General features: G+C 35.8%; 3 protein-coding genes across 14 annotated transcripts; 2 read left to right on the forward strand and 1 right to left on the reverse strand.

Moving 5' to 3' along the window:
• The first annotated feature begins 865 nt into the window (after positions 1–865).
• Positions 866–98399, forward strand: LOC127832618 (dystroglycan 1-like). Of its 11 annotated transcripts, none has more exons than XM_052358144.1 (5): positions 869–886; positions 29887–29986; positions 54713–54773; positions 73335–73843; positions 93348–98399. In XM_052358144.1, the coding sequence occupies exons 4-5, from the start codon at positions 73628–73630 to the stop codon at positions 95844–95846; spliced, it is 2715 nt and encodes a 904-aa protein (XP_052214104.1). In that variant the 5' UTR covers positions 869–886; positions 29887–29986; positions 54713–54773; positions 73335–73627; the 3' UTR covers positions 95847–98399. The 11 variants fall into 11 exon arrangements, with proteins under 11 accessions (XP_052214110.1, XP_052214104.1, XP_052214103.1 ...); XM_052358143.1 differs by lacking the exon at positions 869–886 and adding an exon at positions 3219–3429; XM_052358145.1 differs by lacking the exon at positions 869–886 and adding an exon at positions 21420–21440.
• A 9032-nt stretch (positions 98400–107431) lies between these two features.
• On the reverse strand, positions 107432–116324 carry LOC127831920 (tRNA (guanine(37)-N1)-methyltransferase-like). Of its 2 annotated transcripts, none has more exons than XM_052357002.1 (5): positions 115526–116324; positions 112695–112883; positions 109469–109938; positions 108604–108787; positions 107432–107517 (listed from the first exon to the last, which is right to left on the reverse strand). In XM_052357002.1, the coding sequence occupies exons 1-5, from the start codon at positions 116226–116228 to the stop codon at positions 107468–107470; spliced, it is 1596 nt and encodes a 531-aa protein (XP_052212962.1). In that variant the 5' UTR covers positions 116229–116324; the 3' UTR covers positions 107432–107467. The 2 variants fall into 2 exon arrangements, with proteins under 2 accessions (XP_052212962.1, XP_052212963.1); XM_052357003.1 differs by having other exon boundaries at positions 116217–116320.
• Positions 116325–124127: 7803 nt separating this feature from the next.
• LOC127882389 (PR domain zinc finger protein 14-like) lies at positions 124128–138771 on the forward strand. The gene is made up of 10 exons (XM_052430988.1): positions 124128–124490; positions 125706–126031; positions 133774–133920; positions 134445–134605; positions 134834–134941; positions 135461–135617; positions 136096–136225; positions 136724–136850; positions 137317–137427; positions 138404–138771. The coding sequence occupies exons 1-10, from the start codon at positions 124426–124428 to the stop codon at positions 138563–138565; spliced, it is 1494 nt and encodes a 497-aa protein (XP_052286948.1). The 5' UTR covers positions 124128–124425; the 3' UTR covers positions 138566–138771.
• The last annotated feature ends 5408 nt before the right edge of the window (positions 138772–144179 follow it).

Raw genomic sequence — 144179 nt, forward strand, 5'->3', positions numbered from 1 at the left:
TTCATTGATATTCCACTCGTTTTAGAATATACATATTTATAAAATAGCATTTTTCGTTATAAAATCGGCATTGGACCTTTAAATGGGCCTTTTCACATTTTGGTAAATTGACAAAATTAAAAAAAGTTGTTTCAGAATCGCAAATTTTCGTTTTAGTTATGATATTTGTGAGGAAACAGTAATAATGAACATTTACCATGCTCTAAAAGAGCCATTGTATGCATCTTTGGCGATTTGAAAACCTGAAAATTGTACACTTGGAGACTTTTCTAACGCAACACTTTTCAAACTTGATTTTCTCATTAATGATTTCATATTTTGATTTAAAATTGCACATGTGATCATTTGACTATATTCTTTGCAAGATAACGATAAAATCACTAATTCCTGACTATCAGGCGCTTTTGCGCGTGGGGTAGGTGTGGTTTCATCTTTTTGCACGTGAAAATGGTGAAACGCAATATGATTCTAAATTTATTTCAATTTCTTCATTTTAGATGGGTTGATTTACCAATAAAACATAAAATTAATTTAAACATCAAAATGTCTCGTATACAATTTCAGGAGCGCAACAGCGCATTCGGCATGTTGCAGGCTACCTTTCCCGCTTGCTGAAGCATCCGGTCTTCACGGATAAATGATTTTATCGTTTGCTTGCACATACTGATGACATGTACAATTTTAAATCAAAATGTTTACTCATAATAAAACTCATAATATTTCATAACTTTAAACATATCTTAGACAAACATAATGTTGAAATTATAAAAGGAAGTATAACTCTCTCTATACAGAATAAAATACTGTTTGGTACAGTTGTGTCCCTTTGTATTATTTACTTCATTTACTTTTTGTTCGCACTACAAGCACCAACTGCACCAATTTGGTAAAGAATATGAATGCCTCACTAAACTGAGATAATTCATGCTGTATTCAGAAACTTTGATGCGTGTCATAAGTATTTATTTTATGTTTTAAGCATAACTAAATACTGAGTTATTTTAAATTTAAGTTAAAGCAATAAAGGGGCCTTTTTCACAGATTTTGGCATGTTTTGAAGTTTGTCATTAAATGCTTTATATTGATAAATGTAAACATTAGATCTAAAAATCTCCAGTAAAAAATCAAGAATACAATTTTAAAAAAGGTAGCCCGCCGCAGGGCTCGAACCAGTGACCCCTGGAGTCCTGGAGTAAAAACCAATTAGACCGCTGGGCCATCCTGCAAAGTATGAATAGGAGACGTATTTTATACTTAATATAAGCAATCTTCGTAGTTTCACAAAATTAAACGACAACAACAGAACTCTCCAAATTATTCAATCGTTTCGCGTTGCAACGCTTTATAATTTTCAGGTTTCTAATCGTCAAAAGATGCATATAACGGCTATATTAGACCATGGTAAATGTTCAGTATTACTTTTTCCTCACAAATATAACAAAAAAGAAAATTTGCAAATCTGAAGCAACTTTTTTCAATTTTGTCAATTTACCCAAACGTGAAAAGATCCCTTTAAGTTGCAATCCAACTCCCAGCTATTGACCCTGTGGGTCGCTGAGCTTTACGTATGTACCCATTAAAGCTCAGAGCATTTTATGACACTTTGTTTTTAACCAAACCAGGGACCTATACAAACTTGTTTGTATAGGTCCCTGACCAAACCAATTTTTACTTGGCTGAAACCACTTACATTTCATGGCGCTCTTCCATAGATAACAAGTTATAAAAAATAAATGTCTGTAAAAGAATACAGAATTAAATAAAAGAATTTCATCTTGTTTAAACTTTAAACACCTTTACTGCATTTGTACACACCAACTGCATGCCCATATTTGGAAATCTGGATGAATTATAGAACTTTCATATACCCCATGGGTGAAAATAAACTGGACAAAAGACCAGTATGGGGGTGGTTTTGAAAAATTCAGTATATTTTTTTTTAAAGCATGGAAAGCCTACCTAAAAATGTGCATGCTGTTCAGTGAAATGATGCTGAGTAAGAAAATAATACATTAGATTATATTTGGAAAGGTGCCCATTACTGGTGCGCTACCTTACATGAAAATTGCAATGACCAGAAAAATAGGTTTGGTCAGGTTCATGGAAATACAACTTTTTAAAATGTCCTTTTGACAGCAGCCAATTAGAGCTAATCAAGTTAGCTAAACATGTTCAACTCTTCTTTAAATTCTATTGATCTACCATCTATAGTACCAGTGTTTTTAGGAAAAATTCTGCCCATTTCCAATCTCAAAAATTATTTATCCAAACTAACTGCCTAAAATTCCCAATTGAAGATTTCAGAAAAAAAAAAACATTTTTTCCAATGAAGAAGGCCCTGGTCCCATTCCAAAAATACTGACTACAATATCATCTTTATGTTGTTGTTGTTGCAAAGGAGTACATAAAATATTGTAAAATTTACAACAAATTATGGAGGGCTGTTTAATGCATGATTTTAAAAAACCTTGTGTGACATTATAAAAATAATAGAATTGTAAAACATATAAATTAGATAATTTCACATTAAGACAAATATACTAATACCAGAGCGTGTATCAAATCGATTAATTAATAACATACTATATAATTCAAACAACAGAAAAAGTTCTGATATATGGCCAAAATGGCCAGTTTAATTCTTTTGATATTTGCTAGATTGCCATGTCTATCAAAATGTAAAATGAAATATTTAGAATTGTTAAGATTTTTTTCAACTCTTTTCACTGTGTCTTATTACAATATACTGTATTAAGATCACCAGCATGAAGCGTTAAAAATTGAGTTTTTTGTGTGAATGCAGTTATTTGAGACAAAAATAATTGAATGGTCAAGTTACTTTTCCTTGAAAACAAAACTGCTGTGTATTTTATTTAATCGGAATTATCTGTAATATTTAAAATATCTGTATTTTTGCAACCAGATGATCTGGTGTTCAACAGTTGATACGTGACACAACTATACTCTATGCCATAATTTAATTGACCTTGTGAATACGCTTTTCATTCATAATTTGTCTACCAAGGCTTTAATCTATTCTTAAAGCCTTAAGCATTTGAAAGCCTGTCTCTTATATCATTCAAAATATTGATGTATACACCACGCTTTGTTTGAACCTTAACATAAACTTGAAATGTTTATGCACTTAAAGATTGAATTTTTATAGCGAGCATAAGTTAAATGCTCCATTGTATGAATGCAGACTGCAGTAATTTTATTGGCTTGACCTCTTGTACATAAGTCTTGCAACTGGTTTTAACCACAGTTACATTATTGACCATGTAGGGATATAAGCGACCAATTCACAGCCATTGGGGAAAACCTTGTGTGTAGAACACGCTGATAAAATAAAGGCGGTTTTATGTGTGGGGGTGACATTCACATTATCTGGATATCACTTTGCTGCTAGTGCATGTGTTTGCATGAAAGGTAATTAGATTTAACATAAATTTGATTGTTCTAGTATTTGTGACTGTTGTATTGCCATATGATTGTTTTAAACCTATATTTGTCCTTGAAGTTTGAATGAAAAAAGCACAGACTTCAGAATTTAACAACCGACCATGAGGTAATACTAACTTTACATGTATTGCAGTCTTTTGCCGCTTTAAAACATTAAATTAGATGATCAATTAAAACTGAGTTAATTAATTGTTAAATTGTTCTAAGGGACGTTTAACTTCATATTATGATATACTCTTTGATTTTTAGTTTTTTGACAGGTTGACATTAAAACATATTTAGTTCATTTCAATGGTGTGTTGTTAAACAGAAAAAAATGCACTGTCACAGTCAATAAAAGGGCATATTCTTCAGAAGTCATATGCTAGTGATGCCAAGTGATGCCAAGCTGGGCAAAGCAGCACATCCATAAAATGTCAATGTGAAAATGTGAAGAGAGGCTTTTGGTGGGATTTACTATGCTGCAGACTAACACGGATCAAAACAAATTCATAGCCTGTAAATAACCCATTTGTTAAGGATTTTTATGGCCCCCCTGCCCCCCCCCCCCCCCTGCCCCCCCCCCCCCCCCCCCCCCCCCGTCCATTGTTTTTGTCTTGTCTGTCTGTCATTGTATGTGTCTGTCTGTCCCAAAACTTTAACCTTGGTCATAACTTTTGCAATATTGATGATAGCATCTTGATATTTGGAATGCATGTGTATCTCATGGAGCTGCACATTTTGAGTGGTGAAAGGTCAAGGTCATCCTTCAAGGTCAAAAGTCAACAAAAAATAATTCAAAGCGGCGCATTAGGGCATTTCTGACAAACACATCTCTTGTTTCTCAAGATGTATGATCTTATATTGGGATTCAAGAGATTAACCGGTTAATCTACCAAAAAAATCAGTTAACTGGTTACATTTTGGGAAAAGGTTATGTTAACATTTTTTTTTCAATTATGCTTTTGTCATGGAATAAATCATACAATTTCTTTTTTTTTCAAACAACATACTGACAGCTTATGCTGGTCTCTTGTTAGAACAACATGCAACACCAACCACAGTAATAAAATAAAAATTCAACAAACACAGTAATAAAGCAATACATCAGTACCTTTGTGGTTACAAACATGGTATACGTTTTGCTAATTGGCACTATTGTTTTGTTTTACTGACGAAAATTTAAATTACAAATTTAATATCTTTGGGGTTTTAGCGTAGACTAAATTTACATAATTTTATCTCACTGACCGGATAAAAATAATTTGAGACGTTGGACACAGTATTTTGATGTTTTGCTAACAAATATCCAACACTAATTGCTCGCAAATATAAATTGTTAAATTGTTGATAACAATTTTATCAAGATTAGAATTCGTTGTTAAAATCTTGACCAGGTAACGTCCTATTTGTTTTATCAGAATTTAATAACATAAGTAATAATTTTTTATCTTAACAATGCCACCTTCGACGTCCGTGCAGCCTTCACAGGTTAATCATTTTTAATTGTTTGTTTGAAGAAAGTATCTTCTTAGCAAAAATCCAGTTTAGGCCAAATGTTTCGTCCCTGATTAGCCTGTTCAGACTAAAAGTCTAATCTGGGACAACACTCTAGGTAGCCACAGCCCGGCTAAAATCTTTAAGACCATTGTTCATGGGCTATAATTACTTGTCAGTATCCAGGTGAGCACCTAGCGCCATCATTGATCACTTGCTACCTTTGAACAAGGCCTGATGCATAGTATGACACAAATGGGGGAAATTAGAAAAGGAATTGGGGGCAATAAAAAGGTTTGATTAAATATCTTTGTCAATAAGCAGAACCTTTAGTGTAATCTGGCCCCTTTGAAAGATAGTAAACTTCTGTTCTCAAACAGTTGTTAATGGTTTTGAATGTCTTCTCACTTCTGAGAGCTTTGTTTGAAGCACTCGACTATTAATGGCTGTTAAATGAAAATGGCCTTTCTTTTCTGAAGTTTTAAGAGGCACTAAACGTTACATAAGACTTCATTTTCTGTTTGCTTACCAGTGTACATTTGTAATGTTTGATTATGTTTTCTTTCAAGGCAGTTTGAAAGAGTGTATAACATACATATCATATATTATGTTATTTGTAATAATAAGAAGTTAGTAGTTACTGAAAATGTTGAAAGAAGGACATAACATATGTTTAACTGACAATTATATGAAAATTAGGTCTTTGTTTTTAGACCCTTAATATGTACATGTAATGTTGGACTTTGGTCAGTTTGTTACCTGTGGACAAGGTAATGTCAAGGTCACATGATCTTCACTGTGAGGTGGTACATTTAGCTGCTAATAGATAGGATAAAAATGTGCATTACACTCTTAGTTTAAATATGTTTTTTTAGCTTGAATGCATTGAAACCCTAAGGCTTATTTGAAACCCTCTCGAGTCTCAGTTTCCTTGGACTAGGACCAGTACTTGGTGTTTATGAGAAAAATCTAAAGAACGCTCCCAGTGGGAATCGAACCGTTGACCTCCCAGTCTCTGAACAGCTTAGTAACTCAGTTGATATGGAAAATTCATGAGGCTGTAGATGCAAACATTGTCTGTTCCCTGGATTCATTTCATTACGGTGACATGTATGTAAGGAATTTTTAAAATGGAAAATATTTATTGGGTTCTATTTGATTTCTATTTGGATGCCTCCATGAAAGTCAACTAACATTGGTGTCGGAAGAATACCGTAATTTCTCTATGTTTTCAGACACTTATTTAAAAATTTTGTGTCTGAAAACTTAGATACGAAAAATATTCACAAAATACAGGTGTCCGAAAACTTAGAGTCGAAAATTGAAGTGTCAGAAAATAGCCTCAATGGAATCAACGACTACAATAGCACGCGCTTGTAAAATACCATGCCGTATAGTATTAATTACTGATATATCTGTTTGTATTGCATTTTAAATAATGTAAAATGCTAAATGTCCGATAGTTGTTGTCTAACACCTTTCATTGTTCGTAAAACTTGCAATAGGGTGCATCACACTTTGAAGCATTTAGTATTTGTCACAGTTTTTTTACTGAGAAGGGTTAGTACCATAGCGGTAGATAATTGAACTGTTAATTGACACTACCCCTGGTAATTGTCATAACGCTTACTGGTATGCTAACATGCGAAACCATTGTTTAATACCCAATAACGCAAATGTAATGGTCCGTTGTCCTCAGGCATGCACCTGCCATGTTTTATGATGTTAATCTGGTTGTAAAACCCCATGATCGAAGTGTCATTAGATATCGAAAAGAGGACCAAAATTTTGTAAAATAGCGCTGTCAAATATACTGTCCGAAAATTTAGAGACATTAATTTTGGAAGAAAACTCATGGGTCCGAAAATTAAGAGTCACGAAAAAATAATTATTTTTGCTAAAACAAAGGGTGTCCGAAAACTTAAGAGTGTCCGAAAACATAGAGTAATTTCGGTAATAGTGTTTTCACACAAACATAAATGATTTGTTTGCTGAAGGTTCAACACATTCTTTAAAGTATCCTTACCAAACATTCTTTAAAGTATCCTAACTGCAGTACTGGTATTTCTTGGTTTGTTTGTGTAAGCATGTTGCCTGCTCACCTGAGTGAAACATGCTCAGGGTTAGCTTTTGTGAATAAGGCCATTTGTTCTTTGTTGGTAGTGTGTTGTGCTTCATGCGTTCTAACCATTAAGCTTGTGAACACACTTGAGGCCACATTTATTTCCCAAACTCAACCAGAAAATGTGTCCCAATGATACCTCAGTACTGAGTTAAAAACAGGCTTAGTTGGATTAAAAAAGGTCACTAGGTAAAATAATGAAAAAGCTTGTTAACACTCTAGAAGTCATATTTTTCGTCTAATCTTCATAAAACTTTCTCAGAACATTTAATGTTATGATGAACAAGCAAGGTCAGAAGCCACAGGTGAGCAAACTAAGGCCTTTGGTTATGTTGTTTTCCTTGCTTGTTTCTATGCAAACAATCTAGGAACAATTTGCACTAAATTGTAGATAACCATTTGCTTTACAATTATATATAAGCTAGTGTGTTTGCATAAGATAATGGGCATAAAAGTGTGCAAACACTACTCTGTTAACTGGTAAATGGTAAATACCTTGTGTACACTGTAGTTGGTTCTAGATATATTTGCCATTTGCAGGTTCAGAAAATGTTATAGACATCTACGATTGTGTCTGAAACCAAACATTCCTCAAAACTTGTGGCATTTCTTCAAATTATTTGTTCAAGAAAAATCATGTTCTATCCCCACTTTTTGTGCAGTCTTTGCATGCACGCAGCCATGGCAGATGAGTTCAGTGAAATTTCATCTCCTTTTAAGGTTTTAACATTTAAAAATTGTTGCTTAGAGTAATGATTGGCTTAAAGGGACATTTTCACAGATGTTGGAATGTATTGAAGTTTGTCATTAAATGCTTTATATTGATAAATGTAAACACTGGATCTAAAAAGCTCCAGTAAAAAAAAAAAAAAATTTAAGAAAGAAAAACAAGTAACCCTCAACTGGGCTCAAACTACTGACCCCTGGAGTAAAAGTCTTAACACTACTGACTAGAACACTCGGCAATCCGTATTCATACAATGAATTATGTATTTTAAACTTTATATAAGCAATCCTCATACCCGTATATTATAATAATATCATAACTTCAATGAACATTTGCGAATCTGAAACATTTTCTTGTTTATTTTGTCAATTTACTGAAACGAAAAAAGGTTCCATTAAAATTGACTCTGCCGGTAAGTAATCAAGTAATCCATACCAGTCTATACACAGATTGCCAAGATAGCAATATGGTTTCAGTTTAACCCTTACAGTGCGGGAACCGAGTTGTGAAGGCCTTTGCAAACAGTTTGGATCCATATGAGACGCCACAGAACGTGGCGTCTCATCTGGATCCAAACTGTTTGCTATTCTGATAGTATTCTTTTAAAAAAAAATCGAAGAAAATGCCAATTTTAGAAATTTAGCAGACGACATTTTAGCAGACGACAAATTTCCCAGCATGCAAAGGGTTAATGTCTTTTCCATGAAACTTGATTGAACATCCTTAAGTAGTCTACTTGTGCAACTTCATGCTCCTGCATGTTTAAAGGCTATATGTATTTCATGTTTTGAAAAAAGGTCTTGTTCACAAAAAATGAAAAAGCAAATCATCAAACTGTTAAAAGAATCTACCATAACATAATTGACATCTTGAATGTTATCAGTAGAGGCACTTGAGAGACTGATTGTATATTACAGGGGTGATGTGTTCCGTACAGATGGGCGTGTGACAGGGCAATATATTTACTGGACTATTTGTACAACTATGAATTGATTTAGTTATCAATACGTGTAAAAGTTCAAAAATTTGTTTTTATCTAAATGATGGTGTGAGTAATGCAATGACTGATAACAAATTCTCAAGGTGACATATTGATGTGTGTTTATTGTGTTATTATCCTCCTTGAAAGGGGGGCGCCAGGTTTTTTCTGCTATGTAAAAAAGGCTGTAAAACGGACCCGATCCCAAAGCAAAGGGACCCAATACAAAACTTTAATTTTAGACAAAATTCAAAATATTTAATTTATTTGTTAGAAAGAAATGTCTAATAAGTAGTACATCATATATCTAAATTGTTATTCATAAACATCTAACAAAGTATATGACTATAACTTTAAGCACGAATTGCAGTTTTTCCACAAATTCGCCAGACAAAGGATGTGTCAATATTTGTTGATAAAAACTTTATTCAATGTTAAAGGAATTTAGTTTTGCTTGGGTCTGAAACCAATTTTCCAGATAATGTTTCCATCTCACTCTATGTCCTTCCATCATTTCCATCTTACTAAAACCTTCCATCATTTCCATCTTACTCTATATCCTTCCATCATTTCTATCTTACTCTATGTTCTTCCATCATTTCATTCTAACTCTATGTCATTCCATCATTTCCATCTTACTCTATGTCCTATCATCATTTCCATCTTTCTCTATGTCCTTCCATCATTTCCTTCTAACTCTATGTCATTCCATCCTTTCCATCTTACTCTATGTCCTTTCATCATTTCCATCTTACTATATGTCCTTCTATCATTTCAATCTTACTCTATATCCTTCCATCATTTCCATCTTACTCTTTATCCTTCCATCATTTCCATCTTACTCTATATCCTTCCATCATTTCCATCTTACTGTATGTCCTTCCATCATTTCCTTCTAACTCTATGTCCTTCCATCATTTCCTTCTACATACATGCCAGACGTCCCGATCTCGGCGGGACAGTCCCGCTTTTGGACCCTTTGTCCCGGCGTCCCGATATGAGACGATTTGTCCCGACATTCGTAAAAAACGATGTAAGGTCTATAGGTTCCCAATATAATATGCTATTCAAGCTCTGTTTCGCTAACACTTACCACCGCTAATCCCTTTATTGCCCCCGATTAACAATGCAAGTCTACTTCTCGTGTGTACCAGTGTTGTTTATGACACCTTATCAGCGATTTATTGGCTAATTATTGATTTTATCAGGCATTCACACCATGGTGGTCTTCAAGATAGTGGTCGCTTATTGCTATCGATAGTTGTATTGTAATGAAATAAATGTTGAAAATGTGTTTGTTTTTGTCTTTGTTTGAAACGGTTTACAAAACAGTACTATACTGACTACAGTAAAGGTGGAATGATAGATCGTTTTAGGTGTCCTGCTTTTTGGTCATATGTCCCGACAATTTTTTATGGAATGTCCTGCTTTGGACCTAAAAAATTCTGGCATGTATGCCTTCTAACTCTATATCCTTCCATCATTTCCATCTTACTCTATGGTCTTCATCATTTCCTTCTAACTCTATGTTATTCCATCATTTCCATCTTACTCTATGTCCTATCATCATTTCCATCTTACTCTATGCAATTTCATCATTTCAATCTTACTCTATGTCCTTCCATCATTTCCATCATAATCTTTATCCTTCCATCATTTTCATGTTACTCTATGTCCTTCCATCATTTCCTTCTAATTCTATATCATTTCATTATTTTTCATCTTAGTCTATGTCCTTCCATCATTTCCATCTTACTCTATGGCCTTCCATCATTTCCATCTTACTCTATGTCCTTCCATCATTTCCATCTAATTCTATATCATTTCATTATTTTCCATCTTACTCTATGTCCTTCCATCATTTCCATCTTACTCTATTTTCTTCCATCATTTCCTTCTTACTCTATGTCCTTCCATCATTTCCTTCTTACTCTATGTCCTTCCATCATTTCCATCTTACTCTATGTCCTTCCATCATTTCCATCTTACTCTATGTCCTTCCATCATTTCCAGCTTACTCTATGTCCTTCCATCATTTCCATCTTACTCTATGTCCTTCCATCCTTCCTTTGATCAATACTCTCATTATAAACTAGTGGTTTAAAAAACTTATTAAAAAAGTTTTCACATGCAACCAATCTGTTTGCTAATGCTGTTTCATTGAAATGATTTTGTGACTTATACGATTGTCAGGGCAACCAGTCAGGTCATAATACTCTCCTGCTGAAGCACACAAAAGCCAAAGCAATTAATTCCTTGACTTTGGACAAAGAGCTTGATTTGAAATTAAATATTTGTAAGGGATCTATTTGCAATTTTACAATTTGTTCTGGCGCCACAGTATTCTAACATATGCAAATGTTATTTTTCATGATTTGTTATTTTTTACAAAATTAAACATCGTTGCACGAATAGCACAATTATAGCTGCATTTATGAAATTGTAATTAAGCAGGACTAAAAGACTTTGTGACTAACACAAATTTCTTTTGATGCTTCCTTATGTTATTTCAACATTTATTGAATTTAATGTTAGAACTGTTGTAAAGTGTTGATTATGTAACAGCAGTCAACATGAATGAATCTGAAAGGTTGACCTGTGATATTCATTTCTCAATTCAGAAGCAAAGAGAAATGGCTACCGTCTTAAGCCTAATAAACGCGCCTGGGCGCCATGCAAATCACAAAGGGGGCGCGTTTATTTCACCCCCCTTTAGGTATAATATGAGCAAACACCTAAAATGTGTTTACCGGTATTTGGGAAAAGTTCCAAGTTCATTGAGCAATCGTAAACATATCACAATTAGTTTTATCAGGATACTACACCCTATTATCATGCAAGATGAAAGGGCTGTTGTTGATATGACTTTTAGTGAGAACTGTAACAGTACGCGTGGCCAAGATAGTATAAAATGTAAGCCCTGTGCTTCAGCCCAGGGTACCGCATATTGAACAACCTGTGTAGATCTGTATTTTAAACGCACGGTGTCAAAAAAAATCGTAACATGAATTTGACATTTAAAACTGTTCAGGTTTTATGCTGTTTGCTGCTCATCATGATCATTCTCTAAGGTTTGGAGGTGAAGCCTTAAAAACTTGAATATAGTAAGAAAGGTCTTAAATTAAATACTACTTTTTAAGGGACTACAAATGCGTGAAAATACATATCTAAGTGGTAAAGGGTTTAAGTTATAACACACATATACCAGTCAAAGCCCTGTTATATGATCATCTGTAGGAACTTGATTTTTGCTTCTCATGGGTATCACTGTCCACGTTCAAACTTACATTTTCAATAAAGGAAATGCTTGCTATTAATAGCTATCAGGTGTCACTTTGTTCATTAATTTGCCTATCAGCCTGTCACTGATAACACATGATTACCGAGTGACTGTCATTTATTGCACAAGCCCCTTTGGGACAAATGGTCACTTTTGATACACAATATTGACCATAATATGGTCAGTTTAATAATTAACTGTTTGGCTAAGGTCTACATTTGGTGTACATTTAGTTGTTTGTAACCTCAGGCAAAATGAAGGCATTTGTGTGTGCGTCTGCCATATATATTAAGTACATAATTGAACTGAATGCAGAGGTTACTTATCTGTGTGATGCAAAGTTTGCCTTGCCTTTTTTGTCTTCCTCAGATTGTATGTTCAAGGATTTGAAATTAATTGCTTGGATTTTATAACACAAAAACAAACTATGTGCTTTTATTTGTCACTGTTGGTTTAATAAAAACTATTAATAATTAATAATAATAGTTAATAATAACCACGATGCCTGCTTTTGTGAAATTATGGCTTTAACTCTTTCAGTGCTGGAACCAAATTTTGAAGGCCTTTGCAAACAGATTGGAACGTGGCGTCTCATCAGGATCCAAACTGTTTGCTATTCTGATAGTATTCTTTGAAAAAAATCAAAGAAATTGCTTATTTGAGAAATTCTGCATACTACTTTTTAGCAGACAACAAATTTCCCAGCATGCAAAGGGTTAAGAATACTAAAACTGTTGATTATGGTCAACCTGTGACAGTTGCTGTGTGTTTATTGAACATGTACATTTCACTTATGAGGATTGTCAGTCCCAAATGAGCACTTAAAATGAACACTTCACCCCAAAACGGTATTAACCCTTTGCATGCTTGGAAATTTGTCGTCTGCTAGAATGTCGTCTGCTGAATTTCTATAATTAGCATTTTCTTCGATTTTGTTTCAAAGAATACTATCAGAATGGCAAACAGTTTGAATCCTGATGAGACGCCACGTTCTGTGCTGTCTCATCTTGATCCAAACTGTTTGCAAAGGCCTTCAAAATTCGGTCCCAGTGCTAAAGGGTTAAAAAGAATATTTAAATGGTTTTCTGCAATCAAGTACCAAGCTATTAAATAGGGCCAAAGTTTTCTCTTTGAAGATGTCACGATGGGAATTTTTCCCTACATGCATTTCAGGGGTTTCTTTGCTAACTATTCCCAATTGGTACTTTCCCTATATGGCAAAATAAAATTGCCATTGATATAATGTGTTTTCATTGTTAAACTGCAATAACTTTTAACATGTTAATAGATAAAGATGTAAGGTGCAAAGCATAGCATCTCTGATCACTAGATTAAATAGCTGCCATTTTTTCTTGTCTGATTTCTTGGCAGCAACCAATCATTTTTTTCTTCCTACGCAATGCACTCTTGTTTACTCAGTCTTATCTCTCAGACATCCACATTTTTAATTTGAGCTTCGCTCTGGGAAAACTGGGTTAAATCCAGATGAGCCTGTGCAGTTTGCACAGGCTCATCCAGGATGACTCTTAATGCCTTTAACTGGATTTTGGCAAAGAAGAGACTTATTTAAACAAAAAAATGCAATGAACATGGTCATCCCTGATAAGTCTGTCCAGACTGCACAGGCTAATCTGGGATGACATTTTACGCACAATCGTTATCACCGGTTCCCATCGCAAGGCTCATTTGCAATTAGTCTCTCAATTTTGGCAATCTATCAGTTGCCTAATAAAATTTAGATGGCTTATCAAATTTAATGCTTTTAAGTCAGGTAACATTATTTACCTTGCAAGAGGAATTCCAATTTACAGGGTGCAGGCGGTCTGCTTATATATAAATAACGTCTTTAAGAATGTTATCTTTCCTTTCAATGAGTGACATGGAGCATACAGGGACCCTAGTGAATAGCATCTTTTGTAAGTGGATGAGAATGACTGTGTTCTTTTGCTAGAAAGTTATCTAATGAATGTACATTTGGGCAATTAAAAAAAGGACACTATAGAACATAATCATTAATGGGGAAATATTACTTTTAGCTTGACAATCCACCGAATGGTCCACGCTTTAATAGTCTTACCAATATGTCAATATCAGCGCCTGCATCTTAATAAAGCTCTGCTGAAGGTTAAGTTATGGTCTCCATAGCTGTTTCAACTACATGTATTCAATTGAAACTTTACACATGTGCTCAATGTCATTGTATGTGGTCACATACCAAGTCCCATAACTCTGACCTGCAATGCGGCGTCTCATCTAGGTCTGTGCTGTTTGCTTAAAGGAATTTCTGTAAGAAATATTCTAAATATAGAAATAAATATACTAGACATCCCTAATTTTGGAAATAAATTGATCCAATTTAGAAGGATGGGAGAGTCCACTTGGCATAAATGGGTTAAGAAACACATTCTTTAGTTGAGATATACTGACCTGACATTTGGTGGCATTTAAGGCCAGTCGAGTCAAGGTCAAGGCCACTCGAAAAAATATATGAGCCGCCCTCTGTGAAAAGGGGGTTTAATGCATGTGCGTAAAGTGTCGTCCCAGATTAGCCTGTGCAGTCTGATAATCAGGCTAATCAGGGACAACACTTTCCGCCTAAACTCGATTTTTGTGAAGAAGAGATAAACGAATATCATAACAGAGTAAAGTGTCGTCCCTGATTACATCACAGGCTAATCTGAGATGACACTTTAGGCACATGCATTAAACCCCCTTTGTCACAGAGCACAGCCCAATTATAAAAAGTTTGAATGGAAGAATAGTTGAGTGAGCTGTCAAGCTTTGTATATGGTTTACTTGGAATTACCGGTAGCACTTATCCCTAAGCTGATAATACAAAAAAACAATTTGTTAGGTTGCAACTTTTCATGTCAACTTCATGCCTGGTGTTTTTAATGTGAAGATTTTGTTTACCTTACAATATTACATGGAAGTGCTGATGTTTTGCTTCGGAAATAACAGCCCTCTCCTATTTCCACTTTTTAATTGGAAAAAAGATCTAATTTCCTATGTAAAAATATCTGAAAGGGAAGAAAAACAACAGTGTTACATTTTTGGTAAGTTAAATGGTTATTGTAGTGTTAACTTTGTACTAACTTTAGTTTGAAATATTAGTCGTGCAATATTCAAAGATTCAGTATGTGATGTCTGCTGTTGTATGGCTGTATCCGATGGTGACAGGATTTTTGTCAAGCATTATTTTTTAGATGTGCTCAAAATTGATCAAATTGTAGTGTCCTCCAAGTTATGAAGTACCTTTTCTCTTGGAGAAAAAGCTGAAAGATATTAGCAGAAGGGGAGTGTCGATTACTCAAACTGTGTAGCTTTCAAATGAACTGTATTGTGTACTGCAAAAAATATTAAAAATATAATAATGTCTACATTAAAATATGATATGGATTATCTGTATCATTTATGTGCTAACCAATATATATAGTAAAACAAAAAACACCAGTGTTCACTCAGGGTATTGCACAGCTTGAAACAAAAGCATGAAATTTAACAGAAAGTACTTGTTTAGCATGTAGTTGATAGGTGGTTGAAATAGGCAGCAGCCCATAAGCCATGCTGTAGTATAGGTGGTTGAAATAGGCAGCAGCCCATAAGCCATGCTGTAGTATAGGTGGTTGAAATAGGCAGCAGCCCATAAGCCATGCTGTAGTATAGGTGGTTGAAATAGGCAGCAGCCCATAAGCCATGCTGTAGTACACTGTAACTCCAATATAGTGCGGTCCGTTATAACGCTGTGTCCAATATAACGCGGGGGGTCCTTGGATCCCGTTTTTTCTCCAACCTTCCATTTCTGATTCAAATCCATGTTATGCAACTTCATGTATTTTCAGAAAATTCAAAGAAGCCGTCGATCACAGCTTGATTGCTTTATCCGTCCGCTTAACTGATTTTAATCGATTAGAGGTTGAACGACACTCGACAGTTAATTGGTGTTAATCTGTTGTGTAATGTCAAAAAAGGTGTGAAAACTCGCGAGTCTGTGTTTATTACATGTATTCCCTATCAGAGCGGTTCAGTGCGCTAATTTCAATACGGCAAGTGCAAGCGGAATAATTATCAAATTAAAGTTATTTAAAACGATTACCTGTTTATGTTTTGTATTTATCGTGTATGGTATTTCATTGTATAAACTATGGCTGTGTAAGTGTGTTATCGTTTATTATATGCTACACATGCTTGATAAATAAAAATATCTGTGTGTGAGATGCACTTAAATTTGTGCCCGTTATCTGAAAGTCCACGGAAAACACGTTTTTCACATGCTGCATATGACGCAATAAAATGTTTTTTTGTATATGTATCGTATTGCATTCAATCTAATTTTAAATTCGCTCGTCCAATGAAAGCTGTGTCCCATAATGCACTGTACTAATTTTTCTGAAAAATGGCGTAGGCATATGAATTTGTTTACAAAATTCGTAAACATATTTCTTGTCATAAATGTTTAACATTATTTTTTCGTAAGTGATGTTGTAATTATATTGGATTATCGGATAAATGTGCACATTAAAAAAGCGGTATGTATACTGTTATCGTTCGATTCGGTTTATATGCATGTATTTGCGGATGACAACACAGCATGACATAACACAGGACCTATATTATAGGCTATACTTTACATGTTTTTATAGCCCTCTTAATTAAATAAGCTCAAAACTTATAACGCTGTCCGTTTATAACGCTGTTGCGTGGCTTGGACCCCGTCATCCGCGTTATATTGGAGTTACAGTGTATAATGCACAATTTATATTTTCAAATTCTCCCTTGTAAATGCTGTTTTAGGCTTGTTACCTTTCATTTGTCCCAATTTAATCCTTGAAAAATACCGACTTAGTTGGCGGAAGTGCAATTTTTGATGACTGCATGAGATATTTCAGTATGACGCTTTAATTGCACATCATTTTGGTGACATCCTCTGTGTCATCATGAACAACTGTGTTTGTTTCCTGTCCATTTACATCTTGGATGTTTTATTCATATTAAGCCCATACTCTGAACCTTAGGAGGTCATTTTTAAACCTCACGTGAATCATCCTGAATGGTGTTTCCAAAAATATGTGGGCATCTCAATGGGTTTGTAATAACAAAATGGAGGACTAGGAGGGTGTTTGTGAACTGAACCTTTGTGAAGATAGCTAGACAATCTGTATTTAATAAGTGTATTTTCAAAATAAACATCTTTGAATAATATTCAGTTAGTGAAAGAAATGTCAAGAATGTTTGGTCATTACAAATGATTATTATGTCTACACAATTGTATCTGTTATGGTACTTGTGTATTATTCACCATATTATGAGTAAGCCAGGTCTTCTAATTACACTAAATGTTTCAACCACATTTTTATCTTAACACATGAACACATGCCTCTCTTTTCTTCACATACCTGATGACTGTAACTGACGTAAGACAGAAAAATATTGTCATAATTATTCTATTAGAAATTAGAAATCAACATTGACTTTATCTACCAGCAGATGTCACCCATTCTTGTCAGCCATTAATATCCTTGACAAGAACAATCTGAAAGGCCTGTGACATGTCCAGGAGAAGTAATAGTGATGGGGTGAAAGGCCTGTGACATGTCCAGGAGAAGTAATAGAGATGGGGAGAAAGCATCATTAGCTCCTATTCAGTATGAGGACATTGCTCCTGGATAATGTATGCATTTTACCAGTGTTAGCCTGGGAGAGACTAATGTGGTGAACTTTGTACCCAATTTTTAAGACATAATAACAGCCAAGGAGAGAACGATGTGATATTTGTATGCCCCCCTTCGAAAGAATAGGGGGTTTATTGTTTTGCACATGTCGGTCGGTCCGTCCGTCTGTTGGTCCGTCCACAAGATGGTTTCCGGATGATAACTCAAGAAGGCTTAGGCCTAGGATCATGAAATTTCATAGGTATATTGACCATGACTGGCAGATGACCCCTATTGATTTTCAGGGCACTAGGTCAAAGGTCAAGGTCACGGTGACTCGAAATAGTAAAATGGTTTCCGGATGATAACTCAAGAATGCTTAGGCCTAGGATCATGAAACTTCATAGGTACATTGATCATGACAGGCAGATGACCCCTATTGATTTTCAGGTCACTAGGTCAAAGGTCAAGGTCACAGTGACTCAAAACAGTGAAATGGTTTCCGGATGATAACTCAAGAATGCTTACGCCTAGGATCATGAAACTTCATAGGAAAATTGATCATGACTGGCAGATGACCCCTATTGATTTTCAGGTCACTAGGTCAAAGGTTAAGGTCACAGTGACTCGAAACAGTAAAGTGGTTTCCGGATGATAACTCAATAATGCTTAGGCCTTGGATCATGAAACTTCATAGGTACATTGATCATGACTGGCAGATGACCCCTATTGATTTTCAGGTCACTAGGTCAAAGGTCAAGGTCACAGTGACTCGAAACAGTAAAATGTTTTCCTGATGATGACTTAAGAATAATTAGGCCTAGGATCATGAAACTTCATAGGTACATTGATCATGACTGGCAGATGACCGAGCCTATTGATTTTGAGGTCACTAGGTCAAAGGTCAAGTTCACAGTGACAAAAAACGTATTCACACAATGGCTGCCACTACAACTGACACTCCACATGGGGGGCATGCATGTTTTACAAACAGCCATTGTTTTTTATAGATTTTGTATCAAACCTTTGTTTCCATCTGTATGACACAATGTTGGCCCAGGAGAGAATGTTTTGGTGGTTTTTGACTTTGTATTAACTTTTTACTGAATCCTTATGGCACATGTTAACCAGTAGGGAGAATGTTGTGGTGGTTGAGATATTTTTTGAAAATTTTGTACTGTTTTGCTACAAAATCAATTAGTGTTGCAAACATACCGGTAGTTGGAATCATTGATTTTATAGCCTTTTTGGCTATATTCTGTTGGGGTTTCTTTCCATGAAAGGCATGCCAGTTTCCGATATCCTCCTTTTTAGAAATATTTTGCCATCTAAATCAGACATGTGTCAAACAGACATTGCAGATGGGTTATTTAATTAATATTTGCTCTACATGTTATTTCGATATAAAAGAAAAAGAACTCTGAAACACAAATCGCAAGTGCATATTCAGAAAGCTTTGAATATATAATTAAATGTGATGTAACGTAAAGGGCCTTCCTTAACCATGCAAAGCAGCAGATAAAATGTATGTATTGTTTTGAACAATAGGTACATTTTCATTAGAATGACTCATTTAAAATATAATAAACCATCTGGGAAGTAGAATGGAGTTTTAATGACGCTAAATTTTCCATAATTTGACATGAAAACGCTGACTGTCGTGAAATATAAAACAAGTTTATAAATGTACCTTTTCTGTAGTCTGTCTTAATGTTCAGCATTATCAGTTCATAAAGTAAAAGTTTTGATACAAATATGGTCAAGTGGACATTCCAATCTTAAAATGTATAAAAACAAAACACAACAAGGGCTAGCCACCCATTTAAATTGACCGGATATTGAACCCAAAGTGTAGAAATGTGGCGGCACTAACATACAAATTACTCATTTCAATCCATTACAGGATTGTTCTGTAAAAAAAAGCTGATTATGATTATGAGTACAGCATGCAAAAGCTGAAATGACACGTTCTGATAATGAATCCAATGACTAATTTATATCAGAAACTTGCCTACAGTCATCAGGACCCTGTTTAAGTGGCATTTGCCACCACTGTCAGTTGAAATTGTTTGTGCTCATTATTGATCCTTTTGTTATTTCCACTCTGGAATTATTCATCTTGACAATAATTTTCTTCCTGACTCTGCTTGCAAACTGGGAAACAGATTGATTGATGGGAAAATCAAACTGTCTGTGGGATATGACACCAGGCATTCCTTTCAGGCCAATTCTGGGTAGGAATGTGAGCTACTCACTTGGGATGCTTACAGGATCAAATTTCAATGGAAAGTCAATGCAAACCAAGCCCAGTGGCCTCTGTCACCAAAAACTATGGCAGACCAGTCCTCAATGCCCTGCTGCTGATAAAGCTAAAGATTTATTTATTCTCCTCTGTTTATTGAGCAAAACTTGTTTACTGATCCTTGCATGATGCCAAACTTTCTTACTTGCATTTGAATGATACCAAACCATCTTTCTGGCCTTTCAATGATGGCAAACTATCTTAATTGCATTTGAAGGATTCTTAACCATCTTTCTTGTTTTTGAATGATGTCACAACATCTTACTTGGCTTTGAATTATGTCATGCCTTCTTACTGACCTTTGAATAACACCAAACCATATAATACCATACCATCTTACTGACCTTTGAATTATTCCATACCATCTAACTGACCTTTGCATAATACCATACTATCTCGCAGACCTTTGAATAATGCCATACCATCTTACTGACCTTTTTATAATGCCATACCATCTTACTTGCCTTTAAATAATGCCATACCATATTACTGACCTTTTAATAATGCCATACCATCTTACTCACCTGTGTATTTTACCATACCATCTTTCTGACCTTTGAATGATTTGAAACCATTTTACTGGCTTATGAATAATGCCAAACCATCTTACTGGCCTTTGAATTATATTTTCTTCTTGGTCTTTGAATAAGGCCAAACCAAATCTCACTATTTGGAATATGGATTTTTTTTCACACATTCAACAGCATATAAATGCCAAAGAGGACACTATTTCCTATGTAGATATGATCAAAATAATTTGTGACATTCTGATTCAATCCATCACTCACCTGTGTAAGCCATGGCTCAATGGAGGAGCCATTTACAATACCTGGTGGTGCTTTTGCACATAGGGTAATGCGCAAATAATGCTGTCATGATATCTCTCATCAACCTTTTGATATACTTGCTGATAACCATAACAATACTTTATTGGTCACTTGAAACACCATTCTTAAGTACTTATCTCAAGTATCTCAATGAAGTGGTTGCTGAATTTACTCAATCTTTCTGCACTGAATGAACTCTCAAGATACTCTTCATGGTGTAGGACTGTAGGTATTGTGATAGTATCGGCCTTGGTGTTGGATACCATGGCATTCAATAGGCAGACAGGGTCTAAATTTTCAAAATCATAACCAGTCCATATGTCAGCGTAATGTGACATTAAGACTGGCTTGTCAACAGGTTGGGTAACTCTGCTGTAATATTGCATAATTTAGCCTCTTGAAGTTAGACAACTCTGTGTTTAATGGTGTAAAAATCTTATCATTTTAAAGCAAGTCTTGATTGCACTTCTAAGGTTGAAAGAAGTAGAGTTCCTTTTCTCAATGTAGTTAGTAACTGGAAGAAAGGGGATTATTTGTCAATTCCTTGCTAGATATATCAGGATTTTGTTTGATAAAGGCGTCATTTATATAGCTGGATTATAGGATGATGACAGGTAATAGAAGTTTTTATAGCAAATAGACAATCATTTACTGTAATAATAAGATAATATCTGAGGAAATTATAGGTATCACTTACACTTCATTGTGTATTGACAATGAAAGAATGTGCTTCTATTATATGCCTGACTGTAACCATTATGGGAAATGTTGGCACTTAATGAATACAACATAGTATTATTTGAATACAGTCATGATACAATTCTTTTATATTTGTTTCCAAAATTATCTGGAATAAATCATACTCTATATTACTAGTATTTAAGTTTATGCTTGATGCAACCTTTATTGTGTTTATATAGACAATGTGTAAAAATAATGTAAAAAAAATGTAATAGTATGTGTAAACCATGAGGAGTTAGTAACACTTTAAAGGTCTGTTTGATTAAATTTGTGTATGAATTGAACAATGCATGAATCATAGAAATAACAAGAATTAGACACAATCTTCTGGTATAGTATTTCGTATAAAAATACTTTTAATTGTGGCATTATTTTTTGTGAACACGTGTTTTTTATTAACAGTATAAAATTAAACCTGTGATAATTTAGTGACTATGCTTTAATCAGTTTATTTACGAAATCATTAGCAAATGTGTGTGTGTGTATTTTTTTTGCTAACCATAATTACTAATAATTATCAAGATTCTATGATATGTTTGACATGTTGTATCGATATTGAATGTGGATTTGGCAACATTTACATTTGTTCTTGCTTAAGGGGGTTTTGCAATGTGCTGCGAATTTTGTTGTTTTTATAATTTGCTGCCAATTTTTATTGTTTTATGAGCCTGATTTAGTGAAAAAGTACAAATTATTGGTAACTGTTGGAAAATAAAAAAGTTAACTAAAATAGAATAAGGGATGAGAATAATTGATTGAAAATGCTTCATATATCGGAAACAAACAAAATAGCAAATACATTTGTATGAGTAGAATATGCGTTTCTTATTGAAAGTATGAGTAGAATATGCACTTTCCAACAAATGTAACATTCACATTAATTTTACATTTAGCCCTTTTTTAAAAGCACAAAATAATAAGGGAAACCTCTGTAATGTGCTATCTGGCATTTAGGTATGTAGAGGGTGATACCCAATCACTAAACTTGTTTAGTTTTAATCATTGCTCAATAAAATTATTTAAGTTTGCTTTTAATGGTTTCTCTTTGAACAATGTTAAGTAATACAACTTTTCATTATTATTTATAATTATCAGCTTGAAAATTTAACAAAAGTGTTTATTAATTGAACGTGTTGTTGCTTATTATTCTGTTTGATATGATCTCAGTGGACAATTGAAACCTGCTTAAAGAAAACTTGTTTAGACTCGTTGGTTACAGTTAAAGTTTAAATGTATAAAGAGTTGAGGGCATTGACCACAATGATGATGATTTGAATAATGGGTTGGTGAATGTTTATGGTGATGGTCCACTTTCAATCTCCAGTGGTCATAAATCTATTACCCAGTTTTAATGTTCAGGGCTCCCTCAAGGCTGGACATTAAGTGTTCACATGCATGGACATAAATTGCTACTTTCTTGATAGGTGTCTGACTTGATAATTGTGTGTTTGGGGTGAGAATGGCTGGGTTCCTGAGATTGAAGTAACCACTGAAATAATGCCCTTATGAAATTTGTTCAGTGACCATTGAAAATTACTCTCTAGATCCCCCCCATCCCTGTAAGGTGGCATATAGCAGTTGAACTGTCTGTCAGTCCGTTTGTCCAAAAACTTTAACATTGCCCATAACTTTTTCAATATTGAAGATAGCAACTTGATATTTGGCATGTATTTGTATCTCATGGAGCTGCATATTTTGAGTGGTGAAAGGTCAAGGTCATCCTTCAAGGTCAAACGCCAATTATATGGCTTCAAAGCGGCGCAGTAGAGGGCATAGTTTCTGACAAACACATCTCTTGTTAGGATTTTAAAATGTAGGAGCTAAGGAGGAATTTTTTTAAGCATTTTTAGCTCATCTATTTTTTGAAAAAAAATTATGAGCTATTGTCATCACCTTGGCGTCGGCGTCGGCGTCGGCGTCGGCGTTGGCGTTGGCGTCGGCGTCCGGTTAAGTTTTGCGTTTAGGTCCACTTTTCTCAGAAAGTATCAATGCTATTGCATTCAAACTTGGTACACTTACTTACTATCATGAGGGGACTAGGCAGGCAAAGTTAGATAACTCTGGCGTGCATTTTGACAGAATTATGTGCCCTTTTTATACTTAAAAAATTGAAAATTTTGGTTAAGTTTTGCGTTTAGTTCCACTTTTCTCAGTAAGTATCAATGCTATTGCATTCAAACTTGGTACACTTACTTACTATCATGAGGGGACTGGGCAGGCAAAGTTAGATAACTCTGGCATGCATTTTGACAGAATTATGTGCCCTTTTTATACTTAGAAAATTGACAATTTTGGTTAAGTTTTGTGTTTAGGTCCATTTTATTCCTTAAGCATCAAAGCTATTGCTTTCATACTTGCAACACTTACTAACTATCATAAGGGGACTGTGCAGGCAAAGTAATGTAACTCTGACTGGCATTTTGACAGAATTATGTGCCCTTTTTATACTTAGAAAATTGAAAATTTGATTAAGTTTTGTGTTTAGGTCCACTTTATTCCTACAGTATCAAAGCTATTGCTTTCATACTTGCAAGATTTATGAACTATCATAAGGGGACGGTGCAGGCAAAGTTATGTAACTCTGACTGGCATTTGGACGGAATTATGGGCCCTTTATACTTAGAAAATTGAAAATTTGGTTAAGATTTATGTTTTGGTCACTTTACCCCTAAAGTATCATAGATATTGCTTTCATACTTGGAACACTCACAAACTATCATAAGGGTACAGTAAAAGGACAAGTTGCATAACTCTGGTTGTCATTGTTACGGAATTATGGCCCTTTTTTGACTTAGTAACTTTTAATATATGGTTAAATTTTGTGTTTCGATCCACTCGAAGTATCAAGGCTATTGCTTTCAAGCTTCAAATACTTACATGCTATCATGAGGTTACTGTACCTGGCAACTTGAATTTTACTTTGACCTTTGAATGACCTTGACTCTCAAGGTCAAATTATTAAATTTTGCTAAAATTGCCATAACTTCTTTATTTATGATTAGATTTGATTGATACTTTGATGAAACTACTCTTACCTGACATACCACAATAGACTTCACCCAAACCATCCCCCGTGCCCTCCCCCCCCCTCCCCCCCCTCCCCCCCCCCTATTTTTTTTTTTTTTTTTTTTTTTTTTATAAGATCATCTCACAAATGACCACCACACCCTCACACTATACCCCCACCCCACCCCCCCCACCCCACCCCCCCCCCCCCCCAAATTTTTTTTTTGATTTTTTTTTTTTTTTTTTTTTTTTTTTAAGATCATCTCACAAATTATCACCACACCCTCACACTATACCCCCCCCCCCCCCCCGATTTTTTTATTATTTTTTTTTTTTTTCGCTTTTTTGGAAGATAATGTAATAAATGTCCACAACCCCACACTATACACCCCTCTTCACTCCACTCCTCCCTCCTTTGTGATTGAAAATGAGAGTCCCTTCACCTTTAAAAAGAAAATAGATGAGCGGTCTGCACCCGCAAGGCGGTGCTCTTGTTTGTTAAAGAAATAGTGGGTTTCAAGTATTTCAAGTCAAACTTTACGTGCCATACAGTGCATGAAAGGCATTTCTGTGGTGTCAACATCAAACAACAGCTACCCATGCCGGATTTTTTAACAGCATCTTAGCAAGAGAAGTAGGTTAAAAATGGCTTAGTTATGGCATTTGGAAAAGACTAGTAATAGTTTCCTAAGAAACATGGATTTTAAGAAGGGTGGCATGATTTTACTAACTTAAGATTCTGTAAACCTTCATTGTAAATGCTGCACTTATTTACTCAGTAGAGTGCACAGCATACCAATACAGCAGATATACAAAGGGACCAACATAAATTTTTCTTTGTTTTAAATTATTGACTAATGGCATCTATTTATACTGAGAAGCGTATAGCGACTGGCCTGTCAGTTTGTTATTTGTCCGTATGTTTGGCAATCCATGCAATGTTAACCCTAAAGGACAGATTTCCCCTAGCATCAATAATCTTTAAAAAGCTTTGATGTAGGATGTCAGTGCACCAGCTAGGCCTAAATGGAAGGGTACCCCGCCCTACCCTTCTGTGGCCCTGCCCTGCCCTTTTATTTATAAAAAATTAATGTATTTTAAGACATTATAATTTAGAAATATCTTATAACATTGTTATTAATGTATTCCTCATCATAGACATTTTACTTGCATGGTTTAATAAAAATGGAAATAATATATTATAACAAGTATTAATAATATAAAATTAATATGCATCAGGCAGCATTCCAGATACGACCGGGTGCTCAAACGTGACCTTTTGACAAAACAGCCCCCTTCCCCTGCCCTTTTCAAATCCTTGCTGGATGTCAACAAACCCCCCTCAAAACCTCATTTTGTGCATACATGGACCCACTAATGGACTTAGACGTTTTCAGAAATTCCAATTATTGATTAATCTCAAATGATGCGTTTGGTCGTAAATCAATACGGCGTGCTACAATGCTTCGATATTTTCTTGAATGATGTTTTTTCAACACTTTTTACATATACGCGCATCAACTGATCTCATTTGCACCATGATATTACATGTAACATACTTTATGACTTCAAAAGGTGCAAACACTTGGTGTACCCAAAATGACTCTTTTCACCTTACATAAATACTTCTTGCTTCAAAGCTTTGATGCTTTCAAAGCGAAGGACACTACAACCACCTCACCTTACCTAATTTTTACCTTGACATTGAACAACTTTTGGAATTGCATTCATTCAGAAGGTTAAATTCATGGCTAACCGAATATTTCCAATTTGATTAACATCATTAAAAAGCTTTGATACTTCAAACACTTTGGACACATAATGATTAGAAACACTGTTTTTGGGCGGGATTTGGACGCTGAGGTAAAAATATCCCCCATCATCTTTTTAGCTCACCTGAGCACAACGTGCTCATGGTAAGCTTTTGTGATCGCCTTTTGTCCGTCGTGCGTTGTGCGCCATCAACATTTGCCTTGTTAACTCTCTAGAGGCCACATTTATTGTCCAATCTTCATGAAATTTGGTCAGAAGATTGGTCTCAATGATATCTTGGATGAATTTTGAAAATGGTTACGTTTGCTTGAAAAACATGGCTGCCAACGGGCGGGGCATTTGTCCTTATATGGCTATATATGGCTATAGTAAAATCTTGTTAACACTTGAGAGACCACATTTATTTTCCAATCTTCATGAAACTTGGTCAGAAGATTTATCCCAATAATATCTTGGACGAGTTAGAAAATGATGCCGGTTGGTTGAAAAACATGGCCGCAATGGGGCGGGGCATTGTTCCTTTTATGGCTATAGTAAAACCTTGTTTACACTCTAGAGGCCACATTTATTTTCCAATTCTTATGAAACTTTCTCGGATGATTTGTCCCAATGATATCTTAGATGAGTTCAAAAATGGTAACCTTTGCTTGAAAAACATGGCTGCCAAGGGGTGGGGCATTTTTCCTTATATGGCTATAATAAAATATTGTTAACACTCTAGAGGCCACACTGATTGTCCGATCTTCATGAAACTTGATCAGGAGATTCATCCCAATAATATCTTGGACGAATTTGAAAATGATGCTGGTTGGTTGAAAAACATGGCCGCCAGGGGGCGGGGCATTTTTTCTTAAATGGCTTAAGTAAAACCTTGTTACCACTCTAGAGGCCACATTAATTTTCTGATCATCATGAAACTTGGTCAGAAGATTTGTCCCAATGATATCTTGGATGAGTTCGAAAATGGTTACGTTTGCTTTAAAAGCATGGCCACCAGGGGGCGGGGCATTTTTCCTTATAGGCTATATATGGCTTTTGTAAAACCTTGTTAACACTCTAGAGGCCACATTTATTTCCAATCTTCATGAAATATGGTAAGAAGATTTGTCTTATTGATATCTTTGATGAGTTCGAAAATAGTTCTGTTTGCTTGAAAAACATGGCTGCCAAGGGGCGGGGCATTTTTCCCTATATGGCTATAGTAAAATCTTGTTAACACTCTAGAGACCACAATTATAGTCCGATCTTCATAAAACTCGGTCAGAAGATTCATCTCAATAATATCTTGGATGAGTTCAAAAATGATGCGGGTTGGTTGAAAAACACGGCCACCAAGGGGCGGGGCATTTTTCTTAATATGGCTATAGTAAAACCTTGTTAACACTCTAGAGGTCACATTTATTTTCCGATCATCATGAAAGTTGGTCAGAAGATTTGTCTCAATGATATCTTGGATGAGTTCGAAAATGATTTTGGTTGCTTTAAAAACATGGCCACCAGTGGCGGGGCATTTTTCCTTATATGGCTATAGTAAATCCTCGTTAACACTCTAGAGGCCACATTTATTGTCCAATCTTCATGAAACATGGTCAGAAGATTCATCCCAATAATATCTTGTTATCTCAGGCCAACTTGTTTTATTTTGTGCGATCATTTCACAAACTCTGTGATATAACCCTTTATCACTTAGGTACGTATTATGACGTATTTGTAGTCCCTTAGAAAGTTAAATTTAAGACCTTTCTTACTTGATTCAAGTTTTAAAGGCTTCATTTCCAACCCTTAAATACTGATGAGCAGCAAACAGCATAAAACCTGAACAGACTGCAAGTTACATGCAGGCTGTTCTGGTTTTATGCTGTTTGCACATAGACATTTTGACTTTGCTTCTGAGTGGGAAAGGGTTAAGCTGACTTTAGCTATCTGAATGATTTCCTCAATTTTCCCCATTACTGTATTATGATTGTTTCATGTGCTGTGTGTACTGAGCCTGCTGTTTGTTTCTTTGTATGGAAATAATTGCTTTAATTCCATTGTGTGTCTGGCCCAGAAATGCACCATCTGCCACACAATTATTAAATCCATATTGAATTGCATTAGCGTAGCAAGACACAGCGTCGATATGTAACATCACAATGGATTCTGTTAAAGCCACATAAATACTAAAAATTAACGAATATTTCGTAAAATATTTCGTAAAATAAAGTTAAACCATAACAAATCTGTGTTCCTTACAGCAATAGCCAAAATTTAAAAGCTAGATGTGGTCTGATAAGATAGATTTAACAAGATACAAAATGCTTGTTTTTATTTTTTGTGTGACAATATATTCCATGTGAATTTCCCGCAACAATATTCAAATATTTACTAGTGAACGCCAGATTGGCTTCATGCAGCTCATGAGAACAACATCGTGCTTATATATATACCGTTATCAGTTTACTTTATTTTACCAAATATTTTACTAAATATTCTTTGATATTGAGTACTTATGTGGCTTTAACCGCAACTTCTATTCTAACCACACCATGTATATTTTAATGCCTCACATAGATATGTTTAACAGAAGTCAACAGGCCTTTGGCCCTTGGAACTTCTGAGAAACCCCTATGCCTTTTATATTGGCAGACCTCATAAACTTTAAAATACACACTATTGACTTTCAAATCTAGATTTGTTAATCACTTCATTGAGTGTATATCCTGTCCCTTTTATTTCTAAGTTTATTGTTAAGGTTTTTTGTGGCTTGCAGGGTCCTTGATTTCTGGAAAAATGTGCCAAATGTTTAAATGGAAATCAGATTGAGTGGAAAATTAATTTAAATTCAGATTTAAATGCATGCCTATATGATAAATCACTGCTGTTTAGTACAACATAAATCCTTGTGCATGACGTGCTCTCTGGCATTTTAATTGTTGTTGCCTTGTTCTGTGCAATATATTTTGCACATTTGTTGGGGCGTTATGGTTGTGAATCAAGTAATATTATCTTAAAATAGATATTGAATTGCACCGTAAATGTATCATATCTGTCATTTTTCATACGCAGACAAGAGAGAGTTGGTGTTTCAACATTTTAATTTTTTTCATTGAATCATGCTCATGGTAATTTAAAAAAGAGAACAACATGAAAAATATGTTATAATTGTGTATACAAGCGAAAAAGTCTCTTTAAAGCAAAAAGTAAAAGCCAGACACTTAAGAAAGTTAATTATCCTCTACAATTAATACCTAATTTGCCCTGTTTAAATTCCAATTATTGTCCCTCTCTATACAAGACACATTTAGTCAAATTGGCTAGGTAAATAGGCAACCAGCCGGCTTAATGTTATGTCAGTCAACTAATAGAGCTTGGACCACAATATATAGCGGCCCATACAAGTTGCTGCTTACCATAGAATGGGTGATAATTCTCCCTGTCCAGCTATGGGACAACTCCTGCACGATGATGACATAGTTTAGCCTGTTTGCCTGTTATGCAGCAATCAATAATAAGCTAGCTGATGGATTATACTTCCATTTCTAAATTGGCCTGTTTCAGAGTAGAGAGCTATGATGAATTTATGAAGGGACTGAATATCTTGTGAAACCTGTGTTGGATGATTATGAAGCTGGAGTAGTTGAGGATTTTACTGACGCAGGTGAGAGACAATTTTGGGCTCGATATTATTTTTTGTGTGAAAAGGTAGCTATGGAGACTGTAATCGGGAGGAAATAAAAGTTAATGTTGGGTGAAAACGGAGGAAATTGTGCAGAAACATTGTTATGATAATGTAATGAGGAATATTAGGATGGTGTTTGAATCTTGTCAGGTTATCAGATGTCAAGTTGAGGTTTTTGAGGTGATCATGTTATATCAATATTTGCTTAGTCCTAAAAAAGACATTAAATTCATGCACCTTTTGAATCAGATTTCTCCTTCTGCTTTCCTTACAAAAGGCAATGAAAGTAGACGTATCAGAGCATGACCTTATCTAGTGTTGCATATGAAATTATGGCCTGCTACTTTTCAACTTTTCTGATGAATGAAAGGATTTTCTTTCATTGAAGTTGTTATGTGTATAAATTGTGCAGTCTGAGATATCCTTTTCATGTTTGAAAGGGATTTAAAGTGTTTTTACCCTATATTTAGCTCTGTTAAAAAACCACTGGGCGTGTGTCATTTATGAATTTGAAACATGATCAACGTATGATAATACAAATAAATGCATTCATATCAAAAACATTGAAATATAAAGGAAAAATCTATTCAAAATAGACTTGACCACTGTCTCCAATTCCATTCCATTCTTTACGCAAATTGTTATAATAACGTAAGAAATAAAAACGGAATTTTATCAGTCCAAATTACTTTATTCTAGCCTGGGCTGTCAGTCTAGGGATCACTGAAACACTGCCATTCTGGCATGTGCCTAGTAAATTATGAAAGGGAAGATTTTGCCTATTTCCTTCCTGCCCCCCCCCCCCCTCCATTTGGCTTGAAAATCAAACGATTAACATCACATAAACAAAAATAACAACATTGAAAAATATATGAGCCTCTCTCTGCGAAAAAGGGGTTTAATGCATGTGTGGAATGTTTTGTCCCAGATTAGCCTGTGCAGTCCACATAGGCTAATAAGGATGACACTTTCAGCTTAATTTGGATGTTTGTTCAGTCTTTGTTTTTAAAAAAAAGCACACACCATAAAAGTGGAAATCGTCGTTCTTTTATTAGCCTGTGTGGACTGCCCAGGCTATTCTGGGAAAGCACTTTACTGGCATGCATTAAGCCTATTTTCCCAGATTGCAGCTTATTTATTGATGCGGCAAAAACAAGCAGATTTTTTGAAATTATGTTGATGTAACATGTGGAGGGAGCTAAATAAGCATGTCTGCATTTCTCCAGCTTACAGATATCTGCGCAGATTCCATGAAATATTGCATGTCTGCCCTTGAATATATTACACTAGTTTTATTCAGTGTTATCCATTGATCAAATTTAGTAAACATTTAACTTTGATGTATGGTACCAGCAGCAATTTTTTTCCTTCTTTAAAAAGTACTGGAAAATGGCACTTTCCCAATTAGGAAAAAACTACAAATTCGCCGATTGCTGTAAAAATAACACACACAAATTGAAGGTTCCAAAATTTTTTAGGAAAATTACAAACAATAATGCAACATTCAGTTAGTTTACGTAGGCAGCTCTATGGCTTGAACCTAAGTAAATATAACATTGACAGGTTGACAACACTTAATTTAGTAATTTTAGTAATTTTAAAGCATTTTGGAGTAAAAAATCAAATACACCATTTTCCCAAAATACAACAGATTTTTAAGTTAGCTAGAGATTTTCAAGTGAAACTTTGCTCATATTTATTGTCATTACAATATAGGGTTATTGACTAAGTCCAATTACTTTGATATAGCAAATTGAACAGTGCAACACAAGCCATGCTTCATGCTGAATGATTTATTTATAAAAATGAATTGCTTGAGTGAGTTTAACAGCAATGTATATTATTAATTTAAAATCAAATCAAATGTTTTATTGTATTCTACAACATATTAATGTGTAATTCTATTTATATATTCGCACATTAGACATATTCATTTGAAAGTTTTTTATACAAGTTTGATGAAGTCATGGTTGTGGTTTCAATCGGGGCCGCTTGGGTAGTGAATCATGATTCAAAGTGTTTGCATTCATCATTTGATTCAAGTTGTTTAGCTTTAAGACGGAAATACAGGTTTAAGATTAAATTAACCTTCAATAGCAGATTATGACTCAAGTGCTTGCATTTTCGTTTCTCAACAACGTGGGCGTATTCCTGGTATTTCATGGTATCAAAAATGGCTTGACATTCTTTTTCAAAGCTTGTTTAATAGACGTTGAGTGTAAATAAATCTCTTCTGAGGGCCAAAAAAGTAATAATGAGATTAAAGCTTGATGTATATGCTATGATTATCAAATTTGTACCCCCTATTCATTGAAATTAAAGGTAAATTTCTAATCGCCTTGATTGCTTAAACCAAATACTTGACTAGTCAGGTTGTATAGATAGGGGTCGCCAACGCTATCTTGGTGGGGGGGGGGGGGGTGACCTAATATTTTCTCCACTATGCATTTGTGAGATGGTTCATTCATGAATAATGGCACAGTTTGAATAGCTATCAGGTACATAAATAATTCTAACTTTATGTAAATAGATGAGACACTTGTATGGGTGGCGATGATATAGGCTGATAGACTGTAGTATTAAATTTCATGTATGACACATCACTGGATATACAATGTGGTCATGATATTCAGGTCTTACTGTAAGCCAGCTTTTGATTTAATCATGTAGGTAGGTATAAGTAGGTGTGTATTTAGTATGAATACGTTATCAGAACTTTATGGTCTTGGTGCATTTCTTGTGAAGCAAGTGATTTGAATTGCTTCTTTAGTTGCAGCTTACAACAAACATAACTTCATTTATTTTCAGGATTTTGTAATTTTTATTATAAAAGTTTTATGTTTTTAATGACAGTTGAGTCTTATTTTGTGATGTACTCAGTTTGCTTTTTTCTGAAATCTTCATCTGTACCTTAGAACGAAGCAAAAATATCAATTCATGTGGGCCTGTTTAAATAAAAAACAACGGGTGTATTATCGGAACTTGAAAGCCGATAGACAGTGTCCTGGAAAACAATGTTCGCTTAATAACTCAAATATTTTAATCAGATTATCATGAAACTTGATTATGTTTAAAAGCATAATACCTCAGCCAATTTTGCATGAAGAATTTATATAAATAGAAAAATAGTTTTCACTCATTAACTTACGTGTTATGGGGGGTTTGTTCTGAAATTATGTGCCTTGGTTGCCTACAACTTACATACTCCTGGAATTGCACTTTTGGGCTAGCCTGAGGAGGGCCATGGCCACTTATTTAAAGTAAAAAACTTATTCCGTTAAAAAATGTGAGTTTAGATATTGCTTTAGCATTGACATTTTATATGTAGGTAGCTAACTTTAAGAACAAACTTAAATTTCCCAGGATTACTTTACATAAAATGTGTCAAAATGTTAATTTTTAAAGGCCCAGTTTCATGGAATTGCCGTGTTTATTTTTGTGTCCATTATTTCATGTGCCATCATTTCTACAACAAGTTAATACATCTATCACAGATCAATGTTATCTAGAACTTAAAATAAGCTTAGTTCTGACAAATTGGCACTCTTGTCAAAAATGATAAATTAATTTGCTTTTAATTTTCTTCAAGGAAAAATGGCGCTGGTAGGCCCCTTAAGCTGTAATCGGTTTGTCCCCCTTGTTTATTTGAAGCCCCATCATGCAGTTTCTATAACAGACACTTCAACAAGCTCCCCAGTGTATAGCATTCCATCTTTTATGTGCATGTCAGCTCCCATCCACTAACTGACATTCACATCCTTACCCCTCATTTACCACTCAACAAGTATTTGTTTCAAATTCAGTGGAGAAAAACAAAAAAGGCTGTCATCAGGGCAGAAAAATGTATTAAACCATTCTACCAATTAGAAGCAAGGGGGTCAGAAATTTGATCCCTATCAATAAACCAAACTGCCAGGGTGACATTTGTCATTTAGCACTTAAAATTTCAATTTGCAGACAAGCAGGCCATTCATTTACTCTGAGATTTGCAATAAAGGCTTATGGTCAACACAGGTGTGAAACTGGAAACCTTTTGTGGATATCTAAAGGTACATCACACTGAGTAGAGGTGTCCTGTTTGTACCTGTTCAGAAGTCGAAGGTTTTTCTCATGATGTAGGATTTGTTTACTATTTTTTACAGTGATATTATGGGAATTTTTTATTGTTGAATTAAGCTGAAAAGAATAAACAGGTCAAAAGAGTTAGTTTAAATGTGGTAACTGACCAATTATCTGCAACTCAGCTTGCTACCTGTTGTTTATAAACAATATATATTATATTCGATATTTTGACGCACCCAGTCCTCTAAGCCGAAATGATCCGTAAAACTAAATTGTGTCTTTGTGTCGTATGAACGAATCTGCATGAAAACTACATTTAGACTCACATCGTTCATCAAATCATTTCTGTCGTCAGTTGTCAAAACGAAAGTACGGTTTCCAGGAAATTGTTTTAGTATGTTGATGCTGCATTAACAAATATAAGTGTATATGAAGTGAAAACACCAAAAATAAGCAAGGTTTGCGATAGACTCCTATAAACATAGACTATAATGTTAGATGCACATAATATCACTTTAACTTAAATTTTCTAGTGATTGGTTATCAGCAGTGCAATACACAGATATATCCCTCCTTCTGCAACAATAAAAAGGTGTGAAACTCATGGTGTTAGTGTCTTGCTGGCTGATCCAGGTGAATGTGTCAGGAATTTGAATCTTCAAACATGACCATTGTGGTCCAATCTATCAATTTGACACTATTGCATTTGCAGAAATATTTTGATAATTCAATGTAGAAGGTATGTGTTGTTCGAAAAAGCAACTTTTGATCTCTTGTTGGTATTTACCAAAGGCTGATCCTTTATCAGATTAACCCTTTGCATGCTGGGAAATTTGTCGTCTGCTAAAATGTCGTCTGCAGAATTTCTAAAATTAGCATTTTCTTCGATTTTTTTCAAAGAATACTATCAGAATAGCAAACAGTTTGGATCCTGATGAGACGCCACGTTCTGTGGCGTCTCATCTGGATTCAAACTGTTTGCAAAGGCCTTTAAAATTCAGCTCCAGCGCTTTAAGGGTTAATACATTTTTTGACTCTATTAAGAAGTGAAAAGAAAAGAAATATTGGAAAGAGAGTATTCAAGTGCACAGTATTTTAGATCTGAACCGATAGTGAATAAATTAGTGTTTGATTGTAGCGAAAATACTGGTGATAAAGGAGACTGATACAATAAATTTACTCCTGAGGGTGAAACTTTCTTTGAAAATTCAGCAAAGTGTAGGCATTAATTACTTATTGCTAATACTGAGGACAGTTTTGATGGTGATTATAACACAGGGGAAAGTGTTTCCTTGGAGAGAAACCTGCTGTTATGTTCAGGTAACAAATTGTTGTTATGTTTCTGAGAAGCCCAGGTAAAACATTATGCAGAAATGCTTTTGTAGACAGAGGGAAGGTTTTTATTTGAGCTACTGCTGGTTTTGTCATGCTTGCCAATGATTTCGTCTTGTAATTCCTGCCAATGCTTTGGGGTGTTTATATATTATTTTTAGCCTGATATGATTTTATGATGTAGTAATGTCAAGAGTTTTTCAATGTTTCAGTAGCATCTAAGATCTTACAGTGACTAGTAATAGTAGTATATTACTTGTATTTACATGTGGTTTTCAGTCATCAACAGACATATGTGTAAAACTGTAATAATTTAGGAATTGTAATTAGTTGGGAAAAAAAGTCATTGGATTTGCTGTAGTTCATTTTTACATTCATTAATATGAGATTTTAACTGGCATACAACTTATTAACCCTTTGCATGCTGGGAAATTTGTCGTCTGCTAAAATGTCGTCTGCTGAATTTCTAAAATTAGCATTTTCTTCGATTTTTTTTCAAAGAATACTATCAGAATAGCAAACAGTTTGGATCCTGATGAGACGCCACGTTCAGTGGCGTCTCATCTGGATCCAAACTGTTTGCAAAGGCCTTTAAAATTCGGTTCCCGCACTGAAAGGGTGAGCACAGTCATGTATATATTGTACTGCACTAACAGATTTTAAATTACAACCATAAATATACTATCTATTAATAATAGATTGTATTGCTCATTGATTTGAAATGTGGTTTTACACCTGTTGTTGCAGCAGTAGTTTGTAACCTCATGCAGGCACATTCTGGTGTTACACTGCACCAGGCTGACTTCAAACCACAATTATAACATTTCTGTATCATCACCATCATCTTCATCATCTTGATTTAGGTAATCAAGAGCATTATTTCCATTACCATAATAAGTGTTGATGGCATCTTATCTTGAACATTATCAAGTAGTTTATATTAGAGCCATCCATTTTGTGATAGAACATTTAACTTCTTTATATCAAACTTTTGCTTCAACTTTCAAGTAAACTATGTTTTATCAACATTCTTAACTGTGTTATCAAGTGCTTGCATACAATACAATGATACTCCTGCTGTGGTTACAATTACAAAACTGTTTTCTCATTGCTGTGTTTGAGTGAAATATTAGGAAAGATATTAAGTGATATTAATACACTACATCTCATTTAGACTTAATTAATTGCACCTAGATAACCAAGAAAACCTGGCAAGACAATCAATCTCGTTTTCCGTTAGTATTTTTCAATCTAGTTTAGAGCAAACCATTAGTACAGGTATCACATAACTGAAATACTTGGATAACTTGAAGATTACCTTCATCAAGTACATTGGACTGATATGGGATTGCAACAGTATCTCACTCATTAGCATAATGTATTAAGAAAGCTAGTTATGTTTAGTTTAAAACACTTTAAAATAAGAGAAGAGTCATATATATATGTAGTGTAAAATAATAATTCATTTTTTTTACAAAGAAAATAAGGTCAGAATTATGTTCTATGACATTCTCATGCAATATGTTCACAAAATATGTTTATTTCCTCTTTATTTAGATTAACTGTCCTTTAAATTTATGTGTGCTTTTATGCATGCTGTTAAATTATTTGTATGTTAACAACAATGAGCTTCACATGCTTAAGTAAAAAATAAACTATGCTGTTCTGTTCGTAATGTACCGATAACTACCAGACCACCATTTTCATCTTGCTTCATAGTCCTTAAAACTGATTGTTCCTTATAAGGCTGTGTTCAGTTTCCTGAATAGGAGCTTTACTGTAGAAACCAAGTGGGCTTTGTATATGGGTGGAGTAAAATGCTGACGAAATAAAATACTGAAAAAAGCTGGGATAACTTAATGGGATTATTTTTTGTTGGTTAACTATGAACGTGCCTTTTGTTTTTTGCCTTGATTGCGTTGTTGATATTATTGTTCTGGAGTTGCCTAAGCAAATATTTTACCTGTTGATATGGCGATGATTGATTAGTATTTCTTTGCATGGATTGAACAGGTCTGCTTTGTAATAAAGCAATTTAACTTCTAGCTTACATGCAAGTTTTTTTTTTTTTAAAGCCATGGCATGAAATAGGGATTTTCTGAACTTCTAATGTTTTGAATATTGTTTCATGTTTACATGGTCCTTCTTGAATGCAAAACGTAGGTGATGCATGCAGCGATTTTTTTCCCTGCTTTATAAAGTACCGGAAAACGGCAGTTTCCCAATTTGGAAAAAAAATACACTTCCCAATTGCTGTCCATAAAATTCATTTGGCACATTTGTTCACCATCATTGGACGGTGTGTCGCGCGAAATAATTACGTCGATATCTCCAAGGTCAAGGTCACACTTTGAGTTCAAAGGTCAAAAATGGCCATAAATGAGCTTGTCCGAGCCATAACTATGTCGTTCATCGTCAGATTTTAAAATCATTTGGCACATTTGTTCACCATCATTGGACGGTGTGTCGCGCGAAATAATTACGTCGATATCTCCAAGGTCAAGGTCACACTTGGAGTTCAAAGGTCAAAAATGGCCATAAATGAGCTTGTCCTGGCCATAACTATGTCATTTATTGTGAGATTTTAAAATCATTTGGCACATTTGTTCACCATCATGGGACGGTGTGTCCCACGAAAGAATCACGTCAATATCTCCAATGTCAAGGTCGCCACGACTAAAAATAGATTTAAAAAAAAAAAAAACTTACAAAGGGGGTTAATTTTGTTTGGTCATTTCAAAAGTTCAGTTTGAGTTTTCTCCCTTTATCAGATTTTTTTTTCACAATGAAAACCTGGTTTTGTGACAATTTTGTCCCTTGTTATTTTTTTATTTAATAAAAAGCAACATTTAGTTAGTAAGTTTCGCTATGGCATGAACCTTTCTTTATATAATATTGACAACTTGACAACACTTAGTTATGAATTTTAAAGCTTATGTGAGCATAAAATCTAATAAAAAGATTTCCCAATGTGAAAACTTCAAGGTGGGAATTTTCCCAATTTCAGGGTTTTTCGGGCATATTCTCCCCAATTGGATTGGTACTGGTACTTTTCCCAATAGGGAAAAAAAAAATCGCTGGATGCATACCATAATGAAGTGTGGGTTACTAAGACAACAGTTTTAATTGCTTCATATTTTATGCCATGGCAACTAACATCTGTCTGTCAGAAATTAACATGACTGTAAGCAAAAAAATGGAAGGCCTGGTTAATGAATGTCCTTTTGAGAATACTTATTTGAAAAATATGTACTGGAAAAAGCTGTTTTAACAGTGTAAAAAATCATACTATATGACTTAGTGTTCATGAAAACTTTTTAAAAAGCAGTAAATTTTCTTCACAAAAACTCATGACAGTTATTGTACATTTTATCAAAATAGTTCATAATAGGCTGTTGTTAAAGAATGCAATTCAGCATGAAGGTTCCTGAGAATATGAAAGGGTGAAAGCATTATTAAGAGATAACAATGTCAGGTGATATAATGCAAACTATTATCATATGTAGTGTGCAGTGTAGCCTTACTTACCCCACCCAGTGTGAAATGTTTATCTTATACCCTGAGCGCCTTTGGTACTTTCATGCATTTGTAGTCCCTTAGAAAATTTAATTTAATTAAAGACCTTTCTTACTAGATTCAAGTTTTAAAGGCTTTATTTCCAACACTTAGGATACTTGTGTTCTCTTTTTGTTCTCTTGTGTGTGTTTACCACAAACTTATTCTATTTCAGATTAAATGCACATTAAGAGACTATTGAAAAGGTGTAACGAGGAATTTCAAATGCATAGGAAAACTAAGTATTTCGGAACTGAACCATTAGTGTACATTATAGCCCAACCATTTGATTGTATCATAAACTCACGTAATATATAGGAGATAACATTATTATGTTCCTGATGGTGGAGTTGGCTTTGAAATTCAGCTAAGTATTGGACTTTATTACTAATTACGTGTATTTATACGTTGCTGTCAGTTCTGAAAGCGATAATAACACAGAGAAAGTGTTTTCCTAGATAATGAGTCGTGCTGTTTTGTTCAGGTAACAAATTGTTGCTACATTTCTGAGATATTCATGTATAGCCCTTTCCCCCATAAGTAGCAAAATGAAAATGGCGTTTGCAACAAGTATAAAACCAGAACAGCAGCAAGCGACTTGCAGTCTGTTCAGGTTTTATGCTGTTTGCTGCTTATCAGTAACTAAGGGTTGGAAATAAAGCCTTTAAAACTTGAATTTAGTTTGAAAGGTATTTTATTAAATGTAACTTTCTAAGGGACCACAAATGCTTTAAAAAACGTATCTTTGTCGGAAAGGGATAGCAGAATGCAGAATGGTGGACAGTGGGAATGTTGTTATTTGCTGTAAACTTCTGAAGGTATATTCATGTCAGCCAATAATGTCCACTTATAATTCCTGCGAATGCTTTAGGCTGATTTTATTCTTTAAAGCTCCTTGTGATGTTTTACCAAGGAATATCTTTTAAAAACATATACAGCGTTGATGGTGTTGATGAAAGATAAAGATTTATACGAGATAGCAAATGCTCAGTTCGTAGCTGCATCACACGCAAATCAATTACGGGAAATTGCGCCAGATTTCATGGCTCATTTTGCAGTATTAGATATTATTGATTATATATCTATAGAAACAGAACAGAAATACACAAGAAGGATTTCCTTTAATAATTCAATGTGAAAGCGACAACTTTAAGCGAAAATAAATGCAACATGACTTGCACATACAGACCCCCATAACCCCACAAAGAACAGTCTAAACATAATTGCTTTCTTTGCAAGAGAAAACTAGACAATTTTTTTATTCTAAATCAGCATTTTGTTGCACATTCTTTTTTTTGGCTGTTTTCTAGTGGAATGTAACCAATTTCAGTGATTGAGTAGTTAAGACCTATGCTAACCCCTTCAATATCTCCAAAAGATACCAGAACAACTGTCTAAATAAAGTGTAAAACATGCCTTGAGTAATATGTTGATTTATTAAGAGAGTACAGCCCTACATTAATTTATTGTTTTGTGTAATGTAACCCATAACACCTGCTTTGGCAGCCGTAACAAACTTATTAGTGACTTGAGGCTCAGTTTGTGGTTACACTGCACCAGGATGACTTCAAACTATAAGTATTACATAGCCTGTGCGCATCATTTCCAATGTGAATAATATTGCCAAGATTGATAGCAGTCATGGTCATTAATTTATGTTTCATAGGATTGTGTGGTGAGATTAAATCTTTGCTTTTTGTCAATATCACTTTTGACTTCTTCATCGACATCTTCATTTTCACCGTTGTCATTTTCGTCATTGTGAATACCAGTATTTCCATGCCATAAATATTGTTATTTTCAGCTTATCTTTAGAATTATTGACCATATTAGACTTATCTTTCTAGTAATGGGTATTTCAAACCATTTATATCAACTTTAAAATAAAATAAAATTTATGATTGTACTTGAATATGTCAGCATGAATAATTTATTGAAAAACGTATTATTTTATCGAAATGCTTGAATTATCCCAACAAAACAACTGTGTTAATCAGAAAAGTGTTTTCTCAAAGCAGTAATGAAATATTAGTAAAGAAATCAAATGAATTTGATTCCATCTCATTTTTTACATTAAATGATTACTCATTGGTACCCAAGATAACCTACAAAACAATCAATCGTGTTTCCAGTTAGTATTTTTCACTCCAGTTTAGAGCAGAACATTAGTATCACATAACTGAAATACTTGGCTAACTTGAAGATTACCCTCAGTTACAGGGGACTGATATCGGCTTGCAACAGTATCTCACTCATTAGCATAACATTACCACAAAACCAGAATTATTCTCTTGCTTCATAGTCATTAAAAGTGATTGTTCTTAACAAGGCTTTGTTGTGTATACTGTTCTCAAAAGGGTCTTTACTTAGAGACCAACTGTGCTGGGTATTGTTTGGATGGAGTAAAATGTTGATGACTTAGAAACATTGAAGGAACCTGGGGAAACTTTATGGGATTCTTTTCTGTCCATGTGTGTTAATATGTGTTTGGTTGTCTAAGCTTAAATTGTGTTGCTGTTTAGGAGTTGTAAAGCAAATCAATATTATAACTGTTTCCATGGTGATGATATATGAGTGTTTCATGGCATGGATTGTACAGGTATGCTTCTTTAGGATCTTATTTAAAATGATTTATTATCTAATTATGTTCTAATTAAACAATTGTTACTCTGTAGCAGAAATGTTTTAAGTTTCTTTCCGAGAAAATGAAAAGGCATACAATAGGGATTGTTTAGATTGTATTTTTGTTGCTTGTCATTAGGATCCAGAAATTTCTTGAATACAAAGTAAAGGTGAAATAGTGCATTATTATTTTTTAAAAGGACCCTTCCACTTTTGGTAACTTGACAAAATTGAAAAAAAATGTTTCAGATTTGCAAACTTTCGCTGAAGATATGATATTTGCGAGCTAACAGTTATACTGAACATTTACCATGCTTTAAAATATCCATTATATGCATCTTTTGACGATTTAAAAACCAGAAAATTATAAAGCGTTACAAGTGCCAAACAATTGAATAATTTTTCTATTGTTTTCATTATATTTTATACATTATGAGGATTGCTTAAATTATGTATTAAATACACCTCTCGCTGTATGAGCACGGATGGCCAAGTGCAGGTTTAAGTGCTAGACTTTTACTCGAAGGGTCAATGGTTCGAGCCAAGTTGCTTATTACTTTTTATTCGTTCTTTAATTTTATTATGCTCCCCCTAAAAAAAATTTTGGGGGAGCATATTGTCGCCGCTTCGTCTGTCCGTCCGTCCGTGTGTCCGGCTATTTCTCAGCAACTTATGACCAGAATTCAATTAAACTTTATGGAAAGCTTCACTACCAAGAGGAGATGTGCATATTATCAGCCGGTTGTGGTCAGATGATTTTTCACAGAGTTTAAATGGCCCTGTGAAATTTTCCATTAACTGTACATATAGTGCAATTCTTGTCCGGGCTATTTCTCAGCAACTTATGACCGGAATGCAATTAAACTTTATGGGAAGCTTCACTTCCAAGAGGAGAAGTGCATATTATCAGCTGGTTCTGGTCTTATGATTTTTCACAGAGTTATGGCCCTTTGAAATTTTCCATTAACTGTACATATAGTGCAATTCTTGTCGGGGCTATTTCTCAGCAACTAATGACCGGAATTCAATGAAACTTTATGAGAAGCTTCACTACCAAGAGGAGATGTGCATATTATCAGCAGGTTCTGGTCGGATGATTTTTCACAAATTATTGCCGTTTGAAATTTTCCATTGTACATATAGTGCAATTCTTGTCCGAGCTATTTCTCAGCAGCTTATTAAGGGAATTCAATGAAACTTTATGGGAAGCTGCTACCAACAGGAGATGTGCATATTATTAGCCGGCTATGGTCGGATGATTTTTCACAGAGTTATGGCCCTTTGAAATTTTCCATTGTACATACAGTGCAAATCTTGTCCGAGCTATTTCCCAGCAACTTATCACGGGAATTCAATGAAACTTTATGGGAAGCTTCACTACCAACAGGAGATGTGCATATTATCAGCTGGTTATGGTCGGATGATTTTTCACAGAGTTATTGCACTTTGAAATTTCCTATAAACTGTACATATAGTGCAATTCTTGTCCGGGCTATTTCTCCCCAACAACTGACTGGACTTCAATGAAGCTTTATGGGAAGCTTAACTACCTTGAGGAGATGGGCATGATATTAGTGGGTTCTGGTTAGATGATTTATTTATACAGTTATGGCCCTTTGAAATTTTTAAGTTGCTAAATCATCCATCGTATTATTTTGTCCAAAGTTATGCCCCTCAAGACGTTTTCTTTTATCTGAATATATAGTGCAATATTGTGACAAAAAAAACTTTGGGGAGCATCACCCGTCTCCGACGGTTTCTTGTTCTTGTTTTTTACTGGAGCTATTTAGTTCCAATATTTACATTTATCAAAATTCAAGCATTTAATGACAAACTTCAATACATGCCAAAATCTGTGAAAAGGTCCCTTTAAGATTTGGTGCAAGTGGGATATTTTGACCACAATTTCCATTGCCTTGTATTAGATGTCATGAGAACTAGCATATATGCCAGGGGAATGAATAATTAACCTAAACAAGAAAAACGTAGGTGGTTGACATGATTAATTAAGGTCTCTTTCAGGATAATGAACTTGAAAAATAAAATATACAGTGATTTGTCTATCTTGTATATAAAACATATTTAATAAAAGGTAGTTGTAATAGAAAACTTTTCAGCATGCCTTTTCCTGAGAAAATGATTGCGTGAAAGCATTATTAGTAGATAATAATGTCAGTTGATATAATGCAGACTATTATGTTGAGTGCAATCTGTCTGCCCATATCTTACCCCACCCACTGTGATATGTATTATCAATTTTATGTTCCACTGAGAAAAGTTCAAAGTACTTGTATTGTTGTCTTAGTTTTTAGAAATAGGATAATTAACAAACTTGTTTGAAACAGTTACAGAAGAAATTGAAAATTAAACCCCTTTTAACTTAAATCTTTTACTTTTTTTCTTTGTGGTATAACACAGTAACTGTGGGTTAAAATTGTGCATTGTTTTCTGTATGTTGTACAAATTGACCTCGGCTGTAAAAAATGTGTAGGCTTAAAAAGAAGGAACACATGTATAAATCATATGCCATGAAAGAAAAATGTACAGCCCCCAAAATGCAACATTTTGAAAAATACGAGAGAAGTGTCACATATTAATTTCTTTGCTTTAGAAACATTCCATTAGTTTTTAATGACATTAACAGAGTTCTTGCATATTGTCAGTGCAAGAGTAAAATATGCCCTTAAGTTTCAATAAAATTATAACCATAAAATACAACACCTTACTTTAACAGTATGGTGTGAATGTTAGGAATGGTATTTGGTATCATGTCTATTTACTTATCATTTTAATAGGTATCTTCCGTAGGTGTCTGATTTCAACCATTGGTCAAATGTCACGGTTGTATAACCTCATATATACAGTCATGTCTCTATTGTTGAAATGTAAGGGTGTATTATTTATGTAGACTTTGCTCTTACATGTATAAACATTAAACGGAGGTGTTCTTAAAACTGCATTTACATCTTGGGCTAATAAATTCTTAAAATTGTATATCTTACTTTTTTTTCAAATAAGGGTCTGAGAACTTGTGCCCATTCCCAATTGAAAAAAGTAGATATCTTTTTCCCAAATGTGATCCAAACATTTCAAATTGAAAGTTTTCACACATTTTTTTTTAGATCTCAATATTGAGTTCTCATTCAACTCTATATTAAGAGGAACCGTAGTAAAATTAACAAATAATAAAAATTGTAAACACTTGTATTCTAAATTTTGAAGCATTATTTAGCAAAACAACAACAACACTAAATTCCAGATTTTAATCAAAACACCGCGATTTTTCCAATTCAAGGTTACCCGGACTCATTCCCAAAATTGTGAAAAAAACACTGCATACAATTTTCATATCACCGATGGAACTTTAATTTACAACTGTACTAGGGAAATTTGAAATTTTAGTGCTGGTTATAAAAGTATGTCTGTTTGCCAGCCGCTGCATAGTAAATTAGATAAAATGTAGGCATTAGTCGCTGACATCCATTGTTTTCCAAGATGATATTCGTTTGCACTTGATGGTTTTCTTATTTTCCTGTTGATGTTTTGTTCCAATACAATTCTGCATACTGAGTGCATTTGGAAGAATTCCAAGCAGGATTGTGAAGCATAAGTAGCACATGATTAAAGCACACATATAAATAGCTGAATTGTTTGCAGTTTAACTACGATTGGAATGCACAGGATGGACACTTTAAAGTCTGGATTAAGTGCCTATTAAATGACCCAAGTCATGCAAAAAAGGGGCCAGGGTAGCTCCAGCCCAGCCCAACCTTCACAATCGGGTGAGGAGCTACCTCAAGTCACTCAAAGTTTGGTGTGCTCTGGGAGGGGGGTGGGGTGAAGCTGGCTTCATATGGCGGCAAATTACTCATTTTCACATGACACAACTCAAATTATATTTAGCAATAATATAAATTGCATTAGGCACTTACAAGAAATGGTTGCTCAGTGTAATTTAGCATCCGTATGTTAAACAGGGGGCACCTCTGGTAGTCATGTATTGTCCATTTAAATGCATGCTTGAGTAGACAGATTCCATTAATGTCCCAGATGGTTAAAAGTTTTATTGTTGCTAGGTGATGGGGTCAGTCATGTTCCTCTATATCTGACCACTCAGTGACCAGCTGCCGGTCAATGTCTCCAATTGTTTATACTGACCACCACAAGTCTCAGAGTAATTAACTGGACATTTATTATTGATCCTTGTTATAGATTGGACAGAAAGTGGTGTCTCATTTGCTCTTTTCTTGAATTGCAATTGGAGAATTCCAACTGAGAAACGGACATAGCAGTGTGATCATCGCAATATGCAGTGTCTTTACTTTTAACCCTTAACCACCTAGATACATATTTTGACGCATTTGTAGTCCCTTAGAAAGTTAAATTAAATTAAAGACCTTTCTTACTTATTCAAGTTTTAAAGGCTTCATTTCCAACCCTAAGATACTGATGAGCAGCAAACAGCATAAAACCTGAACAGACTGCGAGTTACTCGCAGGCTGTTCTGGTTTTATGCTGGTTGCAAAAGCCATTTTCACTTTGCTTCATATGGGGGAAAGGATTAAAGCATTATAAAATATTTTCATACTATCTATACTATTTAAGTGTCTAGAAAAAAGCCCTTGGCAAACATAGTAAAACCTTGTTAACACTCTAGTTTTTTTCTTTAACTTTATTCTTGTTTTTTTACTAGAGCCATTTAGTTCCAATTTTACATTTATACATTTAAAACATTTAATGATAACTTCAATACATGCCAAAATCTATTAAAAGGTCCCTTTGCTGTATGACTATTATCAGTTCTGCATATAGTAACTACATGATATAGCTAATAGGACATCATTGACAAACATCTTACGTATTAATCCATTTATGCCTTAAGTGTCTAGAAAAAAGCCCTTGGCAAACAGCGTAGACCCAGATGAGTCCCCGCATGATGCGGCGTCTCATCAGGGTCTGCGCTGTTTGCTTAAAGGAATTTCTGTAAGAAATATTTTAAATATAGAAATAAATATACTAGACATCCCTAATTTTGGAAATAAATTGATCCAATTTAGAAGGATGGGAGAGTCCACTAGGCATACATGGGTTAAAATTCTTCTTTTTGCAGTCTGTGCATATCACCATATTAATGTACTTGTGATCTATTGAGTAGATATGTAATGGAGCATATAATAGTAGTTCATATTGGCAGATTTTGTCTCTCTGCCATGGTTTAATGATTAAAAGTGTACTAGTTGTGGGGGAGTTCACTTCACTGCTGGATTTTATATTTTATATCTGGTAAGATCATTTATTACTCCAACGGTTACTATTTAGCTACAATATCATTTGCTATAAAGATACCTTGCTGAGTAATAATAAACCTTTGCTTTTGTGATCAGTTGCTTGAATTGTTTCCATTACTGACATCAAATAAACAAAAAATGTGCACGTTAGTTAGTAATTCAGATTTTGTAGAAGATATAATTTTTAACAAACAACTAGCATATTTCACACAATTTTATGTAATTATTGCTTTTAATTTAGAAATTATTTCAAAAGTCATGAAAACTAGTATTTAGAAAATTATGTATCGATTAATTCATAATAAAAAGTATATTGTTTTGAAGTTACTGTGGCATAGATTTGTGTCTGTGTCATCATCTTAATAGGGATACTGTAAGATATGGTTCAATCTAGGTCGTTCTAAATTGAACAATACTAAGCTGTTATATCTAAAGTGTTGTTTATATGTCCCCCACCACTATCCTGCATCACTATAGTGGGGGACATATTGTTTTTGCCCTGTCTGTTGGTTGGTTGGTTTTTGTGTTTGTTTGCTCCAACTTTAACATTGCCATAACTTTTGCATTATTGAAGATAGCAACTTGATATTTAGCATGCATGTGTTTCTCATGGAGCTTCACATTTTGAGTGGTGAAAGGTCAAGGTCATCCTTCAAGGTCAAAGGTCAAATGTATGGGGACATAGTGTTTCACAAACACATCGCTTGTTTTCGTTCAAATTTGTATTCCTAATTTTAAAGTATTTGTTAGCAAAAAGGCAGCAACACTTATTTCCAGATTTCAGCCAAAACAACATGATTTTTTCCCAATCCAAAGAAACCCGGCCCCATTCCCCAAAAGGCGAAAAAACACACTGGTGTAATGTATTAGTAATTGTGGCTATTAATACCCATATTATAGTTTCCATAGTATATAACTCAGGTACATGCGTGACTACTGTATAATTTTACTTCCACCTTGTGCATGGCGAATGTTTTCAGAGTTGATCTCCCTCTGCGGTATATGTACGCTGTGGCCATGTAAAATTAGCAGCACATGTTGAATGTGCAATCACAGCATAATATGACTTCAATTAAAATAGAATAAATTGTGAAATGTATATGGTAATAAAGAAATGTGAGCCTCAATGAAAGGACATAAGTCATATCACTGACTATGTAATTTGTGCATATACTGTAATTTAATCATTAAAAGTTAATATACTGTGTAAAATATATGGTGGTTGTGGCATTTGGTTGCATCATACAATATCTGGTTTGGATTAATATTGTGTGCCAGCCCAAAATAGAGGGTGCTTTAATTTTCCCTATGGCAACTCTATTCACATCTGTTCTAACTCAATGTTTTTCAAGGCACTGAGCAGCTAGGCCTTAATGGAAGGGCCCCTTGCCCTGCCGTTCCCAAGCCCCGCCTTGCCCTTCCGAGGCCAAGCCCTGCCCTTTTATTAAAAAAAATAAATAAATAATTTAGACATTATAGTTAATAAATCTCGTATTACATTGATATTAATTTATTACTCATTGTAGACATTTTATTTACATGGCTTATTAATAATGGAAATAATTTATTCTAACAATTATTAATAATATAAAAATTGATATGCAACAGGGAACATTCTAGATACAGGGGTGCGCTCGAAAATGCCTTTTTGACAAAATCCTGTGCGCTCCAAAGTGCCCTTTTGACAACCCCCCCCCCCCCCCCCCCCCCCCCTGCCCTTTTCAAATCCTATCTGGAGCATTGTCTGATAGTGGCTTATTTAATGTGCTCTTTAGTACTAGTAATCAGTGATCACAGGAAAGAGTGAGTTCATAATTGACTGCCATGATATGACTAAAATTTTGTAAATATTACTTAACATCCAACCAACCAAACAAACAAAGATTCACTGCACCATTGATTGGATTGTCACCCTCACTATCTGATATACTGATAAAAAATTCAATTTACAGTAGACAGTGAACTTTAATGGTTCATCAATTATTAACTGAAAAGTTTGTGCGACAGCCTCATTTGAAATATTTGTCATGTAGGTAATGTTGGTTACATACTGTGTGTCAAGTGAGATATGAGCGGTCTGCCACTAATGTAGCTCTATAGACTATATAATGTGTGCCATTAAGACATGGCTATCCATCAGGCTGACATGTACACACTCCCATTGTTACCATGGCTGCGGTGGCTACAGAGGCTGCAGTTCGGACTGTCATAATTGTGAAAATAATACTTTTTGTTGTGTTTGTTATAATATAGTTGTTTGTAGTTTCTAATGAATGTTACTTATGTATGGAAAACCACAGGTATTTAGATGGTTTTTCCTTTCAAAGCATTAGGAGACATTTATAGTATACTGCAAAATGCAGCAAACTGTCTTTGCAAATCGCATCAATATTTATGCCCCCCTTCAAAGAAGAGGGGGTATATTGTTTTGCACATGTCGGTCGGTCCGTCAGTCCGTCCGTCGGTCCGTCCACCAGATGGTTACCGGATTATAACTCAAGAACACTTAGGCCTAGGATTATGAAACTTCATAGGTACATTGATCATGACTGGCAGATGACCCCTATTGATTTTCAGGTCACTAGGTCAAAGGTCAAGGTCACTGTGACTCGAAACAGTAAAATGGTTTCTGGATGATAACTCAAGGATGCTTATGCCTAGGATCATGAAACTTCATAGGTACATTGATCATGACTGGCAGATGACCCCTATTGATTTTCAGGTCACTAGGTCAAAGGTCAAGGTCACAGTGACTCAAAACAGTAAAATGGTTTCCTGATGATAACTCAAGAATGCTTACGCCTAGGATCATGAAACTTCATAGGTACATTGATCATGACTGGCAGATGACCCCTATTGATTTTCAGGTCACAAGGTCAAAGGTCAAGGTCACAGTGACAATAAACGTATTCACACAATGGCTGCCACTATAACTGACATGGGAGGCATGCATGTTTTACAAACAGCCCTAATTACTTTAAGTGAAAATAATGTCAAAATAAGTTTTCAAATAAAAAACAATTGTCCACAAGTTATAAGTTTTGTTATTGTTTGTTTTCATTTGCCCTAAACCAGTGAAACCTTAATGTAAACATGGTATTTAGTGTGCACTTCTGTCAAAAAAACACACACACTTAAACTGATTTTTATTGGTTGGTTGGTCTGGTGGTTGGTTGGTTGGTCTGTTGGTTGGTTTGCGCCAACTTTAACATTTTGAAATAACTTTTGCTATATAGAATATAGCAACTTGATATTTGGCATGCATGTGTATCTCATGGAGCTGCACATTTTGAGTGGTGAAAGGTCAAGGTCATCCTTCTAGGTCAAATATATGGGTCAAAATTGCTCATGTAATGTAACTTCTGCAATATTGAAGCTAGCAATTTTATATTTGACATGCATGTGTATCTCATGGAGCTGCACATTTTGAGTGGTGAAGGGTCAAGGTCATCCTTCAAGGTCAAACGTCATATAGGGGGACATAGTGTTTCACAAACACATCTTGTTTGAACCAACAATAGTTCTAGTACAGATGTATTTATTACAGGTTTGGTCAATTTCAAGAATGAGATACAGTAATGAAATGCTTGTGTAGATATGGGGTCATCTACTGGATCCCAGGGCCCAGCAGAATAAATTATATTTTGGTGCTGCACATTGTGAAAAATTGTGACTGTCCATCCATTACATAAATTACTATCATTCTGATTTTGAAGCAATTCTAGCAAAAGCAAAAACCTATTTTGACCTGGTTTGATACATTTACAAACTGAACGGGGCAGTTTCTCTGCTATTTAGTTTAAATTAAAGCCATGATCAGAACTTGGAAAGTTTGGGGCTAATATAATAATTCACCCCCTTGGTGCAAAAAGGTACCATGTGACTTTGAAATTAATACTCACATGGTACCTTTTTGAACCAAGGGGGCTAATATAATATCACAACTTGGGTGGTCAAGTTACCTCCCAATTCAGTCCTTAGATTTTAATATGATAACTCACAGGTGTTTGACACTGGTTTCCATTACTCTACAAGTGTTGGGCTGCTAAACACCTAGACAGCAATTCAGTATGAGCCGACACTTTCCACCTTAACTGGATTTTTGTCAAGAACAGTCTCCCTTTAGAGGAAAAATACAATAAAACCCTTAAGTGTTGCCCCTGATTAGCCAGTGCAGACAGCACAGGCTAATCTGTTACGACACTTAAGGATCATGCATTCAACACCCTTTTCTCAGTGTGTGACTCATATGGTTGTTTGCCCCTCGTCTACCTGTTTACTCTCCTCAACAATGGGAGAGGTGGGTATGGAGCAGAAAGATGATAATGTTGCCATGGTTACTGCTCTTCCATTATGGGTGGGGCCCAGTTGGAGAAAGGCACAAAGTGACATCATGCTTTCTGTTCAAATTTGATGCCTAACCGTGTTGGGTATTTTTTTGGAAAGAGCAAGATTCCAATTTAATGGTTACTATGAGATTGAAGGATTATCTTTTCATAGGGTGTTACCTGCCCTGTTAATACAACAAGAGTCACTTCATCCTAAATATGAAGGTGATAAGGAAATACAAGCAACACTTTACAATGTTGTAAATAGCAATATTGTTGATTGAAATGTAATGTATGTAGGATTAGGTCATATGTTGTTAAACCATTGACCATTTTCAGTTATCCCCCCCCCCCCAAAAAAAAATAAAAAATAATATAAAACAGCATAATACAGGCTGTTTCCCAATGGTAAAATGTAATATTTTCCCCAAAAAATCTTACCAAATTTCCCCCAAAAGATGCCAAACTTTTGCAAGACACTCAAAAAGTGTTTTTTTTAGCTTATTATGCAGGTAAATAATACCATAGCACTGTCTAAAATAAATTTAAAAATGCAGTTAAACATGCGCATATTAACAACTGGAATACTATTATTTATAGTCATATTAATAATCTTTCCTTTTACCTGATTTCATGGTTTATTGTGATATTTTTCATAATCCAAAAGGCACAGACTGTACAATATAAAGACAACAAATTCACAGATTTGTCTTATTGTTAACAATGGTATCATGATTGTCTGTGTGATTGGTTTGCATTTTGTCCTAATGGAATTTTCACACCAGAGATGTGAAGTTTCTCCAATCTTTTAATATTGTTGTATAAATGTTGTAACAGTTGTCTTACATACCATTAATTCCAATTTGCGCTTGTGTTTCTATGGAAGTTACATGGTGTTCTTATGGGGTGTTGGGCAGAGCTTTAGTTGAAGCTTAAAGCAAATTACCAATTGTACCTATTTACTGGCATAAGCAGTCTGGGATAATGTCATGATAATGAGCATGCATTCCTACAATAATAGTGCCGGGGGGAACAAAGCTTTGCTAATATAAGGTGGTACATATTATGGGGCATTAGTTGTATTTATGTGTGCATGTTTTGTCTACTGTAATAACTGCAGATTGATAAAGAAAGTCCTGAATGATGATTGTTTCCAAATAGAATTCCATCTTGCTCCTACATAAAATCTGCATTCACTTTACAATGTTATGTATTCTTTGATGTTCTTTTCCTGTCAAGTTTTATCTTTCTGGTGTCATTTACAAAATATGTGTTCTTCTTCTTCTTCTTCCAATTCATTACTCCTTCTAAAAAGAGGATTTTGTGATATTGCCTATAATTGGTTAAGGGGTGAAAACTGTACAAAGTTGCTCTGCTGAGTGTTAATTTAAAATTATTTACATTGTGTTTACAGGTGAAAGAAGGTTTCTCAGTTATTTTTTTTTTAAATGGTCACATTTCTTTCTACAAGAATTGAGACTAATTTAGAACAGGAAAAATATTATTTGCACATGCGTCTTTTCTTTAAAGCACGTAGAAGATCTTAACTTTGATTCTCCAAAGTCCAAGTGAAAATGTTAAAACTTAAAATAAAATAAAAAACCCTTAATCTATTGGGCAGTAACTCAAAATATTAACTACATCAGTGAAAGACCTTAATCCTGTATACTTTTAATAAAATCTCAGTGTTTGTTTCAACATTTTGGGACTCGGAAAAATCACATTACATTGACCAAAATTTGAAAATAGGTGTCTAAGGTTACTAAGGTTTAGCCCATAGCTGCATTAGGAAAATTAACAAAATGTTGCATTAATTTACACACAAACAATAATTGGAAACCTTCAAAATTGGGGATTTTAGGCAGTCATTTGGAAAAATATATAATTTTGACATTGAGAATTTCCAGGGGTCGAATAAAGAACGTAAATTTGATTAAAAAAATACTAAAATTTTCAATATCCCAATGATTGTTGCTTTCTTTCTGCAGTAGTAAAAGAAGAAATAGTGGAAGCAGTGGATACAGAAATTGTTCAGATCCCAATCATTTCTGAAGGAGTAAACATGTGGTTTCACATCTTCCTTGTTTCACTATGTAATTCACTGTCACATGATTAAACATTTTTCTTAGAATTTGTTTCTGAGATGGTGTGATTAGCATATGATAAATTGCCCGGGGCTCTGACAGCCAGGTATTGTAGAAATCTGATTACAATTGGAATCCAAAGGGTGGGGACAAGGTAAGTGGGTGATGAATGGGCTAGGGAAAGGTGCCCGATGATTATCTACCCTGATAGATGGCTCTGAGAGTTAGTGCTTGAAGGGCACTGGTCATATCTCAAGGGTCCAAGCACAGATAGGTCAGGCTTGAGGCAGAAGACAATTAGCAGCAAGTGTTTCCCTGACAGTGGAAACTTCATGCATCACATATCATATATATCATGTCCAGGTGGATCCTTTCATTATTATAACCCACAAATCCATGATAATATGTTGTGTTGAAGCACATTGCTCTAAATTCCTTTAGTATTAATTGTTTCTAACAATCATGTCTTAAACCTTGACCACTTGGATATGTATTTTAACGGATTTGTAGTCCTTTGGAAAGTTAAATTCAATTTAAGACCGTTCTTACTAGATTCAAGTTTTAAAGGCTTCATTACCAAACCTTAGATACTGATGAGCAGCAAACAGCATACAACCGGAACAGACTGCGAGTAACTCGCAGGCTGTTCTGGTTTTATGCTGTGTGCACATTTCGATTTTCAGTTCGCTTGTAAGTGGGAACGGGTTAAAATCATATCAATAAAGCAGCATTAATGATTTTAAGGTCTGTGTTGTATAATAATCCAGTTAGAAAAAGTTGCATTTTTAAACAATTTGTAATCAAGTAATATTTAAACTATTTTTTGCCCCCGAAGGAGCGCATATAGTGATTGGACCGTCTGTCAGTCTGTCCTTCTGTCACACTTTGCGTTTAGGTTTCGGGTTTAGGTTTTGAAAAATTCTCATAACTAAATCTATGTTGCTTCAGATAGCAACTTGATATTTGGCATGCATGTGTTTCTCATGGAGCTGCACATTTTGAGTGGTGAAAGGTCAAGCTCATCCTTCAAGGTTAAAGGTCAAATATATGGCTTCAAAGCAGTGCAGAAGAGGGCATTGTGTTTCTGACAAACACATCTCTTGTTCCATTATAAAACTTAAATTTGAACTTTATTTTTTGTAAAGTGCATGGCATTTTCATTTCATTACAAATTGGAGATGTTCTTAAAAATATTGCACACATTTCTTCCTTCATAATTATAAATGTGGATAATGTTCTTTAAGATTTCTCACACAATTGTGTTTCATTTGGATGGTGCAATCTTTTTCCAAACTTAATGAATTTTCCCCTGGGTTTGAATGAGGCATTGAATAGTGTTTTCTTCACATTTCATTGAAGTTAAATGTCTCCTTTGTTTTAATTATCAGGGCAGTGACTGCAATTTGTAATTGAGTTGAAATTGGTGTGTTGCAGGTGTCCATGGCAACTGTTTGACGTAATTGACTGACATTTGAAGAATGAAGAAAGCACTGTGGTAAGCATTACAAATGTTTTTTTTAAACTTCATTTTAACCCTTTCCCACTTAAAAGCAAAGTGAAAACAGCTATGTGCAAACAGCATAAAACCATAACAGCCTGCGAGTAATTCGCAGTCTGTTCGGGTTTTATGCTAACTTTGCTGCTTGTTTTGCTGTTTGCCTTTACCACTTAGATACATATGTTGACGCGTTTGTAGTCCCTTAGAAAGTTTAATTGAAATAAAGACATTTCTTACTAGATTCAAGTTTAAAAGGCTACATTTCTAAACCTTAGATACTGATGAGCAGCAAACAGCATAAAACCTGAACAGACTGCGAGTTACTCGCAGGCTGTTCTGGTTTTATGCTGTTTGCACATAGCCATGTTCACTTTTCTTCTTAAAGGGTTAAATTAGATATAACTATCTAAGGGACTACAAAATGCGTCAAAATACCTATCTAAGTGGGAAAGGGTTAAACCTGTCATAAATACAACAAGTAAAATATAAAAGCAGTCATAAAAAAGAGCCATAACAGGCAAAAATGGTGTGCATGTTGTCAATTGAATCATTTCCCTAAAAAGGGTGAAAAAAAGGTGAAAAAAGGTTTTGCTTCTTGTAAAATTGATGAGCATTGCAGTTTTACTCTAAGTTGTTTTAATACTGTTCTTTGATGGAGAATAGACCCATGTAATGTCTTGTTCCACTTAACTGCCCCTGAAAAGGAAGTGTAAGAGATAGAATGGGGCAACGACTGTTTGAAGGGAGGATGTGTCATATCAAAGTTGGCCCCTAGGGGCCAGCCAACAAAGGGGAGCAAGACTGCTTTATTTCATTGTACAGGTGAAACTAGATACATTTGTTGGACATGTTTTGTTAAAGGGTCAGTTATCAAAGTTAAAGATTTTTTATGGTGAATTTACTGATTCACTGAAAGTTAGGAAGTTGCATACAGGAATCAGTGAACAGTGAAATTGAGATGTGTGTTAACATTCTAGTGTGGTTTTCGCAAGAGGGGTGTGAAATAGATGTTGTGAATAGTTGATAAGAGGGCTTTCAGTGACTAGATAGGTAACATGTAGCATTTAATGGCATCATTGCTGTGACTGATTGGTCATATGTGCATCTGGTTGGAGTCATTCTCAATTGCTTGTTGTGAATACCTCACTAAATGTGTCTGATTTGGAAGTGTGGTCAGTGAACTTGGATAGGCATACTGTAGTAAGTAAAGTTAAGTTATGTTTAAGATTAGTAGGTGCATTTTATGAAGGTTTGATTATACCCCCCTCCCCCGACCTCTTAATGGCGCAGGCTTATCAGGAAGGATACGACGCATTTGCTTTAAGCTCCATTTTCCCAGAATGAGGCTGATAATGTAATCTGGGTCCGTATTCCAGTAGCTTCTTAAGTTTTCACTTAAGTTAAGAAATTTCTTAAATAAATTTCTTAAGTTAAATTTGAAATGTAAAAAACAAAACATGAGACGCTTAGTATTTCTCTTTAAAAAATTCCTTTAAGAGTTAAAGGAAGTTAACTTAATTTTGAATATATGAGAAAAAATACACAGTGTAAAGAAATTTATTAAGTTTATGAAGCTACCAGAATTTAACTTAAGAGAAATCTTATGTTTTAAGAAAAAATGGCGGAGATATGAAAAAATATTGTGCAATATTTCAACTTATTAAAGTTATTTTTTAACTTAAGAAGCTACTGGAATACGGCCCCTGGGCTATAATGTTTCAAAAAGAGTAAATGTTTAAAACAACCACTTAGTGGGTCTTATGCTTTTTTGTGGTATTTGAACACATAATGATAAAAGATTACATACTATCTCTCCCCATAAAAACTGAAGATCCGTTGCATTTATATTGAGTTTTCTCTAGATTTTGTTTTATTTGATGATGTTGTCTATAGGTTAATGATTTAAATAATTATCCCTAGCAGCCAGGAATGTTCGATTAAGGCGATAAACGCATTTCCTTTGAAATAAGTAATCAGCTGTTCTTCAGTGTGAAATTGACTAAGAAGTAGCTATTTAACTAGTTTGCTGGAACCGAATTTTAAAGGCATTTGCAATCAGTTTGGATCCTGATCAGACGCCACAAAACGTGGCGTCGGATCAGGATCCAAACTGTTTGCTATTCTGATAGAATTCTTTGAAAAAAGCAAAGAAAATGCTAATTTTAGAAATTCAGCAAATGAAATTTTAGCAGACGACAAATTTCCCAGCATGCAAAGGGTTAACTATTTAGTTGAAATGAAATCTTTTAAATTCAGTGTCCTGAAGGTCAGTTTATAAGGATTGCAACATTGATGTGGCTGGCTCAAAGGTCAAGGTCATAGTCGATACTTGAAGTGTTGGCATATTCCTTATGGATAGTTTGAAAGTAAATGTTTGTTTACAGTCCCATAGTTTCTGCACAAAAAAAATTATGAAATAAATTGGTACAAATGATCATCATAATTATGAATGCGATGGTCACCTTAATTATTGTAATACCTTTATTGTGATAGTTTCTATGTTGTATTCACATAATGTCTGTCATTCAACACTCATTTTTTGCACTAGTAACATTTAGCTTGAAAGAAACCTTATCTAATGGACACATTTCCAGATGAGAAACTGCAAAGTGCTTTGGGGCCATTTATTAGATACAAAAATATATATTTGTAATAAACTATGCTCATACAATAGCAATTACCTTATTCAGCAATAATTTTATTGTAAGTTTCTTTCATCACTTTTGTTTATCTTTTTTCATCTCTGAATATAATTGGCCTTAATGATAATTTATGGTGTAATTATTTATGTCAAAATGACCAGATTTTTGCTCTAAAGAAACCCCTAGGGGCCCTTTTTATAGATCTTTGCTGTTGTTTGGGAAACATCAGTGAACCAATATGTTGGAGATCAGATATTAATACTGAGGAGACAATTAATCTCAAGTGTGTTTATGCATTATAGGAACAGCTGTTACATACATAGTTAAGAAAATACTTTTTTTAATCCACTTCATTTTTAACCCTTACAGTGCTGGAACCGAATTTTGAAGGCCTTTGCAAACAGTTTGGATCCAGATGAGACGCCACAGAACGTGGCGTCTCATCTGGATCCAAACTGTTTGCTATTCTGATAGTATTCTTTGAAAAAAATCAAAGAAAATGCTAATTTTAGAAATTCAGCAGACGACATTTTAGCAGATGACAAATTACCCAGCATGCAAAGGGTTAATGAACTGCTTAACACTTGTGCAGTTTCACTAAGTTGGTAGCTCAGGATATTTGTACCATGCTTGAAGCTTTGGATGTAACATGAATCTAAACTTTTTAACTGACTGAATTTAACCATGAAATTGAAAGTGTACTACAGACAACAGTAAGTAGGTATTCTTGTAATCAGATAGTAAAGCGGTTAACCACCATGTTTTTATAAGGTTACAAACGCTTGGTATTTATAAGGGCTTGGTATTTATTAGCGTTAATGCAGCTACTTCTTTCCATACAGAGTGGTTTAAATTTTAAATACCTCAGATGTATATCAAATGTGTGGAGTATAGAGGTGGACTTTGCTGTGTTTAGCGGACCACGTAAACGGGAAAAGCATATGGCTGGACATCCAATTGTTGTGATATTATTCTTTCCTTAGTTTGCGAGTTTGAAAAACAAAAGTGTCAGTGCAGTCCATGATACTTGGTCTGTGTCCAAAGACCTTGAGCCAAGATTTATGGGTGGTCAGTGCGAAATATGACACATGTGTTGAAGGATTGTCTTTCATAGTGGAGGTAGGATATGTATGTAGTATGTAGCCTGTTTTAGCTTTATACCTTCAGAACTGGATTCAGATATGGCCACAACTATTCAGAGGATTGTCATGATCTAAAAACTATTGTTCAGTTTATTAATTTAGTGGACTAAGTAGATATAAGTATTAAAAATATGTTTGAGCGCCAATATGAAAATATTATTTTGAAAAACAATTAGAATGAAAACATTGAAAGGTAAACCAGACTTTTTTGTATATTATTTGTTTACAGTATATAAACTTTGTGCTTTATTGTACTATTTATCTCTTCAGAAATTTAAGTAAAGGGTTAAATAGTTTGTATGTATTTTTGTGTAAGTCACTTTAAGACAAATATTTAACATTTATCTTACAGAAACATTACATTTCAAAACGTTAGAATAATAAGGATGCATGTTTAAAAAGTATATACTATATACAAAATAACGTAAAGATTGCTGGTCTGTTCAGAATGTATCAAAAGTCAAGATTGTAATTGTAGATAACATTTGTAAGCCTGTCATTGGGGAGAGTTATGTGTGACTGTCACCCTGTCATCACCCCATTGTAGAGGTCAGACTTGCAGTCCAGTTGACAGGGTGAAATATGGCATGAGAAACCTTGAACATGTCTGACCAGCGGTTGCATAGTAACCTCATTAGACTGACCAGTAACCTCATTAGACTGACCAGAACAGTTTGAAGTAGGAGGAGTAGCAATTATTGAAAGTGTCAGAACAGCAATATGCTGCAAAAATTGACATAATAAGGACTTTTGACAAGATTTGTGGGTTATAATAGTGGACATACTGTTATAAGGAATATTATTAGGCATTTTATGCATTTAAATATGTTCATTGTTTTACTTTGTTAGGCTTATTTTGTCAAGCAAGGAATAACCAGGTAGTGATATTCTTAACCCTTTGCATGCTGGGAAATTTGTCGTCTGCTAAAATGTTGTCTGCTGAATTTCTAAAATTAGCATTTTCTTCGATTTTATTTCAAAGAATACTATCAGAAAAGGAAACAGTTTGGATCCTGATGAGACACCACGTTCTGTGGTGTCTTATCTGGATCCAAACTGTTTGCAAAGGCCTTCAAAATTCGGTTCCAGCGCTGAAAGGGTTAAAACTTCGGGCCAATTTGTGTGGCAACCTTGTCAAATTTAGAGAATTGTTTATTTCGTGGATTTGGATGGGATTTTAATTTACGGTAGCGTATTAACTGCTCTGTAAAAAAGTAGTGTTTTTACCATTTTCAAAAGTGCAAAGAGCCTTTAAGACCCTTGGGCAAGCTGTGTCAAACATGTTGCGCAATGTGCACAAAGCAATAATCAAGCCGGTGTAATTAGTTATTCATGGGATTAAGGTCCTGCACAATGTTGTTAGTATTGATGTAATGGTGGATTTGGTTTATTGACATTTTAACAATGTGTGTGTCATTGAGCTCATTATAAATTAATAGGTTTAAAGACTGTTCCAATTTGTTTGTTTACATTGACCATCCATCTATTGGGGGTGGGTTAACCAGTTTTAATTATTTTGAGGGATCTCACATTTTAAAAAATTAACTTAAGGACCGCCATGATTTAGATGATTGCAATGCTGATACCATTGTTCTCTTAGGTCTAGCCAAAAAGGCAAGTAAACAAACAGGAAAAAACACGATAATTTTGCAGTATGTCTGTCTAATATAATGGATTTATATTCTTTTTTCCCTTTTGACTCTTTCCCTCATTTTGTTCAGTTCATTCGTGTCAATATTAATTAAATTCTCCAATATTGATTTAACTTTTCTAGTCCATTGGGCAGTCATTACTGATTTAAACCCACTATTGTGAATCCGTCAACATAATCTGATAAGCAATAGTGCCTGTCGTAATTCTAATGGATATTTCTCTGACAATAGGTCTTTCCCAAAACAAGGTAACCTCCCTTGCGTATTCACCAGTAATGTCCCCTGTTCACATTTTATAACATATCCTAAATACAATATTTTAAAAATATCAGAAACTTTGTTATGGAAATTCACATTTATATTGTTGTATGCAATCTGAAGTCGCATTATGAAAATGAATAGCTAAGAAATAAGTCATGGAAGCTGATTATGTATTGTGGGCAATGACATATTCACAATAAAGGGAGGTAATTACCAAGGGAGGTAAACTTGTTTGTGGAAAGGCCTATAAGAATGCTCCATACTTTTATTAGTCATCCAGGTAATCTTCTTAACATTATTTATGTGTAGCCTGTTATAATTGATTAATATAATGGTTTAAACTGATTTTGTGAATGGAAAGGAAATGAGCTCATAAAATAAATCTTGTAGAAAATTTAAATTCCTTAAATCGATATATGATAGTTATTAATCAGTCGTACTTTGTCTGCATTTCCTATGGATTAGCAGGCTGGATTATTATATTTGTTTTCACTGTAGCTTAACTGAGGTAATCTTGTTAATGTTCATATTTAACCAGGTTTTCCGAAGGAAAAAACTGGTTATTAGATTGGCGAATGCGGGCGGGCTGGCTGGCTGGCGGGCGGGCGGAACAAGCTTGTCCGGGCCATAACTATGTCGTTCATTGTCAGATTTTAAAATCATTTGGCACATTTGTTCACCATCATTGGACGGTGTGTCGCGCGAAATAATTACGTCGATATCTCCAAGGTCAAGGTCACACTTTGAGTTCAAAGGTCAAAAATGGCCATAGATGAGCTTGTCCTGGCCATAACTATGTCATTCATTGTGAGATTTTAAAATCATTTGGCACATTTGTTCACCATCATGGGACGGTGTGTCGCACGAAAGAATCACGTCAATATCTACAATGTCAAGGTCGCCACGACTAAAAATAGATTTTTTTTAAAAACAAACTTACAAAGGAGGTTAATTTTGTTTGTTCATTTCAAAAGTTCAGTTTGAGTTTTCTCCCTTTATCAGATTTTTTTTTCACAATGAAAACCTGGTTTTGTGACAATTTTGTCCCTTGTTTATGTATGTTATATTGATGATCATTAAATCCTTAAGAAATATAAGTGGTTTATAATTAAAAACACATTATTATTCAAAATTAAATGATCAAGTTCACATTGCCCTTATTTACTTTTCATGGTATTCTTCCTATTCATTGTATCACTTTTCCAGTTTTTTCTATTTCCATGAATGTGTCCCAAATTTCCATTGTTTACTTCTATTTATTATGTCACTGTCTCACTCACTGTTGCTTCTATTTCTATGTCATGGTCCCTATTTCCAAGGTATTCGTTTCTGTCCATGTTGGCCCTATTTTCCATGTCATGTCCCAATTTGCTAGAAATTGTTCCTGATTCTTCATCATTTCAGCTATTATGACTGGCATTTTTCCCATTACGCATGTCATCTCCTATTTGGAGGGGACTTACAATCCTATAAAAACAGCCAAAAACAGATTTGATTGGGGCCTTTGTGATGAAGCAGGAAATTAATGTGTAGCCCATTCCAAATATTGCCATAAAAATCTTCTACCTTACTTTCCCAAGCTCATTTCTCAGCCAAATGTGACTCCTGTAACATTATGGAAATATTTCTTAAAAATTAGGGATGTGAGAGACTTGCAATTGATTGGGACATCCATCATCAACAGCCTTTCTATGCAGATTGAGACCAGCTAATTACAACACTACTTGCAGTCCGCCGATAGAAACAGTTTCACTGGCCAAGAATCAGATGCTGTTTTTTGTGTGCATGGTGCAGAATCATAACTATATTACCCGATATTCAAAAGAACAACAACTAGGTTTAAAGAAAAAATAGCTAGCAGAGGAAACAAACACTTTAACTGTGTGTAATGTTTACACAAATTGTATGAAAACAATAACTAGAAATGGCCAGCAGAGGCCGATGCGTAACCCCACGCCGCATGTTTGACCCAGGGGCGCCCCAGGGTTGGTAATGGAGCAATGCATAGATGAGATTGACTGTTTTGTAATAAGAGAGGTTCAGTATCAATTTGAAGTGAATCCGTGTAAAAATGAAGAAATTATAGTAAAAGGCAATTTTGGGTGGGCGTGGCCTATGTGGGCGGGGCGCCCCAGGGTTGGTAATGGGCCAATACATAGTTCAGATTGACCGTATTGTCATAAGAGAGGTTCAGTATCAATTTGAAGTGAATCGGTGTAGAAATGAAGAAATTATAGTAAAAGGCAATTTTAGGTGTGCGTGGCCTATGTGGGTGGGGCACCCCAGGGTTGGTAATGGGGCCATGCATAGCTGAGATTGACCATATTGTCAAAAGAGAAGTTCAGTATCAATTTGAAGTGAATCTGTGTAGAAATGAAGAAATTACAGTAAAATGCCATTTTGGGTGGGCGTGGCCTATGTGGGCGGGGTGCCCTAGGGTTGTTAATGGGGCCATGCATAGTTTAGATTGACCTTATTATCATAAGAGAGGTTCAGTATCAATTTGAAGACAATCGGTGTAGACATGAAGAAATTATAGTAAAATAACCTAAAAAAATGAGTAAAAATCTCTGACCCTGCCCCACCCCAACCCCCATAACTTTTGACCCAGGGGTCAGATCAAAATTCCAAATAGTGCAGGGTCCCTCATATGCTCATAGCTACCATGTGTGCACGTTTCAAGGTTCTAGTGCTAATAGTGTAGGATGAGATTGTGGCCAGGGCGGACGGACGGACAGACAGACGGCGGAGATAACCACAATATCCCCACGCTTTTTAAAAAGCGTGGGGATAAAAAGGAAACCAAAGTCATGGAAGCAAATTCTTTATTTCCTGGAACTTAGCAAAATATGCATTAGGATTAGGGCTTAGTGATACGAGCCTCACTGTGGAAAAATTGGTCTTATTGCATGTGGGTATAGTGTCGTCCAAGATTAGCCTGTGCAGTGAGCATAGGCTAATCAGGGATGACACTGTCTGCTTTTATGGAAGTTTTTTATTTCAATGTAGTCTCATTTTAAAACGAAAATACAGACTGCACAGGCTAATCTGGGACAACACTTAGCTCATGCATGAACCCCCTTTTTCCCAGAGTTTTGCTCATATATACTGTTTGGGCAGTTGAAGAGCCATTTGCCTGCAGTTGAAGAGCCATTTGCCTTGCTGAGTTGCTAGGCAGCATATTGTTTGTTGTCTTTATATACTTCAGATTGACAGTACAATCTGTTAAAGACATTACTGTGTCAGGACAGGCCGTAAACTGGTGGTTTTGTTTTGACCACATGTCAGATGGACACCTGACAACCATGAGGTCTGTCTGTTGGCATTCCCATCAAATCCAGAAATCAGGGACTCAAATTGAGCTACTGGACTGGTTGGTACATGAGTTTTCATGTTTGGTGTGGCATTGTATACATCCTTAACAACATCCTACACTTGTTGTGGCTTACAAACAGGTGTTTTCTGACATGAGGTGTAGATAATTGGCGACTGTAAGCATGACAGAAACCTGTTCTAATGCGAGTCCAGATACAATCTTCATGTTGAACATTCAAGATAGGCAATCATAGGTGCTAATAGTTTAATCTGGTGAAAGTTTTGTGTGATCAATTAAACAAACAAGGCTTTCATAATAAGAATACACTGAAGTGTGTACCTGTTTTGAAATACCAGTATAGCCATTTTGTAAAAATGTTTAATGACCAAATTGTGACCAGATTCTTAATTGAAATGTATTATCGTCGCTGTGGGAAAACTGGGCTTAATGCGACGTAGTATCATCTGATATGGCTTATCAGGGACAATTCCTTCCACCTAGAGGGACAATACCTTCCACCTAGAGGGACAATACCTTCCACCTAGACCAATTTTGTTTTTGAACTGTCTGTCAGTCAATCTGTCCTTCTGTCCGAAAACTTTAACATTGGTCATAACTTTTTCAATATTGAAGATAGCAACTTGATATTTGGCATGCATGTGTATCTCATGGAGCTGCACATTTTGAGTGGTGAAAGGTCAAGGTCATCCTTCAATGTCAAAGGTCAAGGCTTCAAAGGGGTTTAGTTGGGCGCATTGTGTTTCTGACAAACACATCTCTTGTTTCTTCTGGGACATATTTTGATCAAGCTCCCTTAGAGATTAAACTATCTATTGCAGCATGGGAAATAAAGTCATTTGATGTCAAGTATTGCACAAGTAGTGATGCTTTTGAAACATTGTAACTAATTGCAAGAGTTGGTTTGAACATGCTGGCTTGACAGATTGTTTTCATTCTAAATGTGTTTTGTATTTCATGAAACATGTTTGAAGTTTTTTACATTCTTCAGAGTTTCAAGGTTCTGTGCAGTGTGATATAATCTTCATTGCAAATGTCACAAAATTGCAAATAAATGCCACTGAACTTGCTGCAGATTTCTGCAATGAGTTTGTGTGCGTTGCATGTGTTTGTTCTTAGTTCCCATTCATTCAAGTTAATTTCTGTCACGAACTATAAATGTAAAAAGCAGTAAAGATGTGTAAAATCATGTAAATGGGATGGAATGTTAAAGTTTATTGCTGTTTCTTTGAAGTATTATCTTTTTAAGCTTTACTTGTCACATTTGGGTTGCTTTTTTTCTTAGCATGTTTTGGTGTTGCATAGACAATTTGATAACATTGCAGTGTTGTTGTTTTTCCCAGTGAAAAGTGATTTTTTATTTTAAATTGTGAATAATATGTAATAGATTTGAGAGAAATGCATTTCATAAAAGATAACTTTTTTATGCATTTCACTATATTTATCAAATAAAATAATTAACACTTTTTTAATTGAATAACTATTGTTACCGTTACACCATTGTTGTAATGGATGAAGATTTAATAAATGATTCCATTTTTGAATTTAAGTGGTAAAATGGTGCTGAAGTATTTTGAAAGGCTCATAAACAGTGTAAAAAAAGTGGCGTAGCGGTTATGGTATCAATCTATCAACCGGAAGGTCATTGGTTTGATACACAATGCGGGAACGTTCATTGGATCTCTTCAAATATGCAAAGTACTGGTTTTACCCAGAAAACAGACTCGAAAGAGTCTCAATAAGCCTTTGGCTTTTTATGGAATCAAGATGAAATAAATAAGTTAAAAGTAAACACAGACATTAAAGATCACTTATAAGCTTATATTAAAGTTTGAGATTTAAAATGACAGCTTGCAGAAAATGGAAAAAAATGTTTTAATGTGTCTAGTATGAATTTTGATTTTAACATCTAAATTGCACACATTTGTTAGCAAAAATAAATATTGTTTAAAGTTATTTTGTTGGTGGAATGATTTAATGACCATATTATTATAATGTTCAGTGCACTGAAGTTTACCCTTTCCACAAGCAAAGTGAAAATTGCCTTTTGCAACCAGCATAAAACGTACCAGAACAGCCTGGAAGTAACTCCCAGTCTGTTCAGGTTTAATGCTGTTTGCTGCTCATAAGTATTTAAGGATGGAAATGAAGCCTTTAAAACTAGTAAAGAAGATTTTAAATGTAATTACATTTTCTGAGGGACTACAAACCCCTCAAAGTGGATTTAAAAGGGGTAAAGGATTAACACATCTGTGTGTTCAACTGAATGTTCTTGAAGGAATAAGGATTCTCATAATAAAGATCCTGGGGCCCGTCTTAACAAACATCGTACAACAATTTCACTTTATGATGCAATTTTCGAAGCGCCATAAATATGTAACCATCACTTTTATAATTACTTTTGTTGAACATTTCCATTCATTTCCAAAGAAGCTGTCAAATATCCATTATATTTGAAACATACAGATCATAATCACTTATATTTTAAAATTACAAAATTCAATCGTAAGTTAACATTTTTGTACGATCATTGATAAGACGGACCCCAGGTTATTACAGTTATGCCAGGCTAAATTAGTCTTTCTCTTTGTAAATAGCAGTGTGCTTTAATGTGAAATAGATAATGCAGGGACAGTAAATACCCAGAAAAGCTTCCTGGCAGGTGCAAGTAATAGTAAGTATCATCGGAGTGGCCCCACTATCAGAAAACTTGAGGGAAACTTCATATTGGGCGTGACATTTCACAAATGTAACAGGTGATGTAACATTAAAATGTTTCTGTTTGTTACATAGACCCTGCTCTGTATTGTGTCTGATGATTCATGTCTGTCATCATGTAGTGAACAAGCTTTTGTTTAAAATGTGTTGCTTTCAGTGGGGCCTTCATAATTAAGTTTCTAGTGTTTTAAGTTTGGAACAGGTGATAAATTAGGATCATTATATTTATTCATGAGGTACTTATTACACCTGTTGATTGATTGGATCAACATGGACTTTATTTTTGGCATTTCATTTGTTGGGTTTTTAACCCTTTCAGTGCTGGAACCGAATTTTGAAGGTCTTTTGAAGGACTGTGGCGTCTCATCAGGATCCAAATTGTTTGCTATCCTGATAGTATTCTTTGAAAAAAATCGAATAAAATGCTAATTTAAGAAATTCAGCAGACAACATTTTAGCAGACGACAAATTTCCCAGCATGCAAAGGGTTAAAGAAGTTCTCTTGTGAGGGAATCCAGTTTAAGCCTGAGAAGATTGCACAGGAAAATTTTGGACAAAACTTTACACACAATAAATTGTATTGAAACCCATTTTCTCAGAACAAGGTTAATTTATTTAAACAAATAGTCCTGCATCTCTTAAGTGGATGATGATAAGGTGCTCAAGTGTGTCCTATTCACCTGGGTGGTGATTGGGGCACAGCTTTATGATTTTAATGAACTTTTAACTTTGTTTTATACTCTCCGCAATGGTTGAAATAAATCGACAGTGGCACTCATGCATGTAAACATATTTTATAGTAACTACTTGTGGCATATATTTTATCAGGCATGGGTATTATGTTAATATATATTTCTGATTTATGTTTGTTTAATATTTTTGATTGTCCATTATATGTTGTTGGTTGGCTGTAAAACTCTCAGACATGAGCAACCTGGGAACGATCAGTGGAAAGTTATGAATCATCTTATAATAAGACAGACCAAATAAAAATTGACCAAAAATCGCCTTCCGTCATAACTGACATTTGCACGTCGAGAATTAAACACTTCAATGTTGGGGTCATATTTGTGAAACTTTAAACTATTTTGGACATAATTGGTGTATTTTCATCAAATAATTGGTGTTTAATCATAGATGGACACTTCCTGCTGGCAACCACAAAGACATATGTGTGCATTGTTGGAATTTTCATGTTGTTGCATAGTGTTATTCAATACACCTGTGAAATCATCATTGGATGCATTTTTTTAATTATATATATATATATATAGGACAAAAACAAATCAAGTATCTGTGTTTGGAAGTAATGTATGTTACTGAAGGTTATTTTGAAGTGACAACTTATGTAGATCAGTCTTCTTAATCTAACATGACTCTTGCTCTGGGAAAATGGGGCTTAACCCTTTGCATGCTGGGAAATGTGTCGTCTGCTAAAATGTTGTCTGCTGAATTTCTACAATTAGCATTTTCTTCGATTTTTTTCAAAGAATACTATCAGAATAGCAAACAGTTTGGATCCTAATGAGACGCCATGTTCTGTGGCGTCTCATCTGGATCCAAACTGTTTGCAAAGGCCTTCAAAATTCAGTTCCAGCGCTGGTGGGGTTAATTTATACGCATAAAGTGTCATCCCAGATTAGAGTGTGCTGTCTACAAAGGCTAATCAGGGAGAGCTCTTTCAATTCCAATAAATAGGGCATAGTTCGATTCCTGAACATTTAACATAGTTGTGGATCGAGGTTAACAGAACTGGTAAATGAGTGTTTGTGTAGGACAAGGTGTTTTTATCGGAATGTTAATTGGTAGGCATGCTTGGCTAATTAAGAAGTAACTGAGATGCAAGGAAACAATAGGGGTAATTTATTCCTTATCATGAAGCAAGCCGGCAAGTGGAATGCTGGATAGCAAGCAAATTGTCACAATGTAGCAAACACCTTGCTTCTACCATTGCTTAGCCCTAACCCCATAAGAAGCAAAGTGAAAATGGCTTTTGCAACCAGCATAAAACCAGAACAGTTTGCGAGTAACTCATAACTCGCAGTCTGTTCAGATTTTATGCTGTTTGCTGCTCATCATAAGTTACGTATGGTTGAAAATGAAGCCTTTGAACTTGAATTTAGTAAGAAAGGTCTTAAATTAAATGTTACTTTCTAAGGGACTACCCATACGTCAAAATGACTAAGTGGTAAAGGGTTAATACCAACATTTCTGTTAAAAGGTGTATCTTTTGTCATGTATTTCACTTCTTTGAGGATCACTTTTGTAACATAATAGTCAACCCTGTGAACAATATTTGACTACCAATTACTCATTCATTAACAATGATGTGGGAGTGTTATCTATAATTCTGTGATTAGAATCCAAACATAATATTTATGTTGGTTTGTTTCTGTAAGTGCATGTGGTGTTACTCAGTTTTGTTCCGCAAAGTAACCACATGTTTGCTTTATTAAGTGCAAGTAGTTCATGGAAAAAAATACTGGTAATGTTAACAATAAGTTAAGCCTTATGCACTCAGTGAAAACTGGGCTAAATGCATGCGCATAACTTGTACCAGATTAGCCTGTGCATCTTGTCCCAGATTGGCCTGTGCAACTTGTCCCAGATTAGCCTGTGCAACTTGTCCCAGATTAGCCTGTGCAACTTGTCCCAGATTAGCCTGTGCAACTTGTCCCAGATTAGCCTGTGCAACTTGTCCCAGATTAGCCTGTGCAACTTGTCCCAGATTAGCCTGTGTAGCTTGTCCCAGATTAGCCTGTGCAACTTGTCCCAGATTAGCCTGTGCAACTTATCCCAAACAAGCCTGTGCAACTTGTCCCAGATTGGCCTGTGCAGTCAACAATAGGGAATCAGGAATGATACTTTCTGCTTTCTGGAACTTTTTTTTGAAAGGAAGTCTCTTAGTTCAGTTAAGGCAGATGTGTTGTCCTTGATAAGCGAGTGCAGTTTGCACAGGCTGACCTAGGACGAGACTTCACATGCATCAAGCGTGGTTTTCCAAGAGTGCTGTTCATTTCTATAATGATAAATATGTTATTCAACGCCAGACTGTTTATAATGGCAATACCTGAGCTACACAATCCTTGAATTGAATTGAAAACGTGCAGTTTTGCAACTTTTAGAAATCCATCGTTTTTTTTTCTTCAGAAGATCTGCTCATCAGCCCGTAGGGTGTAACATGAATTGTTGTTGAATGATTGAGCACAGTAAACAATGTTGTTTTGTGTTTGCTTCACCAAATGTCTGCAGAGCGCCCTATCTTTCAATTTTAACTTAGCTATTTGATTACGGTACATGAAAATTAACTCAAACTCAGGTAAACTTTATTTCTCGTACGTTTTAGTTAATGATTTTTTTTATGTATGCATAACAACTAACAAGAACAAACATTTATGAAATGCCTCTGAGAAGCTATAGTTCTTTTTTCCTTTGATGATTATAGCAAATTTTTACAAAACAGATATTTGACAAAAGAATCATTAAGACATTTGTACCAATCATAATCATAAAAAAGGGTGTGTTTTTTTAAATTGGTTTTTGTTGTTTATTATTAAGCTTGTTTTGAGACGTATGTTTATGATTGGAAAGATGGAAAGTTCTTGTGCATTTCCAGTGGATTGTTTTTATTGATGTAATTTTTTATATCTACCAGAAAATATTTGTATGTCTCAAAAAAGTATTTATTTCCTAACCGTTGGTGAAATTCATTGTGGATCATGTGAGAATTTAATTGTGTAGACTTTGTGTGTTTTGGTTTACTTTTGAGGTAAAAAAAACAGTGATTTTTTTTCTTTTTTATAAACTACCAGGAAACAGCACCTTCCCATTCAGGGAAAAACTACACATTTCCCCATGCCCAGAAAGAAAATCCCAATTAAAATTTTCAACAACAAAAAATTATGGTACATAAAATGCAACATTGAGTATATTTCCTTATGCATCTCTATGGCTTGAAAATGGTAAATATAATATTGACAACTTTACAACACTTAATTATCAATTTTTTAAGTATTAGTTAGCAAAAAATTTAAGAAACGCAATTTTAGCAATTCAAAGAATTCACAATACAAATTTTCCCATTTCATGTTTTTTCCCGCTAATTATCCCTCGCCATAGGCGGAGGGATATTGGCGGATTTCATTGAAACTTGGTATGAGTTTATATATGCATAAGAGGATGATGCACCCCAAAAGGCATTGTACACCATCTGTTAATAACGGAGTTATGGCCCTTTGTATCTTAAAGAATTGCTTGTTTGAGTGTCAAATATAACACTTTTGTGTCCAGAAGCATATTGGCGGGGGATATCAATTCTACGAATTTGCTTGTTTTTCCCAAGTTCGCTGTAAGGGGTACTTTTCCCAAGTGGGCAAAAAAATCGCCAGATAATCTTCTACAAAACTGTAACACTACGAAGCACTGGATATCTTTGATAGATAGTCTATCAACAAATACAAAAGCTATGAACCAATTTTCAAACGATTTATTAAGGGATAATAAAAAAAAAGTCCTTAAAGCATACAGTTGTTATCATTGCTCATAGATGATTAGGCTTGCTCCTATTGGTGGGCGTATATGAACTCAGCAGGAACTGACTTTTATAGTTTTCGTAATTTCAGAATTTGCTGATTGAAATCTGTTCTACAGTTGCTAAGGCTTGACCATTTCATATCTCCATCAAATAAATGAAATCTGTACTTGAATTGCAAAGTTTATAGGGGTTCATCACATTTATCATCAAATTCATCGAATTTTCACGTAACTGTTTGTCAAGTTAACTGTTTCTTTATAATCATCTTGTTATTTAGAGACTGATGTATCACTGGTAACTAAATAAAATAACTAATGCAGATGAGAAATATCGGCCTATGCTTGATTTCATTTAAAAGAGACTTCCTTTAAACAAAAAATTCAATTTAACCCACAAGTATTGTCCCTGATTATTTTGAGTAGACTGCACAAGCCAATCTCGGACAAGACTGTTTTCCAGAGCGCGGCTTGATTTTAGTAACACTAGTAACACTTAACCCTTTGCATGCTGGGAAATTTGTCGTCTGCTAAAATGTCGTCTGCTCAATTTCTAAAATTATCATTTTTTTCGATTATTTTCAAAGAATACTATCCGAATAGCAAACAGTTTGGATCCTGATGAGACGCCACGTTCTGTGGCGTCTCATCTGGATTCAAAATGTTTGCCAAGGCCTTCAAAATTCGGTTTCCGCACTGAAAGAGTTTAAACTACTTGAGATATGAAAAATGCAATCATTTTGTAAATATGATAGCTATGTTCCCTTATGAATAAATATTTAACATTAAAATTATAACAAAGATGTGTTGTTGTTTTTGTGCATTTGGTTAATGTTGATTCGCAGGTGTGTTTCTTGTTACAAATTGTTAAAACCTCATAATGGTTTGTTTTAGCAAGAGAAGCAGCCAAATGTGTTCATGTCTTGAAACCATGTATTGTATGGTGCATAAATTGTGGCATTAACTTGGAAGATACATTAATTATAACTTAAACAGTTTATAAAAGCTCAACGACCATGATTTTATGGGGGGGGGGGGGGGGGGGGGTGAAACGCACACAAATCCAAACAAGAATTTAACGCCCACACAAAACATTGTATCATGCCTGTAATTCAAACAAGAAATATCTTTAAAAAAGATATACGGCGTTGATAGTTCAATGAATGAGATCAAGGATAGCGAATGTCTTTTTTCTGTGCAGTTCTTAGCTGCATCACACGCAGTACGGGATGTTACGCGGAGTTTTCGCGGCTTATTTTACATTATTACATATTGCTGGTCATAAACCTATAGATACAAAACAGAAAACCAAAAGAAGAATGGAAGTGAAATTAAAACATACGAGTCAACCGGCCACACGCGAAGTATCCGTATTTATAGGCGCGTTCTTCGAACAAATCTGTTTTAGTGGTTTGTCGGGAATTGCTATTTGATTCGATTATTAACAGTATCGATAATCATCGCGCTCATGCTTAATACATTGGTCAATACGGTGGAATAATTATTGTTAAATTAATCAAAAATAATATTTATCATTGTATTGTTGAAAACACATTAAGAATCTACATATTTCTGGTCTAAAGAAAATTCCAGGTCACCTAGTTCACGGATAGCGTATTTATTATATAACTAATATTTTACTGGCTGCGAACTCCGGTGATGACCTGTATATAAACTCTGACATTCATACACTGGCCGCGAATTGACCCGATACCTCGCGGGTTGAAATGCAATGTATTAAAGGGAGGCCTCGCTTCCACTGCTTTTTATACTTTTACATGTTAACATGGCAAGAATATGGAAATAAGTACTAAATATGAGAACATAGCCTTTAAGTATAAACGCGTTGCGCTGGTAATTCTCTGAAAATAAAAGGTGCACGCACAAACTGTATTGATGTCGAGAATTGAGTGTAAAACTGTTCTATCTATTAAGCCTTTTCATTAGAAATAAAATTGTTTCATGCAGTAAAACAGTGTTACAAAGACGCGGATATGTTTCCAATGTTCTGGTGGTATACTCAAATCAGCCAATGGAATAAATGAAGTGTATTCATTCGTACCTTGCCGCGGGAAATTTTATTTGAATTTTATTGGACACTTACAAAGGTCAGGTAAGGTGAAAAGCTGGCTTAATACAGCTTACACCGAAAAACTTAGATTGTTCTACTCAATCATTGTAGATTGAGTGTTGAAGACTGGTTATAAATTTATCTGACATTAACACAATCACTTATTTGCAGACAGAAGGTCATATAGCAGAAATGTTTCTCATTTCAGACTGAGGTAAATTTTCCAGTTTAGCCTGAGCAGTAGAGAAGGTGGCTGCATGGACTATAGACAGTGCAGAGACATTGGAATTCTGCCCTGGTGTGATACATAGTGAGGTGTAGCCTTACATTGTTAGGTGTAGCCTTCCTGCAGAGACTGTCATACACCTACCTAGCTGTAGAGGTCAGAAGCCACCATTACCACAGGACTTACGGAAATATTCGCATTTCAGGATAAACAGGAAAAATTACATACCTGTAGTTTTGTTATTTGGATTTATTTATGTTCATTCATAACTTAAAATGAAACCGTCTGAAATGTGTCGGATTTTGTTTGTGCTTGGATTGGGAGCATTGGTTCGAGGACAGGATTTAAAATACCAGCCTACGGGAGATGCGGCCTCGAGTGAGACTCTCTCACTACTGTGGGGAATCTCAGACTCGACTGCCTACGTTGGAAAATTGTTTCGATACACTCTGCCGGCTGACGCATTTCAAGGGAATATTGTCCATTATGATGTAAGTATATTATAAATACATTTGTAACCACTCACTTTAGCATTATTGAATTAACTACTTAAATTTGTGGCTATTAAATTGGTGTTGTGACATAAGATTCTAAAAACATTTTGATAGTTTTCCCTGGCATCAATGTCAACTACAGAAACTGTTTAATGTTAGACTTTACATGAGTCTTGGGACAAAGCTTGTAAACAGTTCACAATTTGTACAAATACATATAAATTAATGTATTTATATGTAATTGGACTATGATGTATGTGTTGATTAACCAATTGCTCCCCCCCCCAAAAAAAGTATAAAAGAAAACACTGTCAGGGGTGGTTGACCTTTACCTTGTGGCCTTTACCCTTTGACCTTGACCTCTCAATGAGGAGCTATAAGCATGGTATTCAAAGTATAACCTTATAATGGGGATTCATAATCTAAACTGATATTAACCCCTTCAGTCCAAATTCAGTGGTGGAACCGAATTTTGAAGGCCTTTGCAAACAGTTTGGATCCTGATGAGGACGTCACAGAATCAGGATCCAAACTGTTTGCTAGTCTGATAGTATTCTTTGGAAAAAAAAAAGAAGAAAATGCTAATTCAGCAGACAACATTTTAGCAGACGACAAATTTCCCAGCATGCAAAGGGTTAACATCCTCTGAAAAATGAAAAAGTCAAAGGTTAGAAAGAATAATTAATGAATGTTGACCTTGAGGTGTGACCTTGACATTTTACCTGAGGCATGGATGGGTATTGTACCATACACATTCTCTGGTCATTGAGCGTAATAATCCAATGTTATGTGAAATCTTCCCAGTTTTTCCAAAGTTATCTGGACCAATGGTGTTACTACTATATCCCCTTCCAGTGCTCCAGCTAGGATTTAAAAAGGGCAGGGTGGCTTTTTTGCCAAAAGGGCACTTTTGACGCGCAGAATTTTGTCAAAAGGCACTTTCGAGTGCGCGGGCTTTTCTGGATTGCTTCTGCATGCATGTTAATTTATATGTTATTAATAAATGTTAGAATATATTATTCCTATTATTATTAAACCATTTAAATATAATGTCTACAACGAGAAATAAATTAGGTACTTGTAATGTAATTAGAGATTAATCAATTATCATATTTAAAAAATAATAATAAGGGGGGGGGGGTTGGGGGGTAGGGCGGAGGTTCGTGAGGGCAGGGCGGAGATTCGGGAGGGCAGGGTGGGGCGCCCTGAAATTTAGGCCTAGCTGGAGCACTGCCTTTGAGGAGGGGGGTAGGGGAGGACTGGAGAGGCATATCAGATATTGCTAGAAAATTTACACTTTAGATACAGTCATAAACACATTGTTTTGACACCAGACTGCAATGTTCAAATGTGTGGGAACATAGAGGATCTGACATTTCAGTGATACAGAGCCATGATTATTCCCTTGTTTGTAAATGTTTGTAATGTTCTGTAAATGCTGTTATTGTTGGAAATGTCATGAATTATGAACAATCACTGTTATTTTTCTTCACCATTTTGGAAGTGAGCAGAGTGCCCATGGATTGGGAAAAATGGGGTTGTTTTGAGTAAAATAGGGAACTTGGTTTTGTTATGTTTTTTTGCTAACAAATTTTGATTAAACTTGTTTTGAATATTATATTTGCTTTAAGGTTCACCTTAGAAATCTGAATAGTGAAACAAACTTGATGTTGAAATTAATTTTGGATTTTTTTTTATAAATATTTTGGAAGTCATTTGGAAAAACTATATAATTTTTGAGATGGGGAATGGGGCCAAAGTTTGACCCCTCCCCCTAAAAATAAAACATGGGACAAAATTGTCACAAAACCAGGTTTTCAGTTGAAAAAAGTTTGATAAAGGGAGACAATTAAAAATGTGTATTGTTAACCCCCTTGTGTAAAATTGACCTTGATTTCAGTTAGAAAAAAAAGTCTGATAAAGAGAGACAACTCAAAATCAAAATGTGCATTGTTACTGATTGTTCATAAATACATAGTTGTTTCAAAATCAATCTATTTTTAGTTGTGGTGATCTTGACCTTAGAGATATTGACATAATTTTTTCGCGCGACACACCGTCCAATAATGGTGAACAAATGTGCCAAATGATTTTAAAATGTCACAATGAATGACCTAGTAATGGCCCAGACAAGCTCATTTATGGCCATTTTTGACCTTCAAACTTAAATTGTGACCTTGAACTTGGAGATATCGAGGTAATTTTTTCGCGCGACACACCGTCTAATGATGGTGAACAAATGAGCCAAATTATTTTAAAATCTCACAATGAATCACAAAGTAATGTCCCGGACAAGCTCATTTATGGCCATTTTTGACCTTCAAACTCAAATTGTGACCTTGACCTTGGAGATATCGACGTAATTCTTTCGCGTGACACACCGTCTAATGATGGTGAACAAATGTGCCAAATGATTTTAAAATCTGACAATGAATGACAAAGTAATGGCCCGGACAAGCTCATTTATGGCCATTTTTTACCTTCAAATTAAATTGTGACCTTGACCTTGGAGATATCGACGTAATTCTTTCGCGGGACACACCGTCTAATGATGGTGAACAAATGTGCCAAATGATTTTAAAATCTGACAAAGAACAACAAAGTTATGGCCCGGACAAGCTCATTTATGGCCATTTTTGACCTTCAAACTCAAATTGTGACCTTGACCTTGGAGACATTGATGTAATTCTTTCGCGCGACACACCGTCTAATGATGGTGAACAAATGTGCCAAATGATTTTAAAATCTGACAATGAACGACAAAGTTATGGCCCGGACAAGCTTGTTCCGCCTGCCAGCCCGCCCACCAGCCCACCCGCCGACATCGCCAATCTAATAACCATTTTTTTTCCTTCAGAAAACCTGGTTAAAAAATGAATAACATAATGTCTCTGTGTGTCTCCTGAAGGTGTAAGGTCTAGACAGACTCTAAATGTTATTATTGTGTTTGATGTTCTGGCATTTATTGATATAATACTGTTTAAATAAACAAATTTTATATAATATAAAATAATAATTTTTAATTTCATTTCAATAATTTAAAGCCAATCAATGCATTGCTAAGTTATCTGCCCTGATTGTTGTTAATACTTATTGAAACAATTCTGCTATCAGAGAGAACTCATGACCACACCAGACACTCATTAATGTATGACTTGAGCCCCTCTTGATTTCAAAGACAAATTGACCAATTATTGAGCCAGCATGACTGAAATTGACCAGACCTGCAAGTAGCTGATAAGCCTTGCAGATCAGAGCTTTCAGGAACTTTAGTCAGTGTCAATGTTCATAATGATAGCTGTATTATCTTCCAAGGCACACTTCTTTAATAATCATTATCACCAGCGTCCAAGGCTTTCCCTGTGAATTTCAGGTCTGTATTCACTATTCCATTCTTAGACATAATAATTAAGACTTAGAACCAACAAAAAAATATGTCCAGGTTTTAAATATATACAGGCTTATTGGTAAATATGGCATTAACAAAATGTTCTACATATATGCTGAATGATGTAGATAGGGGTGGTTGATGCCATATTTGGCTGAAAAATAAAGCAATTTTTGAATATACAGTTTAAATGATATAATCATTCTTAGACTTAAGTCTAAGAATTGTTTGGAGGATACAGGCCCATGTCTTTCTGAAGATAATTGCTCCAATGTGAACAACATTCCATTTATTCAAATGTAATCCTGCAAAACGTTTACTGTCTATGTCTGACTGTCTGATTTTCAGTGTCTGCATGCCGCATACAAGTTAAAAACGTGTCTGTATTATTCATGTATTATTCAAAATTTATTGTTGTCATGAGAACAAAGATGAAAACAGACTTAACTGATAGATAGGGCGTTGTCAAGTGATATCATTTTCAAATATTTGTTACACAAAAACAATATTGTTCCCATAATAATTATTCACATGAAAATTATCAAAAAATGAATTCGGGAAAAAAAACACTAAATTTTATTGTGATGGCAACCAACCTTTTTTTCTGGAACCATTTCAATTTCCTTATCTCATTTGATCAATAAACATTCATTTTTTTTTAGAAGACCTGTCTTGTCATGCAATAAAATGTATAGTCGAGAGAACACAATTAATGCTTACCTGGTGTAAGTGCTTTGAAATTTTCTTGTGCTCAAATTGCTTCTGCAGAAATGCAGCCTTGCATACATAAACCAACTCTTATGTACTGGGTGGAAGTGAATTACTCAGATTATAATGGTAATTAACAGAAAACATACTTTTGGCAATTCTTACCTGTTCCTTTTGATCGCAGATTAGGTAAGTGTTTACAATTACTGTTAATATTATCTGTTATGTATGTAACATTCTGCATGGGATGCGTAGTATTATGCTATGAATAATAATGATGTTTTCTGTGATGCTAAAAGAAATCACAAAATGTCAAATTTGTCTGATTGCAATAATGCAGTGCTCTTGTACTGAAGGGGGTTAAAGTACCATTGGGAGTGCACAATTCTGTTGGGCAAGCTTGATTCATCTAATGCTATTCCAAGCCAGCAAGTGAATTCTCAATGTGTAATAAATCTGCGTTATTGCAAATAAGTTATTGATTTTGGACAATTAAAGAACAGAACAGAACATAATTTTATTACACATAAACATTACAGTTTCTAGTGTTAAACAAAAACAATAATACAAAATACATGAATATAGTAAGTGGATTTAGCAGAAATGTTATAAATAGTTATGGATGAACTTTACAGATACTTGAACAAAACTCGTTTTAAATCACATGTTAGTAGTGTAAATTGCTACATATGGATGCTTTTTACTACTTTTATAATCATTAAGGTAAAACATCAAATGTAATTTGAAGGGGCATAGAATATAACAGTGCGCATCCAAACCATATAAAATTTAAGTAGCAACGGCACAATTACAAATTATAGTTGAACTTTAATAATATACATCAGCATAGTCTATAATCAGTAAAATATAAAAATAATTTTAGTTTCGAAATATAACAATAATTATACTTTTGATTAAAGCAATACAGTGAGTTCCCATGATAGGACGAGCCATATTTTTGGGAATGGTACACCTTTGTAATCTCCGCTTCCTTACTCGTTCTAAATCACGAAACTGTCTGCATGACTTGCATTTTGATATATGAGTCTTGCTCTGTAAAAAAGGGGCTTAATGCATGTGCGTAAGGTGTCATCCCAGATTAGCCTGTGCAGTCCGCACAGGCTAATCAAGGACACCGTATTCCGCCTAAACTTGATTTTATTAGCTCGACTATTAAATATGACATATATATAGTGGAGCTATCCTACTCACGTCGGCGTTCCCGTTAGCGTTAGCGTGCAAATGTTAAAGTTTGCGTACTACCCCAAATATTTCCTATGTCCTTTGACATATTGCTTTTATATTTTGCATACTTCTTAACCAACATGACCCCAATCTATAAACATGAGCAGACAACTGTATTAAGCATTTTGACAGAATTATGGCCCCTTTTATACTTAAAATACGCATATTATTGATAAATCTATGTTTAAGTTTGCGTACCACCTCAAATATTTTCTATGTCCTTTGACATATTGCTTTCATATTTTGCATACTTCTTAACCAACATGATCCTAATCTATAAACAAGAGCAGACAACTGTATCAAGCATTTTCACAGAATTATGGCCCCTTTTATACTTAGATAATGGAACATTTTGCTTAAATTGCCATAACTTCTTTATTTATGATCACATTTGATTCATACTTTGACAAAACAACACTTACCTGACATACCACAATGCACTCCACCTAAACCATGCCCAGCCCCAGAATCCCCCCTGCCCCCCCCCCCCCCAAAAAAAATAATTTTTTTGTTCCTTATTTTTGAAAGATCATCTATTAAATGACCACACACCCACATTATACCCCCCCCCCCCTCTCCATGATGGCTTGCGTTATACTGTCAAGCACTCGAAATGTCGAGCACGCTGTCCTTTGACAGCTCTTGTTTAAAAAGGGTCCTCCTTTAAACCAAAAATACAATAAAAGGGGAAAGGGTCGTCCCTGATTAGCCTGTGTGGACTACATCAGCTAATCTTGGACGACACTTTATGCACATGTATTAAACCCCCTTTTCACAGAGCTTGGCCAATATCATCAGTCTGAGGCATAACATAATACTATATCACCGTGGTTGTGGAGAAATCCTGCACAGAAAAAGTCCCCTAACCCTTTGCATGCTGGGAAATTCGTCGTCTGCTAAAATGTTGTCTGCTGAATTTCTGAAATTAGCATTTTCTTTCGATTTTTTTTTCAAAGAATACTATCATAATAGCAAACAGTTTGGATCCTGATGAGACGCCATGTTCTGTGGCGTCTCATCTGGATCCAAACTGTTTGCAAAGGCCTTGAAAATTAGGTTCCAGCACTGAAAGAGTTAATTGTAATTTGTAGTTTCAAGAAAGAAATCTCACTAACAAATGTTGTTTAATTAAAGCTACAATTATCCTCGTCTTCCCTTGAAATTATAATTAAGAGAATAATTCCCTGAAATTTACTGCAGTCTCACAATGGAAGCATTTAAGAAGAAATTATGCGCTCTAATGCAATTTTATTACTTTTCTGGTAATTCTTAATTTAACAAGCGAGTATGGTATGAGAGTTTTGGTCTATACAATGTATATATGTATATGTTTTGGATTAAAAATGAATTACATTTATAATAGGGGATATGACACTTCTACATAGTTTGGCAAACACATGAGCTTAAATAGATTTAGCTACAGGCCAATACACTTTCATGACAGTATAGTGTATTTCAACGTATATTATTACCTATTATATTAACTCAAACTGCACAGAAGGCCTAGTTTTTTTCTGGCGTATTAAGTTATGATGCAAAACTGGCTTAGACAGTTATATACACAAAAAGTATTTGAGACTGGTCGCTCTGGGAAAACGGGGTTAATGTATGTGTGTAAAGTGTTGTCCCAAATTAGCCTGTGCAGTCAACACAGGCTGATCAGGGACGACACTTTTCCGTTTAAATAGAATTAAGCTAAGAAGAGACTTCCTGTAAACAAAAATAACCATAAATTATACATGTAGGCAGAATGTGTTGTCCCTGATTAGCCTGTGTGGACTGCACAGGCTACTTTATGCATTTTATCAAGCCCAGTTTCTCAGAGCAAGGATCTCACAAATTCATAAAATGGCTGTGTGAGATTGCAGCAGCTGGGTGTATGATGGACTCAAGAACTTTGGCTGGGTTGGGTTACTGCCATTGTTTTGTCTCCAATCTGAGAGCCCATTAGATTAGGATGTTCCCAGAACAATGTAATTATCTCCACTTTGTACTTAGAGGAGAACCTGGTAATCATGTTAACCTAGATAATGGGAATGTCCCACTTAAGTGCCATATAGTTCTGTCCTTTTATATAATATGATTTATACATGTCCTGAAATATTAATATAAAACTCTGCCCCCTCATGGATTGACCATGTAGTCTGACAGTCTGTCTGCCCATAGTACTTGTTAGACAATGTAATTCCATATCTTTAAAGAAACAATATTCACACCTACATTCAGTTTTCCTTTTTATGTTTGCAATTTTTAGCATCCTACTTTTACAACTTGAGACATTATAAGATGCAGCTACAACATATTGAGCCACGCTCTGTGAAAAGGGGGTTTAATGCATGTGCATAAAATGCTGTCCCAGATTAGCCTGTGCAGTCCGCAACGGCTAATTAGGAACGTCACTTTCTGCCTAAACTGGCTTTTTGCGATGAAAATACTTTCTTTAAATGAAAAATATCACAGCAGAAAGTTTTGTCCCGGATAAGCCTGTGCAGACTGCACAGGCTAATCTGAGATGACACTTTACGCACATGAATTAAGCCCCTTTTTCAGAGCGAGGTCATATGGTTAATATTCTGGACTTTTTGTGTCTGATTTTTGGGGAGAAAGGAGAGCATCACCTTTTAGTTATGAGCCATACGTAACCTCATTATTTCTTCCCTCACATGAATATCAGCCATACGTAACCTCATTATTTCTTCCCTCACATGAATATCAGCCATACGTAACCTCATTATTTCTTCCCTCACATGAATATCAGCCATACGTAACCTCATTATTTCTTCCCTCACATGAAAATCAGTCATACGTAACCTCATTATTTCTTCCCTCACATGAATATCAGCCATACGTAACCTCATTATTTCTTCCCTCACATGAATATCAGCCATACATAACCTCATTATTTCTTCCCACACATGAATATCAGCCATACGTAACCTCATTATTTCTTCCCTCACATGAATATCAGCCATACGTAACCTCATTATTTCTTCCCTCACATGAATATCAGCCATACATAACCTCATTATTTCTTCCCTCACATCAATATCAGCCATACGTAACCTCATTATTTCTTCCCTCACATGAATATCAGCCATACGTAACCTCATTATTTCTTCCCTCACATGAATATCAGCCATAAGTAACCTCATTATTTCTTCCCTCACATGAATATCAGCCATACGTAGCCTCATTATTTCTTCCCTCACATGAATATCAACCATACGTTACCTCATTATTTCTTCCCTCACATGAATATCAAAATGCGTGTTGCTGCAGGCCCTTTCCGATGATACACTTACAACCTTTTCAAACATAGGAGATATGCATATAAATCAGACAATAATTCAGTTGCATATAAATCAGACTATAATTAAGTTGCATATAAATCAAGATATTATTTTGTCAGTGGTTTTCTTATAGTCAGACAAGGTTGATAAAATTGCAATATATTTGCATCTTTTCACGGATGTCGCATAAAAATGGGAATAGAAGCAATTCATGTCGCACACAAAAAATTCCTGGGACGCAATGACCAGATTGCAACAAAAATCTTGGACAAAAATGCAATTTTTCTGAGGTAACAGAGTACAAATCTAACTTCTCATTTACATGTGCTTTCTGATTGTTTTAATCAAATAATTGTTTTAAACAAATGTTTTATTCAAATAATTGTTTTAAACAAATGGCACTAGAATCATAGCCAGAAAAATAATGAGTCTTTTTGCAAAGAATTTATATATTTTATAAGAAAATCGTTTGACCTACACCATATTTTTTGAAGACTTTTTACTTAATTAAAATTTGACAGTGATGTATTATTGTTTCACTGCAGAGTGTTCCTCCATTATTTCCCTTCTCTATGTTGATTATGACCATACAATGGCCAGCTCACATAATTAATTTTGTTCTACAATACATGGTTTGTGCTGTTAGGTTTTATGAACATGGGCACCTAATCAAATTAAGTCTTTATGACCAGGCAATCTCAGCTATCGATGCTAGTATCTGGGTAGTCATAAAGGGTCACATAAAAATGCCATTAACAGAACCATGTCAGCCTGTTTAAAAATTCGATTAAGTCTTCTGCATTGTCCTTGTAGCGAAAACAGAGGGGTTTATCATTTGATAGTCAAGATGGCCATGTCAATACTGTTAATTTTAGCGGATTTATACCCTTTATAATAAATTTGTTTAATTTTTAGCTCTGCTGTTTTCGGGAAAACCCGAGGTATTGTCATAACCAACTCCTCGTGTTGTGTCGTAACATTGGCTTTAAAATCAAAGTGCTTCCACCTACAACTTGGAAACTTCATATGAAGATGCACCTTGATGAGTTCTACACGCCACACCAATTTTTGGGTCACTAGGTCAAACATCCAGGTCACTGTGACAACAAAAAAAAAATTCTGACAAGCTTTCATTTATTTAAAACTGCACCGGCAGCCGAGCGTTGGCACCCGTTATGCCGTGCACTTGTTAAATGACGCTTCAGCATGAACGTCACCATCTTGACTATCACGTGATTTCCCCCTCTTAAAAATAAAATTGTTGGTAGTTATCAACATTACACGAACAGTACACAAACAGATTTTTGTATTTTTACGTAGATTGCAGATAAATGAGGTGTATTTTATTTTTGCCATTTTAACCACAAATAAAGAGTAACATTTTAGTGAAAAACTGTGAGCCTCCCTTAAAGTGCTTGCTTGATTTGGGGGAATCGCATTAAAATACTGCATGCAGATAACTTTTTGTCAGGCAGTATTTTCAGATGGATAACATTCTTTATTACAAATACATTTTTATTTTGCAGACGGTATAAATACGTATGAACACATAAATTATGAACTGATCTAACACACATTTTAGACATTAGTTTTGGTGTATGATTTTTTTAAGAGAATAAAAGGATAGGTATCTGGATATGCATCTTTCACAGGTGAAAAGCGTATAACCTATGAATAATTACATAAATTTATCAACGTGAAATCTGTTCTGGGCCGACTGTCATGCTCCCCTAGCATCTAGCTATTTATTAAGTCGGTGTGTGTCAAATGGCAAGGATCTGTGAAATAAGCCACCATTAAATGAAGTTAATGTTTGAGAGATATTTTAATAGGTGTATTGTGTATAGAGGTATAGTCTAAGTTTGGTCCCATTTATCAAAATTTACCCCAAAAACTGTGTATGATGAAGATGATGATATAGCTATAGTGATCTTTGAATGAAATGAGGTCAAAATATAGTTTGAATAGTGTCTTTTTTTTGCTGGTGATGAAAAAAAGGCTGCACTTAATGGTGGAGAAAGTTTTTGTCCCCAATCCCATGAAAAATGAAATATTTTGATGTAATAATTAATTGTACTAAACAATGCAATATAAAATATGTTAAAGGAACATTCATTAAAACCAAGTGCCACTCCTTGGCTGTAAAACCAGTCAGTTCACACACCAGAATTCCCTAAGAGAATTTTTTCCAATATTGCAGATGTCAAAATTGATGAATATTTAAAATTACTGCTTGTAACTTTTTACTATCTAGGAGTGTTCTCTGACAGACGTCTTTTTTTAAACTACAACATTTTGGCAGGGATATTTTACAATTGGGCCATGTTCTGTGAAAAAGGGGTTTAATGCATGTGCATAAAGTGTTGTCCAAGATTAGCCTGTGCAGCTCACACAGGCTAATTAGGGATGATACTTTCCGCCTAAACTTGATTTTTGCTTAGAATAGGCTCTGTAAACGAAAAATATAAAAGCGGAAGGTGTCATCCCTGATTAGCCTGTGCGGACTGCTAACCTGAGCTCTTTACGCCAATGCTTTTAACCCCTTTTTCACTGAGCATCCTCCAAATGTTTCCATTAATAATGCTGCTATTGAACTCGATTATGCAACATGAAACCTGGTTTTGTGGCATGGCCAGATTTCTTGCCAAAATAATTAATATAAAAACAGCATTCCTAAGAAATTTATTATTAATATATTAATTTATTATCTTAAATATTCATTGAAAACTGATTTATTTTTTATTATTGCATAAACTCTATCTATAATGCCCTCTGGCGGGATGCAGAAACATGGCAAAAGGAGGGCTTGAACGGGAGAAATCGTGTATTAACAATGCGATTCACGTGCCGTTCAAGCCCTGTTATGTGTTTTTCATATCCATAATCTGGTCCACGCGCAGTTACCTCCCTTCTCCAGCCTTCGACGACTTTCCAAGCATAAATGGGGAACTGAATTAGCACCAGTTTCCTCATGCATGCAGGGATAATGACTATTTCAATCCACTTATCAAGTTGTTATACAATCTGCACTCTCTTGACAACAGCTTTATTTTATTGGCAACATCAATGAAGTTAAGGTTATTTACTCAACACTTTCAAAAGACTATGCTGTAAATTTAAGTGTTTATGTACCTTCAACGTTCCTGCTGTAAATTCCAAAATAATTCCTAATTTCTTACTTTGCGCGGCTGCATTTCAACTTTGCATTAATCCACTGTTTAAACACATTTTAAAACTGCCTATCCGAAGGTAAAGCCTTGTCATTTCGGATGATGACCGAGTGAGGCATATGTAAAACACAACCTTGAACTGTATTGAAATAATCGAATTATTTTGTCGATGTCGAATGAACAAAACATATTGTTTTCAATGTTATTTAAAATTATTTTGGTATGTGTCATTTGTTTATGCAATAATAGCGAAAATACACATTTTCTAGGACATGATCATCTGCGGGCGCTCTCAAAATCCGTTCCTGCCTTTGTGCTGCGCACTCGTGCAGGAATGGATTTTTCGAGCCCCCGCAGATGATCATGCCCTCGAAAATGTGTATTATCCCTATAATACAATCATTAATATTTTAGCCATAAACAAGAAAGCAGGGCTTATGTTTTCTTCAATTCAAACTTCTTTCTTGATCAGTGTTAGTTGTGTAAGAAAAAGAATTTTTGAAGCCATAAATCAAAGCAAAAACATCTCGAATATGCACATTTTGTCTTTAATCATTAGCTCACAAAGATAAACTGGTGATATAATGGCTGATAGCTCTTTTCTTTTTCAAAAGGAATTCTTGTACTCTGCTCACCATATCTAAGCTGGCTGGTAGGTCTGAACATCAAGGTGCAGTATGGGGGAACAATGCTCTGTGAATGTGGGGTTTAATGAGTGTGTGTTAAGTGTTGTCCCAGATAAGCCTGTGCAGTTTGCATAGGCGCATCATGGACTACATTTTCCGCTTTTATGATATTTTTTTGTTTTAAGAAAGTCTCTTTTTGGTCAAAATGCAGTTGAGTCGGAAAGTGTCATAGCTGATTAGCCTATGCTGATTAGCAAAAGCACAGGCTTAACTGGGACAACACTTGGCACAGGCTTATCTGGGACAACACTTGGCACAGGCTTATCTGGGACAACACTTGGCACAGGCTTATCTGGGACAACACTTGGCATAGGCTTATCTGGGACAACACTTGACACAGGCTTATCTGGGACAACACTTGGCACAGGCTTATCTGGGACAACACTTGACACAGGCTTATCTGGGACAACACTTGACACAGGCTTATCTGGGACAACACTTGGCACAGGCTTATCTGGGACAACACTTGACACAGGCTTATCTGGGACAACACTTGGCACAGGCTTATCTGCGACAACACTTGGCACAGGCTTATCTGGGACAACACTTGGCACAGGCTTATCTGGGACAACACTTGACACAGGCTTATCTGGGACAACACTTGACACAGGCTTATCTGGGACAACACTTGGCACAGGCTTATCTGGGACAACACTTGACACAGGCTTATCTGGGACAACACTTGGCACAGGCTTATCTGCGAAAACACTTGGCACAGGCTTGTCTGGGACAACACTTGGCACAGGCTTATCTGGGACAACACTTGGCACAGGCTTATCTGGGACAACACTTGGCACAGGCTTATCTGCAACAACACTTGGCACAGGCTTATCTGCGACAACACTTGGCACAGGCTTATCTGCGACAACACTTGGCACAGGCTTATCTGCGACAACACTTGGCACAGGCTTATCTGCGACAACACTTGGCACAGGCTTATCTGCAACAACACTTGGCACAGGCTTATCTGCGACAACACTTGGCACAGGCTTATCTGCAACAACACTTGGCACAGGCTTATCTGCGACAACACTTGAGCCATAAATATGCATTAAACCCCCTTTTCACAGAGCATGGTCCAGGGGTGGACTTTTTCATACTGGCAGTTGAGAGAGCTGGGTTTTCTAAGAACACAACTTCTTTATTCCAAAGTGGACAACTAAGGGCAATACACCTTTGTTCCTGTTCCGATGCATGACAATTTTTAACACTAAAATCTTGAAACTTGTTTAAATTTTTACTGGACTTTTATGTTAAAATATTTTAATTTATTTATTTTTGGCATTTTGTACGAGCTTTATTGCAGCCATAATGTTCCTGACATTGTGTCTAATTTGTAAAGCAGCTTTTAAGACTTGTTTAAAATTTAGCAGCTTATTAGAATAACTCATATATTCTGGATCTCAATAAACACGCATTAAAACTTGTTAACAGCTGGCAATCATCTTATTTTTTGTCATTTTTAATGGCAGACAGCCGTTGGCACTTCAAACATACGTCATTTCTTTCACAGGTTATTATTTACATCATCGTTTTAACTGTGAACTTTTTCTATATTAGCCCTTTCAGTGCTGGGACCGAATTTTGAAGGCCTTTGCAAACAGTTTGGATCCAGATGAGACGCCACAGAATGTGGCGTCTCATCAGGATCCAAACTGTTTGCTATTCTGATTTGAAAAAAATCAAAGAAAATGCTAATTTTATCAATTCAGCAGACGACATTTTAGCAGACGACAAATTTCCCAGCATGCAAAGGGTTAATATCAGCCTTGCTCTAGAAAAAACAGGCTTAATGCATGTTTGCAGTCTCTTTATTGATTAGTCTAGCCTATGCAATATGCACAGGCTAATCATCGATTACTCTGTCTTTAAAGGAAAAACACTATAAAAGTATAATGAGTTGTCCATGATTAGCCTGTGCCGACTGCACATACATTAAACCTTGTTTTCCCAAAACAATGCTAATATAAATTTGAATTTAATTTTGGCTCATTTTCTTGTTATTGTTGTCAAGGTAAATGTTACAAAACTGCACTCAGGCCAATGGTTGTATCTCTTGGTCTATCAATTATCTTATGTAAAATATTGGGCCCCCTTCCTGCAAAAAAGGTACCATGTGAAATTAGAAGGCACATGGTACCTTTTTGCACCAACCACCAACGGGGCATTGAAGTGTAAACCATGCAGCAAGGGACATGTTTCAAAGCTCCATTTAACCCCTTGTTGATTGATGCAAGATGGATGGAGTGTTCATGAAGTTTCAATCTCTTCTCTGATCACAGGATTGCTCCTGGAACAAGAAAGTGAACATTATTTTTGGAGAATTTGTAAAGGAATTTTCACTGATGCTTATTTGTGTTTTAAACACATTTATCAATTTTATGAGGTCGAAGCTTTTTTGTGCAAGTTTTTAATGTAATTTATGTTATAAGAAAGTTTTAAAAGTGATTCTGAATATTGTAAGATGCGAATTCCGGTATACCAGTATCCAGTAAGAACAGGTTTTTTATTTGAGAAATTGGACGTGCTTATTTGAGATTTATTTTATTTGAATTACAAAAAAAGCCTGAAAGCCTCCCATATTAGAATCAATCTTGTTCAATCTAGAACTGCAATTAATTGGTAATGGATGGATGTCTTAACAATTGCACAAATTACGATGTAATTGTTTCATGAGTCAGTTGGAAGTGATATTCCCAGCTATGTGCCAATAGATAACAGACTTAGTCAGCGTGCCAATGTCTAAGCCCTGACAACCAACCTGCGCAGCTGTGATTCATTGTCAATATTTGTCATACCTTAACTAGCAAATTGTTACTAATAGTCGAGATATGTAAATCCTTGAGGATAGTTTATTCAAGTAATTGTATTTAAATTAATTGTTTTTTTATGCTCCCCCCAAAAAAAAATTGGGGGGAGCATATAGTCGCCGCTTCGTCTGTCCGTCCGTGTGTCTGTCCGTCCGTGCACAATTTTGTCCGGGCTATTTCTCAGCAACTAATGACTGGAATTCAATTAAACTTTATGGGTAGCTTCATTACCAAGAGGAGATGTGCATATTATCAGCCGGTTCTGGTCGGATGATTTTTCATAGAGTTATGGTCCTTTGAAATTTTCCATTAACTGTACATATAGTGCAATTCTTGTCCGGGCTATTTCTCAGCATATAATGACAGGAATTAAATTAAACTTTATGGGAAGCTTCACTACCAAGAGGAGATGAGCATATTATCAGCGGGTTCTGGTCGGATGATTTTTCACAGAGTTATGGCCCTTTGAAATTTTCCATTAACTGTACATATAGTGCAATTAAGTTTTCTGGGCTATTTCTCAGCAACTAATGACCGGAATTCAATGAAACTTTATGGGAAGCGCCACTACCAAGAGGAGATGTGCATATTATCAGCCGGTTCTGGTCGGATGATTTTTCACCAGAGTTATGGCCCTTTGAAATTTTCCGTTGTTCATATAGTGCAATTCTTGTCTGAGCTATTTCTCAGCAATTTATCACGGGAATTCAATGAAACTTTATGGGAAGCTTCACTACCAACAGGAGATGTGCATATTATCAGCCGGTTATGGTCGGATGATTTTTCACAGAGTTATGGCCCTTTGAAATTTTCTTTAAACTGTACATATATAGTGCAATTCTTGTCCGGGCTATTTCTCCCCAACTACTGACTGGACTTCAATGAAGCTTTATGGGAAGCTTAACTACCTTGAGGAAATGCGAATGTTATTAGTGGGTTCTGGTTAGATGAGTTATGGCCCTTTGAAATTTTTAAAGTGCTAAACCATCCATCGTATTATTTTGTCCAAAGTTATGCCCCTCAAGACGTTTCCTTTAATCTGAATATATAGTGCAATATTGTGACAAAAAAAAACTTAGGGGAGCATTAGGAGCATAAGGAACTTTGGGGAGATGCACATCTCCTTGAAGGATGACCTTGACCTTTCACCACTCAAAATGTGCAGCTCCATGAGATACGCATGCATGCTAAATATCATGCATGCTAAATGCAGAAACCTAAACGCAAAGTGTGACAGAAAGACAGACAGATGGAAAGATGGTCCGATCACTATATGACCTCCTTCGGGGGCATAAAAAAGAATGCATGCCTTATACTCAAACCAAAAAGAACAATTTGTTTGTAAATTGTAATTTTGCAAATCTTTTAACAAAACCCTACAATAATGTACTGGAAGCATCTTATTCTCTTACATGTGCTTGTAGTAAATTTCTAGTAAAGATCACTGACAGTTGGTTTAATTACCAAAACAATAAAAAATAGCTGTTAGAAGCTACATATCCAGAAGTTTATTTCTCATTTATTGATGTCTGTAATAACTAAGGGTGGAGGCCCCCTTGCACCTACAACACGCCCATATCTGAACCTTTATAATTGCAATTTAATTTAACGTGTTTGTGTTTTTTTGTGTGTTGAGTTTGCTTTCCTGGCTTTGATTGATCCTAATTATAAGACTGCTTATTGTAAATAACCAGTCTGCATTGTGCTAAGACTGCTTATTGTAAGTAACCAGTCTGCCTTGTGCTAAGACTGCTTATTGTAAATAACCAGTCTGCCTTGTGCTAAGACTGCTTATTGTAAATAAGCAGTCTGCCTTGTGCTAAGACTTCTTATTGTAAATAACCAGTCTGCCTTGTGCTAAGACTGCTTATTGTAAATAACCAATCTGCCTTGTGCTAAGACTGCTTATTGTAAATAAGCAGTCTGCATTGTGCTAAGACTGCTTATTGTAAATAAGCAGTCTGCATTGTGCTAAGACCGCTTATTTTAAATAACCAGTCTGCCTTGTGCTAAGACTGCTTATTTTAAATAACCAGTCTGCATTGTGCTAAGACTGCTTATTGTAGTTAACCAGTCTGCATGTTGCATTCAGTTCTTGCTGGTTTCTCCTAGAGGAGATTGAGGTTTCACCCAAAGGCAGACGGCATCTGATTAATAGTTTTGGAATTTTCGGGAACAATTCCATTTGATGAATGGATTTTTGAATGGAACAATCAAAGCTGTATTTATAATTAAGTCACGACTGCATAACAAATAATGGCTTAGAACTTGGGTGTAGGCATTTCTGGTATATTTCATTGGTTTGATCAAAAAGTGCAATAAGGACAAAGTGGATGGAGATTGGTCTCAATAGACAGCTATATATTATATCAGCTGCGCTCTGGGAAAATGGGTCTTAATTCATATTCTTAACCCTTTGCATGCTGGGAAATTTGCTGCTGCTAAAATGTCGTCTGCTGAGTTTTTAAAATTAGCATTTTCTTCGATTTTTTTCAAAGAATACTATCCGAATAGCAAACAGTTTGGATCCTGATGAGACGCTACGTTTTGTGGCGTCTCATCTGGATCCAAACTGTTTGCAAAGGCCTTCAAAATTCGGTTCCAGCACTGAAAGAGTTAGTGTCTACCCAGATAAGCCAGTGCAGACTGGAAAAACATTTTCCTCTTTTATGGTTAGCTTAAAAAAGGTCTCTTGTTAGGAAAAATCCAGTGTTGAAAGTGTTTGTTGTCCCTGATAAGCCTGTGCAGACTGTACAGGCTAATCTGGGACAACACTTTACGGACAAGTATTAAGTCCCGTTTTCTCAGAGCAAGGCGCATATTATTGGACTTTCCAACATTCTGTGTGGATGTTAAAGATTTAGAATCAAAACTGTCTGTCAGATAATACTTTTTATGCCCCCCTTCGAATAAGAGGGGGTATAATGTTATGCACTTGTCGGAAGGTCCGTCCACCCGATGGTTTCGGATGATAACTCAAGAATGCTTAGGCCTAGGATCATGAAACTTCATAGGTACATTGATCATGACTGGCAGATGACCCCTATTGATTTTCAGGTCACTAGGTCAAAGGTCAAGGTCACAGTGACAAAAAAAACAATGTATTCACACAATGGCTGCCCCTACAACTGACAGCCCATATGGGGGACATGCATGTTTTACAAACAGACCTTGTTATTTATTAAACATTTCCACATTCTGTGTGGATGTTAAAGACTGAGTATCCAAACTGTCTGTCGGATGATACTTCTTTAAAACATGATCAGCATTCAAAACCCTCTGAGACCCATCTATAAATACATGGTAAATGTCAAGATTTACACGTAGGCCGAAGAAAAATAACAAGCAGTGACATTTTTATTTCATGGGCAGTGGAACATGACAGGTTTCAATTTCGTTTTCAGGGGTAAGATTGCAGTCTTGTCAAACATGATATGCAATGTCTGACCTTTCAATACATTGGGTTTTTATGCTACCCAGACTACCAGAAACCAAAAGTTAAAAACGGCATTCTTTTTATGCCCCCCTTCGAAGAAGAGGGGGTATATTGCTTTGCTCATGTCGGTCGGTCTGTCGGTCCGTCCACCAGATGGTTGTCAGACGATAACTCAAGAACGCTTGGGCCTAGGATCATGAAACTTCATAGGTACATTGATCATGACTCGCAGATGACCCCTATTGATTTTGAGGTCACTAGGTCAAAGGTCAAGGTTACGGTGACCCAAAATAGTAAAATGGTTTTTGAATGATAACTCAAGAACGCATACGCCTAGGATCATGAAACTTCATTGGTAGATTGATCATGACTCGCAGATGACCCCTATTGATTTTGAGGTCACTAGGTCAAAGGTCAAGGTCACAGTGACAAAAAAACGTATTCACACATTCGCTGCCACTACAACGGACAGCCCATATGGGGGGCATGCATGTTTTACAAACAGCCCTTGTTAACGTTTGGTTTCTGGTACTCTCGATTATTTTTTTTTAAAGGAAACCAAAAGTTTGTTGGGCAAAACTATTTCAAATGAAACATTTATGGTGTTTGTTCCATAAGCATGTTTGCTTGAACACAACTTACTGTCTTAAGATGTCTTTCTAATTGATGCACTTGGTGTTATATGGAGTTATGAGTATAAGCCTGTTTGTTTGAACACAACTTACTGTCTTTTGATGTCTTTCTTAGTTACACTCTTTATGTTTTCAGGTGACGGAAGCTGGGAAGACGGCGTTACCAGCCTGGCTGAAGTTCAACCCACTGAAGACAGAGCTCAAGGGCATTCCTGGAGTCGAGGACAAGTCCGTGATATACCTGGAGGTCAAGGTCACCGGTGAGGACGGCTCCACAGCCAGTGACGTGTTCTCCATCGAGGTCCTTGACGACACAAACAGCCAGGTGAACGCCGTGTCTGCTGGTGGATCATCCAAGATCGTTCACTGCAAACGGGACGAGCCTCAAACCATAGTGACCGTCATTGTTGACTGTGACCTTCACACTATGGACCTTGACAACAAGATGAATCTCCTTGACAACGTAGTCAACCACCTAAATTTGGTACCGGAGACCTTAAAACTGCTGCCAGTTGGGAATAAGCCAATGTTTGACAGCAGTGCTCTCGTCTATGGGCCAGGTAATGTGAAGGAACCGAAAACCTCCGGAACACTGCTGTCCTGGATGATAGGCTGTGGACAGGTGGGCGATGAGCACCTCTCTACTCTCACCCAGGTCCAGAACGCGGCAGCCAACGGCGACATGAGCACTGCACTCGGACATAACATCGTTGGATGGCACGTCACGAACACGAGGTTCCAGGTGAAGCCTCGGAGACGAAGGGCTGCGACGGCCACACCCACTTTCACCCCTCCCGCCCCCACCAAGGTCGTGGACGTCACCTCTACGCAGGCTATCCAGTCCTCTCCTGCGCAGATCATGCCGACCAAGACCATCGATGTGCAACCTACTAAGATGACTGATAAGCCTAGCACACCCACCACAACTACTCCTGCAAAAATTCAGCCCTCTGAGACGACAAAGATGACGCAGACAGCAACAACCCCGACCACACATCTTCCCACCACATCTCAGAGGATCACTACAACTGTTGTTACCACGCCAACATCGAAGCCAACCACCACGCCAATACCTGTCACGACCCCGAAGCCAACAACTAAGCCACCCACTCAAGCACCTACAACAACAACCACTAAGACTACGCCCAAACCTGAAACTACAACTAAGCCATCAACTCAAGCTCCTACAACAACAACCAAGACTACGCCAAAACCCGAAACTCCAAAAGTGACTCCAGCTCCAACAACTCCAAAACCTCTCTGCCCTCTAGGAGATTTGAGCATACCACCAAGGGTCAACAACCCAACAGGTGACATAAATATTGAAGCAGGGGAGATTCTCAGAAAGAAACTGAATGATGACACTTTCCTGGACTGTTACGATTTGTCCACCAATAACCTGGTCCTTGAAGTGCTCGATATAAATGGTGCTCGGCTGAGTAAGGACTTCTTTTTGACAGTGTCCCAGTCCAGATCTTCTAAGCCTTATTCGTTTATTGCGAATCCCTTGCACACGGATGTCGGTGTCCATCCATTGAGGTTAAGCGCTATGAATAGCAATAATCAGAAAGTTTTCCATTCGTTCACAGTAACTGTGCACCCGAGCTCCTTGAAATCGAAAGCTCCTAGTCATGAGTTGAGTATGTCTATTGACACTAACTTTGACGATTTCATGTCTGATTTCGAGAACCGAATTGAACTGTCGAATAAAGTGGCGACCATTTTTGGAGATAAGAATTCTCGTTCGTTGACAGTGACAAGACTTGAACGTGGCTCTGTGGTGTATGCCTGGACAAACAACACCGTAGGTTCGTCAGGCTGCCCCATTACTGAATTGAGGGACATGGTAGGAAGAATGTTTAACAACGATGGTACTCTAACTGATGAGGCTAAAGAGGCAATGGACCCGTACACGGTTACCTCAGCAGGGGCAGTGCCAATGGGAGAATGTGAAAACCACCCTAACTTCCCATCTAGAAAGTACATGAAAGACAAACCAAAACCAGAAACCACAAAGGCACCAACAGCAAAAACAACCACTGAAGAGAAGATAACGATAAAGCCGATTCCACCTATTCCAACGGACGAACCTGAAGATACTGGAGAGAATGAAGAAAAGAGTACAAGGAAACCCCAGTCCACAACTCTGGGTGTGGCCGCGGCGGGGGCAGGTTCAGGGGGTGGTAGCGACATCTGGATCACGACCGTGGTTCCTGCGATAGTGGTGGTCATAGTTCTCATAATAGCCCTCACGGTTGCCTGCTGCCTCTACAGGAAGAAGAGGAGGGGCAAGATGAAGCTGCGAGAACAGAACGAGTACTCGCAGAACAAGGGCGTCCCAGTGATCTTTGCCGATGAGTATGACGAGAAGCCCAACGAGGCATCGCGCCCGCTGATCTATGATGACGAGAAACCGCCCGTTCCGCCGCCAGGGTACCAGCGGGCACCGAGCGAGGGTAGCGGGAAGAGTGGGAATTCTGGATCCACTCAGCACGGGGCGGAGGAAATAGAGATGGACGAAACGGACGAAATGTCGCCCATCTATCCCCCACCTCCTCCAGTGACTGGTAGCCATCATAACAAGCCCCCACATGTACAAAGTTCACGGGGACCCCCGCCTTATGTTCCTCCTTAGAAGTACAAACTAATGTGAAAAAACTAGTGTGAAATGTGAAAAACTAGTGTGAAATGTGAAAAAACTGTGTGGATTGTTCTTATGTGTATCAGAGATATAGGTTATTCAATTTGTTTTTTAGATTACTAGTATACATCTGTGTTCTTCAAGAGTAACATAATGTCTGATTTTTAATTATTGATTTAGAAGCTTTTTAATGAAGTGATATTAAAACAAGGTTTTATAAAGATTGACAGGAAAGAAAAATTGATATTAGATTGTGTCTATTTCAATGACGGCCAGTCGATTGGTCAGGGAGCAAATATCTTTAGCCATAATGCAAGTAGTGTTTTAATGTCTTTAGTCATAATGCAAGTAGTGTTTCGATGTTAATGTTGTGTTCAAAGATTGGTAGGTTGTAACCTATTGAAAGTCTAAGAGAGACAACTCTTGTTAAGCAACCAGTGTGAAACTTCTGAGTAGTTACCCTTTACAAGGTGCTGTGTTCTTTCACATTTATGTGTACATAGTGTTGTGGATATGTAAAAGACTGTGCTATCACTAAAGTGTTGTGAAGTTTCTATTGTACGTTTATCTGAAATGTATTTTTCACAACCATGCATCAACTACTTTGGGTGGTTATGCTATTTTAAACATTTCCATTCAACACGTTTAACATCTTTCAATTTATCACATTGGTAAAACTGTGTTATGGTGAACCATTCATGTTTTGGTATTACATTGTTCATGTAAGTGATTTGTTGGTTGTTGATTTAATGTTAAGTATTTTAAGTACTTTTGATTAAAATTATTTGACGCAGTTTCAAGAGGAAACTATTGTTATTGACTAAGATGTTAAGTATTTTTATATACTAAAGTACTTTTGATATAAAGTATTTGATGCAGTTTCAAGAAGAAACTATTGTTATTGACTTTAATGTTCAGTGTTTTTTTACTTAAATATTTTGGATTTAATTATTTGATGAAACGAAGAAACTGTTTGTTTACTCTGACAAATTATGGTTGTGAGATGTTATGATGACCAGAAACTGACTCTTACTTTTAACTCTTTGCATGCTGGGTAATTTGTCTTCTGCTAAAATGTCGTCTGCAGAATTTCTAAAATTAGCATTTTCTTCGATTTTTTTCAAAGAATACTATCAGAATAGCAAACAGTTTGGATCCTGATGAGACGCCACGTTCTGTGGCGTCTCATCTGGATCCAAACTGTTTGCAAAGGCCTTTAAAATTCAGCTCCAGCGCTTTAAGGGTTAAAGTTTCACAGGAACTCTTGTCTAATACTTTTACCACTTAGTATTGTATTTTTACGCATTTGTGGTCCCTCAGAAAGTTAAATTTTATTAAAGGCCTTTCTTACTGGATTAAATTTTTAAAGGCTTTATTTATGGTGCACATGGAATTAAAACCGTATAGGGAGACAGTTGACGAAAGCCAAATATTTTCCAGTGAGGGCCCTGCAAGAATTTATACATGTCCATTTGTGAATAATATTTGTATGTACACATTGAATTAAACCAGTTTAAGAAAGACAGTTAAAATAATTCACCTTTTAAAGTTACCCTGTTCTTTTAATGTTCCTGCATGTTCACTGCTCCTTTTCACTGTTGAGTTTGCTGTATTTTTTTAAAAAGTAAACCTGTTACACCAAGAAGTGGATTCAATAAAAGTGTAGTTGGCCTCTATCAAAACCCCATGAATAAACTGACTATAAATAAGCACTTGCAATTGATAAAATTCAACATGTATTGTAGAGAGTTTCATCAAATCACTTGCTCAAATATAATTGCCACAGATTGGACAGGTCACAACTTCAAGTCTTGAAGCATCCAGAACTTATATCTGTGTAGTTTTCGTATGCGTTTATCTTCAAACCGATGCATCCATTATAGGGTGTTATCTTCATTGTACAAATTGTTATATCTTATAAGTAATACAAATATTAATACTAAGATTTACAAATTATTATATTTTAGTAATATCATATGCTGTTATACGTCTTGTCAAATAAATATATACTGTATATAGTAGTAAATCACACGCTTGTATAAATGATCGTACATGAATCCTTTGCCATTTTAATGCCATTGCTAAAACTAAATACGTCATATTACACTCATTTAAACTTGATATCGAGTCAATTTCTTTCACTATCGCATAGAATTGTGTGCTTGTGGATATAAATATGTTAGAATTCTATAATAATTGGATATTTTATATGAAATACAATTTCAATTAAACCTCAAACTAAATAATAATTTAATTATTTAATCTAAAAGCATATTTTTAAAACACATTAGTTTTTTTATGTCTTTATTCCCATTAAAAACAATTACCCAGTAATTGTGACTTTCTAATTAAAATTATGTTATATTTTGTGTGTGGCCAATACAGGTAAAACTATACCTAAGATATGCAAGATAGATTGCTTATGCATATTCTCAGTAGACGCCCATATCAAGCGCAAGTGAATTCATGGTTTGGTTGTGTGTAACCTTGCTGCCATTAAACATGATCACATATTTATTATTGAAAATAAAAGAAATATCTTTTTAACTGTTTTGTCTTCCATAACCATCACTTCCAAGTAATATCTTTTGAACTGTTTATTAGCTCACCTGAGCACAACGTGATCATGGTGAGCTTTTGTGATCGCGTCGTGTGTCGTGCGTCGTCAACATTTTGCCTTGTGAACACTATAGAGGCCACATTTATTGTCTGATCTTCATGAAATTTGGTCAGAACATTTGTCCCATCGATACCTCAACTGAGTTTGAAACTGGGTCATGCTGGGTCAAAATCTAGGTCACTAGGTAAAAAAAAAAAAACTTGTGAACACTGTAGAAGTCACATTTGATGCCCAATCTTCATGTAACTTTGTCAAAATGTTTGTCTAAGTTATATGTTGGTTGAGTTCAAAAATGGTTCCGGTGTGTTGAAAAACATGGCCGCCAGGGGGTGGGGCAGTATTCCTTATATGGCTATAGAGAACCCTTGTGAACACTAGAAGCCACAATTTTTGCCCAATCATAATGAAACTTAGGCAAAACATTGGTTTCATTGATATATCGGACGAGTTCGAAAATGGTCCAGATCGTTGAAAAAACATGGCCGCCAGGGGGCGGGGCAGTTTTCCTTATATGGCTTTAGTAAAACCTTGTTAACACTCTAGAGACCACATTTATTGTCCAATCTTCATGAAATTTGATCGGAAGATTGGTCTCAATGATATCGTGGATGAGTTTGAAAATTGTTACGTTTGCTTTCAAAACATGGCTGCCAAGGGGCGTGGCATTTTTCCTTATATGGCTATACATGGCTATAGTAAAACCTTGTGAACACTCTAGAGGCCACATTTATTTCCAATCTTCATGAAATGTGGTCAGAAGATTGGTTTAAATGATATCTTGGATAAGTTCGAAAATGGTTCCGGTTGGTGGAAAAACATGGCCGCCAAGGGGCGGGGCATTTTTCCGTATATGGCTATAGTAAAATCTTGTTAACACTCGAGAGGCCACATTAATTATCCAATCCTCATGAAACTTGGTCAGAAGATTCACCCCAATAATATCTTGGACGAGTTAAAAAATTGGTTGGTTGAAAAACATGGCTGCCAGGGGGCGGGGCATTTTTCCTTATATGGCTTTAGTAAAACCTTGTTAACACTCTAGAGGCCACATTTATTTTCCAATCTTCATGAAACTTGGTAAGAAGATTTGTCCTAATGATATCTTTGATGAGTTCGAAAATGGTTTTGATTGCTTAAAAAACATGGCCACCAGGGGGCGGGCATTTTTCCTAATATGGCTATATATCATGCTTTAGTAAAACCTTGTTTACACTCTAGAGGCCACATTTATTGTCCGATCATCATGACACTTGGTCAGATTATTTGTCCCAATAATATCTTGGATGAGTTCGAAAATAGTTCCGGTTGGTGAAAAAACATGGCCGCCAAGTTGGCGTGGCATTTTTCCTTATATAGCTATATTTAAACCTTGATAACACTCTAGAAGACATATTTATCGTATGATCATCATGAAACATTGTCAGAAGATTTGCCCCAATGATATTTTGGACAATTTCGAAAGTGGTTTCAGTTGCTTGAAAAACATGGCCACCAGTGGGCAGGGCATTTTTCCTTATATGGACTTATGAATTTTCATGAAACTTTGTCAGTATATTTGTTTAAATGATATTTTGGATGTGTATGAAAATGGTTCTGGTCTGTTGAAAAACGTGGCTGCCAGGGTGTTTACTAGTCATGAAAGTTGGTAAGAACATATTGTTCTAATGACATCTTGGGCTGCACAGAACAGGTTAGTTCCTTTGAATCTCAGGTGAGCGACTTTGGGCCTTTCAGGCCCTCTTGTCCTCCATTTATACCATCACTGTCAAGAAATATATTTATGCCCCCCTTTGAAGAAGAGGGGGTATATTGCTTTGCTCATGTCGGTAGGTCGGTACGTCCACCAGGTGTCGGTACGTCCGTCCACCAGGTGGTTTCCGGATGATAACTCGAGAACGCTTGGGCCTAGGATCATGAAACTTCATAGGTACATTGATCATGACTCGCAGATGACCCCTACTGATTTTGAGGTCGATTGGTCAAAGGTCAAGGTCAAGGCGACTCGAAATAGTAAAATGGGTTTTGAATGATACTTCAACTTATGCATACGCGGCCAACAGGGCACACTCTGAACAATATTACTTAAGCAACTGGTCTGTAATCCTAAATCTATAATTATCAGTCCAATGAAATATCATCCTTTTAGTAAAATACAGTGGATCAGTAAAAATATTATCAGAATATGAGATTTTTTGTATATTTTGTATATTAAATATTGTGTTAATGTTTAATTTTGTTGATTAATATAAATATAAGCAGGACAGGGGAGGTAATACACTACTGGGGAAACAAATGCAAAGTTAAAATTTATTGTTACAGATTTGCCTCCCTTGTAAAATATTTAAATTTTACCAAATGTAAGGCTAACAGCATTTTTGTAATGCATACTACTACTACTACTACTACTACTGCTGCTGCTGCTGCTGCTGCTGCTGCTGCTGCTGCTACTACTACTACTACTACTACTACTACTACTTCTACTGCTACTACTACTACTACTACTACAGTAGATTTCGCTTAATTGAATAGCCCATTTGTCACGTCCGAATATTCAATTATCCGGAGTATTCAATTATATGGAATAAGTTATATTTCTAATGTTATCACTAACAGGGTGTAATCCTCCTGGAAATTGTGCTTTTCATGCATGATCAAAACATTGTTTTGGCACGTAACGCGTTTAAAAAAAAGTTAATATTGGAATTAAATATTGAATCCATTATTAATATAATATAAATGTTTTGTTTAATTCCCAAATGAGAATACACATTTTGTAATCCAAAACACACTTTCTAGCTTTAAATAAAACGTCCACATGTATTGCCTTTGCCTTTGCCCCCAACAAAAAACTAGCGAAAACTATGCAGCAATGTACAATGTCATGCCATACAGTGATGATTTTTCCCATTTTCATTTTATTGCTTACCCAACGCTTACACTAGCAACATCTATTGCTCATGTATTGTCCTGTTAAAAAGCGCGCGAAAATTAGCGTGGGTGTTTATACACTGTTGAAGGAAAACTTTGTAGCGAGGAGAATGCTGTATCTTTGACGTTACACTCTTTCAGGTAGTTTAGTATTGAAACAGAAAATGTACTGTGTACTGATTTACCGGAAAATCTGGTCAATACTGGATTTAATTTTGGTTATTGTGAAAACATGATCATCAGTGTTAAGACTGCGATATTTTGAAAAATGTGCGCGATTGTTTGACATCATGTTTAGATGTGATTTACTGTGACACAGTTATATACACGAACTGAGAATATAGTGTAACATTCCATCGCCTATTGCAAACTGTCGAGCAAGACACGTCAACAGTTTGTTTCTAATCAGCAACACACTCTTTAATTGTTTCTAAGCGACAACAAACTGTTGAAGTGTGTTACTCGACAGTTTGCATTCGAAAGTTTGCACCTGACTGCACACCAGAGACTCCAGTGTTTGCATTGTACTTGCTCGCATCCTACACCTGTTAGTCACGTGACGCTTGACAGACGCTGCATACATGCATGGTGTGAAATGAAAACAAAGGCAGTCAATTGAGCGTGTCTGTCAAAATCGTCGATATGATGCGTATCGTTGGAGATTTATAACATTCTTTGCTGGATTATAGTGTGGATTATAGTGTGCAATAGAAAATTGGCTATTCAATTAACCGAAATACGCCATATTTCCTTTCAGATTATGTGGAGTTTTTACAACAGGAAGAGATGCAAATGGTTTGGTGTTTTCAATTTCTATTCAATTAACCGAATTATTCGATTATCCGATATTCAATTAAGTGGAATCTACTGTACTACTACTACTACTACTACTACTACTACTTCTACTACTTCTCTACTACTACTACTACTACTACTACTACTACTACTACTACCTACTACTACTACTACTACTACTACTACCACTTCTACTACTACTACTACTATTTCTTCTGCTACCACCACCTACTTCTACTACTACTCTACTACCACTACTACTACTACTACTACTACTACTACTACTACTACTACTACTACTACTACTACCTACTACTACTACAACTACTACTACTACTACTACTACTTCTACTACTACTCTACTACTACTACTACTACTACTACTACTACTACTACTACTACTACTACTTCTACTACTACTTCTACTACTACTACTACTTCTACTACTATTTCTTCTGCTACCACCACCACCACCACCACCACCACCACCACCACCACCATTCACAGTGCCAAAAAACGTATTCACACAATGGCTGCTAGTACAACTTATAGCCCATATAGGGGGGCATGCATGTTTTACAAACAGCCCTTGTTTGAAATGTTTTTCTTCAATTACCTTCACTGCCAAGAAATATATATTTGGACTGTTTCTTTCATTACCATGACTGCCAAGAAATATATTTTAAACTGTTTTTTGGCTCTACTGGCCGAAGGCCTGAAGAGCTTATGTCATGACGTGATTTCCGTCATCCATGCGTGCATGCGTTAGACTTTTTCTTGTTTACGCGATAAAGTCCACAGTTTTCATCAGATTCTTTTCAAACTTGTTCAGTGTCTTTATATTAATGAGGACTTGAACCCTATTGAAAATGGGTTATATCAGAGTAAAAAGTCCAGTATTATCTCCCGTTGAATTTGAGAAAATTGTGAAATAAGGCTTGTTTACGCAATTAAGTCCACAGTTTTCATCCGATTCTTTTCAAACTTGTTCAGTGTCTTTATATCAATGAGGACTCGAACCCTATTGAAAATGGGTTACATCAGAGTAAAAAGTCCAGAATTAACTCCCCTTGAATTTGAAAAAATTGTGAAATAAGGCTTGTTTACGCAATAAAGTCCACAGTTTTCATCCAATCATTTCCCAACTTGCACAGTGTCTTTATCTGAATGATGAGTCAAACCCTATTGAAAATGAGCAATATCGGAGTTATAAGTCCAGAATTATCTCCCCTTGAATTTGAGAAAAAAATGAAAATCTTTTAACATTTTGCCATAACTTTTGCAATACTAGTATTGAAGATAGCAACTTCATATTTGGCATGCATGTGTATCTCATGGAGCTACCCATTTTGAGTGGTGAAAGGTCAAGGTCATTCTTCAAGGTAAAAAAAAACTTCAAAGCGGCGCAGAAGGGGACATAGTGTTTCCGACAAACACATTTCTTGTTTGTTTACATATAAAGTTCTTTCCTTTTGAAACTTCAACAGATGTTTTATATCATCAAGTGCCAGAACCCCGTTTAGAGTGAAGAAAATTTGTCCAACTTATTGTTGAAGGCCTGAAGAGCTTATGTCATGGCGTGGTTTCCGTCGTCCGTGCGTGCGTTAGACTTTTTCTTGTTTACGCGATAAAGTCCACAGTTTTCATCCAATTCTTTCAAACTTGTTCAGTGTCTTTATATTAATAAGGACTGGAACCCTATTCAAAATGGGTTTCATCAGAGTAAAATGTCCAGAATTATCTCCCCTTGAATTTGAGAAAATTGTGAAATAAGGCTTGTTTACGCAATAAAGTACACAGTTTTCATCCGATTCTTTTCAAACTTGTTCGGTGTCTTTATATTAATGAGGACTCTAACCCAATTGAAAATGGGTTACATCAGAGTAAAAAGTCCAGACTTTTCTCCCCTTGAATTTGAGAAAATTGTGAAATAAGGCTTGTTTACGCAATAAAGTCCACAGTTTTCATCCAATCATTTCCCAACTTGCACAGTGTCTTTAACTAAATGATGAGTCAAACCCTATTGAAAATGAGCAATATCGGAGTTATTAGTCCAGAATTATCTCCCCTTGAATTTGAGAAAAAAATGAAAAATCTTTAACATTTTGCCATGACTTTTGAAATATTATAGATAGCAACTTCATATTTGGCATGCATGTGTATCTCATGGAGCTGCACATCTTGAGTGGTGAAAGGTCAAGGTCAAAGGTAAAAAAATAATAATTCAAAGCGGCGCAGAAGGGGACATAGTGTTTCCGACAAACACATTTCTTGTTTGTTTACATATGAAGTTCTATCCTTTTGAAACATCAACGGATGTTTTATATCATCAAGGGCCAGAACCCCATTTAGAGTGAAGAAAATTTGTCCAACTTATTGTTGAAAAGGAGCCATTTGAAGTTTAAATTTTACGTTTCTTCTTGTTTATGCAATAAATTTCCCATTTTGGGTCTGTTTATTTAAAACTTACTCAGATTGTTCATACTATCAAGGGCTTGAGCCCTATTGATTCCAGCCAGTAGAGCGATTCAGGCCCTCATGGGCCCCTTGTCTTCCATTACCATCACTGCCAAGAAATATCTTTTGAACTGTTTTTCTTCCATTACCATCACTGCCAAGAAATATCTTTTGAACTGTTTTTCTTCCATTACCATCACTGCCAAGAAATATCTTTTAAACTGTATTTCTTCCATTACCATCATCGCCTTATACCAGCAACTTGTAGATAAGCGACCAGCTGCCCCAATGACAAAGCCTAGTTAGTTTAAACCTATTGATTTAAGCCTGTTTGCATCTAAAGCATAACGTGGCTGTCGTTCTCAAACCTCGTACCTACAAAATGCCAACTTTTCAGGAGAGAAAAAACCGTCACATTTTTTTATAACGATGTTTTAGAAAGTGAAATTCTGTAAAAATACCAAACAAATGAAGCTGCAAAATACAGTATAAGCCGTAGACGTTTAACTCATACTGATAAGTCATACTGATATTCAGAAATGGTAGCTACAATATTTCGTCACCACAGTTTGGTCATTTGTATGAGGTACGACAATTCATCCTGATAGGAGACCTCATAGCTGCAAATATAAAAACGTTTTTGTCAAATTTGGCAAAACAAAATGACGTACCTATAGGTGAAATGACGAAGATAATCGCTACGACTTTACGCCCTACAAAAAAGCCAACAATCGCGCTACAACATTTTGTCATGTGGCTTTTTCAAGGGCTCTGATTGGCGTAGAGCTACAAGATAAAACCAAAATCACGCGCCAAACTTCATATATTCGGAAAAGAGGAAAAAAAATATTAAAATTTTGGAGCTACGAGGTTTGAGAACGACAGCAATGATCAGCCCAGTTTCCTGGGTTGAAACAATACTTGTTGTTGGGGGATCTAAAGAAGGCTCCAACAGTGTGAATCAAACCCAGTTGCTAGGCTGACACAATTCCGGTTGCTAGGCAGACAACATATCCACATCAGCCACTGAGAGTGGCATAGCCACATTAAATTACTAAATCCAAAGGAAGGAAATATTGTCATCTCTTCCTATTTTGATCATATTGGAGGAAATATTGTTTGAAATTTTCACTTTCATGTTTAGCTCCACTTAATAGGTACACAGTGACACTTCTGCAACTGACTGAAGGATTTTATGTAACTGTTCTTAAGGACCACCCAAGGATTATTCCTGTGAGATTTCAAAACAAGAGGGCCAAGATGGCCCTAGTTCGCTCACCTGAGAGGAGTCGGTTCATTCAATCTTTACCTAGTATCAAACTTGACCTAGATATTGACCAGACAAACATCCTGGTCAAGTTTCATCATTATTGAACCAAAACTCTGGCGAAGAGAGTGTTTTTGTAAGATTTGAAATGGTGACCTATATTTTGAGTTGACCCCCCTTACCAAACATCAAACTTTGCTTACAAGGATTTTGTATAATATAATGAAAATTTGAACAATCTAAGGGCAATAATTATGGCATTAATTATGTGATTTTGCTCGTCTTTCAGCAATTTTGATAAAGAATGCTTGAGAAATGTGAATGCTAGAGTGTTTACAAACCAAATGTGGACGGACGAACAGCGGACAAAGACCAATCCTAAACCTCACCTGAGCAATCAGGTGAGCTAAAAAGTGTGTTTCACCGATCTGAGCCATTTTCCAACTGGTCCAAGAAATCAACAAAACCAATGTATTGACTAAGTTTCACGATGATTAGGCAAAATATGTGACTTTTATAGTGTTCGATCACAAGGAAGTCACACAAGGAAAACTGCCCCACTCCCTGGCAGCCATGTTTATTGACCCATCGGGACCATTTGCAAACTCATCTGAGATATCTATAAAACCAATCTTTTCACCAAGTTACATGATGATTGGGCAAAAAATGTGACTTCTAGAGTGTTCACAAGCTTTTTTTTACTATATAAATATAAGAAAACTGCCCCCCGGCAGCCATGTTATTCAACTGACCTGAACCATTTTCCAACTCAACTTTCATATCAAGGTAACAAATGTTCTGACCAAATTTCATGAAAATTAGGCAAAAAATGTGACTTCTAGAGTGTTCACATGTTTTCACTATATACATAAAGAGAAAAATGCCCCGCCCACTGGCGGCCATGTTTTTTCACCAATCTGGACCATTTTCGAACTCGACCGACATATCAATAAAACCAATGTTTTGATTAACTTTCATGATGATTGGGCCAAAATTGTGACTTCAAGAGTGTTTACAAGGTTTCTCTATAGCCATATAAGGAAAACTGCCCCGCCCACTGGTGGCCATGTTTTTCAACAGACCGGAATCACTTTTGAACTCAAACAACATATCATTAAGACAGACATTTAGACAAAGTTACATGAAGATATGGCATTAAATGTGACTTCTACAGTTTTTACAAGCTTTTTCTTTTCTTTTTACCTTGTGACCTAGTTTTTGACCCAGCATGACCCCGTTTCGAACTCGATCGAGATATCATTGGGACAAATCTTCTGACCAAGTTTCATGAAGATCGGACAATAAATGTGGACTCTAGAATATTTACGAACAAATGTGGACGGATGGACGACCGATGGATGGACGGACGACGGACAAAGACCAGTCACAAAAGCTCACTTGAGCAATCAGGTGAGCTAAAATATTAAAGACACATGAATTAAAAATGGCAGATCACAACAGCTCACCCCTTGCACATGTACTTTGTGCTCTGGTGAAGTAAAAATAAGAAAATTTATTAATCAGATTTATTCAATTAATTACAATGCATTACAGACTGGTGGAAGTTTCTAGCCTTGCAATCTTCTGTGCTGGTTCTCCTGTAAATCAAAACATTTAGAACATTTAAGACTCGTTCTGGCAAAACAGGGCTTAAAACATGTACATAGTGCCAACCCAGATTAGACTGTGCAGTCAGCACAGGCATATCGGGGACAACACTTCACTTTTATGGAAATGTATGTTTAAAGTAAGTCTCTTCTGAACGCAAAACCATTTGAGGCAGAAAGTGTTGTCCTGAGCAGCCTGTGTGGATTGCACAGGCTAAACATGGACAAGACTTTGCGCACATGCTTTAAGCCCTGTTTTCCCAGAGCGAGGCTCAGATAAATAATTAATTCTAGTAGAAAGTTAAAACAAACTTTGACAGTTCAAAGCAATAAATAAACAAGAACTATCACTAGGTATTATTGTCCTGAATAGACTTGAAATACTTCAACTTCAGAGCTATTGGTTCATCAAAAAGGAATTTCTTATTTAAGTCTTAAAACAAGACCTTGACCACGTGCCTCCAAACAATAGGTCAGCAGAAACCTTGTTACTACTTTAGATGCAACATTTATGACTCAATCTTCATGAGACTGGTCAGAATCTTTACATTGACATTTGCTCAGCTGAGTTTGAATCCTGATCACGTTGAAAAAATGGGTAAGCAGGTTAAATCAAATAGAATCACAGATTCGATTCTCAGATTATTTTTTTTAAGTTTGGGTTTTATTAGTATAGAAATAAGACTCGAGCTGACCCGAGAAAATCCATAAAAATAGTGTCAAACAAGCAAATTCGTTGAATTGATATCCCCCGCCAATATACTTCTGGACACAAAAGTGTTATATTTGACACTCAGCTAAAAAGCATTTTTTTTTATACAAAGGGCCATAACTCTGTGATTTACAGATGGTGTACAATGCTTTTTGGCAGGCATCATCCTCTTATCCATATATATACTCATACCAAGTTTCAATGAAATCCGCCAAAGCACTTCCAAGATATGGCTCCCGACACAAAAGTGCCGGACTGACAGACGGAAAGACGGACAGACGGAAGGACAGACAACGCCAAAACAATATCCCTCCGCCTATGGCGAGGGATAATGAATAATATTGGTTTCAATACGTCTACGTTACCATTCTCAGACCTCAACGATCCGTCAATCTGATCTTGTCGGTTGAGAAGAATGTCTGGGGTAAGCCGGAAACTGACACACACCATGTCCTTCTGAGGTGCCACATTACGTACCAGTCGTACTGTGATATCATCATCATTGAGACCACCTATCACTCCTCTTGTCCTTCTCTTTACTTCCAGCACCTACAACACAACAATCGCATGATACTCACTGTAAAATTATTATTATTATTTTAAACCTATTTACTAAAAGCTTGATTGCATAGAAAGCCTAAGGCTTATTTGAAACGCTCTCGAGTCTGTTTTCTGGTACTAGATCAAGTACTTGGTGTCTATTGAGGGAGATCTAAAAAATGCTCCCACAGTGAAGATCCGAGCCATTACATCCCGATCGCTAGGCGGATGCCATTTCCACTACACCATGGCAACTTTTCATTATTATTTATGAGACATTACTATTACATTACATTGATTATACAGTTTGCACGATTTGTATTTAACACAAACATATTGTAAAATGACTGACACAAATTCTTTTATTTCAAATATCAGAAATCCCTGAAAAGACAAGAAATTGTCATTCTGACGATTATAAATGAGCCATGCTTTGAGGCATGTGCGTAAAATGTTGTCCCAGACTAGCCTGTGCAGCTTATCAGAAACACAAATTTCAGCTTGTATGGATATTTTAGTTTAGAGTCTCTTCTTAAAAACAAATCCAGTCTAAGTTCAAAGTGGCATACAAGATTAGACTGTGTTGAATGCACAGGTTAGTCTGGGACAGCACTTTCCGCTCATGCATAAAGCCCACATTCCCCAGAAAGCGGCTCCTACGTCAAGTTGCTGACAAGCTGCCCTCCTTACCGTATCACCATCACAGTCCTTTACTGCAGACTCTATGTCGGTAAAGCAATAGCAGTGCACCAGGGGCATAGATCCAGCGCTCACACTGACAGCATCTTCCTCTAGCAGAGACCGGAAGGCATCTAGAAATGTATACGCCAACGCTGGAAGATTCATTATAATTGTAACTTTAAAGTTTCTCTCAGTATCACCGATAGTGTGAGTTTTGATGAATAGTTTGGTAAGTTCACATTTTATAATGGTTTTAACAAACTCACGCCCATCCAGATTAAAACAGTTAATGTTGTTTTTGCACTTATTCAGTTTTGAATTGTTCACTAAAGCCTCGTATGAGTGGGGATTGAGGTCGTTAGCGAACACTGTTGCGCCCTTCTTTGCAGCTGGAATGGCAAAAGGTCCTATGCCTGCAAACACATCGAACACGACTTCTGTTGATTCAATACCCTTCACAATTCTCTCATGTTCTGTACCTGCAAGAAAAAGGAATATTACCTACATCACCTACATGTGTACAAGAGGGCCAAGTCTCATTTAGATTTTTCAATGCAAAGTTTTTTACCATACAAGACTTAAGTCTATACATGCAGTGTTTTTTTTCATTAAAAATCGGGTGCGAAACCGGACCCATTCCCAATGGAAAATAGTATTTTCCCAAATGGGAGCTAAAAATTCCCAATGGAAGGTTTCCAAAAAAAATAAAAAAAATATTTCTTTTTTTTCAGATATTAATATCTCCCATCCATATAAGATCAACCTTAGTAAATATAAAACTGGACACACTTGTATTCTCAATTTTGAAAAATTTGTTAGCAAAACAACAACAACACTAATTTCCCAATTTTAGTCAAAACGCCGCGAATTTTCCCAATCGTAAGGGACCCGGCCCCATTCCCAAAATGGTGAAAAAAAACACTGACATGATAAACTAGTAAATAGTATGTACACTGGAGCGTGGCCAGTTTTGACTACAGGACTGTGATTTGAAACACTGTATAATTGGTCCAACTGGTGTTACTCACCAAATACAAAAGCTCTGTAACTTTTCATATTCCAGAAGACAATTTTAACAAGAGGGCCATGATGGCCCTGAATCACTCACCTGACTAACCAAATACAATCCCAACCCAGATTTCATAAAGATTAACATTCTGACCAAATTTCATAAAGATTAGATGAAAACTGTGACCTCTATTGTCTACACAAGGTTTTTCTATTATTTGACCTAGTGACCTAGTTTTTGAACCCAGGTGACCCAAATACAATCCAAACCCAGATTTCATCAAGATAAACATTCTGATCAAATTTCATAAAGATTGGATGAAAACTGTGACCTCTATTGTCTACTAAAGGTTTTTCTATTATTTGACCTAGTTACCTAGTTTTTGACCCCAGATGACCCAAATACAATCCCAACCAAGATTTCATCAAAATAAACATTCTGACCAAATTTCATAAAGATTGAATGAAAACTGTGACCTCTATTGTCTATACAAGTTTTTTCTATTAATTGACCTAGTGACCTAGTTTTTGACATAGTGACCTAGTTTTTGACCCCAGATGACCCAAATACAATCCCAACCCAGATTTCATTAAGATAAACATTCTGACCAAATTTCATAACGATTGGATGAAAACTATGACCTCTACTGTCTACACAAACAAATTGTTGACGGTTTTTCTATTATTTGACCTAGTGACCTAGTTTTTGACCCCAGATGACCCAAATACAATCCCAACCCAGATTTCATCAAGATAAACATTCTGACCAAATTTCATAAAGATTGGATGAAAACTGTGACCTCTACTGTTTACACAAACAAATTGTTGATGGACACACGCACACACGCACGCACACACATACGGACGCCGGACATCACACAGTCACATAAGCCAGTGTTTTTTATCACTTATAGGGGAATGGCGACGGGGCCTGTCCAAAGGGGAAAAAATTGGAATGTTTTTATCAACAAATATTGACACAATATAGATACATCAGGCCTTTTCCTGGCCATTTTGGGAGAAAAATGCAATTCATGTGAAAAGTCCACTGATTTGGAAAAAACTAATCTTATTTAATATAACACTTTATAATAATTAAAAATCATATAAATTATAGTTATATACTTTGTTAGTTATTTATGAAATAAATTTGAGATATATTTGTCATGATTATGAAACAGTTCTTTCTAAAAATAAAAAAAAAATAAAAAAAATTAAAAAAATAATTTTTTTACTACTTCTGGAGGGGATTTTTTTTACAAAATGGGGGAAAAATATATACTCTTTTTTGAGGGGAATGGGGCCGAATATCGGCCCCGAAATTGCCATAAAAAAAACACTGTAAGCCCACCATGTCACTTCGTGAAAGGTGAGCTAAAAATTATAAGCAATTAACTACTTTATCATCTGAGGCATGATTTGAACTAAATTTATATAGGACCATTATACTATGTAACATACCAAATAATAAAAAGTGTAGTTTTAGAGAAGATTGTTGAATTATTTACAATACAAGTCTGCATAAATCATGTGACCCCAGTTATGACACTTGGAGGGATATACTAGTAATTTGAGAAAACTAAGAAGAGGAGCTATATGTTTTACACCCGATATAAAACCTCTGACCCTTGCAGTTTCCGAGACAAAGATTTATCAAGTTATTCACCATATAAGTCTACATGAATAATGTGACTGGGGTGTGGCTTGTTTTGACCCCCAAGAGGCATGATTTGAACAAACTCTGTAGAAGACCTATATACATTAGTACACACCAACTATTAAACCCCTGACCCTTGCTGTTTCAGAGAAGAAGATAAAGTTTTCATTTTTAATATCTATTTTTATTTTTTTAAACTGATGATCTACAAATGCAGCTTATCGACAATTTGACAACTTGGAGAGATAATCACCTAAGGATCATTCCTGTAAAGTTTAGTTTAAATCAGCCCTGCAGTTAATGAGATGTCGTTTGAATGTAAAGTTTACATATGACAAAGGATGGGAGACTAACGATGCACAAGGGGCAAAAGGCGGTTCCAAAAGCTCAATCTGTGCATGCAAAGGCAAGCTAACAAATTATGTTTATACTGCTATTAATAATCATAACTTAATAACATTATTTAATGTATTTTGCATCATATTAAAATGATAATGGTCACACATTTGCATGGAAACATGAACATAAATAAAGTGTGCACACTAAATAATTGCAAAACATCAAATTTACCTAGCCTCGAATTCCAGTACACCTTTGAATAGTCAAGTTCAAATGTGCATCCATTTTCTTTAGTCTGTGTGACATAGTTTTCTTGCCCTGCCATTAACTCCATTTGGAATGTTCTAAAGGTGGAGTCAATTGTGTTTAGCTTGTTGACAACAGTCTTCAGTTTCTTTGTTTTATCTAGTAGAACTTCACCTGCAAGAAATAAGAGAAACAAGACTATTGCCAAGCAATGTAAGTGCCCTACCGGTGAAACTCCACCATTTTCAGATTTTATATATATATATATATATATATGTGGTGCCATAGCAACCATAATTCTTGATGTAGGAGCAAAATGAAATGACACGCATAATGTCCATATTGCCATCTATCCATGTTTCAAGTTTCATGAAAAAATATGAAGAACTTTGAAAATTATCACATGATCCAGAAAAGCGTGACGGACAGACTGACGGACAGACTGACACACAGAGCGCAAACCAAAGGTCCCCTCCCGTTTCACCTGTAGGGGGCAATATAGAAGCACGAACATACTTAAATTAGGATAATTCTTAGTTCTTTGATTCCATCTTACATAATGGACCTTAAGCGCTAACCATTTCAAGCTTCAATAAGATTTTATGTAGTGCTCCAGCTAGGATTTGGAAAGGGCAGGGGGGCTTTTTTGTCAAAGAGGAACTTTCTACGTGCAGTATTTTGTGAAAAGGGCACTTTGGAGTGCATGGGCGTTTCCGGAATGCTCCCTGTTGCATGTTAATTTATATGTTATTAATAATTGTTAGAATATATTATTCCCACTATTATTAATCCATTCAAATATAACGTCTACAATGAGGATTAAAGTAATTACAATGTAATAAGAGATTTATTAATTATCATAATTTTTTTATGGGCAGGGGGGACCTAGGAAGGGCAGGGCAGAGGTTCACGAGGGCAGGGCGGGGCGCCCTTCAATTTAGGCCTAGCTGGAGCACTGTTTTACCTCTTGACTTCATGTGACCCAGTTGAAAAGTTAACTGAGATGAAAAGTTAAATAGTACTACTGTAAAAATGACGCATTTAGAGTGTTTTTAAGGTTTAAGAGTTTACCTGTTGACCTAGTTTTGAATCTGTCTGACCCAACTTTGAACTATGCCTAGATATCATTATTATAATTATGATCAAGATAATTAATTAATAAATGTGGATTCAAGCGTGGTAACATTTTGTTTTCTTCAGATTTCACTAAAAATGACCTAGTTTTTGACAACACAAGTCCCAGGTTCATACTTGACCTGGTTATCGTCAAGATAAAAATTCTGGCCAAGCTTGAAATACATGTAGATGAAATCATAAATGTTCTTTTTAGAGCTTCAATGATCAAGCAGGCCTTTTCCGCTCCATTTTGGGAAAACGCCACACTGGAATTTTGGGAATTTCGCCTCGTGAAAAAACCCATTTTGGGAAAAAAATTATTCGCAAAACTGGCTCAATTGGGAAAAATATTTGCATGTAAATAGTGTTTCTTATATTTCAAAGAAGCCGTTAACTGGTAAATAACGACTATTTTGATAACATGTTATTACAATTTTACAAAATATTATGAACATGTGTGATAAGTGCAGGTTTTTTTATCTGATTTTGGGAAAAAGGCCTGGCCTTTTTTGAGGGGAAAAAAATCGCGCGAAACGCCGGATTTTCGGGAAAATAAGGAAAGTCTTAAATAATCAATATAACATATTTTACTGTTTTTGAAACAAATTCAAGGCAACAGATTGTTTAATTATGCAATATTTTTTTTCTATTTTCTACACAGGATCTGGTTAACTTATATATTTAAAGGTTTAAAAAAAAAAAAAAGTTATAGGCATAGGGCGGAAAAGGCCTGTCAAGGTAAACATTCTGACCATGTTTCATCAAGTTTGAGTCACATATGTGGCTTCTGGGGTTTATCTTTTAAATAGTTTCACCTTGTTTTAGATCCCACTTGACCCATATTTTAACTTGGTCTAAACACAGGGCCCTCAATCTATTAAATCTGCCGCCGAAATTCGGCGGCAGTCCCCCACCTGAAAAGTATACTTTTTTCCCCTTTTGGGGGGAAAAATTCCCCCTAAAAAAAACAAAAAAAAAAACGATGTGTCTCATGATTATTATATCTCAATTCTATTTCAATTTAATCTTTGCAAACATACTAAATTATGGAAAATGCAATGAATATAGTGCAAACATGTACAAATGTAATAATGAGAGAGTAAGTAAAAAAATCCCCCTAAAAGGGAAACGCCGCGAAAATTCCCCCTCCTAAGGGCTGCAGACCCCTTCCCCCAAAGTAGTGTGAGGGCCCTGAAACATTATCAAGATAAACATGCAGTCAAAGTTTCAATATTACAGAATGTGTCTTCTAGAGCCAAAAAAAGTTTTTCCGAAGATTTGAGCCCGAGACCACTTGAAACAGATTCAAATGGAATAGAAATTATCAATATAATCTCACTAAGTTCCTTCAAAATTAAACCCAAACCTTTGCCTTTTGGGTGGTAATGATTAAAAAGTTTACTACCCACACATGATGGCAGACGCCAGGACATAGACTTATCATTTAGTGCTCCAATAAACAAAACAATCAGAGATAAACCTTATGTTTTTCAAATTACTTGTCTTCAATAATAATTTGAATAACACAATAAATTAGAAAAATTAAACAATCAATAATAACAATGTACAATTGTGAATAAAGGCAGTTAAGACTTAGTTACGCAATTATATTCACATTTATGGCTAACTATATCTATAAGTCAAGTATTTAAATAATGTATCACTTGTGTGACATCTAATCAATAGGTGTAAACAAATACCTATAATGTTTTTATAGGGAAGAGTTTTGTCTCGCAGATTGAAATGAGCAATGTGACCAACTTCTTCAAATCCAGACACCCCTTCGCAGTCATCAGGAAGAATCATTTTCATTACATCAGAGAATGTCAAGTTATCATAGCCAACCTTCACATCATAATGTTGAAAACTGTCTGATGTTACACCTTGGGCTTTAAGAAGTTCCTGATCAGAAACCTGAAAACTGTCCCAGTCTTGAACTAGTGACTTGTTCAGTAAAACAAGTTTGTGTGAGCTGAATTTCAGATCATGTTTATCAAGTTCCACGACTGGTCTGATCTTTGAGATCTTCAACTGATATTGTTTTAAACATTTTAGAACTACTGGGAGTGCCTTAGTGTCTACTAGGACTGCAGGCACCGAGATAACCTGATCAAATCCACTCTTATCAAGGGAAGTCATCCCACGTACACCATCTGGTAAAGGTATTGACATGTCAGTTTTATCTTCCATGTTATACTTTGGCACTACGTTTAATATATATTTCCACTTGTTAACATAAACGACGCAGTGGGTACTTCTTAATTCATGGGGCCTTAGTTTTTCTGACAGTTTTTTAGCTGACCGTGACGCAATATTGAGATTTATGTCATTTATCTGTGGTATCTTTACAAGTATGGGCTTACACAGATATCTGCGCAAAACAAGTCTTACACGATTTATCATTCGATACTTTCTCTGAATTCTCAAAACAGTAAAACCATGTCTAATGCCCTTAAACTTCAGTTCGTGTTTGTTGTTGTTGTTGTTGTTGTTGTAAACTTTCCGTGTAACCCTAGTAGATTATTTGTACTCAATGGTAATATTAGAGGAAATTAGAAGAAATTAAAAGGTTACATGCTACTATGTTTTCATGTGGCATTTTTACAGGCTTTTGGACACCATAATCAGTAAACCGTTTTAAAATGGTGCCATACACCACAGGTGGCAGTCTGGACATTGAACATTACAATTTTTAATGGACCATCGACAAAAAGCCTTTCACCATTTACATACAAGAAACACAGTATAGTCAAGGTAATACAGCACAATTAAAATACAATCATGATAATAAACACAAACTACACTAAAACTACAAGTAAACATGTAATGCTTAACATTCAACGTATTGAGCGGTTACCGTTAAAATAAAACTCCGTCATTACGTAGGCCTATGAAGAGTGTACGGTAGTGTGCGGAACAACACAATTCAAACAAGCATTTTCGTTTGACAACAACGGGGTAAAATAATGTTTCTGAAAAATACAAACAATACAGAAATTTATTATATACAATTATGTATATGTATCACTCATAATCACCAAAAGGAGATTTCAATATCCATACATATAAATTTTAAGTTGCACCATGTCCGGTTTTTTTTTCACTTGTATACAATAATTCTTCAATATGGTCATTCAATGTAAAATGAATTGTATTCTATTAAAAAGGAAATTAACATTACATTTAAATATTACCATGTACTTCGCTTTGTTTAGTGCTTTATATTATGTTTGATTCAACACAACTATTACACATTGGATCGTTCTTGAAATATAACACACAAAAACATACCCATACCTAAAGTCGTAAAGAGAGAATTATAGCTATATATAAAGAACTACACACATTTTTATTACTTTATCGAGGTCATTTTACAACGACCAATTGAGCGTCAGTTCGCAGTAACTAAAATATTACCGAATCGTGTAACATACAATTCCTCGCATATTCTGTCGCTTGCTAATAATACTTTTTTTGTAACACGCGAAATGTACCCAAAAATGTCTCGTTTTGATAAGGAAACACGCTACAGCCAAGGCGAAAAATGCCGAATCAGTAGCAAAATAGGCGACAAGGTGCTTATGCTGTGGACTTTGCTAACCATCTAAATCATAATACCCAACCCCCCATAAAACAACCAAGCACACGCGCGCCCACAAAAACACCTACAAATGACGGTTTTCATATTGTTTTGCTTTGTACAAGTTCTGAGATGGTGAATAAATTATAATCCCAAAAAGTCAAGTTGAAGTGGATAGATACAGGGGCGGTTCCAGGATTTCTGGTTAGGGGGGGGGGCGGGATATTGAAAGATTTGCTGGGGGTCCAGGGGGTCGCTATGGGCCCCTGGTGGGTGCATGGCAAAGCCCTGCTAGGGAGTACAGGGGGGCGATGGCCCCCGTAAGCTCCACGATTTTAGTGATTTCGAAGGCTTTGACAACCACTTCTCGAGCATGTCACGCCTTATATACTTTCATCAAAGTACCTTCTTATAATGCCAAAAAGTGCATAGTTATTAGTTTTGTGGGTCCAGGGGGGAAGCTACACGATTTTAGTTATTTTGAAGGCTTTGACAAGTTTAAATAGGTGATTTAGATCTAGTTAAGTGTGAAACATCAAATGAATTGACTTGAATTTGGCGATTTTAGGGGGGGGGGGCGTACGCCGCGTCCGCCCCCCCCCCCGCTCCCCCCCCCCCTCCCCCTGGATCCGCCTATGAGATATATTTATGCAAATGCAATACACGATATTATTTCAAATATATACATGTTGTTGTTTTTCTCGTTTATACTGTGTGAATGCGTATTATTTAAGACTGTTGCATTGAGCAAGTTCTGTATTGGTTCATTTAGAATGGTTATTTCGTTTGTCCCTTCTTATCTTAAGTAATGTTAATATGTCAAATGAATGACGATTTCATGCCCAAATGATTACTTATCATGTGGGTAAGTGCTGAACACACTTAAAAACCTATGCAGAAACATCGTGAAATAACATTGAATGGTTTATTACAATAAAACGTGAGAAACTAGCATCATGACATATACTGAACAGTACGTGTAATTTAGTAAGACCCGTAGCAATTATATGTCAGACGTGTCTATATTGACTTTATAAAATAAAATAAAAACACTACACACATCAGCTGTACATGTTTTTGTATGGTTCGTGTGTTTCATTTGCTGTGATAGTCCGGCTCTGTTTACGGATTCTTTCTGGCATATTCTACATTTTAACTCATGTAGTCCATGAATGGGCATGGTATCCCAGTCCTCGGCTGATCGTAAAGGTTCCTTTTCACGTTTTTGGTAGATTTACAAAATTACAAAAAAAAATGTTTCAGAATCGCAAATTTTCGTTGTAGTTACTATATTTGTGAGGGAACAGCAATACTGAACATTTACATGCTCTAAAACATCCATTATATGCATCTTTTGACGATTTAAAAACATGAAAATTATAAAGCGTTGCATCGAGAAACGATTGAATAAGTTCTGTTGTTGTTGTTATATTTTTGGATACTACGAGGAGTGCTTACATAAAATATTAAAAACTTCACTAATTGTATGAGCAAGGATAGCCGAGTGATGTGAGCAATAGGCTTACTCCAGGGGTCAGGGGTTCAAGCCCAGTTGACGGCTGCTTTTTTTCTTTCTTTAATAATATTATTGTTTTTTACTGGAGTTTTAAGATACAATGTTTGCATTTATCAATGTAAAGAATTTGATGTCAAAATCTGCGAAAAGGCCACTTTTAATTCCTAGTAATGTATACTGCAACGAAAATCCACTTATTATCGCCCTCTAGCCTGCATCGTCTGAAAAGGCAGTAAAAGAATGGTGTAACAAAAGTTCATATCATAATATTGTCGACACGTCATAAAATACATTAGATTTATGCAAGTATTACCGAAAAGAACTGACAAACATTCTATTATCTCGTACATCAGCCAATCCACAAGCCATCCTCTTAAAAAAAGGCGACTTGATTCAGTTGGTCGGAAGGTTTTTCGTACAGCATTATCATTATTCTAAAGTTAGTAACGTTATTATGCAAACTCTTATATTACATCACATAACATGCTATATAACTATAATATTGAATAACACATATAAACTTTATTTGAAATGGGTAGGTATTTCGTGGCAAGCTCTTAAACATAGGAAAGGGATGTATGTCATTTGGAAGTCAGGTCCAAAAATGTTCTAAAAAGTAGGACAAATCTTTTTGTAATTATCAGAAATGAAACGGCGTCGGAAAATTAAGCAAATCGTGATGTTATCTATATTTTAATGTACACATGCGTCAATACTGTGTATTATTACTGTGTATTATAGAGAAAATGATACTTGTACATCCAATTTCTCAAACGTCACGTAAGTAGACACTAATTGTGGACGATTTTCCTTCAATAACCTTTTTTATCCCGACGTCTACGATCATGAAACAAAAATCCGAAGAAAGCGCAAATACTGTAGAGCCGAAAGGGCGTATTCATTTAATGTAAAAAAAAAATACAAAGTGGTCTACTGGGTGAAAATATGCGCTACTCCTTCGCGAAAAAAAAGCGACGCCATCTTGGAAGTAAGTTCCAACTTACCTCACTTGAACTTGGTATGCTCCCGTATACCATCGCCCCTCTGTTAAATGTATCATGTATAAAAAAAAATTACATAGTTTTGTTCTGAACAACCAAGCACACGCGCGCCCACAAAAACACCTACAAATGACGGTTTTCATATTGTTTTGCTTTGTACAAGTTCTGAGATGGCGAATAAATTATAATCCCAAAAAGTCAAGTTGAAGTGGATAGATACAGGGGCGGTTCCAGGATTTCTGGTTAGGGGGGGGCGGGATATTGAAAGATTTGCTGGGGGTCCAGGGGGTCGCTATGGGCCCCTGGTGGGTGCATGGCAAAGCCCTGCTAGGGAGTACAGGGGGGCGATGGCCCCCGTAAGCTCCACGATTTTAGTGATTTCGAAGGCTTTGACAACCACTTCTCGAGCATGTCACGCCTTATATACTTTCATCAAAGTACCTTCTTATAATGCCAAAAAGTGCATAGTTATTAGTTTTGTGGGTCCAGGGGGGAAGCTACACGATTTTAGTTATTTTGAAGGCTTTGACAAGTTTAAATAGGTGATTTAGATCTAGTTAAGTGTGAAACATCAAATGAATTGACTTGAATTTGGCGATTTTAGGGGGGGGGGGGCGTACGCCGCGTCCGCCCCCCCCCCCCCCCCCCCCCGCTCCCCCCCCCCCCTCCCCCTGGATCCGCCTATGAGATATATTTATGCAAATGCAATACACGATATTATTTCAAATATATACATGTTGTTGTTTTTCTCGTTTATACTGTGTGAATGCGTATTATTTAAGACTGTTGCATTGAGCAAGTTCTGTATTGGTTCATTTAGAATGGTTATTTCGTTTGTCCCTTCTTATCTTAAGTAATGTTAATATGTCAAATGAATGACGATTTCATGCCCAAATGATTACTTATCATGTGGGTAAGTGCTGAACACACTTAAAAACCTATGCAGAAACATCGTGAAATAACATTGAATGGTTTATTACAATAAAACGTGAGAAACTAGCATCATGACATATACTGAACAGTACGTGTAATTTAGTAAGACCCGTAGCAATTATATGTCAGACGTGTCTATATTGACTTTATAAAATAAAATAAAAACACTACACACATCAGCTGTACATGTTTTTGTATGGTTCGTGTGTTTCATTTGCTGTGATAGTCCGGCTCTGTTTACGGATTCTTTCTGGCATATTCTACATTTTAACTCATGTAGTCCATGAATGGGCATGGTATCCCAGTCCTCGGCTGATCGTAAAGGTTCCTTTTCACGTTTTTGGTAGATTTACAAAATTACAAAAAAAAAAATGTTTCAGAATCGCAAATTTTCGTTGTAGTTACTATATTTGTGAGGGAACAGCAATACTGAACATTTACATGCTCTAAAACATCCATTATATGCATCTTTTGACGATTTAAAAACATGAAAATTATAAAGCGTTGCATCGAGAAACGATTGAATAAGTTCTGTTGTTGTTGTTATATTTTTGGATACTACGAGGAGTGCTTACATAAAATATTAAAAACTTCACTAATTGTATGAGCAAGGATAGCCGAGTGATGTGAGCAATAGGCTTACTCCAGGGGTCAGGGGTTCAAGCCCAGTTGACGGCTGCTTTTTTTCTTTCTTTAATAATATTATTGTTTTTTACTGGAGTTTTAAGATACAATGTTTGCATTTATCAATGTAAAGAATTTGATGTCAAAATCTGCGAAAAGACCACTTTTAATTCCTAGTAATGTATACTGCAACGAAAATCCACTTATTATCGCCCTCTAGCCTGCATCGTCTGAAAAGGCAGTAAAAGAATGGTGTAACAAAAGTTCATATCATAATATTGTCGACACGTCATAAAATACATTAGATTTATGCAAGTATTACCGAAAAGAACTGACAAACATTCTATTATCTCGTACATCAGCCAATCCACAAGCCATCCTCTTAAAAAAAGGCGACTTGATTCAGTTGGTCGGAAGGTTTTTCGTACAGCATTATCATTATTCTAAAGTTAGTAACGTTATTATGCAAACTCTTATATTACATCACATAACATGCTATATAACTATAATATTGAATAACACATATAAACTTTATTTGAAATGGGTAGGTATTTCGTGGCAAGCTCTTAAACATAGGAAAGGGATGTATGTCATTTGGAAGTCAGGTCCAAAAATGTTCTAAAAAGTAGGACAAATCTTTTTGTAATTATCAGAAATGAAACGGCGTCGGAAAATTAAGCAAATCGTGATGTTATCTATATTTTAATGTACACATGCGTCAATACTGTGTATTATTACTGTGTATTATAGAGAAAATGATACTTGTACATCCAATTTCTCAAACGTCACGTAAGTAGACACTAATTGTGGACGATTTTCCTTCAATAACCTTTTTTATCCCGACGTCTACGATCATGAAACAAAAATCCGAAGAAAGCGCAAATACTGTAGAGCCGAAAGGGCGTATTCATTTAATGTAAAAAAAAAATACAAAGTGGTCTACTGGGTGAAAATATGCGCTACTCCTTCGCGAAAAAAAAGCGACGCCATCTTGGAAGTAAGTTCCAACTTACCTCACTTGAACTTGGTATGCTCCCGTATACCATCGCCCCTCTGTTAAATGTATCATGTATAAAAAAAAATTACATAGTTTTGTTCTGAATATTATAATGATTACATACATCAAGCTTATCAGCGGAAATTAAGGGAGATAGGGATATGTGTTTATGCAACAAAGTTATTGTTTTTGAATAAAATATGCAAATTGTTTATAAGATAGAAAATCTACATAATAAATCTTAATGAAACTCTGCTCTAAATAGGCATTTACACGTTGCTCAACCGTTGCGTTTTTTTTACTTTCTTATTTATTACGCCGAATTTGAGTGAACGTATCTGTAATATAATTAAACCACATGAATTGCTCAAATATACGGTACATTATTTTCATCCAAAGTTCTTGTTTTCATTACACATAAACGACGATTTTCAAACTGACCGTTTTCCTATAACTGCTTAAGAAAGCACAAGTTGGCGACGTCCAATTAATGCCAAGTACACTGTATTTCAGGAACAATTTATAATAATACCTGTTCGCGATACATGTGTAAATGTTCGTCCAACTGTTCGAGTTCATGCATACAACACTCGCTTAAATGCTAGGAATGTGACTAATTTTGAAAGTTGTCTCAAAGAGAATTGACTTAATATTTACAATGGGGCACGCAAAAATCACACCGCCATGCACCCCCAACGGAGCGCAGTAGTTTTGAGTAATGTAAAATATGAAAAACATTTTTAGAACGGCTTAAGGAGAAGTGGGATTAGTGGATTTATCAAGCACGATTAATGTGCTTTCGCTCCCCTCGCGGTAATAAACGTCATACATACAGTATCAATATGCAAGCGAACAAGTAACAAACACTAACGCAAATGTAAAGCGTATTAAAAGCATCATGAAGTCAACGTAACATTATGAGCGAATGCCATCATAAAGCATATTAATTCAATAAAACATATATGTATACACAAATAAACAATTCCCCGATATATTACCAAAAACTTGTTTAACGTTAGTGACGTATGCAGCTTAAGAGCGACTGTATTGGAAAGAAGCGGAACTATAGGAGAATTCAATTTTTTTGTTAAACATTTAACATAAATTTAATATAAAGGTATTTCATGTTTATTTTATTTACAGGCATTTGAAATTTAGCAAAAATAAGCCTATAGTTAATTGAAACATGAAAAGCCGCCAAAAACATTTGAAGATTTAATATACATGTAATAAATACTGTTTCATGTTTATCTTAAAAATGATAAATATATCTTTAAGAATAGAATATGAAAACTGACTTTTGCCTCACAATCTATTTTATATTTACCGAATAAGACAAATATTCAAATATACATAGACAGTCGCATGAAAATGAGAGCCTGTCAAAGTCCCGATGTCTGGTTGGCACAACCCTGTTACGTGGGTAACTATGTGTCGAGAAAGAACAATGTTTTCATTTCACGATCTCTAACGATTCCAGCACAGCGCATGCTCCGAGCAAATATTAACTGCCGAACTGAAATGGGCGGCGATATGTTAAACTGTTGAACAAATAATTAGTTTACCCTCTCCAATCAATGCGCGCTTTAGCAAATAGAAATATGAAGATCATTACAGCATTAATTGCCACATCGAATATCATATTTTCGAAACTCAAAACTCCTTTACTTGGATTGGCAACAGCGTATAAAAAGTAGAAAAATTAATTTAAAATGAGAGTTCCGTTGTTAACATGAAAAAAGAAATGTGATTTGAGCATTCAAAATATTAAAATAACAATATATGAAGTTACAAATGAATAATTGAAAAAGTATTTATTTATTAATCCTTAATAAACATTTTTATAAAAAAAAATCGTGTTTTAAATTAATATTGTTAGGCAAAAAACTACAAGGGAGCTATACAATTATTAAACAGTTTTCTTGAGTGACATTATATTTCATCAAAAAATGCAACCGGAAGTGCTGCAGATGTTTCAGGACAGACTCCGGGCGCCGTTCACCGCTATATCCGGGTACGCGTTGTTCATTTATTAGATATATTTTATAAGTAATTTATTTTTTATATTATAATAAATTCATATCAGCATGCAGATACTCACTTATGCATGATATGTGTGTATGAGCTGGTGCAAAATATATACATGTTAAATGTCATATATTTTAAATGTAGAAGATTTTGAATTGTAGTGATTTTACATACAAGCTGTGCAGGTTATGCAAACATTTTTTTATAAATATGAAGTGCTATAATTTTATATAATAAATTATGTATTTTAAATATAAATAAACACGAATCCAGAGACGCCAACTTTATTCGACTGGCTGAAACAAATACCAATAAATGTATGAGACTTTATTTTATTTTAATAAATTATTATTCAAGAATATATTCCATATAATATTTTAAAAAAAACATATGCGCATATGCGCGAACAATAGTGCATGTATGTGTACTATAACCCCATAAAATAGCCTCTGTCAACGAACGCGCATTGTTTTGTAGCTGTTCACGAATAATTTTGTTATAATTAAGAATATTTTGGTTAGATACTGAACATATACGTACATAGTTTTGGCTCTCGGCCATATAACAGTATATATTAAATGCGTGCAATACGGTGAAGAAAAATTATAATTTAAACATCAATTAGTCTATCTGTATATATTTTTCTCCGTAAAAACAACAGCATAAATGTCTCTTGTCATTGTACCCACAGCTTAATTGTATTACTTTCTTAATTTTTGTGAGGAAACAGTAATACTGTACATTTACCATGCTCTAAAATATCCATTATATGCATCGTTTGACGATTTAATAACCTGAAAATTATAAAGAGTTGCAACGCGAAACGATTGAATAATTTGGAGAGTTCTGTTGTTGTCGTTATATGTCGTGACACTACGAGGATTGCTTATACATGTATAAAGTATAACATACATTACTCATTGTATGAGCAAGGATGGCCGGGTGGTCTTAGCGTTAGACTTTTACTCAAGAGGTCTGTGGTTCGAGCCCGGTTGAGGGTTACTTTTTTCTTTCTTTATTTTTACTCTTGTTTTTACTGGAGCTTTAGATCCAATGTCTACATTAATCAATATAAAGCATTTAATGACAAACTTCAATATCTGCCAAAATCTGTGAAATGGTCCCTTTAAAATGGGTAGATTTTCGGTATTGAATACGACAGAGCCGTTCAAGTGATATAATGTATATTTTTGGCTAACAGGTTTTCATTTGAAGGACTTAGATTCCCCTCACATCACCCTGCGTTCCCTTTGCTGCATCTCGGGCTATTTCCGCTGATGAGTGCGCATGCGTACAATCATGCGCGCGGTATTCCACCTGTTCCTCACATCCCGATGGTACCCGGCATGTACTCTGTGCAACGTCGGAACAACATTTCGCCGGCAAGCACGTCATCATATTTAAATCCTGCTGTCCCATTCAGTCATCAAGACGTCGACTTGGCGCTTTACGAGTACACGAAAACCGCCCCAGAAGACAATACAAAGAACGCCTCGACTGGGATCAAATCAGGGGACTTGAGCTATGGTAAGATTATATGCATTCCAAACCAGAACTTTCCGAATTTAACCAGCCCGGTGCTTCACAATTTTTATGGTTAATTACTGTCCGATTGCAACTCTGATAAATTAAAATGAATTTTGAATTAAATAATTTCTAAATAATAGTATCGGTGTTCAAATGTTCAATTTAATCGAGTATGTTAAATGCTTTACGTCATTATTTAAATCAGTATACAAACTAATGACAACATGTAAATCTCCACCCCTGCTCCCTTTAAGAACGGCCACTAGTACATGTTGTACACGTTCCGGTCTTAGATCTTCCTTATTCAAAATAAATAAAATTAAACTTAAATACCGGGTACTTACAAGTTGGCAGCTGAAACAAAACCAAAGTTACTGTAGTGAATACAACAGATATTTAATGCACGCTTATAAATGGTTGATTGGGGTGTTGGAACTTTCTTTCATTACAACTAAATCTGAATACAAATCACGCTTGTGATTCCATGATTGTCGACGGCGAATGTATGTAAAGTTTGCTTCAAGTAAGTAAAGTAATTATTTAAAATACGTTTTAAAAAGACAATCGGCCTCTCGCCCGCTAATGTAGCCGTTTTTGTTGAACAGGTGTCTTTCGTATATAATTAGTGCCCCAAAACTAATGTAAACAGGGAAATTATCGTGAATGGCGGTGATACAGCCCGCTCCCGGGTGTTATGTGACACCACTTCATAAATAGTGAAATTATCAAAAATAGAACATTTACTTCAGGAAAAACAAATACTGCAGGGTTCTATCTATTTAGCTCATCGCCGAAAAGTGTTTGGAACGAGCTATTTAAATGTTTGCTAAACGTTTACAAGAGGTACGGTTTCACTTGTTCCAGAGATCAGCACGAAACTCACGAGTGGTTACACAAACGTTAATAACGACTATCGCGAAAATAAGTTAAACATTCGACTCACACCGAGATCTAAGTAAAGATAGTGACATATTTAACGTTTGCAAAAACAAATACGAATTAAAAGCTTTCTCATAAAGCGTTATTTAATCTAGCACCGATCTTCAATCTTGTCTGTTAATTGTATCCTTACATTACGTGACGAGCACAATGATTCCGACACAGCGACTACCACTATACGTTACAAAGCAAATGCCAATTACGAGCCAGGTAGAGTGTTGGTGGTCGTAGGCCGTGCGTCGAGGGCAACATTTGAGTCTCGTTCGGTGCAATCTGGGCTTATTACACATGCGAATAGTGTCATCCCATATAAGCCGGTGGCGTTCGCGCAGGCTAATCAGGGACGACGCTTTCCGCCTTAACTGAATTTTCATTAAGAAAAGACTTCCTTTCAACTAAAAATTCCATAAGGCGGACAGTGTCGCCCGTGATTGGCCTGTGCGGATTGCACAGACTAATCTTGGATAACACTTCACGAATATGCATTAAAACCAGTTTTCACAGAACGAGGGTAATTTACTAGTCTGCGATTCGAGAGGCGTCCCATGAAGATTGATCTTAGTCCCTGAAAACAAACTTCTGAAATTGTTTATGACACGTAAACGTTGAAAAATTCTTGTTTTTGAAGCACCTTACCGACTTACAAGTCTTGGAGATATCGTTTTACAAATAGAAAAGTTGAGTTAACTTTTAAAGGGGCCTTTTCACGTTTGGGTAAATTAACAAAATTGAAAAAGTTGTTTCATATTCGCAAATTTTCGTTTTAGGTATGATATTTGTGAGGAAACAGTAATACTGAACATTAACCATGATCTAAAATAGCCATTATATGCATATTTTGACGATTTAAAAACCTGAACATTATAAAGCGTTGCAACTCGAAACGAATTAATAATTTGGAGAGTTCTGTTGTTGTCGATATATTTTTTGAAACTACGAGGATTACTTATATAGAGTATAAAATACGTTTGTCATTGTATCTGGAAGGATAGCCGAGTTGTCTAGGTCGTAGACTTTTTACTCCAGAACTCCAGGGGTCAGTGGTTCGAGCCCTGCTGAGGTTTACTTTTTTTCTTCTTTTTTTAAATTTTATTCTTGATTTGTAGCTTTTCAGATCTAATGTTTACATTTATCAATATAAAGCATTTAGTAACAAACTTCAAAACATGCCAAAATCTGTGAAAAGGCCCCTTTAATATTTGCCGAATTTCATTATTGACATTGACATTAACAACTGCAACTGTCAACAGATATGACTGCATTTGATCAACATATATCACAGGATGATTGCTACATCTACATGCAAAGGTCGCGAATATGCATGCAGGAAATATAATGTGTTCAATCAAATAACGCCTATACATAAATATATGCGAATATGATAAGAAGTGCAAATGAATCAATTGAAGCTACCATTTCCAAAAGAGTGTATCAAACTTTGAACCCCAATGGAAAACATTTGAAAGCAAAGTTCTCAAACCGTGAAACGACTAAATCCCCATTGCTTAGGTATTGAAATGATAGACGAAATTTATATTCAATATTTTTCTTACATTAGGTCAACTCCGAAACTGACGTGGTCAAGTTTAGGATATCAATTAAAGCATGGTATTTTTTTCTTACAAAGAAGAATGTCGCACGTACATGTTCTGTTTATAAAAGCCGCTAATAATCCCAAATTAGTACTTTATCATTGTAATTCAATTATCAGTTTTACATCTTTACCGCCGGTCAACTATGCTTCCGAATAATGCCGGGAGAATGGTCGGTAAATATTATGCTTTCGCTAAGTTATGAAAAAATAACATTAGTCATAGAATAAAGCACGCTTCTGGGAGCACTAATTCCGATAGGATTACAATCCGAAACCTAAAGATCAACTGTGTTTTATTAGATTTTATTGAAATAACGCGTTCATAAGTCAACACGGAGAGATCGCGATACCCGCAGTTAATCCGTAAAATATACCTACCCCTTGCGCGACGGATAATTGTTATAAGAAATCCGCAAAATAAATACACTTCGGGCAAATATGGCGGCGCTCTTTTATCATTTGAATTTTAGATATACATTGTGAAAATAAAACATTTATTGTAGAGATAAGAAATAAAGATACGTTTGTACATAATGCCGCACGCGACTATGGTAGACTAAATTAAATGTTTTGTGAATAAGCAGATCCATATCTATTTGATAGATCCAATTCAAATGAGGAAATACAGTAAATTAACTGAATTAAGGGTTGCGTAGAAAAAGCATAATAAGAAAAAGATAGAATAAGTCGCGCTCTGGGAAATTCGGGCTTAATGCATTGCGCAAAGTATCGTCCCTAATTAGATAGTGAAGTCCACTCTACTTTCCGATTTTATGATTTTTTTACTTTTTGATTTTATGATTTTTTCGTTTAAACTAAGTAAAAATCCAGTCCAGGCGGAAGCTGTTGTCGCCCGGTTTTTAACACAGCGCGGAAAAATTATTTTTCAAAAGCCATCCAATATTAAAGCCACACACCTTGAAATAAAATACATGTTAATAATATTATGTTATTCAATACATATAGATGCAATTTCAAATGTGCAGAATTGTCATTAAATCTATACCCAACATTTAGTTAGCAAGTAATTTATTTATTTTTAAACGATACCGCTTTTAAAACCGAAAGTAGGATTTCTAGGCGTAAACGTAAATTTCGACAAACGCGATTATTTTTAAGTTTTAAAGCGCAAAAAAAGACGGATTTCTATTTTGCAACCACCATATATATTGTAATTGGCATAGATAAAATATGTTTCTTATTTATACTTAAGTTTACTATGCCAAATAAGTAGTGTTGCTTTAAGTTACTGTTAGAATTTTTTTATAAGTGTTAGGTAAGACGGATTAAATGGGCTGGTTTTGGCATAAAATTGTAGCTATGATTGAATTGCCTTTTCATTCAAATAAAATGAGAACAAGTTCACCAGAAAACGTTAAAAAAATCAGACCAGTTTCAACCAAACTGAATAAAGCCAAAAACATCAAACACAGTGAGAATATTCATCGCGAACTCAGAAATATGTATAGTCCACTCTCCAAAGACGGCAGCGAAATGTTCGCAGTTGATGTGGCATCTTGTTAGCATCGTTTACTAATCGGTTATGTATCTGATATTTCCTAATTGAATGGATCCATGATAGGATTTATCGCGTTGGTGAGTAAAGTTACAGAAATCGGTTCGTTTACTAACCCGGTTAGCAAACTTGTCACCAACAAGTGGCTGCCATTGGTCAGTCTTAAAGCACGTGTTTACGCCTGCGCACTCGTAATACAATAATCGAAATACGTCTCCAACACCGGAGAGTATTTTGATTGGATTTTGCTTGCTTTATTAGATGACAATTGCTCTTCAGAAAAAAACACTGATGCGATTATATTACTTCAATAGCGCTCAGAAGGGGCAATATAATCTTATTTATCGTTAAATAAACACTGTGTTGCGATTGAGTGCAGTCATTTAAGAATTGAATTATTTTCAAGTGTTATTACGGCAGCAGTCACTCGGAAGTGACAATAACGAGCAGTAGCCGATCTTTGAACTTTCTTATGAGTATGATCTATTTCGTTCGCGGTGCTGGTGTGCGCCGACCAGAAGCTTGAATTATCTCCAAATATTGACTCCTTGAGCTTTTGCGTCTGTTCGGACGAGTAGCTCTTCAACAACCGATTCAAGTACATGAGACCGGGCAGTGGTACAATGCCACACGACGTACGGACAGCATGTTACATAAAGCAGCTGGTGTTTTTATTATTTGTAAAATCTCGTAAATGGTACGGTGGTGCCCTTACCTAGCCACATTGTCATCCCACGCACGCGTATTCCGGTTTTATTATGTCCCCCAGTCTAAACTTGGGGACATATTGTTTTTGCTCTGTCTGTTGGTTTGTTGGTTTGCGTCAAACTTTAATATTGGCCATACATTTTGCAATATTGAAGATAGCAACTTGATATTTGGCATGCATGCGTATCTCATGGAGCTGCACATTTTGAGTGGTGAAAGGTCAAGGTCATCATTCAAGATCAAAGGTCAAATATTTGGGGGGACATAGTATTTCACAAACACATCTGTTTATTTATTTATTTTTGAAATTCAGTTATAGACAGTACGACGTGTTAAAAAGGAAAGCAGTTCAAGCGGAATTAAGGCAACCAAAACTGTTTTGTCTCTATCTTTACAATAAAAACAACATAATTAAGTAAAAGACCTTATTAAAAAATAAACTACGTACATAATTAAAACATGTTTCATTTTTAGATTAATTACAGCATAAAATCGCCGTTAAATCGCAGTTAAACGACGGCGTGTATTTCAAAATCGCGTTGAGGCAATATGCATAAAAGACCGTAAGAATTCAATGGGTGAATATATGCGCAATTCGATAATATAAACGCAGTTGCTGTTGGATTGAAACGTTTCCATTGGTAATGAACACTAAACATTATTTACACGATGTAGCGATTATTTGGAGAGAAAAAACACCATAATTTTGTAAGGATGGACAATTTATGTTAATTATCGAATATGACAAAAATGTATCTATACGTTGATACCGAATTAACCATAGTTATGTTCTTATATTTTTTTTTGCAATGCATTAAACACAGCTTTAAAATAAGGTATGGGGAGAAAAAGTACCAGCACTACCGTCAGACACGGCTTAAGTTTATTCATTTGGTGTGGTTTAAGTCTCCACCAGCATTTCAAGTACAATCTACTGAATAGAACAAACTGGTTTAGTCACTTTATAGCATTAATTTGAGCAATAACATTTCAACTAAAGCTCATCGTAATTTTACTCTCTATCAATTAAAATAAACCAGATGTGCGAGTTTTTACATGAAACGAAAATTGCATGGTGCATCAATGAAGTCACATACAGAACAAGCTGTAGTAAAATCAAACGCACATAAAAAGCAACGAACTTAAGTTATAATTAATAAAACAAACACCATTCTTGTCATGTTTAACGCCGCATATCTCGGCCGCCACATTATATTATTGAGAACACATACGAGCCACGCTATGGCAAATTGCAAATGCGTTAAGTATCTTCTCAGAATAGCCTGTGCAGTCCAGCAATTCTTATCAGGGACGACTCTTTTAGCTAAAACGGCATTTTTAGATTAAAGGAAGTGTCTCCTGAACGAAAATCCAATCATTGGCTTTAAGTGTAGTCCCAGATTAGCCGGTGCGGACTCAACACCCAAAGCACACGCATTAAGCCCGGTTTTCCCAGAGCGAGGCGCGTATGTTTGTAACGCATATGTAGAACGGAAACGGTTATATGGCGAACAAACTGCAAACGAGCTGAGGGGTACCCGTATCGTAGTAGGCATTTTAACACATATAAATAACCCGCATTATTGTTGTTATTGTTTGTAACGAGTTCTACAAAAACAAGTCTTTTAATAAGACTGTTGTTTGTCATGCTTAACCCATTTATGCCTAGCGTCTAGAAAAAAGGCCTTGGCAAACAGCGTAGAACCAGATGAGACGCCGCATTGTTCGGCGTCTCATCAGGGTCTGCGCTGTTTGCTTAAAGGAATTTCTGTGATAAATATAGAAATAAATAAACTACACATCCCTAATTTGGGAAATAAATTGATCCAATTTAGAAGGATGGGAGAGTCCACTAGGCATAAATGGGTTAATGCGAAGATTACGTGTATGATTGGAAAATGATTTACTTCTGCTGCTGTTGTGTCCACTATTTATTTAAAACCTTACTATTGCAGATGGCCCACGTTAACATCATATAAAATTCACCTGACCACACATAATAAAAGGTGCAAGCCAAGTATATACTACGCAAACAATTTAAGGAAAGAACTTAAAAGTGGTTAATCGACCATAGATTTTACTCATCACAAACATATGGAGCCATAGACTTGCTATTATACCCATCTTGTCTATTATAAACAAAATATTGCTATACAGTACATGATAAATATGTGCTTTTGTCTTAAATGTATAGGATTTATATGTACGTGTTTGTGTCTTTCATACAATTATCTGTAATACATATTTAAAAGAAAACGTATATTATTAGTTATTCTCGTGCATTGAACGGTACTATGGGAACTTTATCACACAATTTATTACTTTGTGTAAATCATTTATTAAATATATTAGCTTTTTGTGCTCACGGCGAGCTTTTGTGATAATCTTTTGTCCGTCGTGCGTCGTGCGGCGTCAACAGTTGCATTGTTAACGTTTGTTTACAGTCCGATCTCCATTTAACTTGGTCAGAAGCTTTCCGCCTATTGATATCTTTGACGAGTTCGAAAATTGTTTCGGTTCGCTGCAAACTATGGCCGAAAGGGGCGAGTCATTTTTCCTAATATTGATATAAACTTTGTTAACACTCTAGAGCCCACAATTATTGTCCGATCTTCACGAAACTTGGTAAAAATATGTGTTCTACCAGAATTATTTATATATCCACTATTGTCGGCTGGAGGCTTTATTGTAAGCTTTATTGCTGAAATAAATGTTGTTGTTGTTATTATTATTATTATTAAAAAAAAAGTGTTGTATTTATAATAACAGTTATACCTACAATTATCTCTAACATATATAAGAAAATAAAATTGCTATAGAGAATGCATCCGTCTGACAAACAAACCCCATGATTTCGTTCAATAAATACAGTAGATCGGCGACATAATTATACATCATCGCATTTATAAAGATCGATATCTTTTATGCCGCGCACACCGTACGTTTATTCGAAGACGTACATGTACAAACCCGTGTCCTTTTCAGGTATAGATAGGATACTAAGCGACCGATGCAGCTCCACCCCTCCGTCGTCGTCGGCAGTCACCCAGAAATCGAGCCCCCGGGCGCAGCGGCGGGAGGAGAAAGGCGAGGAGCGCATGGGAACCAAACATACACTTGAGCTACCAGAAGGTTAGTGGGAACCAAACATTATCTTAAGCTAGCGGAATGTAAGTGGGAACCAAACATACTATTGAGCTATCGGAAGGTAAGTGGTAACCAAGCAAACTTTTAGCTACCGGAAGGTAAGTGGGAACCAAATATACTATTGAGCTACCGGAAGGTAATTGGGAACCAACCATACACTTGAGCTACCCGTAGGCAAGTGGGAACCAAACATATTATTGAGCTAGCGGAAGGTAAGTGGGAACCAAACATTCACTTAAGCTACCGGAAGATAAGTGGGGACCAAACAAACTTTAAAGGAGGTGCGTGCCACGAAACGAGTAGAAAACATCAACTTATTTGTTTTAGTCATGCCATCAATACACATAAATATACACTGAAAAATATATAATTGAAGGATGAAGGATAATTTTTGTCCTTCTGAAGTCCGTATTTGATATATAGCAGTTGTAATATCAATCTCGTAGCAGAATATAACATATATAACTGTGTCATTTTAAAAAAGATATCCATTGTTTTTGCTTCGACAGGTTTGGTTATCCGCCAGACGCTGGTTGCTGGCGTGCCGCATTACGGCGTGTTTTGCAACAAGCCGCTCATTGAAAAGGGAACCAAGTTTGGTCCGTTCAAAGGGCGCGTCATCAACGCCGGTGAGATGAAGCCACCGGAAGAAAACAGTTCTATGTGGGAGGTGAACACCTATGAATTGTTTTTAAAAGGACTTTGATGTGTCTACGAAAATTTTATCATTAAGTCTTTTCCATATCTTTCCAAATATTCAATATACTTATATGAACACTCAGACCGAAAGCGAATCTATATGGCGAGGTAATACATTAATTAAATGATCGTTTTTCATGTTTAAAAGCGTGGTGTACTTTTGGCGTCGTCTACATTTTCTCGCCGATGTTTATTTTAGGAAGGAAAGCTGAGTCATTTCATCGACGGCCGACGAAACGCCGGCAACTGGATGGCTTTGGTGAACTGCGCAAGATTTGCACAGGAACAGAATCTTGTAGCATTGCAGGTGCGTGAAAAAGAATTCCGAATCGCTCGCTGCAAAAAAAAACGCGTTGTTCTTTACTGAGTTGGCGTGATACATATGTCCAAATAGGCTACGCATACAATACATAGTTAAGACCTTAACCCATTTATGCCTAGCGTCTAGAAAAAAAGGCCTTGGCAAACAGCGTAGACCCAGATGAGACGCTGCATTGTGCGGCGTCTCATCAGGGTCTGCGCTGTTTGCTTAAAGGAATTTCTGTAAGAAATATTCTAAATATAGAAATAAATATACTATACATCCATACTTTTGGAAATAAATTGATCCGATTAAGAAGGATGGGAGAGTCCATCAGGCATAAATGGGTTAAGATAAAAGGAAGATGCACACACGTGCTCGAATATACACTAATTTTCAGAATTCTCCGCTGTTTTGTAATTTTTCGTTGTGACTTTTTCGTTTTGACCAAATGTAATAATATTATTTACATATTAGACGATTATTATCAATGTATAAAAACGATAGTCAAAATTTGTTCTGCAGGTGGAGGGAGACGTGTTTTACGAGGCGTGCCGGGACATACCACAGGGGAGAGAACTCCTGGTCTGGTACGGGGACGCCGCCTACCAGCCGCTCATGGGTGGCGTGCCCGCTACGCGTAGAGAGAAGACCGAAAATGACTCGTTAAAGGAGGCGGAGAGTAGGTGTACACATACGTTAACCAAATTGTGTTTGTGGGCTTTCCAGTAGTGATTTGAAGCTTAATGTTCAGCAATGTGGCCTGCCCCCCCCCCCATCACCACACCTCAACCCCACCCCACTCACACACGTATACACGCAAAACAAGATCATCCCGATATTAAACATCAAAGCAAAAATGATATACCAAGAAAAACAGCAACTATCAATTCAACTTTAAAACTCCGTGTCGGGCACGGAAAGGCCTCATAAACTTCCAAATTTTCACACATGGCGTTTTAGCATAATATCAGCATTTATTTATACCAATTACGACTTTGCTTCTAATAACTAGCATTTTGAAACAGGCAACTTTCACCACATGGTGTACATTTTCTGTTTTATTTTCTGAATAATTGAAGTTTAAATACAGCAGTTGTTGAAATGATGAAAGGGACATTATTCGCCATGCAAGTATATGTGCGTTTATTCCACCGCAGGCTCGGAGGGCTACCAGTGTGAAAGGTGCGGCAAGGTGTTCGCCTACCGCTACTATCGCGACAAACACCTGAAGTACACGCGCTGTGTCGACCAGGGAGACCGGAAGTTCCCGTGCCACCTGTGCACGAGGTACGGTACTCTGTTGCGCGGTGTTAACTTTCGCATGAACTCAGAATGGTGTACTTCTCGAAGGTGATTCGGTTAATCTGAAGACCACGCGTATAAAAATTAAACCATTTATGGCTCTAGTGGACTCTCCCACCTTCTAAATTGGATCAATGTATTTCCAAAATTAGGGATGTCTAGTATATTTATTTCCATATTTAGAATATTTCTTACAGAAATTCCTATTAGCAAATAGCGCAGACCCTGATAAGACGCCGAATCATGTGGCGTCTCATCTGGGTCTACGCTGTTTGCCAAGGCATTTTTTTCTAGACGCTAGGCATAAATGGGTTAAGTTCTCTGGTTTCTTTTTCAGTTGTTTTGTTTTGCGTGTGGGGTGTTAAAACGATGCAGCTCTTTTTAGCGTTAAAACCGCCTTTTCAACTTAAACAAACACTGTCAAAAATCTGTAACATATAATAATAGAATTATATATAATGTAACGTTTGTGCGCATTTTCAGATCATTCGAGAAGCGCGATCGTCTGCGAATTCACATTCTGCACGTGCACGAGAAACATCGGCCGCACAAATGTGTCGTCTGCAACAAGAGCTTCAGCCAGTCTTCCAGTCTCAACAAACACATGAGGGTGGGTACTCGCGACCATCCGATCAGAAACACTTATTTCAATATTTGCACGTACCCGTTCAAGACATTCGCCAAAGCCAAATCACTAATGTAATCAATGCGCATGCTAACCTAATTGGGGATGATATCATACTCTCAACAGGTTCCAAAGAGTAACGTTGGATAAACATTCTAAGTGCAATTTTAAAATTAGTTGTAATACGTTCAGAGTACATTTATGTGAGAGTAAATATATATGTAAAATCGTTTTGAGGTCGCAGTGGCGCAATGGATATGGTGTCCGTCTAGCGACCGTGAGGTCACGGGTTCAATCCCCACTTTAAGAGCGTTCTTATGATCCGCCCTAAAGACACCAAATAATGGTTCTACCAAGGAAACAGACTCGATAGAGTTTCAATAAGCATTCGGCTTTTGATACAATCGAACTAAAATATAATAGGTCTAAACTAATTTTTGTTTGAACACAGGTGCACAGCGGCGAGCGGCCGTACAAGTGTGTGTACTGCAATAAAGCGTTCACAGCGTCCAGCATCCTGCGGACCCACATCCGACAACACTCCGGCGAGAAACCTTTCAAAGTAAGGACAGTAGGTCCGTCTAAAAACCGTATGTGACTCATATCCTCGGATATTAACAAATATGAAGAAATTATTCCGATATTGATGTGTTTCTGCTATGCTTTATTGAACAAATTATTATGTAATGAAAAATACACACACACACAAGTGAATTAAATACGATAAAATTGTCTAAAATTGAAAATTTCCCTTGACATTTTGCGTGTAGCTTAAAAGCGGTGTTCTAGCCGGTCGTTGATATATGCCGGTGTAACTTTGGAGAAACACAAATGAAAAACAGTATTAATATATTACGCGTATTTTTATTTATACAACGATTTTCTTTATATAAAAAAACACATCACAAAATGCTTCATTTGTTCATATTCGGTATATTCAATCATATCCGCGGATGGGTGTCATAAACGAGTCATAAGCGGTATTTAGTTGGACACAATGTCAATTGGTGACCGGAGCTGAAATACGGGGCAAGTATCTGTAGGGATCTATTAAAGAGTAAACTGAGTGAGTCTAATATGAAGCTCTTTTACAGAAAAACAATGTCCCTGAAAACCTTTTTGTAAAAATTGCAGAAAGAAGTCGCGAATCTAAGCAGAGTATTTTATAAAAATAGAATTCTCATTTAAATTATATTACATTAACATTAATTATTAATATTGATCAAATCAAGTTAAAATTGAAATTCTTTTCGCATTATCGTAGTACATCGGACATTACGCAAGTCTCTGTGTTGCTCTGATGCGTAACTATTGCATATTTTTCTTCAATAAACTTTTTATATAACAAAGATACATCATAATTATTATTTGATCAAGAAAAAAATCATAATTAAACATCAAAAATACAAAATATTTTTAAACGCATACTTTCCGTTCATCAACACATGTCATTCAGGTTGTAAAATGTAAGTTAATTTACGCACATTTTCAGTCAAAATCGTTGTATTTAGTTATACACGCGCTCTCGTTTATTTCAGTGCAAGCATTGTGGGAAGGCATTTGCATCTCACGCGGCGCATGACAGTCACGTGAGGAGAACCCACGCACGTGACCGCCAGTGCACGTGCTCAGTGTGTGGGAAGTCGTACTCACAGCCGTTTGAACTAAAATTCCACATGACCATTCATCTAAACGAATGAACTAACTATACTGTGTTGTTGTTTATTGGAAATTGAAGTGTTGTATACTGATTGTAGTCAATTTACGTAATGTGAGTCGCGTGATTGACTGTGCTGAAAATGGTCTATTCGCCTCACAATTTGCTTTTTTTATTTATCTTTAACTGTGTGTTTATGTTTATTTTGATTATTGAGATACAATTCTGGTAGTTTTGTTTACATATTAATAAAAGAGCAAGAAAATACCGTCTTGTCTAAATATAAGCGTTTAGGAAAACGTTTGTTTTATAGTTTCGTTTTGTTTGTGTAATATGTAAATTAGGCCCCTAAATGAAGCGCTTCGACATTACCAAATTGCATTCGTGCGTCGGGGCACTCCTGCCTTAGTATTATTTTGCAATTCCTTTTTATGTCCATCGTAATATATTTAATTATACACAGTAATAGGTGAGCGCCGAGGCTGCGTCAGTCGCTCCTCTCCTACGCGATCCGGTTGAAATTCCCGCCTCCGGTGCACGTCAGCTTGGTGGGTGGTTTCCATACCAAATGATTTAATTTTATGATCCAACCAACTGCGGCATTTATGAACATAACAACTATAATAGATGATACTGTACAGTCTGTCGAATATTTGTACACACAAAATATGAAGAAGTAACATAGATATTACAGGTACATGACACAGATATAATAAAGAAATCAATTAATATATCCCACTTTCTTCAATGTTTTTGTACATATAGCAGTATTTATAAAAGTAAAACAATAAAAAAACGTCTTGACATTTCATCATTTATTTACTGAGTATGTATGCATTACGTATTATCCATTAAAGGTCCTGCTAATTATGTACACATGTAAATATTAATCATTATTTTTACCTTTTCTTGCCAATCTTTGAGATCAGCAATGGCTGGACCTCCTCCTGTAGCCCGAGTCTCTTTCAATCTTTTTCTTTCCTGTTGTCTGACATCTGTCTTGATGTCGGACAATTTCTTTTTAACCTTTTCAACTGATATCACAGTTAGTGACTGACTGTTAACACTGCAGTAATGTTCAATTAACCCTTTGCATGCTGGGAAATTTGTCGTCTGCTAAAATGTCGTCTGCTGAATTTGTAAAATTAGCATTTTCTTTGATTTTATTCAAAGAATACTACCAGAATAGCAAACAGTTTTGATCCTGATGAGACGCCACGTTCTGTGGCGTCTCATCTGGATCCAAACTGTTTGCAAAGGCCTTCAAAATTCGGTTCCCGCACTGAAAGGGTTAAAGGGTTACCTTTACTGTTGATGTTTAGCTTGCGTAAGTAAAATATAAGGAGTTGACATAGATTCTATACGTTTATTTTAATTCGCTTACTCTTATGTTAAACAGAAGTCTTGTAAATACGTTATTTTTTCAAATCCATTAAAGCTAGATCTACCGACAAATTCACTATTGAAGATATGTAAATATTACATTTAAAGTATGCATGTTCGTACAATAATGGTAAACATATGCAAAATATAAAAACATATTTTGAAGTATCTTTATTTTTAAGCATTTTAAATATTTACCTTTCTGTAATATTCTCGTAAAACTCGATCTTTACTTTGTTTGTCACATTATTCGATAGCTTTCCATCCAAACATCTTTATACTCGACAAAACCGTCTACTTACGCGTTTATTTCTTGTGTGCCGACCAGTTAAAGGGGCCGTCCAACGTTTGGTAAATTGACAACATTAAAAAGTTGTTCAGATTCGCAAATTTCGATATAAAATTCGATATATCGCCCTTGTGTAGGTAGCTCAAAAGGCGATATATATCGTGTTAAATATATCGTGCGTCGCCGCGACTGTCGCGCAAAATATCGTGCTTCGCCGCGACTGTCGCGAAAAATTTCGTGCGTCGCCGCGACTGTAGCGAAAAATATCGTGCGGCGCCGCGACTGTCGCGAAAAATATCGTGTATCGCTTCGTGTGTCTAGTGTCGCGAAAGGGCGAAGCACGAAACACGAAGTGACGCACGATATTTTGCGTGACAGTCGCGGCGACGCACGTTATTTATTATTTAAATATCGCCCATATTATCCGAATCTCGTGTATCGCGGTCTAATTTCAGACCGCGACACTATACACACGAAGCGATACTCGATATTTTGCGCGACAGTCGTGGCGACGCACGATATTTGTACTGTTCAAATATCGCTTTAATAATATCGCCTGTTGACTGTCGCGTTTTCAAAAAATCAGGGGATACAAAAAGGGGATATTTTTACGTCATCAAGCATGTGCATCATGTCGTATATGTATCTTTTGATATAATATTATTTTATAATAATATTTACGTCTGACCAGCAATTAAAATGTATATTATTGATATAGCAAGCTATTGGCTTCTTATACTTCAATCTGGCCATAAATAAATACTTAATATTACATAAATATTTTATATTAACGTATATTTGATGATAGGAAAATCGCTTGGAATAACGATTTTGAATATAACAATGAGTTCCCTAGGTTGAGTTATTAGTTGTTCGATTCTACGGTTCAACGGGCATTGCGTACTTTTTGTTTAAATCATATTACTGATATTAGACATGCACAAAAGGAACAGTGTAAACTTTATCTGAATATAATTATACAAGATAACGATTGATGCAAAGCAACAAAGGGCGTCGGGAATTTCAGTGTAAAAGGCACTCAATGAAGTTACATGGAACGATTTTTTTCTACTGTAAAAATTAATATATTGGCCGATAATTTTTAAACAAAATAGAAAAAGATAATGGTATAACCATTATCTATGATTTTGTGTTATAACCCCCACATAACCATTATCTATGATGTTGTGTTATAACCCCCAAATAACCATTATCTATGATTTTCTGTTGTAACCCCCAAATATTTCATAGTTCATTTGATTTACATTGGTTTCCTTTTTTTACTGGCATCCGTGTGCAGTTTTTATTAATGGAACAGAACTGTGTAGGTTTAAAAAAATCTGCTTCATCTTGTAAGCGTAATTTCATATTTTTCTCAACTTTAAGGGGAGATGATTCTGAACTTATTCTTACGTTGCTCCCCCCCCACCCTCTCACACATATATTTCATGGGCATAATAAAAACAAAAAATGGTTACAATAAAACAGCATATTTATTTAAACTAAAATGTCTACATCAAAACACCCATACAGTCGATTGGTGTTTAACGGATAGCTAAGGACTTCGAGTCTCATTTCAACGTAAACACCATGCATTCAGTAATTAAACAATTAAACCTAGCTAGACACATGTCTTTCCTATTGAAACATGCCAGCGGTTTAAATTCCCGAAAAAAATATTATTTGTTTACAGCGCGAATTTCATGGTACACTGATTCAGCCATTACCGGATCGCTTAGGTCTTTATCGTATTACATGTGTATCGTGTTATTTCTTGAAATTTGACACAGCATTTGTAAAAAATAATTGCAATATATGAACATTTCCAGAAAGGAAATTCATTTTTGCGTTTAATAAGACCAAGTTCATGGAAATCGCTGCACAATTGATGAAGAAATGGCTGTTCAAAGCGATGCACCCTATACTCGGGTCATTTTGAGTTGAATACCTTGTTATATATATATATAGATTTGATAGTGAACAATATGTTTTCAGAGAAATCGATTTTTCGTTATAATTTGATTATTTTTCATTAAAAATGATGTTTTCACTAATTAATATCATAGCCACACGCTAACCACATGTGTATTGGACAACTTCAATTGAGTTTATATTTATTTTGAGACAATCCCCACATTCCTGAATATGGGTCACCACATGTCCGTTATTCACTAAATCCCGAGTTGCAGCTTTCATGCTTATTTTATATGGTACGCATCAATATGGTTACTGAGCATTCTTACTTTTGTAAAGGACACATAATACTAAAATATTACATGATTGAACATTATGTTTACCAAACAAAATCTGCAAAATTCAAGAAACCATTCGTCTGCACTTTTCCTGTCGTCACAAAAACGGTGCGTACATAACGTGACCTTGTTTTGCTTTCGAAAAAAGAAACAGTTGTAAACATTGACACACGTCAACAAAAACATGAATCGACATAACAATGATGGGCTTTTTGTATTCAATTCATAGAAAACTATACATCTTAACATAAATAAAAGTATTTTGCAAAAAACGTTTAACCTATCCGTTACTCACTAAAATCCGCTGTACACCAATCGACTGTAAAGTTCAAAGTTTCGATATCGGCACAACGGTATGATAACTCATTTAACATTTGTTTCATAATTTTCATTGTGACATATTGATACTACATTTTTGACGTTTAAACTTTATGGGCATGTTCTTTGTGCTCGATGCGGTGTCTCAGTTTTGAAACATATGTACATAATGTCTAAGGTAAACATGATGATGATGATGATGATGATGACGACGACGACGACGATGATGATGATGATGATGATGATTATAATGATGATGATGATGCGTCGCTTAAATTAAAATACTTGTACAAACAGTTCATCAACATTGTTTTTGCGACTTGTTCTTGTGATTTTCCACAATAAATGATTTTATTGAAGTTATTTAATTTTCATTTTACGTTCTACATTAATACACAAGTGCGATCAAGCATGCCCTCTTTTACAAGGCTTCATTGCACATACCGATTAAAAATATTCATCAGAAGCCGGATTTAACCTCACAAATCAAAAGCGAAGGAAAAACACCAAATTTACTTCCTGTTTTGATTGAAATTTGACAAAATAACTCCGTCCTCATTTAGTTTGTGTTTTTCTTTGCGATCTACGCATACCTGTGCCGTTGTCTAAATATATAATATTCCATAAAAAGATCGAGACTTATTATAGTCGCAGTTATGTCTATCCATCCATCCGTCTGTCTGTCTATCCATCCATCCGTCTGTCACATATAGTCGCAGTTATGTCTATCCATCCCCCCGTCTGTATGTCTATCCATCCACCCGTCTGTCACATATAGTCTCAGTTATGTCTATCTATCCACCCGTTTGTCTTTCTATTCATCCATCCGTCTGTCACATATAGTCGCAGTTATGTCTATCCGTCCACCCATCTGTCACATTTAGCCGCAGTTATGTCTATCTATCCACCCGTCTGTCATATATATACGCAGTCGCAGTTATGTCTATCCATCCACCCGTCTCTCTCTGTTTCTATTCATCCATCCGTCTGTCTCATATAGTCGCAGTTATGTCTATCTATCCACCCGTCTGTCACATTTAGCCGCAGTTATGTCTATCCATTCACCTGTCTGTCACATATAGTCGCGACTATGTCAATCCATCCACCCGTCTGTCACATTTAGCCGCAGTTATGTCTATCTATCCACCCGTCTGTCATATATATATACGCAGTCGCAGTTATGTTTATCCATCCACCCGTCTCTCTCTGTTTCTATTCATCCATCCGTCTGTCTCATATGGTCGCAGTTATGTCTATTCGTCCACCCGTCTATCACATTTTGCCTCAGTTATGTCTATCCATCCACCCGTCTGTCACATTTAGCCGCTGCTATGTCTATCTATCCCCCCGTCTGTCTCTCTTTCTATCGATCCATCCGTCTGTCTCATATAGTCGCAGTTATGTCTATCTATCCA

The sequence above is a fragment of the Dreissena polymorpha genome, chromosome 5, assembly GCF_020536995.1.
Source record: "Dreissena polymorpha isolate Duluth1 chromosome 5, UMN_Dpol_1.0, whole genome shotgun sequence".
NCBI classification, from domain to species: domain Eukaryota; kingdom Metazoa; phylum Mollusca; class Bivalvia; order Myida; family Dreissenidae; genus Dreissena; species Dreissena polymorpha.

What these genes read in the sequence shown, in the direction of transcription:
- LOC127832618 (XM_052358150.1), top strand. Translation starts at nt 73,628, where the DNA reads ATGAAACCGTCTGAAATGTGTCGGATTTTGTTTGTGCTTGGATTGGGA. An exon ending in GGAATATTGTCCATTATGAT is followed by an intron (nt 73,844 to 93,347) that starts GTAAGTATATTA and finishes TTATGTTTTCAG; the next exon opens with GTGACGGAAGCTGGGAAGAC.
- LOC127831920 (XM_052357002.1), bottom strand. Translation starts at nt 116,228, where the DNA reads ATGATAAATCGTGTAAGACTTGTTTTGCGCAGATATCTGTGTAAGCCC. An exon ending in TCCCTATAAAAACATTATAG is followed by an intron (nt 112,884 to 115,525) that starts GTATTTGTTTAC and finishes TATTTCTTGCAG; the next exon opens with GTGAAGTTCTACTAGATAAA. An exon ending in AGGACTGTGATGGTGATACG is followed by an intron (nt 108,788 to 109,468) that starts GTAAGGAGGGCA and finishes GTTGTGTTGTAG; the next exon opens with GTGCTGGAAGTAAAGAGAAG.
- LOC127882389 (XM_052430988.1), top strand. Translation starts at nt 124,426, where the DNA reads ATGCAACCGGAAGTGCTGCAGATGTTTCAGGACAGACTCCGGGCGCCG. An exon ending in TACACTTGAGCTACCAGAAG is followed by an intron (nt 133,921 to 134,444) that starts GTTAGTGGGAAC and finishes TTGCTTCGACAG; the next exon opens with GTTTGGTTATCCGCCAGACG. An exon ending in CTCGTTAAAGGAGGCGGAGA is followed by an intron (nt 135,618 to 136,095) that starts GTAGGTGTACAC and finishes ATTCCACCGCAG; the next exon opens with GCTCGGAGGGCTACCAGTGT.